The sequence below is a fragment of the Azolla caroliniana genome, unplaced genomic scaffold, assembly GCF_043228905.1.
Source record: "Azolla caroliniana isolate FFs.n. ecotype wild unplaced genomic scaffold, voAzoCaro1.0.p SCAF_8, whole genome shotgun sequence".
Classification (NCBI taxonomy): domain Eukaryota; kingdom Viridiplantae; phylum Streptophyta; class Polypodiopsida; order Salviniales; family Salviniaceae; genus Azolla; species Azolla caroliniana.
Genome location: NW_028230443.1, coordinates 17,250,151 through 17,394,329, shown reverse-complemented (window position 1 = coordinate 17,394,329; position 144,179 = coordinate 17,250,151). Strand labels below are relative to the sequence as shown.

The following is a 144,179-nucleotide window of genomic DNA, read 5'->3' as shown; positions in this document are numbered from 1 at the left end:
GTTGGAAAGGAGGGATTTGACCTTGTTGATGTCGACTAGATGCTCACCTCCAATGACCAGATCATCCACATACAGGATGATGACAATCAGACTTTCGGAATCGCTTCTTACATAGAGAGAATTGTCGGATTTTGACATTAGGAAGTTGATTCCATGAAGATATTGTGTTATCTTCGAGTGCCAAGCACGTGGTGCTTGCTTAAGGACGTAGACAAGCTTCTTGAGTCGGCAAATGGCTTTAGGATGAATGTTGGACTCAAAGTCGGGTGGTTGTATCATGTACACCTCCTCTTCTAATTCACCTTGAAGAAAGGCGTTCTTGACGTTCATCTGGTGGAGGTGCCACCCTTTCGCCGCTCCAAGTGTGATCACGGTCCACATAGTCTTCATCTTTGCCACCGGGGCAAAGGTCTCTTCATAATCGACTCCATGTGTTCGTGTGTAGCCCTTTGCTACGAGTCAAGCTTTGTAGCGGTTGACGGAACCGACGGCATTATACGTCACTTTGTATATCCATCTGCAGCCAATTGCCTTCTTCTGCGGTGAGTGAGGGATGAGATCCCATGTCTCATTCTTGCTGAGAGCTTGCATCTCCTCGTTCATCGCTTCAACCCATCGCAGATCTTTAGCGGCTTCGGCAAAGCTCTCCAATTATCGAACTATTGCCACCTTCATCATAAAGGCATAGTGGTATGCCATATAGTAATTGTAGCCGAATCGGCTAACCGGATTCTTCTCTTAGGTGGAGTGACGGAGTTTCTCATTTGCCAATGTGAGTGCTTTCTCAACTCCGGGTGACCTCATAAGAGGCACATCAAAGCCATCGAACTCACTATCGAGTGAATGAGTCGATTTGTTGCCATCGAAGTGATCGTCTTCATATTCCGGCATTTTGGCCTTCCCTTTGTCCATCTTTGGACTTGGCCGAGATGTGCTTTGGTTGCTCGGAGGCTCTTGTGGTCCGCTCAATCGGGTTGAGATCGGACTCTCTTCGAGTATTCACCTTCGTTGATCATCGTCTTCTGTGTTGACGAGGTCGTTCGTAGATGGTTCGGGAGGAGTCGGCTCGGGTTTGTACACGAGTCTTCCGAATAGAGGGGTTTAAGCACTTGTACCCCTTTTGCTCCAATGAGTACCCCATGAGGATACACTTCTCTGATTTTGGGTCAAGCTTCTACCGCTTCTCATCAGGAATGTGCACATATGCTACGGAGCCAAATATCCTTACATGGGATAGATCCAGCTTCTTCCCATAGTATTTCTCATGCGGGGTGACCTCGTGCACTCCGGATGTTGTACACCGGTTCATGAGATAGATGGCGGTATTTGCAACTTCTGTGAAATATGACTTGGGCATATGTTTCTCATTTAGCATGGACCTTTCTACTTCGAGGATGTGCCGATTCTTGTGTTTGGCTACACCGTTCTGTTGCGGTGTGTGTAGGAAAGTGAATTCTCGCCGAATTCCTTCTTGACGAAGGTATTGTTGTCGGGGTGGGGGGTGAAGCTTAGAATGGCTTCACCCCCCTCCCAAGGGGGTTACGATAGAGAGAGAGCTAGAGAGAAAGACAAATTGAAAATGACACAAATGAGAGGGGAAAAAATATATATCATTACATACCCCATAGGGTGTTTATATAATACATCTAATGTAACAGTTACATGACCGTTATAAATAAGACCATTACACATTCTTGTACACATGCACATAATTGTGCATGTGTCTGTACACATACTCATCCTCACACACTCATTTACTTTACACATACACATCAACCACATCATTGCACATACCCTTATGCCTCCCCGTATATTCTTACGGGTAGGGTAACAAGTATGCTATGAACGCATTAGCGAAGTATTCCTTTCCTCTGTCTGACCAAAGACATCGTACATGACGCCCAGTTGTCTTTTCGACTTCGTTTTTGAAGTTTTGGAAGTGTGTAAACACTTCGCTCTTCATCCTCATGGGAAAGATCCATGTGTATCTAGAGAAGTCGTCAATGAAGGTAACATAGTAATGACATCCTCCGAATGTGGCCGTCTGTTTCGGTCCCCACACATCCGAGTGGACTATGTCCAATAGGCCTTTGCGCACGTTCCTCTCCTTCGGGAACGGGTGTCGATGTTGCTTGCCGAATTGGCATGCTTCACATAGTCTTTTTGAAGGTCGGGAGCCCAATGAGGACTCCTTTCGATTGCATCACCTTGAGTTTGTTTAGATTGATATGGCCGATTCTTTTATGCCATAAGTCTATGTCGGTGTCGGGTTTGAGGCCCTTTGCAAACATGGCCTATTTTACCTCATTCGCTTCGAGGATAAACATTTGGCCTTCCCTTCGACCACGAGCAATTAGTAGGTTTTCCTTCTCGATGAAGCAACCTCCTTGGTTGAATCGAACTTGCATCCCTTCCTCCACAATTTGGCAATAGTAACGGTACGCTTTCCGGGTGGTGTTGGATTCGGCGTTCACTCTGATACCCGGTTCAGGTCCTATTGGTGGTCGGTTAGGTGCTTGGCCTTGGTTCGGTTGGGTACTTTGTGTGCCCTTGTCTGGCTGGCATTGGTGGTCCTCTTTTCTAGCATTCCGTTTTTTGTTGAAGCGTTTTTTGTTCTGGTAACCTTGTCGGGGCCGGTTTTCATAATTGCCTTGATCCTCCCTCCATTGGTTGTAACCGGGGGAGTGATTCCGGTTGTATCGCTCATATCGATCACCGTTGTAATCCCCGTAGCTATCCTGTTGGTCTCAGTCGTAAGCGTCTCTTCTATCGCTATACCGGACATCTTGCGCCGGTAACGTTCATCTCGTCGTCAATGTTCTTCTTCCTCCTCCCGGTTACTCTGGGGTTCGATTTGCCGAACCGGTGCCACTTTCTGATTCAACAAGTTATATTCACAACGATCCATTGTGTGCGTTCTAGAATGGCATAACATGCACTGTTACCGCATGGTACATTCTATTGCAAAGTACCCGACATTGAGACAAGTCGTGCATTGTATGGCTTGCCGAAAACCTAGGTCTTCATCTATCGGTAAGGCATGCTGGAGTGCCCCCATTGTTAGCCATGAGCTTGTTTTCTCAATCTCCCCGACCCGGTCTATGACCTGGTCAATTGTGCTGGTGTGGAAATCAATGACTATGCACACCGTACATAGGAGTTCCCGGAGTGCTGCTAGGAATATTGCTTTAGCCTCTACTTCCGGTGGTGCCCGATTTAGCTGGTTGTGCATTCGGTGGAACCGGATTATGAATTGCTGAATGGCTTCCGTAGGTTCCTGCCATATGGTATAGAATAGGCCGACCATCTCCCGTTGATCGACCTCCTCGTTGAAGAATTGTAAAAATCTGGTTTTCAAATCTTCAAACATAGTGATGGTGTCGGGCATGTGCGTCAAGCGCCATCGCACGGATGGTCCTTCCAAAGTCTTGCCGAATTCTGCAATCTTCGAGCATTCTGCTTCGGTGGCGTTTAAGCGCTGTGACACATGGTTCACTTGCCAGGTTTGCAGAAATGCATACACATGGCTTTTGCATCCGGATCATCCCGGTACTTGGGATATTGGAACGACATGTCATTGTTTGGTGTCGGAACACGGGCTGGTGGTGTCGGAGGTCTTTCCTCCTCTTCTTTCGGTGTTTCACATGGCGGTGTCAGAAGTTGATTTGCCGCTTGCCGGTCTAGGGCTTCCAGTTCCGTTAACTCCAGTTCTTGTGTCGGCAAGGTATCTGATGGCTCGTCCTCCAGTCTGTCTAGGGTGTCGTGGCTGCTACGATAATTCGAATGGGCGCTACATTCACCGTTTGAATCCGATTCGAAGGCCGAGAACTATTCCGAATCGCCTTCCCCTATCGCTAATGCCTGTAGAATGGATTCCGCGTCCCGGAGACTGCTCAAGCTGCTTTCTTCGTTCGGGTGGGAAGTCTGCTGCACGAGGAGTGAATCTGCTGCCACTCACCGGATTACTTTGGAAAATGATTGATCCGCACAGATCTCTTCTGCCGCCTAATGGAAAGCCTCTCGCTTTCGCAATCGTTCGGCAAGTCTTCTTGCTCGCTCCATAACCGGGTCGTTCATTGGTCTAGTCATCCATTCCCGTTGTTGTTCGTTGCGTTTGTGCAAGAATCGTGGTCACCAAAAACTGTGTTATCGCTAACACAGGGTGTCCCCTTGAGACACTTCACCAAAGGGGTGTTGCGGTGAGATAAACTTAGACCGAACTATTAATGAAACCCTAATCGGTTGCTAACCGGCAAGATCATTAGTCACAATACACGCGTAAGATGAATTACACTTAGCACAGAACGGTAATTAACACTAATTAAGATACAGAACAACAATACTCTATTAATTATCCTCTAATTCATTACAAACAGATCGGGTCCTTTTATAGGTCACCGGCTCTGGGTACAAACCGGTGCCAACCAGCAACTGACTATTAACCGGTCCGGATCCGAATCGGCATACCGATTCCGGGTCCATCCGTTTGCTTCTCAAAATCATAATAATTCTAGATTGATTATCCCTTTCCCATTCTGGACTCTATCCGGCTCTTAAGTCTTTGCTGGTCAACACGCCGAATCGTGGTGCAAGGCCACCGAGGCATATTTGCACCATTTCGTCATCCTCCACATTGACACTTATTGAGCCGAGTGCATCATAAAGCTCCTTTATCTTCAATGTGTAGCTTGTGATAGATATATCCCTTTGTTAGATATTGTTCAACTCTTGGCGGAGTTGAAGCTTCCTCGTGGTCGTGTTGGCGGCGAAAATCTTTTGTAGATTTTCCCACGCTTCCTTCGGCGTCTCGGCTTCTTGAATGTAGCCGAGCATGTGGTCGTGAACACATGTCGCTAAGCAATACATTACTCGACTCACCGCTTGCTCTCATGTTTCATAGTTGGCATCTTCCGGATCGGGTCGGTTTTCTTGTGCTCCCTTGATGTAACCCCAATAGCCTTGGCCGACAAGGTATTGGTGCATCTTGTACTCCCAAAATGCGAAGTTATATCGATCCAACTTCTCGCTAGGGAGTGCGCTCCCCATTTCAGTATTCATGGTGTTCGATGTAGATTTTCTTCTTCTTCTTCTCTCTTGAATACGAGCTATGTAGCTGCACTACGATAACGATGAGCCGGTTCTTCTTGAACGTCGGGGTGGAGCGCAACACACACGCGGATGGGCTAGATCGAGCTACCAAACCGCTCTGATATCATGTGATAGAGTGATGATAGAAAGAAAAGATAATTAAGATATATAGATCCAAAACCACAAAGATCTATTGATAATGAATAATCATGATGGAAGGAAGATAGAAAGAAGATACATAAATCCAAGTCTACAAAGATATATGGATAACAACAGAACCACACTAAATGAATAGGCAAGAAAAACACCACAAGAAAGAGACTCCACTTCTCCACCACCTTACTCTTATTGCTTTATATAAAGTTCTCTTCCACTAGATAAGTTTCCCTTGCTTTCTTTTTTATGCTTTTTTAGAGTTTTTCATCGAGTCTTATTCTTATCTATGACACAACAATCTTCTAATTGTCATATCTCCCTCATCCAAGCTCCAAATTTAGAGCTTTAAAAAGCTACAGATAGCTCTCTTCACAAGCACATTATATTTGGCTTCCAAATGAATGAGTTATGTGCGTTCTTTTCAGACTGTGTTTTGGTTACCCGCTTTTTTCTTCTTTTACTTTTCTCCAGGTGTCTTGTTTTTTGTTTGACTTATCCTCAAGACCTTGATTCGTGTTCTTGCCCTCCGGATGTGAACGCACCATACCTTATATTCTTGTAGTCTTCAATACCTTGAATTCTAAAAACACTTTCACACCATGCAAAGAAATGATGGTGATTCTTGTGCAGGAGAATAGACTAGAGATATGTGTTGTGAGTGTGTGTATGAGAGAGAGAGAGAGTGAGTGAGTGAGAAACAAGAGATAGATTTAAGCAACAATAGAATACTAAAGAAGATGTATATTACAAAGGAGATTAATCGTCCTTATTACAAAGTAGGAGGAGAGTGCTTTATATAGTCACTCTCTCTCTTCATTAACTACCGAAGCTCATGGGTCATGGGGAATGTGAAAGCTCATTAGTTATGTGTCATAGAATATGATTCTATGACACATAGTTAATGTGTAGATAAAAGTGGTGACTTTTGACCTTTCAGTGCACACTCTCAAGGGTGTGTTCACCCACTAGACTAGGATGAGCTTGATTCTCAACATAGAGTGTCTACTAGTCCCACTCGTGATGCATCGGTGGGATATCGAGAAGGATGCATTTGAATCACTAAATGTACTTGATTAAGAAAACCTCTAAACCGTGATCAGGTCCCATCAAATTTTGCAAGAAGACCGATCTTGGGTTGTTTGTGAATCCCTTGAGTGCTTGATCCTTGTTGTTGTAGTGATACAATATTCGCTTCAAGTTGTTGTACATGTAACATCAGCTCCCTATGTTGTTGTTTTTCCAGCGCTATTTGTTGAAGATCCCCCAACGAGCGGTGATTTTCTTGTTCTAATGCTACAAATTTCTCTTTTAAGCACTGGAGCTCCGAGAAAACAGATTGGTATTCCTGAGCGCTAACACTTTCCATTTTACTAGGGAGGATAACATGATTAGTATGAAGGGAAAGAAAGGGGTAAGAAGATGAGGGAAACTGGAAAGAAGACCGGAAAAAAGGGGATATGTAAGAAGATAAAAGGAAGAGAAGGAAAGGAGGAGACGGAAGGAGGGAAATCGGTTCAAACTGTTAGAAATTAGTACTAAGAGAGGAATATTAGTACTAAGAGGAATAGACGGCGTAGAACACTCAAGAGAAGGAGAGAGAGAGAGAGAGAGAGAGAGAGAGAAAATGATGATGATAGCAATATATTATGTGAGAAAAATATAGAAGGAAGGTTAGGAGGCTTAAGACTAGCATTGAACCGATTTGGTTCGAAATAATGCCTTGTGCCTCCTTTTATAGTGTTCTTAGGAGTAGTCCTGAATTTTCTCGAATGTTCCAGAGAAATTTGAAATATACATTAATTTTCTATAATAAAACTTAAATAAAAATAATATCCTATGTATTTAGTAGATAGTGTAATGGTTAAGAGCTCGACCCATGTAACATAAGGTCAGGGGTTCGAGTCTTGCCGTATTATGACAGTTGTATTATTATCATGTTTTAATAACAAACATCGATTTACGAGAGAGAGAGTTTAAGAAAGCGGGGATACAACATGGTAAAACAAAAATTAGAACTTCATGGTGGCATGTTATTAATAGCACTCGATCATTTAGATGTTCAAAATCTACTATTGTTCAACATTTAGTCTTCTCTTGGCAAAAATGTTTGAAGTTGTTCAATTGGAAACAACCTAAATGTAGAAAAGATTGCAACTCTTTGTCAATAGAGGTGATGGCATTTTAAGATTATTACAATGGGATGGAAAAGACAGTTTAACGTCAACTTTTAATAGAATGGCAAAACTAGGTTTGGTAACTGTGGAGGATGGTATTGTAGAGTCATAGAGGCAGATGATGGCTTTTCGAACTGTGAGAAGTAGATTTCATATACCTCTTGGATAATGGTCAAATTTGCAAACAGTATTACAATTGCCTATTTTATCATCACCGATTCCACAATTCGTGGTGGTGGAACCGTGGAATGATTGGTTTTTTTATAACAAGAAATCATTATTTGCAGTGAACACTAATGATGTTTATCATAAGTTGGTTAAAGAAAGAGTTTGGGTACAGAGCAAGGTTTTGGATACATGGTACATTATCCGTAGAAGTGAATGGTGTGTTAGAGTTTTAGATGTAGGATGGAAGTCCCATCTTCCTTTCCGTGAAAAGGTGTTTCTTTGGCGTGCTATGGTTGGTGGGCTACCTTTGGATATGGCTTTAAAACGAAGACTCATTGGTAGTGGTACATGTGTCTTTTGTACGACTATTGATGAAGATTGTCGACACAGATTTATATCTTGTCAGATTACTAAAAGTATATGGATAGTTATATCACAATTGTGGGGGTCATTGACTGGAAATGTTTTGTCACCTTTTCAATGGGTTTTCATTGAAGGTGATAGAGTTTTACCATCCCCAAAGTATAAGTTTGGGTTTGATTATTTGAGGTACTTGGGCATGTGGTATATTTGGAACTTCCGGAATGGTTTCTTATTTGATGGGCTTTTTGGAGTATCTCAACAGATATGTAGGATAACAAGAAAGTTGATGTGGCAGTTTTCACAGTTATGTTGTATGGGAACTTTGTCCCCAGATGAGTTATATTTGTGTCGTTTTGTATTGTAGCACCTTAGAAGGTTGCCCTTGCCACATCACTACTTTTGAAGTAGTTTTGATAGCAAGGTTTTTTGTATTGTCATGATTGTTTTAATATAAACATAGATTTACGAGAGAGAGAGAGAGAGAGAGAGAGAGAGAGCCCTTGCCACATCGCTAATAACTTACCACTAGGGTTAAGCTTTGATGCTAAGAGGGTGTGGATGAACATCAGTAGTGAAGAGTAGTGACACATGAAAAATAAATGAGGATACAGACAGGTTTGTGTATTGAGAGATCGGATGCAAATAACATGGTGGATTGGTTGTCACTTGTGATTCGCAAATATTCAAAATTTAAGGCAACGGTGGGATGCTACTATCTAGCTTGCGTCTTGGAGAATATTATCTCCGAAGGAAGCTACTATCTACTTTTTCGAATGGCTTACTAGTCATTCGCAATAAAATGCTCTCACACCAATACATGAATTGCAATAACAAATGCAATGTTTTCTTCACCCAAAAACTCTATAAACATACAACTATTGCTGATTTAAATCAAATTTTGATGCTCAAAAAGATTGTCCATTTGAAGGGGTCTTGGTTGATCCCATTTAATAGCAAGGATGTAGATACAAGACACTTCAAGTAAATACATAATCGCAAATGTTCTAGCAAAGATCACTACATAGGATGTTGTCTTCATGTTCTTGGGACATGAGAATTTTCTCACCATAGAAAAAAAGTTGGAGAGTTACCATCACTTTTAGCGAAAGCTTGCCAAGCTACTCTCTTTTTCAATGGAAGTTCATCTCGTGTCTTTTCATAATTTGGATGATTTCCAAATAACTTCCTTTTTGTTTCTTTATAAATAAATTAATCTTACTACTTGGATCCCTTAAAATTCATCCATCATTATGAGGCCTATCTAGTAGTTGAATGATATTCTACTTGCATAGAACCTCATTCCTTAATGATAAACTAGTGTCATGGGGAATGTTGCAGCTATGATATGCAACATATATTTAAAAGATAAGCCAACAAGCTATAGGTTTAGAAGATTGTGTGCACATATATTCATAGATACATACACACACTCACATGCATGTGCATTTAAGTTTGAAAGTTTGTATAAGAGCTGGCAAAGATAATTTTGGAACAGAAAAATGGAGAGAAGGAACATAACAAAAACCAACATACTTGCATGACAATAAAATGTTAGAAAGTATAATGAGTTAGCGTTGAAAGAGATAATAGAATCGATTCATGAGGAATGAAGTAAGGATGTAGTTGGTAAGCAATGTTATACTATGACTCAAGCACAAGCTCAAGACACAATCCTACCTCATGTATTTGAGGGCGCAGACCTCAAACTATGGTTGCGAGTGCCATAGCATTAGAGCCAATGTCTGTTGCATGTGCATAAGGATGCCATCATTTTCTGAATTGTGGGTGAAGAAGAGTCATAGTTTATACATCCCACACACAAAGGTATAGTGAGTAGAGGGTGTAATAAGACCAACACATCATGTCATAAATTTTTTATTGGGATGGCGTGGGTTGAGCACAAAGTTAACTATTCTTTCACCTTTTACTAAAGAATATTGTGTGCTCCTCCTTCCTCAAACACCCTAACCCTAATTTTTGGGGAGGGTGGCTCTAATCTGAGCTTCCCATTGTAAAACGATAAAAAACAACTCAAAGGCTCCATCATGTGACTACTTTTTTAGGGAATTAAGAAGGCATTCTTTTGGTATTGGTGTTTAAAGACCGAGATTGTGGACTACATAGAACAATGCTTATTGAAATAATGAAAATGGAAAGACAATGCTTACTGAAATAATGGATATGAAAGGACAATGCTTATTGAAATAATGGATATGAAAATTGAATGGAGCCACGTCCCAATCCAACTATACTTCTTGTGTCTTTTGACATGATTTAATGTTATAAATTAAACAAGCAGTTTCGTCATATGAGGATAATCCCATGGATTAAACAAGTAAAGTTAGTATATGCTCATTGTTAAGCATATGACACGCATCACGCCGGTCGTAAAGAAGAGTGCAACAACAAGGAATGCCAAGCAACTAACAAAGTCTACAACAAGGGGATTAGAACAATTCAAATAGGGGAGAAGCAAGCCAATGGACAGCCTAGTGTGAAATGATCACACTCATGATGTAAAAGCTATAAAAACCACCTTCTAAATAAATCAAGAACTAGATGGTAGTAATCATGCAATAGAATGGAGATGTGTGATATATATATAATGTGTTCATACAATGCGTTAACATATCACACCTTTCATACAATGCTTTGCATTAGATCACATCCCAATTTTGCTTCAACTCATGGCCAATATCATTCACTCCCTACCCACTAATCCTCTCACAATCACAATGTGCAGTACTACTTTGTAAGCATAGGCTAGGAGAATCATCAACTATGCATTTTTTCACATGAATCAAGTGCATGATTCAAGAGTATCACGCTTCGATACAATGTGCTCCTTTCAATCACATTTTATTTTCATGTTGTCCAACGAACATTATCAATCTTGCCCACTCCCAACACACATTCCCCTTTGTATAACAATCACGGAGTACAATCCCAATTGCAATATTGACATGTAAAATTCGTGAACATCGTGACTCCCTATCTATTCAATTGGTTCCAAATATACTTCCCTAGAATTATTCACTTTCGGTTCCATATGTGAGATTTGACCTTTGAAGACATAGAATAACAAACTGTGTTTGTATGATTTGCTCTATGAATGTGCACATATCATAAACTACAATAGTAAGTATGGAACATCCATGAGGGCCCTTGGTTTTATTGAATGCAAGTAAAACCACGACATGTGTAATTATTCATCCAAATGGCGACCATAGTATATATTACGAAATCGGTGGATGGATGGATGGTACATAGATTATGTGCATGTTGTGACATTGAGCACATAATTCAAGCCTCCACATTACATCAATTACCATAAGAGATGCAATGTTTCAGGTACAACACGAAAATCGGGAGGCAAATTATCCTAAAACAAGAACACCAAGATATTGCAGCTCGTAAATTTTGGATACAAGAGGGCATTAGTGAAAGGAGATTAGCTAAATTCTGGAAAATGATATGGCATGACAGCGGTGACCGCAAGATAATGATGTGCTTATGGCTTATTGTGCATAGAGCCTTGCCAGTAGGGGCATGGGCTAAAGGCCCCAATGTAGACCCAAGATGTAGTGCATGTGGACAACTAGAAAGCATTTCCCATTGTCTTTGGGAATGTCATGAGGCTACGATAGTATGGAGAAGGGCATTACGATTGCTTTGCCATGCCTCTAGCTCATTTATCCTCAATTGGGGACATGCTTGTTGGAATTGTCTTGATGATGACGTAGAGAATTTTGATAGCACATGTACAACTATGTACAGAGGGGAGAATGGAACTATTCGAATGATCGTTGGTAACAGTGCACCTAGAAGTAATGCCCAAAAGCAGAAAATTGTAGATCTATGGATGTTGCTAGCACCCATTATCATATGGAACATTTGGACCGCAAGATGGACCAGGGTATTTTCAGCAAACAAACGGCCTCCAGCAGAATCTATTAAGCTAATATGGCACATGCTAATAACTACATTGAGGGCCCAATATGAGCGGATTGATGGAACAGATGATGATTCAAATTTAATGAGGCTAAAATTCAGAAAACGATGGTGTACTACACCGATGGCTACAGAAATTGGAGTGGAGATACGATGGCAGTACGTAGTACCGAGATGGTTGTTCCCTCCTCCCATTAGATGATAGAGGGGCATGAATGACATGACAAACATGGAGAACAAACATGTGGGCTATTTAGTGTAAGATAAATAAGTGATGTAGTCCATATGGAAGTAGGTAATGTCTAAAGTTGTGTAGTGTATGTCATTTTAAATAATGGAGTATATTCTTCTTTTGGAAAAAAGAGATGCAATGTTTCCTACAATTAAAAATTCCCTACACATGTGGTTATTCCGTAAAAGAGATAATACAATCGGATCATGAAGAGATAATACAGTCGGATCATGATTTTGTAGTGAAAGAGATAATACAATCGGATCATGAAGAATAAAGTAACAAGGCAGTAATTGAAATTGTGGTATACATCCCACATAGAAAGGCAATGTCACTCCGGGAGCTATAAATCAAGATATCTGATAATGGTTGACTTCATTGGGATGGTGTGGGTTGAGCACAGAGCGAACTATTCTTTCGCCTTTTACTAAAGAATATCGTGTGCTCTTCCTTCCATAAACGCCCTAACCCTAATTTTTGGGAGAGAGGCTCTCATCAGAGATTCCCATCATAAAATAAAATAAAAGAAATATATCATGAACACTGAACTACTATTGGAGGATTTGATTTGAAGAAATTGATATTAGCTATTTTTTTTTTTTTAAGGAGTGAGATAGTGGAATGCATAGAACAATGTTTAGTGAAATCATAGATATTTAAATTGAATGGGGATTTATCCCAATCTCAAAATTACATTTTGTATATGAAATAACGTACGATGGATTAAACTAGGTAATTTAGTAGTATGTGGATGTATATGAAATAACGTATGATGGATTAAACTAGGTAATTTAGTAGTATGTGGATAAAGTCGTGGATTGGGCAATGTGAGATTTTTGATGTTGTTGATTTGTTGTTTTTTGGGGAATGATCGCTTGCACATATGAATTTGGATACAAATGGCAAAAACGAACATAATAAAAACCAACAGTAAAATGTTAAAAAGGATCATGATTTTTGCATTCAAAGGAATAATAGAATCAATCATGAAGAATAAAGAAAGAAGGCAGTAATTGAAGTTGTGTTATACATCCCACATAGAAAGACAAATTCGCTCCAGCAACTATATATTGAAGACATCTGAGACAAACTCTCTTCATTCGGATGGCGTGGGTTGAGCACAAAGCAAACTATTCTTTCGCCTTTTACTAAAGAATATTGTGTGTTCCTCCTAACTCAAACGCCCTCACCCTAATTTTTGGTAGGGAGGCTTTGAACAGAGCTTCCTACTGTAAATAATGTAAAAGAAGAACGTTGAACTGTTGCTTTCCTAGTTTTGAAGAAAACATTCTGAGGAATAATCTTACATTTAAGGAATGTAAATGGATATATATATATATATATATATATATATATAAATTGTACTTATATATTGCAATGTTTATTACAATAATGGATATGTAAAGTGATTGGAGATGGGCATTCATCCCAAACTTGAAAATAAATCTTGTAAAGTTTGCATATGATTCATTTATAGAACCGGCAACTTACAATGACCAGACATATTTTGATGATTCCTTACCATGAGAACACAGGTCGTTGGCTTATGACGACAAGGCAATTTGGTTTTCATGTACCACAAGTCTTAAAAATAAATTTGATTGTCTTTAAGGAGTGATATTGTAGAATGTGTAGAACAATCCTTGATGAAATAATGAGGATTCATCCAAATCTCAAAATTAAATCAACAAGGCAATTTGGTTTTCATGTACCACAAGTCTCAAAATTAAATCTTAACAACTTTTATATATTATGACATAAGGATTAAACAAGTAGTTTAGTAGTATATGGATAAAGCCATGGATTAAACAAGTCATTTAGTATGTGCTCATACATAATGCAATCGAATTATCAAGAAATGTTTACTAGGATAACACAATGGATGATACAATATATTCTTATTTTTCCGAGGAATGTGAGGTGATGCTACTAGGTTTTTGATGTTATTAATTTGTTGATCCAATTTGGATGGCACAAACATAAGTAGATACTCAAACAGAGTAGGCAATTGTAGCTATATCACTAAATGTTTTTGTCTTGAAGCACACTCCATTTTGCAACAAGGATTGTCACCTTACAACGAGATGACATATCTTGATGATTACTTACTATGATAACACAAACCATTGGCTTACAAGGCAATTTGTTTTCGTCATATTATCCTTTGATGTGAACTTGAGGGTGTTACAATGACAAAGTACATCATTTGTAATTTTGTGAGATGTAGAACTATTAGTGCATTGTCTATATGTAATAGAATCACTGGTGGCATGTGAGGGGGCATACAACACTACACCCATGGTTGATATCCATGCCCCTAATAAGTAACATTGATGTATGACACATTAGCGAATTGAGTCCATAATCTTCATGTGTTGAGGCCAATTAAACAGAGCTCCCAAGAGAATGAGTTAAAAAATAACCAATCTAGAGGTCTTTCACAAAAACAATGAGAACATCATGTACACAAGACATTGATGTGTTTTCATCTACCAAATACATCAAGAGCAAACTCTTCAATTATTTAGTTGTAAACCCCCCAAACAACGGCCATGGCATTCGTCTATATACAATATAAGTTAATGAAGGACGAAAAACTTCATGTAAAGCAAGAATTAGTAAAGCCTAAGTGGCCTAAAACTTTCATTTAAAACTGCATTATTGTTATCATACATTATGGAAAACAATTGAGGTATCAATACCATCATGTGGAGATCATACATCATGCATACCAATGAAGCATGTTTCAAGTGTCAATATCGAAGTTTTTTAAACTAAAGCAATCAAATTAAAGCTCAAAATACATATCATGGCTTTGTATAGAAACAACATTTGAAAAATCCGACACTTTTCTTTTGGGACCATTAGACAAAATCATGTTTGCAATCTACATCCATCTATATCCATATAGAGACATCCATGGGTTTCCATTTGGAGAATCTAAAAAAAAAGCTTCAAATAAACTATGCATAGAACTTTGTTAGACCTCTCTTCCCTTTTGGTTTCTCTTTCATCTCTTCAATATTACAAGCTTGCCTTATCATTTGGTTTCTCTTTCATGTCAACATTACAAGCATCAAGCTCAATCATTTCAATAGTATTTGCACAAATCAGGTCATATTACTACCAAATGTTGCCTCGCAAATTTACGCTTCTTTCATCTAATCATTATTTTAGTATTGTTTCTATTTCATGTAGTAACTATATTATATGGTATTCCATTGACTTCTTTATTACTACTTACTTCAGTTTAGTAAAGAATATGAACTTCTGGCCAACATATCATTTGTTTCCTTTTCACGTTCTCTTATGTTAAGGATAGTTGTTCCATATGGATTTTTTACCAACTTCTTCTAAAATAGGAATATCTTTATTTGTATCCATCACATTTCCACATATGTGAATGCTCTACTAACTCTTCTTTGCTATTTTTAGAAAGCAATTGTAACCTACACTACACAAAATACATAAATGGACAGATTTTTAGAAATCAATTGCAACTTATACTACTTCAAAAAAAACTTAATTGGACAAAGATGTTGGCTAAAATGTGGATACATTTTGATGTCTAGCAAATCATTGTGGTTGTGTTGTTGACCATCAGTCAATGAGAATGACCAAAAAGCCATCATTGTAATATGGATAGCAATCAATCTAACAAGAGAAAGAAAAGTGTTAATAAAAGTTTAAGAAGGGAAAAGAACCCCTATTGAGGCAAACTAACAAGAAAATAGTCATAGCAAGCCAATGTTTATAAATTATACCTATATAAACTATTGTGTGGTTCGTTACCAAGATTCACAAGGTTATGTAAAAGCACACCACTTGAAGTGAGGATGGCTCAAGTGCAAACAGGTGGCAATGGTAGGGATTTTAAATTGTTTTCTTAACATCTTATAGTGGGAAGCTCTGTTGACAGCCTCCCTACCAAAAATTAGGGTGAGGGCGTTGGAGGTAGGAGGAGCACACGGTATTCTTTAGTAAAAGGCGAAAGAATAGTTCGCTTTGTGCTCAACCCACGCCATCCTAATGAAGGTACAATTTGGCTTCTGCCTTCAATTTATAGCCCCGGTGTTACCTTGCCTTTGTATGTGGGATGCATAAAAACGACATAATGTTGAAATAAACAAGAATATTATAATAATAAAACAAATAAATAACTATAGCCTTGACTGAAGAAGTGACATTGTATCTCATAAGAAAGAAACTATTAGAATGGTATTGACATACTTGTTGTACCACTACACATTTGTTTAATCAACACCCTAAGTTTATACAAAATCTGTTATATACTTTATTCCTACACTCCTCAACTCCAGGAATCATGTAGGTTTCTTGATAGCTAATCCCTCCACTATGGAATATGTTCGCAACAAGGAAACTCAAAGGACTCGATGGGGTTCACATAAATGATGGGGCATATGTATTTGTTTAACTAGGTATATATGTATGGGAAGAGTGCTCTTGAATGGTGATAATGCTAAAATTAGGGCATTTTCCAGTACGTATATGTATACTTACAAGAGGGTGTACAAGTGTGATAATAGTAGTACAAATGGTTCGCATGGTGACACAACATTTAGGGCAGAACTATTGACCGTGGAATTGGAGTGTTTTTTGCACTCATTTTTTACTATAATTCTTTGTTTTCACAAAAAAACGAGAAAGATAGATCGGAATGACTAATTTGACCATTTATGAAGAAGGATTACAAAGGTGGCCCAATGATGCATATGATTATTTATTGTATGACCAAAATCTGTCAGTGAATCGATTTAACGATGACTGGATAGATGGATGGTACAGAGATGATGAGCTTCATGCATGTGCTGCTTGCTATTGTACTTTCAAGCTACACTGGCCTTCTTCACACTAGTAGTGAGCGCGTCCACTTCAGATTGAGCGTGCCTTGTGCCAGGAAGAGCACCTCCATGGCACCTCCATGGCATGTGTGCGAACATGGGGAGGGTTGAATCCGCCATTGGGCGGGAAGTCGATGCGAGCAATGGACATGCCCTGTATATTGAGCCCAGGGAAGTTGGCCACAGGCCAAGGTGACAATGGCCGCTTGGTTGCCATTGTTGGGCTTGGAGCTAGTAGTATAATACGAATGATCGGAAACTTAATAGCACTTAATCACTTATGTGAGATTATTCAAAGGAATCAAGAATGATACACAACAAACACAATGCAAAATACACCACAAAATTTTAACGTGGAAAAACCTCGAAGAGGTAAAAACCACAGGACCTAGTCCAAAAATAATTCACTATCAAGGTAAATCTTATATACCAAAGTTCTACTCTAAACAAGTTAGAGTACTATGAGGTTGTTAGCTTTCTCTGATACTAGGGAAAAGTATAGTGGTATTACCTACAATGATTTAAGAGTTAAATATTTAAAGAAAGAGCATTTGAATGTACAACACAAAAGTGGAAAATGTGAAAGCCCTTTGGCCAAAATATGGAGTTACCATACTTTCAGATGGATGGATTGACACTAGCAAGTGAGCACTTGTGAATATTTTGGTATCATGTTCTTATGGCACTATGTACCTTAAAACTATTGATTGTAGTATTGTTTCTACAAGGGTTCATGGTCCATGGTTGGCTAAAATGTTGTCAACTGCGATAAAGGAAGTAAAAGTAGAAAATGTGGTGCAAATTGTCACTGATAATGCATCTAATTGTGTTAGCATGGGTCACATTCTAGAGATTGAATTCCCAAGCCTTGTATGGACTCCTTATGCATCACATTGTTTAGATTTATTGCGAGAGGATATTGGAAAGTTGAGTTGGGTTCGTCGAATGCACAAGAGAGCAAATTGTGTGGGTAGATTATTCACCAAGAAAAGGAATGCACGAAAACTTTTTAGCAACTATCCATCTCTTGTGCTCCTTAGGCCAAGTGCCACTCGAGTGCAGAAGAGAAAATTTCGAAAACTCAAGGGCATAAAATAAAAAAATCGTGAGGGTAAAAACTAGAATTTCAAAAAATACGTGGTACAAATCATGAAATTTCGAAATCACAACTCACATGATGAAAGAAAGAATACACAAACGCACAACATGATTTCACGACCCATGCCACATTGAACTAGCCGATTGGTGTATGATGCAATCGTGACTTGTGTTGACCGAACGAGAAGGTTTGAGTCAAGCAAATCTCTGATCGAAGTTATCGATCATAGAGCAGTGATCCAGTCAAGGGATTTCCGACCGTTGAGACGACAGATGGAGTTCTGATCGAGAAGAGTTGCCATGGCGAGTGGTTTCACCGTGCAATGCACTGTCCTAGAGGCGTGCCATGTGTTGCCCGTAAGAATATACAGGGAGGCATAAGGGTAGGTGTAATGATGTGGTTGATGTGTATGTGTAAAGTAAATGGTGTGTAAGGATGAGTATGTGTATAGACACATGCACAATTATGTGCATGTGTACAAGAATGCGTAACGGTCTTATTTATAACGGTCATGTAACCGTTACATTGGATGTATTATATAAACCCCTTATGGGCATTTAATGAATATACATTTTTCCCTCTCATTTTGGTGTTGTTTTGTATTTTCACTTTCCTTCTCTCTCTCTTTATTGTAACCCCCTTGGGAGGGGGGTGATGCCATTTTAGGCTTCATCCCCCACCCAACAACACAATGTGCCCTTACTATAGTCGTTAGCTTGTAGAGTATTGTCTTAGGTATTATAGTTCATTATTTATTAATGTTTCAATTTTATTAATCTTCTACAATGACATGTATTGTTTGCATAATACTTTGTGTCATAGGATTGCTCTTCTAGAGCTGCTGAAAGAAATTGGAATGCACATGCATTGGCACATACAAAAACAAGGAACCATTTGAAGGTGCAACAAGTGGAAGTGGAGAGATTAGTATATGTTAGAGAAAACATAAGGCTTGTTCGAAGCTTTCAAACTCATGCAGGTCTACATCTTTCTTATTTATGTTTGTCATTTGATGTTTAAAAAACCATTTGATTTTTGTAGGTTAATTAACGAGCCTTGTTAATTGGTTGTGGTTTAAATATTATGAATCATTATTACGATACCAAAATATTATTTGATTTAGGTAAATCTTGATGAGATAGACATTGAAAAGACTATTGAAATGCCTCCATTAACAACCAATATTGATACTCAAGTTGCACAAATATATTTTGAGGAAGCAAAGGCTATGCATATTGGTCGGGTTACTCAAAGTAGATCTAAGTTTGCCACTATGATAGTAGATGAAGGATTGGTGGGATCAAGCTCTAACACTATTAGAAGAGGTCGTGGATATGTTCATAGTCATGCTTGTGCGAGAGTTGCAAGTACAAGAAGGATAATTACTCGACAAACTACAACTGAGGTTTGCAATGCTGAATTTTGTAATGATGATGGAGATTAAGAGGATGAAGATATTGAGAAAGCCATAGTTGATTCATCTTCTGATAGTGATTATGTGGACAACTATGATGATACAACAACAGAATCTACTAATGATGATGTAGAAGAAGAAATATAATTGAAAATTGCATGGAGATAATGTATTGTTGGTTTTTACATATTTATTTGAATTTTGAATTTAAGAACCAATAACTATGAGTATGAAGAAAGTTTTAAATTCTAATAGTTTTTTTATCACTCTATTCATTTTCCATGATTTGAGGGTTCAAAGGATATGTGTTTTGATTCAAACTTCAATTGTTTTCTTAAATCTGCAATGTTCACTTTCATTTAAAAATATGTATATCACGTGCATAATGTATTGTAGCATAGATAACCATTTATCCATGGGCAATAAAGATAATTGGTATTTACTATATGGTATTCAAATTCCAAGTATCTTTGCATTCAACATTAGTGGTGTTCAAGTATTCGACGTATTCAACGTATTCAAAACGTACTCAATGTATTTTACCTTTAAATACGTATTCTAAGAACTTATAAAAAAAAATTTAGAATACTTATAAAATACGTAGCATACGTATTGTACGCGTACGGTATGCTACGTATGTTACAACCATGACTACAACCCTATTATTTATAATACCTAGTTCATCAACATCCTCATGGTCTTCGTCTTGTTGGGAAGCATCTCCATATGTAGCATCTTCGGTCGTAGGAATCAGGTCAAAATCAATAAGACCACCATCTATTTGAGTGTTGGATCCTTTGACCTTTTCAATATCTTCAATAGCTTGATGCTCAACAAATATCACATCACGACTTCAAATAAGCTTCCTTTCTATTTGGTCATAACATCTGTAACCAAACGCGTATTGGCCATACCCAATAAAAATACATTCATTAAATTTAACATCTAATTTAGACCATTCATCTTTAGGTATATGTACAAAATATTTACATCCAAACACACGTAAATGATCATATGAAACATTCTTACCATACCAAACTTTATTAGGAACATCGCCCTGCAATGCAACAATAGGAGATAGGTTAATAACATATGCAACGGTACTCAAAGCCTCACCCCAAAAGGATTTGGATACCTTCCCATCAGAGAGCAAGCATCGAACTCTTTCAACTAGAGTTCTCTTCATCCTTTCTACCAAACCATTTAGTTGTGGGGTTTTTGGTGGTGTCTTTTGATGCTTAATCACATGCTCTCGACAGTATGCATCGAAGGATCCACAATATTCCACAAATTCTTTGAACACATTTAATACTTGGTCCTTAGTTTTCAATGTTCGAACCCAAAGTTTTCTAGTAGAATAATCATCAATAAAAGTAACAAAGTAGAGTGCACCACCTATTGACTTTACCTTTGAAGGACCACAAACATCTAAATGTACCAGCTCTAAGTACCTCTTCTTTTCTTGAAGAAGAATGATGTTTGAACGAGACTCTTCTTTGTTTTCCTTACCACACAGTGATTGCACATGTCTAACTTCGCATCTTTTAGACCTAAAAGCAAGCTTTTCTTTGCTAGGAAATCAATTCCCTTTTCACTAATGTGAGACAACCTTTTATGCCATAGCTCTGACATTTTGTTGCTTTCAATTGCATTCACAAGATTAGTAGAGATAAACACTTGTAATAAATACAAACTAGAGCATTTCTTACTGCAAGCAACAACCAATGAGCCCTTAGTGAGTTTCCATTGTCCTCATTGAAGATGTTGCAATAGCCATCATCATCTAGCCTGCTAGTGGAGATAAGATGTAACGAATGTCTGGTTACACATGTTTTACCTCCTCGAGGATCAACTTCGATCTTGTATTGGTCTCCAAATAAATAGTCCCGATGCCTACCACCTTTGAAGGCCATTATTACCCATCTTCACAATTCCAAAATCCCTTGAAGTATAAGAAGTAAACAACTCCCTTCTAGATGTGACTTTGAACAATGCCCCACTATCAACAACCCAATTTGTTTCATTGTAAGCAAGATGAATTAGGGTTTCATCATATAAATCATTTGAGGACATTGTATTAACATGGTTAGAATTATCATCATTACCTTTCTTTTCATGCTTACCATTAGATGTGCGGTTCTCCTTTTTCCATTTGTACCAATACCTCTTTATGTGTCCTGTTTTACCACAAAGATGACATTCTAGATCTTTATACGTGGGTTTTGATTTACTTCTACTCCTCCCTCGATTGTTTTGACCTTGGCTTGTATGCTTACTCCTCCCTCTCTCAATCATCAAGATCTCTGAATGTGGTGATGTAGGCTTGTGTCCTTCACGTCATCTCCTTGTTTAGAACACTACTCTTAACATATTCCGTAGTCACAATTCCGTTTGGGGTTGCATTAGTTAAAGATACCCTAAAAGTTTCCCATGAATTAGGAAGAGTGTTTAACAACCATAATGCAAGAATCTCATCATCCAATTTCACTCCCATACCAAAACGTTGGTTGAAACATCCTTCATTTAAATTATCTGAAATGCAACTACATTCTTTATACACTAAATGCATCGCATGTTTTAGCAAAAACAACTTATTGTTACCTGTCTTAGATGCATATAGATTAGCCCACAACTATGGCTACGATTATGCTCGTAACCTAACCATGAATGTGCATGTATGACTATTTGTCAAAGGTGTATGCATGCATGCTCATTTCTGTGCATTTCATTGTGTGTAAAAACTTCGGAGGTGTAGTGGTAGTATAAGTGGCTTTGCCTTCCGACACAACATTTAGGTGTAGTGTTTTTGGCACACTTGTTACCATACGTACTTCGTTTGTTTTTTACAGAGAGAGAGAGAGAGAGAGAGAGAGAGAGAGAGAGAGAGAGAGAAAACATACATAATGAATGATTTGACCATTTATAACGGAAGATTACGAAGTGATTATTGTGACCACAATATATATATATATATATATATATATATATTATTAAATCGAATTCATTCCAGCGGACAGATAGATAGCTACATAGGTCGTCGATGGTATAAGGATGATGAGGTTTATTTGCTATACTATACTAGAGTACAGGTATTCAAGCTACGGTAGCCTTCTTCACGCTGGCCGTGAGGGCATCCACTTCAGACTGGCCGATGCCGAACGTATTCTGAAGCACTGTGCCGGGCAGTGGTGGGTTAGCAGCAAAGAGGGCCACAGCAAGCTGAGACACCCCTGGATTCTGGCTGTTCAGGGCCGCGATGGCCAGCGCGCGATTCTTCTTGTCCAGGTTGATCTGGAAGTGGGCGAGGCCGCGGGGGAAGACGAAGAGATCGCCTGCATACAACGTGGCCTGGAAGAGGGTGTTGTTGGGGGCGGTGGAGACGAAACCGACGGTGAGCGTGCCCTGCACCAGATAGAGCACCTCAGTAGCACGCGGGTGGACATGGGGTGGGTTTAGACCACCGTTGGGCGGGAAGTCGATGCGAGCGATGGACAGGCCCAGAGTGTTGAGGCCGGGGAAGTTGGCTACAGACGCGAGGGTGACATTGGCCGCCTTGGAGGCAGTAGTATAAGAGGAATCATAAGTGGATGGTGAGGCTGCTCGCAGCAGTGTGGATGTGAAGTCCTGGGCTGTGACGTTGTCGGCTGGTTTGCAGGTTACGCCATTGATGGTGATGGCCGCAGCTGCATTGGCATTGGCCACACAGAAATCTTGGAGCGGGTCCTCGTCCGCTGCGCCCACAAGCTGGGCAGGAGGAGCCGTGACACATAGAGCGACAACAAGGCTGAGGATTAGCAATATGGAAGAGGAGGCCAGGGAAGAAGCCATGTCTAAGAAAAGAAATAGGAGTAGTGTTGTAACTTTGATTATGTGCTCTAGGCTATGCGATATGCGATTGCAGAGATTTAGAGAGAGGTTGGAAGAGTTGGTGTGATTAAAGAGAGAGTAGGTATATGCGTTGGTTGGATAGAGCTCCTGTCCTATATATTATTATATATAGACAAGACACTCACTCTCTGTCTGTGTGTCGTGCCGTCTACGCTGTAGACCAACGGCCACGCGCTGTTGATTTTTGGGTAAAGGATGAGGATGTACCAAACGTCGCGAGATGATGAAGAAAAAGTAAAAGCAATGGCGAAGGAAAAAGTAAAAGGAAAATTGGGGAGGAAAAGGAAAAGAATTGAGCGAGTTCTTTATCATTGAAGAAGACGCCATCTTCTCTCTTTTTCCTTCATGACGTCATAGTGTGACTCTTGACTTTGATTCTAGATTAATACCGTAGAGTTTTCTAGTATGTATGTATACGAGGGGGTCACCACTATAAACACGTTGATACTACCCAAAACTCTACACGCCCCGTTGGGTTTGAAATCATATTATCCCACCAAACAAGTTCTATTGCATCAACGATCGCACCCCACATGTAAGACAAGAGAAACTCTCATCAATTATTTTCTTCCATGTGTAGTTGCAATTATGGATGTGTCCTTTACAATGCTTTGGAGCACAAAGTATATTCTCATATGGCATTGGACTATACATTGATAAATTGCCATATGTGTATTATGAGTTGCAAGCTTATGATGGTAGCTTGTTAAACGACGCATGATTGATTGATTCACACTCAATTAATAACCATTCACCTCTACCCATGTGCTCATTGTCACAGATCATTATAATCCTTTTGCGAAGAATGGAGTTGCTTCAAGATACATATATTGAATGTCTCAAGTCGTTTCGCCCCAACACTTGTCAAACTGTTGGGCTCTCTATATCTAGGTTTAGAGATTCTTGCAACTCATTTACATAAATATATTTATTTGAAAAGAGTGTAGGTCAAAACATGCCAAATTGGATGTCCTTGAATGCTTCGTGACTTGGTAATAATTACTTGTCTCTTTCCACATGCTTCATAGTATTATGTAAATCAAACAAAGGATATGCACTGGCCACAACATATGCGATTCCCAATTGGAACTAAATGTTGTGATGACAACAAACAAATGGTGTCATATTTTACGTCGAGCACTGGGATAGTAGGAGTTGAAATTGATCCTTCTCGCATTGAGAAAATCAAACTTTGGCGCACTCTTCGGAATATTCGAGAAGTTCAATCATTCCTTGGTTTTGTCAGGTTTTTGCGAAAATCCTTTCGTAATTATTCACAATTGACGACGTCGTTTACTAATCTTCTAAAAGGTCAAACGCGTAAGTCTACAAAATCTATTGTGTTGAATGCTACACTAGACCTCGCCTTTAAGGAACTCAAGGACCTGGTGTGCAAGGCTCCTTCGCTTCTTTTACCTGATCCTTCAAAACCTTTTGAAGTTGAAACCAATGTAAGCGATTATGCTATAACTGTTGTCGTATATCAAGATGGTAAACCAATAGCATTCGAGAGTAAGAAACTTGATTTTGCTCAATGTTGGTATACTGTTCAACAAAAGGAGTTATTTGCAATTATACATGCGCTCAAAACATGCCGCCATTATCTTTATTGAAATTGGTTTGTGGTAACTATGGACCATGAGTCCTTGAAATATTTTTGTGACCAACAAGATCTAAAAGGTCGTAAGGCACGATGGGTTGATCTCATCCAGGACTTCGATTTTTCCATATGATATCGTAAGGTTCCATGAACACTGTCACTGATGCACTAAGTCATATCCGTAAAGTTAACATTCTTTGCTTCATTGAAATAACATCAGATCTTTATGATCACCTTCGAGGAAAGTATCTTGATGACAGTTATTTTGCAAAATATTGGGCAAGAGTTGAGTCTGGAATAGACACCACCACATCCTCGAAGGAATACTTTCACATGGCTAACGGTCTGTTTTACAGTAATGGGAAGGTTTGTGTTCCAGATTTGCCTGAGGTCAAAAAGAGAATTCTTTTTTAATGCCATGATGTGTCATGATATGGCAAGACTCGAACCCATGACCTTAGGTTATATGGGTCGAGCTCTTGACCATTAGACCATCTATTGTAATACGTAGGATATTAGTTTCATTTACATTTTATTATAGGAAATTAGTGTATATTCCAGATTTCTCTGGAACATTCTAGAAGCTTCAGGATTACTCCTGAAAACACTATAAAAGAGGGCACTAGGCATTATGTTGAACCAAATTGGTTCAATGCCAGTCTTAAGCCTTTTAGCCACCGTTGTATATTCTCTTCATATAATAAATATCTTTCTTATCATCACTCTCTCTCTCTCTCTCTCTCTCTCTCTCTTTCTCTCTGTCTCGCTCACTTCTTCCTTCTCTCGAAGAAGTTCCACACCTCTCATAGTACTAATCCTTCGTTTAGTACTAATTCCTTCTCTGTCTCAGTACTGTTCATGACAGTTTGAACCAATTTTCCTACCTTCTGTCTCTCTCATTTCCTACTAATCTTTTATTCCTCTTTTCTTTCATCCCATGGCCACTATTAGCGCTGAAGAATATCAATCTGTTTTCTCGGAATTCCAATGCTTGAAGGAGAAGTTCCATGCTTTGGAACAAGAAAACCAACGGTTGCTCGGGGATCTTCAGCAAATCTCCTTAGAAAAGCAGCAAACGCAACAACAACATGGGGAACTTGCGTTACGCGTGCAACAACTCGAAGCCACCATCGTAGCGATGCAACAACATGGGCCCGGAACACAAGGGATTCATAAAGAACCTAAGATTGGCCTTCCCACGAAGTTCGATGGAACGCGATCGCAGTTTAGAGGGTTCCTTAACCATGTACGATTAGTTATTCAAATGCATCCTTCCCGATATCCCACCGATGCATCACGAGTGGGTTTAGTAGGCACTTTGTTAAGTGGCTCAATGTTGTCATGGTTCGCTCCACTATTAGAAAAGGAATCTCCGTTACTCAACAATTTTGAAGAGTTTCTAGGTGAGTTTAAAGCATGTTTCGGAGATACTGACAGCATCAGGACCGCAATCAACAAAATCCGGCGATTACGCCAAGGTGACCGTCCAACCTCCGCATACGCTGCAGATTTTCGCCTACTCGCCGCCGATATCCCTTGGGATGATCAAGCGTTGATGGAGCAATTCCGTTATGGTTTACGCAACGACGTCAAGGATTTACTCTTGACCTTCCCCGAAGAGCCAAAGTCCTTAACAGAAGCAATCAGTCGCGCGGTGAGATGTGACAACCGCCTCTTTGAGCGACGTTCGGAACGACAGCTACAGATGCCGAGGGCAAGATCAGAGCCCACCTATGCCTCAGTGGTAGCAAGACCTTTTCCGAGGGAGTCATATAATGCGTCTCCAGCGAATACTCCGACTCCGATGGAGATTGACACTACACATCGTCGAGGGCCATTATCCGAAGAAGAAAAGCAGCGACGCCGTACAAATCGACTATGTCTTTACTGCGGTGAACCAGGACATATCGCAATAAATTGCCCCCATAGGCCAAGAAGACAGGTAAACCAAATAGTCGCTAGTTCTAATTGTACTAAATCCGAACCTATTTCAGTAGGGATATCTGATAGTCCTAATAGTACTAATATCCCAGATCTAGCACACAAATTTGATGTCCTTAGTCAGTTAGAAGAAGAGTTAAACGACTAAGTCCAGCCAAAATAGGAGCCGTTTGGTTGGATAGCCCTAGATCTGTGCAGCCCATTAGTGGTTCCATTCCCTCTAAGCAAGTTAGTGATGTGTTCGTAGCCCAAGTAATAGTTAGTACTAAAAGTACCCCTCCAGTACATGTCCTAGCACTCCTAGATTCCGGAGCTAACTCTTGCTTTATGGATAAGAAATTTGCTCAAGCTCATAAGATATCCCTAAGAAAACTCCAGTGTCCAGCCTCTGTAGTAGTCATTGATGGACGTCCCATTGCTTCCGGAAATATCCTAGAAGAGTCAGAGCCCATTAATATTGTCCTAGATAACTTAGTATGTGTAGTATCATTTAATATTATTAGTATCCCAGAACATCCTATAGTTTTAGGACTACCGTGGTTCGAGTTACATAACCCTGACATAGATTGGAGAACAAGAGAAATCCGGTGTCGACAAACCCAAGGGTCAACTCAGAAGATGGCAACCATTTCGCTACGTCAGTTGCGTAAAGAAGGGCACAAGGAGGAAATGTTCCTCTTTGCAATATCAGTAAACCCCTCCAACACCACTAAAGAAGAATCCACCGTTCAACTTCCCGAGAAGTATCGCCATTACACCGATGTGTTCGATAAAGTACAAGCCAACACACTTCCTCATCATCGACCGTACGATTGCCCCATCGATTTACAACCGGGAAAAGAGCCGCCATGGGGACCGATCTACAATTTGTCACCAACCGAGCTGGAAGTCCTTCGGGCCTATATAGAGGAGAATTTGGAAAATGGTTTCATTCGGCATTCGAAATCTCCAGCCGGTGCGCCCATTTTCTTCATCAAGAAAAAAGATGGATCGCTTCGTCTCGTTGTAGATTACCGTGGCTTGAATAAGGTTACAATCAGGAATAGGTATGCTCTTCCCCTTATCTCAAGTCTTTTAGAACGGATCAATGGTGCCAGGTTCTTCACGAAGATCGACTTACGGGGAGCATATAACCTCGTACGGATCCGACCAGGAGACGAATGGAAGACCGCGTTTCGCACCAGATATGGGCACTTCGAGTATACTGTCATGCCGTTCGGCCTCACTAATGCGCCGGCAGTCTTCCAGCACATGGCTAATGATATATTCCGAGATCTATTGGATGATTATTTGATCATCTATTTGGATGATCTACTGGTTTATTCAAAGACCCAAGAAGAACATGATTCTCATGTACTATTAGTACTAAAACGACTTCGAGAACATGGTCTGTATGCAAAGCTAGAAAAATGTAGTTTCGGGTGCAACCAAGTGGAATTTCTCGGCTACATCATTTCGTCAGAAGGCATCTCCATGGACCCAGCTAAGGTCAGAACGGTGGTAGAATGGCAGACTCCGCGTTCGGTACGGGATGTGCAATGCTTCTTAGGCTTTGCCAATTTTTACCGGAAGTTCATACAGGATTACTCAAAGATCGTTCTACCTCTCACACAACTTACCAGGAAGGGACAACCGTTCATCTGGTCTGAAGAAACGGACATGGCTTTCGAGAGTCTTAAAAAAGCATTTACATCGGCTCCAATTCTAGCTCATGTCGATCCGGAGAAACCATTCATTATCGAAGCTGACGCATCGGATTTTGCATTGGGGAGCATTCTGTCACAACAGGGAAATGATGAAAAGCTACATCCTGTGGCTTTTCACTCACGCAAGTTTGATGCCGCCGAAATTAACTACGAAATCCATGATAAGGAGCTATTGGCAATAGTGGATTCTTTTATGCAATGGAGGCATTTTCTGGAGGGATCCTCTCATCCAGTCACCGTATTTAGTGACCACAAGAATCTTGCCTACTTTCAGGATGCTCGTGTGTTGAATCGACGTCAAGCTCGGTGGGCCCACTTCCTCACGCGTTTCGACTTCAAAATTACATATCGTCCGGGGAGGCACCAAGGGAAGGCAGATGCATTATCACGGCGTTCGTATCTAGCACCCCGTCCCGGCGAGCCAGCTTTCGATAACCAAAAACAAGTCATCTTGGGACCGGCACGATTACAAGCAACACAAATCTTTGACATGCCTATGGATTCCCGCGTTATCGATACCATACGTGAAGACTTGAAGACAGATGCGTTCGCCCAAGCTATACTAGCACAAATTGATCCCTCTCGAGCGTCGTGTTCACAGTCGCAACCACCAGGTACGGACTATCGGCAATTCAAATACCATGATGGATTACTCTTCTTTAAAGAACTTTTGTATGTTCCTAATGGTTCTTGCCGCCTTCGAGTAGTACAAAACTGTCATGACACATATACAGCTGGGCATTTTGGTAGTACTAAAACATTACATTTAGTACAACGATCATTCTGGTGGCCCTGTATGCGACAATTTGTCGAGGATTTTGTTCGGACTTGTGATACATGTTGCAGAGCGAAAATGCCAAGGCATCATCCATATGGTTTATTAGAACCATTATCAATTCCAAGCAAGCCGTGGCAATCCATTGCTCTAGACTTCATCACAGACCTTCTAGTCTCTAAGGGGTTCAATGCGATTCTAACGGTGGTCGATCGATATACGAAGATGGCTCATTTCTTGCCATGTACTAAGGAGATCTCCAGTGAAGACACTGCCGAAATTGTCATGCGTGAAGTATGTCGGCATCATGGACTCCCCGATAGTATCATCAGCGACCGTGGACCCCAGTTCGTGTCAAAATTCTGGAAGCACCTTTTTAACATGCTCAAGGTCACTTGTAACCTCTCTTCCGGCTACCACCCACAAACTGACGGCCAAGCTGAACGAACAAATCAAACGTTGGAGCAGTATCTGCGGTGCTTTCTCAGCTATCATCAGGACGACTGGGCAGATATTCTCCACTTCGCCGAATTTGCCTATAACAACTCTATCCACGCATCCACTAAAGTTACGCCATTTTATGCTTATACGGGATGTCACCCCCGGTGGAGTGTACTTGAAACCCCAGAGGTGTCCACAAATCCGTGCGCGGAGGATCGTTTGGAGCGGTTACGCAAGATACAAGCGGATTTATCTACTCATCTCCAGCAAGCTCAACAAACACACAAGGTCTACGCGGATCGTCATCGACTTCCATCTAGTTTTAATATTGGAGATCGGGTGTGGTTGCTACGACGACACATCAAGACTACTCGCCCATGTGAGAAGTTGGATTATCGGCGATTAGGTCCTTTCCGTATTATTGGAAAGATTAATGATGTTGCTTTTCGTCTCGATCTACCTCCTCAACTTCAGATACATCCGGTGTTTCATAGTTCTCTCTTCGAACCCTACCACGAGAGCACCATCCCAGAACGTCTTATCCAACCTCCACCCCCGATCGAGCTTGAAGATGGGCCGGAGTACGAGGTTGCCGCCATTCTTGATTCCAAGATTGTTCACAACAAGCTCTACTATCTAGTCGATTGGCTAGGCTATAGTCCCAGCGAACGTACTTGGGAACCGATCGAGAATGTAACCAATGCTCGTGCTCTTCTTGAAGACTTCCATCGTCAATATCCACACAAACCGGGTCCTCAATCCAAGACGACTCGTGACACTCGTCGTTTTAAAGGGGGGATAGTGTCATGATATGGCAAGACTCGAACCCATGACCTTAGGTTATATGGGTCGAGCTCTTGACCATTAGACCATCTATTGTAATACGTAGGATATTATTTTCATTTACATTTTATTATAGGAAATTAGTGTATATTCCAGATTTCTCTGGAACATTCTAGAAGCTTCAGGATTACTCCTGAAAACACTATAAAAGAGGGCACTAGGCATTATGTTGAACCAAATTGGTTCAATGCCAGTCTTAAGCCTTTTAGCCACCGTTGTATATTCTCTTCATATAATAAATATCTTTCTTATCATCACTCTCTCTCTCTCTCTCTCTCTCTCTCTTTCTCTCTGTCTCGCTCACTTCTTCCTTCTCTCGAAGAAGTTCCACACCTCTCATAGTACTAATCCTTCGTTTAGTACTAATTCCTTCTCTGTCTCAGTACTGTTCATGACATGATGCACCCTTAGTAGGGCACCCTGGAATACACCACACACTCGTTCTCATCTCCACTCAATTCTATTGGCCTAAGATGCGTCCTGACATACATAGCTATGTGACTAAATGTCACCAATGCAGATTAACAAAGTTGAATGACTTAAAGCCGTAGGACTTTTACATCCCTTGGACATTCCCAATAATAAGTGGGAAAGTAAATCCATGGATTTTATTGTTAGCCTTCCTCGCTCCCAAAAAGGCCATGATGCCATCTAGGTTGTGGTTGATAGACTAACTAAAATGGCCATATTTATTGCTACTAAAACCACGGTAACAGCTCTTGAATTGTCTTACCAATTCGTTGACGAGTTATTTCATTTTTATGGGTTACCAATGGATATCGTGAGTGATTGAGATCCAAAGTTTACTAGTGACTCCTAGGCGCAAGTCTTTAAGAAGTTAGAAACTATGTTGAGCGTGAGCTCCACAGATCAACCTCAATCTGATGGACAGAGAAAACGAGTAAATCAAATTATTGAGGACATGTTTCAAGCATAGGTTGGTGCAAAACCAACAAAATGGGAACGTTATCTCCCAATTTTGGAGTTTGCTTATAATAGCTCCAAGCATACGTCGACGGGATATAGTTCTTTTATGTTGATGTATGGTTTTCAGCCACGAGCCCCAATTGATGTTAATATACATCATGATGAGTTGTGAAGTACGCAAAACTTTCTTTGGGATATGCAAGATATGTTGCATATTGCACGAGATAATATAAAAACAGCTCAAGATAGAGCGCATTTTTATGCCGATCATAATAGGCAACCTCGTGTATTCAACCCTGGACAAAAGGTGTTTTTACGTGTACCTCACAATTCTAAGACATTGTCTACGGGTAAGTGCGCTAAGTTAGCCCCACAGTTTTGTGGACATTTTCAAGTCCTCAAACGCATTGGTTCATCAACCTATCGTCTCGCTCTTCCCGATGGCGTTGAAATCCATCCTGTTTTCCAGGTAAGTCATCTAAAAGAATTGCTAGGTTTTGGCGACAATACAGTTACAACTGAAACTTTGGTTACTTCTGAAGAATTATCTTCTACACCACATGTACAAGAAAGAATTCTCGATGTTAAAACAAAAAATCTGCGTACTAAAATAATACGAGAATTTAAAATTAAATGGATGGATAAATCTATCAAAGATGCCACATGGGAACGCGAAAATACTCTTAGAACTAACTTTCCTAACTTTCCATTGCAAGAGTGCAATGTTTTAAAGAGGGGGAGTATGTTATTGGCATGACCATATAAATTAAATATCCCGTGGTGAGAATTTATCGTAGTATTCTATACATGTGGATAAGTGTGAGGGTTAAACGAGAGTGTAAAGAAGGGGAGGATTACTTTTAATCCTCGAGATTGAGACAACCTATAAGGCCAAGTGTGAACTTGCTTGGGGGCCTTGGGTATCACCATAAATATGAGGCCTAACTATCCTCATTTCATCATCTTTTGATTACATCGAGACTCTGACATTGTCGTGGGTCAACTCTTGTAGGGAGCACGCCAGCTCCAGGTATGACTCGACGCCACGACGGTGGTATGGGACGCCGATCGAGGCTCGAGTCCGTCTCGATCCCTTCGCTCGGGGGTGGTCGAGTGGATCATTACCCTTCTTTCTCTCTCTCATTTCTATCTATCTATCTTTAGATCATAACTTTAACATTTTATGTAGTACCCAAAACACCGATCTAACCATGACTTAACAAATAAACAATCTCAATCGGAAAGACTAATCAAATCACTAGTTGGTAGTTGGTTGGTCTACTTCGAACTGGGAAGCCATCAATTCTCATGGCATCGATTAGTAGTCTTATGGGTTTTCTTTTATAGTGTTAGGATTAGTAGTCTCATGACAATAAAAAAACTATGAGAGTGAGAGAGGGCGACGTGACAGATAGAGAGACAGAGTTCACCTTTCAAGTCTCATATCTCCCTCATCTGGAGTCGGAATCGGAACAAGGTTTGAGTCGTTTTGGGGGTTTTGGAGCCTTCTGGATGGATTGAGCATGTCATATTCACTCAAATCTGAGCAGGGTACAGACTTCAGGACCTGTCTATTTCGACCTAAGTTGTGAGACACCGGGTTTGCTCCTCTCATTACCTTTGTTAGACCTCTCTACATTTCAACATACAAAGTGGCAGGTCTACCACATTAGTGTTGACAAGGATGGCTCAATCATCTTCTGTATGGAATAAGAAGAGGAAAGAAATTATAGAAGATCCAGTAGATACAAAATGGCGTCAAGATAATTTAGCCGAGGACTTTGCAGAGGCTAGGAAGACATGGGATGGGCCTTTGCCAAGCAAGACATTTATTGTCCCATCACAAGACTTGTTGAATCCTTTAAAAGTGTACATGTCAAATGCTATTATTCTTTTCTTTCCTGGGAAGATGCCTTCTGCAAATGATGTGACTCAATGGATAAATGCAATGTTTAAAGTCTATGCAGTTAGTGGAGTTTATTTCGTTGCTAGAGGGTTTTATTGCTATCAGAACCAAAGTACAAAACTGCAATTACTTGAGGAATCTCCTTTAACATATAGAGATCAAATGGTTCATGCATTGTCGCGGTCTTTGACAAAAGACTATCAAGGGCTAATTCGTCACAAATGTCCCGTCTGGGTAGAAGTGCTTGATTTTCCACGAAATTGGAATCACTTGTTATCTACAATTGCAGCAGGAATGGGGAGAGTAGTATGCCCCCCAAAAACTACAAGTACTTCTAATAGATTTTGCATTCTTTGGGACATAGATGTTCCGATCTTGGAAGGTATCACCCTCAATTCGGATGATCCAATTATTAGTGCAAGACCTTTCAAGCTGAAATGGGGCAAATTTGCGGGTGCATGTTACACATGTAACAAGTTTGGTCATATGCAATCAAAATGCCCAACACTGACCATTCAGTCACCTGAAACTGCAATGTTGAAACATGCATCATTGAAAGAAAATAGCCAGGTTTCTTCTTCAAAGGCAACAAACCAATCTATGATGCAACCCATTCAGAAACCGAGAGTACAAGACAAAGAGAAAAGTAAAGTCCCGCAGACAATTGGTAATGTGCAATCAAACCTACACGATTTGAAACAAACCTTTGATGTGGACAAAGAGAAGAATGAAGGTTGGCAAATATCTAAGAAATCCTTTAGAAGTAAGACGCCTATAGTGGTGAGAAACTAAACTCACGCACTTGAGAATCAAGGTTCATCTTTACAGATTAATGCTTCAATGTTCTTTTCAGTCTCAGAAACTTGGAAAAGGGTGAGTAGAGGCTCACATGTGGACATTTACAAAGATGGTTCAAATGCAGATATTAGGCTTCATGCAAATAAGCATGGCGGTGATACTAATATGCAATCATATTAGTATTTTGCTTTGTTTTATATCTTCAACCATATTAATCATGCATAAACAAGTCAAATGTGTCTCCTTCAATATACGGGGTCTTTGTAACCCTAGTAAATGGAAATTAGTTTGGAACTATATTACCTCTTCTGAAGCAGATGTAATTTGTGTTCAAGAACATAAACAAGTTGAATTCAGTGGTCAAGTTGGGACATTTCGAGGTTTTGACATCTTCTATGCAAGACAAGGTACAACATCGGGAGTGCTTATGATAATAAAACATGAGTTAAATCCAACGGTTGCCTATAATGATCAACGTGGGAGGTGGATGGTTGTGCGATGCATGATAAATGGCGAGACATATGATTTTGGTGGAATATATGCCCCCAATGCCTCAAGGGATAGAGCTTTACTTTGGCAAGACATTTGTGCTTATCCATGGCCACAAAATGCATTTATATTTGGAGATTTCAACAACTCTCCAAATGCAAGTGATAACACTAGTGGGCACTCACATATGTTGAGAGAGGAATAAGGTCAGTGGTATAATATGCAAAGCTCATTGGAGTGGGTTGATTTATGGCAAATGACACACCCACATGTTCCTGGTTTTACCTTTCATCACACCACCCACTCCGCATACTATGCAAGGCTTGATAGATGGTATTTGTTGCATGCTAGTCAGTATGAAAATTTCACATGTACAATGCATATAGATCATGCTACTGTTTGGCTAGACCTTGATTTTGGGAATCATTCCTATGAAATGCATCTCCAAAGGAAGAGACTTATGCTCACTAACAACAACTACCTCAATCATGAACTCTTCAAGAGGATGGTCTATGACATAATACCTCCTCTTTATGTAGAAGTCAACATAGATGTTGATATAGCATGGGTACATTTTGTACATAGATTACAAACAATAATACAAGAGTATGGGAAGTGGTATGTCTCAAGACAGAGAGATTACACTCAACAAGCCAAATTTACTTGTCAAGCCCTAACGGAGTTAGCACATAGAAGATCTTTGACTTTCCATGAAGAGGATGCATTGTGTATGGCCAAACACACATTGATGCTACATGACAAAAATAAATTGGAAAAATGGCAAGTTAGGTCAAGGCAAATTCCATTGAAAGACAAAGGATGCTCTTCTAAATGCTTCTTCAAAAGGTTGCATCTAATATGCCAAATGGAATCCATTAAATTCATCAAAACTGGTGATGGTTTGTGGACTACAAACCGACTTGAACTAGCCAAGGAATGTGTAACTCACTTCTCTCACATATTTGAGAACAATGTCGTTGTTACAGATGCAGTTAAACAAGCTAGAGATACATTCTTGTCACTAGTTCAACCCACTATTTGTGTTGATAAAGCTATTGCTTTGGATGCAACATTCACAATGGAGGAGCTCTTGGAGGCTCGAAAGGGCCTTTGGAAAGGCAAAGCGCCTAGTTGGGATGGTATTACGTTAGAGTTCAATATAGAAATTTGGGATGTTCTTAAGGATTTAATCCTATCTATGGCAAATAATGCTTGGCAACAATGGGATATGTTGATCTCATGGAAAGAAGGTTTGGTCAAATTAATACCCAAAAAGAAATTGTGTGAATCTTTTTCGGATTGGCGACCAATCACTCTCATGCCAATGATCTACAAACTTATTGCAAAGATAATTGTTTTAATCGTATTAAGGACACTTTGTTGGGATGCATACACGTAAACCAGTATGGGTTCATTCCTCGAAGGCAAATTACAAATAATATTGCTAATGCTTATATTGGAATGGAGTATGCCAAATACACCAAACAAGATGTATTGCTCATGCAAATTGACATTGAAAAGGCCTTTGACACCATCCAATGGGATTTTGTGGTAGCCACAATGGTCAAACTAGGATTTGGTCCGAAAATGTCTCAAGTAATCTATTGGCTTTATGGGTCTAGCACTAGATTTATGGAGCTTAGCCAAATCAGTATGACAAGGTTGTCCTGTAAGTGCATTGTTGTATGCAATCGCAACTCATCCACTACTATTGTACATGGATCATCTAGTATCAATTGGTCAACGTCATGGTTTGCAAATGAAAGACGGACATGATTTCGTGGCTCAAGCATATGTAAATGATACATCATTCCTATCACAAAACAATCCATATGATATGAGGGTGATTATGGATGCCCTCAAATTGTATGGATTGGCTTGCTGGATTGCATGTTAACTTCAACAAGTCCAAACTTCTACCCTTGACATCATATAGTTGGCATCACCTTATGTGGCTAGGTTAAGTTGTTAGCCCAAATGAAATGGTTAGACATATTGGCTATCCATTGGGATGGAATGCAATAGGGAAAAGAAAGGTTGAATGGGTTCTACAAAAAGTGAGACAAAAGCTAAGCTACTGGAAAATTGCAACATGGCCACTCCATGTCAAATTGAGGATAGTGCAATCAATATTCATGGCTTATATGCAATATTACTTAATTATGATTGATTGGGTGAAACACATGATACAAAAGATTAACTCAGAAATCATAAGCAACTTTTGGTGCTCGAAGTAGTTGCATAGAGGTATACGACTTTTATCACTAGAAAAGATATGCACTCCACGATTGAGTGGACGGCTAAATTTTCTTAATTTGCATTTGCATATGTTGGCTAGAAAAGCTATTTTATTGCCGGAATTTGCTGAAAAAACATTGCCTTGGGCAAGAATGCTATCTGATATGTTTGATCATTTGAAAACTAAGTCATTTGGAAACTAATCATTGGGATGTAGTGTTTGGAAAGCTTAACATGCACATCAAACGTTGTCCGTTTAGCTCAAAGCTTCTAAAGCACTGGAAGGACATATTACACCACATAAAATGGAGAGGTAGGAATTCAGAATTAGGGAACTCTTTATGCCTTGAAAGCTTACACTTGAGTGCTATATTCCCACAGTCATTAGCTGAACAAGAGCCTAGGAAAGCTTATTTTTTAGCAAAGAAGGGGCTGAAATCAATTGCAGATGTGGTAAATGACCAAGGTCTCTTATTGCACTTCAATGATAGGACATGTCGTTATAATCTTGGGCCACATCATCGTGTTATATGGAATCAAGTCACTGAGTTGGTGCTTTCCTTAGTACTTGTGCCACCTCTCAATGGAGATCACAAGATTCAAGATTGGATGTTACAAAAAGGGAACATTGTTATTCCAATGCATAACATTACAACACATTCAGTGTATATGTTGTTGCAACCTGTCCCATGGTTTCCCGAACATGCAAATGCATTATGGAACCTACACAAAACGCAATCTTGGTGGAATAATAGGCTTGCAAACTTATGGAGCTCTGGTCTTCCACTTAAGCAACGGGTATTCCTATGGAGATGCTTATTGGGTGTGCTCCCGACTGGGTTGAATCTTCAAAAGCGATCGATAGCCTTGCCGCATTGTGCAAGATGTCGTGGACGATTGGAAACAATCCCACACTTATTATGGACTTGTTCATTCACTACAACATTTGTACAAAGACTAAGTGCATCTCTTTATCACAAATTTCCTGGCTGAAGGTTTGGTAAACACTTTTGGATATTTGGACATATTCCATGCGCCCTATCCGACAATGTCTATTTTCTCCAATGGACACGATTTTGGGCACTTTGGACCATTTAGACAACCCGCAATAATAAGGTCTTTGATCGAAACCAACTGCATGAAGTTCGCTTCTTTAAGAAATCCCTCAGGCAATCTCTATTTGATTGTCTGCAACTTAGAGACATCACACTCCAAATTTACAACCTTTGCTTTGAGTGCTTTTAAGCTCTCTAGTGTCTAATCGACACTTGTATATTTTTCTTTATTCTTTGTGGGTTTTCACCTCACTTTGAAGTTTCCCACTACTAATAAACAAGACAAGACAATAAAAAAACTAGAATTCGTAACATTGTCATGTACCACTGAAGCTGAATTTGTAGAAGTAGCATGGGCCGCTAAAGTAATACTTATAGTTATGATGATGTCTACATGCATTGTATTGTATCTCTATGAATTTAAAGCACTATCTAACAAAGTATTACAATTCTATTCATTTAACTTAATTTAATGATAAAAGAGTTACTACATTATGATCATGGTAGGTGTTACATTTTATAGGTAGAAGGGATCATATGGAAGTTTGTACTGGGAATGTTCATTGTTAGCAAATATCACATGAATGTGATGTAACCATCATTGCGAACAAGAGTCTCAAGAATAGGTTGTTACATTATTTATTCTCGTTTTATTTATTTATGATGTATTTGTTATTTCTAATATTTAATATTCTAACACCCCTCCTTAATGTAAGCAACCTATTTGTTTGGTTTCTATGATTTGAGTCCTGTCTTGGAACAACATATCCAATGCTTGTGTTGGGTATGGATTTATTAACGAAATCAACGCACATGGTTGTGGTTGAAATTTATTGGAGTGACATCTCTTTTGCTTCGACCAAGTCTTGGATAAAATGATGATGTGCTCGAATTTGTTTGTTTTGATTAAAGTACCATAATCTTTCGAATTGAATTTTGTTTGTTTGTATTTCTGACATCAATGCTTGAATGAAGGATGTGTCTTCGTCTTCATTCGATATTGATGCAGAATGTGCTTGGGCATTGAACCTTTTACCTTTGTTTCTTCGGTCATATTGCTTCCAACGACATTCTCTTTCCATGTGTCCCGGTTTGTTGCAATTTCTTTCCTTGACAGTTGGTTTGGCTTGTAAGACCTTTGAAACTTTTGAAATGTTGGCTTTGAGAATTTGGATTTTTGAAATCCTGTTATACGCGCATTGTCATTGATAAATCGGTGTGTTTCATGTTACCCTTTATTCTTCGGAACTCTTCTCATTTCATTTTTAGGAATATGTTCTTTGTGTTTTAAGTTACATCTTTTGCATGTGTGGTGACAAAATTGTCCCACAGATTTGATAATGCATCCAAGATTAAATCAAATTTCATATCTTCATCAATTTTATTACCTGTTCATAAAGCTTGCTCCAAGGCTAACTAACAGTTTTTCATGAATGTATCAACTCCTTCACTTTGTTCCTTTTCCAACGTGACAAGTTGTCTCAAAGTGCTGATCTTTGTTGTTCTGTATGAGGGTTTGTGACATTCCTTCAATGTATCACATATTTCTTTTGATGTTTCTAGTTCTTTTACTAAATCTATTTGTTCATCGGTTAAATGCATACCAATTCCATGCATGCATTTAAATTTTTATTTTTCCAATCTATCAATTTTGGGATGGTTGTAGGTTGTGGTATTAAACCTTTCGCAATGTCGATTAATTGTGCTCTTTTCAAGATTAGGCTCATCTTTAATTTCCACATTCTTTATAATTTTTATCGTTGAGTTTCTCCATGGTGTACTTTCTTTGTTGTTTTATTTGTTGAACTTGTGTTAGAATCCATCTTTGTAGATCTTCCAAATCGATCTTCTTGGTGGTTATGCTATAATTCCTAGGGGAAGGCTAGGATACCATGTACGAATTTGAAGTACTATCTAACAAAGAATAACAATTGTATTTATGTAACTTAATCTAATGATAAAAGAGAGACTATCTTATGATCATTGTAGCTATACTATATTACATTTTATAGCTAAAAGAGAAAATCTAACATGAATGTGTTGTGACCGTCACTTGTGGACAAGAGTCCCAAGAATAAGTTGTTACATTGTTTATTCTCGTTTAATGTAATTATGATATATTTGTTATTAATATTAATTTCTATTATTTCTAATATTTAATATTGTAAGAGTACCAAATGTTGTAGTACCAGGTTTAGCAACACTAGTGAGAGAGTCGGCGACCGGAGACATGTATGTAATGTTTGTTAGAAAATTAATAATAGGAATAAGACGTTATTATAAATAAGAAACATATCCTAAATAAACACAATAAAAATAACTAATGTAACCACCTATCGACATGACTTTTGTTCTCACAACTATTAGTTACAAAGTTCTATTCATGTGAGATTTGATCACAATGAACATTCCCATTACAAACTTCCTTATGATATCTTTTGCCTATAAAATGTAACATCTACCAAGAATACAATGCAATCTTTCTTTCTTCCTAATTTTAAGTCACATGTATCGACTTGTTATCCTTTGTTACATGGTATCAGAGCCTTCTATAACTAGGAATTAAGGAACAACCGTCAAAAAGATCGATCCGAAAGATCTACAAAGATGGATTCTAACACAAGTTCAACAAACAAAACAACATCAATGACACGAAAATACACCATGGAGAAACTCAACAACAAAAATTATAAAATGTGGAAATTAAGGATGACTCTATTCCTCGAAAGAGCACAATTAATCGACATTGTGATAGGTATAATACCACAACCTACAACCATCACAAAATCAATAGAATGGAAAAATAACGATTTAGGTGCACGCATGGAATTGGTTATGCATATAACTGATGAACAAATAGATTTAGTAAAATATTTAGAAACATCAAAAGAAATATGGGAGGCCTTGAAGGAACGTCATGAACTCTTAGATAGAACAACAAAGATCAACCCCTTGTCACATTGGAAATGAAAGAAAGTGAAAGAATTGATACATTTATCAGGAAATGGTAGTTAGCCCTCGAGCAAGCATTACTGGCAGGTAATAAAATTGATGAAGATATGAAATTTGATTTAATTTTGGGGGCTTTACCAGATTCGTGGGACACCTTTGTACCACACATGGAAATGATGACACTTCGAACATGAAGAATATGTTCCTAAAAATGAAAAGAGAAGAGATTCGAAGAATTAAGGGCAAGGTGAAATACAACGATGGATCAATGGCAATGCGTGCGATTAAAAGATTTCAAAATTCCAACTTCTCAAAGCCAAGATTTCAAAAGTTTCAAAGGTCATACAAGTCAAATCAACCATCAAAGCAAGGAGCAATCAATGCTTCCACAATCATATGTAGATATTTCAACAAACCAAGACACATAGAAAGAGAATGTCGTCGAAACCACTATGATCAAAGAAAGAAAGGTAAAACGTTCAATGCCCAAGCACATTTTGCATTAATACCTAATGAAGATGAAGACACATCCTTCATACAAGCATTCGTGTCAAAAGTACAAACTAACAAAATTCAAATGAAAAGATTATGGTACTTTGACACCGGAACCACCCACCATCTCACCCATAGTCGAGAATGGTTACATAATTACAATCCACTTCATCACCCACTTGAGGTACGCTTCAATGGGTAATCGTACCAAGTTAGCTCTTGGAAAAGGTATAATTTACCTATCAATTAATAATAAATCCAAAATTACTATATCTCAAATGTTTACCTTGTCCCCGGATTTGCAAAGAACTTTGTTATCCGTAAGTGAGGCGACATCAACTAGAACGATACTTGAATTTCATTACAACTGTGCTATAATTTGTTACAAGTTACCCACATGACATATAATTAAAACAAGGTGTCCGAAGATTGGAAAACTATACCCACTAAAGATGATGGATCATTCGCCAATTGAAGCATATATAGCTTCAAGCCATCAACAAAATGATCAAACGTTGATATGGTATCATTGGGTAGGCCACTACTATAATTTGTTACAAGTTACCCACGTGACATATAATTAAAACAACGTGTCCGAAGATTGGAAAACTATACCCACTAAAGATGATGGATCATTCGCCAATTAAAGCATATATAGCTTCAAGCCATCAACAAGATGATCAAACATTGATATGGTATCATTGGGTAGGCCACCTACATCCAAAATCAATGAAGACAATTCAAACACATAAACTTGTTGAAGGTATATTAGCTAAACCATTTCTATATTTATTTATTTGTGAAGGATGTATTTACGACAAGCAAAGTAGAAGAAAGTTCCCTCACCATATTCATCAAACTGAGAGGCCACTACAAATACCTTCAATAACCGGTAATTGATATTTCATTACCTTTATTAATGACTTCACAATATTCACCATAATTTACTTCATGAAGAGTAAAATCGGTGCTTTCAATGCCTTCAAAACCTATTTAAAAGCACTTATTGAAAACCAATGTCAATTTCAAATTAAAACAATTAGAACAGATAACGGTGGATAATATTGTTCAACAAAATGGAAGACATTTTATAAGACACAAGGAATAAGACATGAGTTTACAACTTCATACAATCCACAACCAAATGGTGTGGTGGAGCGGAAGAATAGGACACTACTAGATGCAAGCCAGAGCATGCTTCAAGTGGCCGATCTACACAACAAATTTTGGCAAGAGGTCATCTCTACGGCAAGAGGTTATTTACAAAATTGATCTCCCCACAAGGTACTCAGATTGAATACACCTTTTTTCTCATGGTTTGGTAGGAAACCTAATGTTGAACACTTATATTTGGGGCAATCGCTTATAGTCACGTCACTCCCAAGTTAAGAAAAAAATTAGACCCCCATAGTATTTAATGTATAATGGTAGGATATATGGCGAATTCAAGGGGATTAAGGGATATAAATTATTTAACCCACAAAATAAGAAATTTATATATAGTCGATCCGTCATTTTTTACGAACAAATAGTATCCCCAAAATACCCTATAATCTTACAAAATATTCCCCTTATACATTATGTAAATAATCGTGAATATGGGAAGGAGCATATCAACAACATGAGAGAACCATTACAATTAGAAGAGTTCAAAGAAGAAGAGGAGAGCCAAGAGGTACATAAAATCAAGATCATTAAGAATCTACCAAATAGAAATATCATGCACACATCCACAAGCATAATAAGTGGCAGCATTGGAGAAGTGAGTGGCGATGCTAGAGAGGTTGGTGGTGGCATTATAATAGAAGGCAACATAGAGGTGGAACATCGTAACAACAACAACGATGGTGATGGCATGATGGAGCTAAGAGAAAATGAAAGCAATGATCTTGCCACTCCAAGCATAAACAACCTCTCTTATAGCTTTTCATCTCCCATCAATTCTTGGCAAACCCCAATGGAAAATTCTGTTTTTTCCCCCCACTTTTCAAAATTCAATTTTTTTTCAAATTCTACCCCTTCAAACTAACTTTTCACAATTCAAAATTTTCAAATTCTAACCTTTCAAAATTTAACTTCTACCCCTTCAAAATCCACCTTTTCACAATCCATTTTTTCAAATTCCTCAAATCAAACCTTAGGATTTCCACACCATTCAACTCAAGCTTTAGGACTTCAAAAGATATATCTTAAGGTCACACCACTCTAATTGTGAATATAGCAAGCCCTATACCTATGAAGAGAAAGAAGTATAGATTCCTAAATGAGATTTACGAGATAACCGATCCTATGGAAGCACTAATGGTGGCTTTAGATGAAGAGAATGAATATACTCAAAAATACGAACCACAAGCCCCGTTTGACAACATCCATCCATCGGTTAAAGATGCATTGCGAAGCCTCGAACTACTTCAATGGCAAATAGCCATGTAAGCGGAAATTGATACACTAGAAAAGAATGACACATGGAGTTTAGTGCCTCAACCCAATGATAAGAATATTATTCCTTGCAAATGGGTACTTACAAAGAAATTTGATTCCAATGGAAAGCTTGATAGATTGAAGGCATGCCTAGTTGCAAGAGGATTTACCCAAATCCATGGCATTGATTATAAAGATACTTTTGCACCAACGTTGAAGATGGTTCCAATGCACTTAATATGTAGCATCACCGTAGGTCTAAATCTCAAGCTTCATCATATTGACATCTAGACCGCCTTCTTGCATCAATAGGGGTATAGAATATTAATAATAGGAATAAGACGTTATTATAGCTAAGAAATATATCCTAAATAAAAATAACTAATGTAACCACCTATTAACGTGACTTTTGTTCACACAACTATTAGTTACAAAGTTCCATTCATGTGAGATTTGATCACAATGAACATTCCCAATGATCTCTTTTGCCTATAAAATGTAACATCTACCATGAATACAATGCAATCTTTCTTACTTCATAATTTTAAGTCACATGTGTCAACTTGTTATCCTTTGTTAGATAGTACCGTAAATTCCTACAATGTTGCCTAACGGAGACACCCGAACTGCATACATTTATTAACCTAATTGTGTGTTTTCACAAAAAGGACACAGAAACTGGAATGATTAAATTGACCATTTAAAAGAGAAGATTACAGAGGTGATTGTTGTGAGCGTCCAATGCCGAAAATGTATTTATTATTCAAACCAGTGATGATAAAACGGATAGACAAACAGATATAGTATAAAGATGAGGTACTTTATGCAGAAGACATTGATTAGGTCATGAGCCGCTTGTTATTGATTGTACGTTCATACTACGGGTATTCAAGCCAGGATGGCCTTCTTCACGCTAGCGGCAAGGGCGTCCACTTGAGACTGGTCTATGCCGAACATATTCTGAAGCACCATCACTGGCAGCGGTGGACGTGGGGTTGGTTGAGTCCGCCGTTGGGCGGGAAGTCGATGCGAGCGATGGACAGGCCCTGCGTATTGAGCCCAGGGAAGGTGGCCACAGAGGCCAAGGTGACGATGGCCACCTTACTGCCATTGCTGCTGCGCTGGGAGTCACTAGTATAATGAGAATCATATCTTAGTCTGGCTTCTCATTTGTAGAAAAATGTAGGCTTTAATGATAAATTTGATGGCAATTAGGATCTTATACATGGGTTCATCAAATAAGTTTTGTTTATCATGTGTCTCCAACCCTAGGGTACAATGACAATTTGAAGTGGGTAGGCTTTGTCAATATGCTCCTCATCCAACACGCTACCTTTGGATTTGGAGTCAGACGCATTACCATTGTGCCATGGATATCATTTGTATATATTTTGATTTCATTACCCTGTGCTCTTTGTACCAAACGTTGCATGCTCCCAAACCATCACATTGGAAAAAAGCATGCAATTATTCCTCGAATCCATTGTTTTGATTGCATGTCCTTCTTGTTATGATATAATATAAATATCTATATAAAAATAGTAGACGTTGCACAAGAAAATATCACATCAATTCCAACTTATTATAACTTACATATTTAGATGGTTTTGTAAGTTTCTATATAAAGTGTTCTTTTTAGTATAATGGAAAAATACATAGAGTTTTCTTTTACAACCTTGCCTCTCCATCTCTATAATTCTCTCTTTCTCCTTGTGTGTTATTGCTTCTTTCCCCTTACATGGTATGAGAGCTTCTCTAAGGGATAGCAAGCAAAACACAATACAACACATTTGCTTGGATTGTCCTTGGAAATCCAAACAACATGTACTAAAGCATGGCCTCATTTACATCCAACGAGGCACAAAATCAGAATCTCTTGTCGTCAATGTCCAATAATATAAAAAGAAAGTATTTAGTTGAGAAACTTAAAAAACACAACTACCGGATGTGGAATCACAATGTATTCATTAAATGCAGTTATTATAAACAGATAGACAAACATATATAGTATGAAGATGAGGTACTTTATGTAGAAAATATTGATTGGGTCATATGTTACTTGTTCTTCATTGTACATTCATACAACGGATATTCAAGTTAGGGTATCCACTTCAAAGTGGTCAATGTCAAACGTGTTCTGAAGCACAATGCCCAATAGTGGTGAGGCGACAATACTCATGTTGATCTTACTTTAATCTAGAAACAGATCATTCTTGCCAAAACGATTAGTAAAAACCAAACAATGTGTGCGCTAATGTCTAGGTGTTTAAGGGAAACTTAAACAAAAAATAAGATAATAGAATATTAAGTGGAGAAATTTTAATCTAAGGGGAAAAAACCGTGGACTTCACTTTCTTCACCTCTTCCTCACTAAGTGTCTTGCCTCATGAGATTATGCAAAGCTCATCGATAGCTTCATGTGTCGATCTAATCCCCGACAGCATGCCAAATAGATGAACCGTTTCTGTGTGTTGCACGAAAGCATCTCTATAGATAGATGGAGGTTTACCTCCCATTGATGTCATTGGCATAAGATTCGGATTAGCATAACTCTAGGCTACTAGCTTACTTAGTGTTGATTAATATTAATATATCTCCTACACTCTCTCGCTTTACTCTCTTGTACACTTAAACGAAGGAGTTAAAATGAACACAATATCTTATTATCACCACTCTTAGTACAAAGAGGTCTAGCACCAACAAGAGATAGAGATTAGCGTTTGGTTTCATAATCATTATCGCTAATATAACTTTTCTCTTAGTTACAATTAGGGAGATAGAAGAAGAGGCTTATAGCTTTAATCAATATGAGAAATCGTAAGATTGTAAAGAAGCTTAAAAGACACTACAAAGTGGCTTTTATAGCTTTCATAATTATATGAGTGTGGTCATTTCAAACGAGGCTACCCATTGGCTTCCATCCCCTCTTGCTTGGATTGGTTTATCCCCCTTTTTGTAAGTTAGTTGCTTGGTGTCCCTTGTTGGTGCGCATATCTTCACGATCAGTGTGCCAGGTGCCATAACAGTTTCATAAAATAATGAGAATTACCTTTCACTTGAATAGTGTAAAAGAGGCAATTACCAATTATTAGTGCACATCACTATAAAGCTACTCCTAAAGGCAAACATCTCGATCAATATGATAATCTTTGCTACAAGTGACCACTATGTTCCCCCGATCCACAATTAGAGTTATGTAACATTCCATTTCCCTCCCTCTCTTTTTCTCTTTCTCTCTCTTGCTCCCCTCTCTCTTCGTAAACAGTAATGTACAATGTACGGATTATGATATGATATTGGCTCACCACAAAATCAATCAAAATTCCCATGACATCCTTCGTCTCTAGATACGGCATTATGGACCTCTATAGTCCCATGGAATAAGGACAAATGCAAAGATGGAAACGAGGCCTTGCCAACCTATAAATCCCTAATTCCTCTTGTGACAACCTCCATGAAGTTTCCAACAAGGAATGATTTGGAATTGTCAAATATGTCTTCAGACACCATTTTGAGTATAAAAAACAAAGACATTCCAACCACTCATGCCATAATCCCCCATACCTTAGATATTGATAGGCAATCGTGAAATGTGGGGAAGGAATTCTCAAATATACATGACCAAATTGCCCATTGAAATGAACATTTCAACACTCCACCTATAAAATCCCAGAGTATATATATAAATTTCAAGATGGCCCTTGCTAGTGGACAACTGATCAATCAACACAAATCACGCTCGTCTAAAACTATACAAAACAAAACAAACACATTCCATAGACACATCTCTCTCTCTGCACCTTCCTTGAGCCCAGTGACACGCACATTTAGGCGTCGGGCCTGACGCATTTTCTCCTCTTCGAGGGTGGTATTAACAATATTTTCATCCTTTATTTCTTTTTTAATGTTTCTTTTAACGACATCTACCCAACCCGTTTTTGCTAATTCTATGTTATTTTTAACCTCCTCTTTAACTTTTTTGATCTCATCTTTTATATCCTCTATGGAGGATATTTCACCGTCCTCTCGGGATACCTTGATGTCATTAAGTTGTTGTTTGAGGTTTGTGTTTTCCTCTTTAAGTTTTTCTATTTCGGCCTTGAGGGTGTCTTTTTCCTCTCTATCTTTTTTCTTGTGGGTTTCGGCGTCTTTCACCCATTTTTTCATATCCGTCTCTATTTTTGTTAAACGGTTAAACATATCCAAAAAGTCCTCCTTACTTATAGCCTCGTCTTGTGTATCCTTGTGTTCCTTTCGTTTAGACATTGTAGTGTCAGTAAGAAAAGAAAAGAAAAAGGATAAAATAAATGGGTTCGAGACTTAGCCGAGTTTGTGTTATGTCGTAGTCACATTGGCATTTCGCACACGACGAGCACGCTAAAAAGAACAAGGATGCGCCGCCAAGAGAAGAAACGTGACACTCGGCAACCTCAAGAAACAAGGTGGAGAAGAGCACGGCAACGGCAACGGCGACTACAACGGATGATGACGAACTGCAGTAGGTCGTCCAGCACGCCGACGGCAGCAGACGGCGACGGACGAGGATGCACAAACACTCGGGAAAATGTTAGGGTACACAACGACCCTACCTATTACCAAAGCTTGGAGGGCCGGACGCGACACAACTAGGAAGAGAGCCTTAGTTCTTCAATTTAAAGACTTAGACTCTAGAATCACTTTCTTTAAGAAGAGACCAATTCTTCGAGGATTGGGTGGGGACCCTATCTATCTCGATGAAGACCTCACCAAGATGCAAATTGAGCATCGCAAGAGTTGTATGCCAAAGGTTATGCAAGCTCGCAAAGACGGGCATCGCGCCTTTTATCGAGATGGGCGAGTGATCATAAATGATCGCACTACTAATTGACGGCGTGTGGCCCATGTGACAGAAAACACACTTAGGATGACCTTATGGAATTGTAACGGCGCACTCTGGACACACCCCGGCCGCCTAGAGGGGATATTAAAGGAATCAGATATAGTTTGCCTAGTAGAAACACACCAAAGCCCAAATAGGGGACTCCCACGAGTCGAAGGATTTCGTTGGGAGTCGGCTTTTAGACAAACCTCACGTCGATGCACTACCAGGGGATCTGGAGGTGTCGCAATATTGTTTCGGAGGGAGCTACATAATAGGATAGAAATACTGAGCACTGACCCAGAAGCTCGTTTTATGTGGGTGAAAGTCTCCACAAGCAAGGACAAGGCAGTAATTTTCGCCATTTGTTACTTCCCCCCAAAAGGCTCTCGTTATAATCTGGCTGGCGAGGCGAGATCAGTTGATGACGGAGTGCCACATGGGCCTTCCCCATATGAACCTCTATCGGATGACATAATCCGATATTCTTCCCAAGGCGAAGTATTCCTTGTAGGAGACTTTAATGCGAGAACCCAATCCCGACAATGCACAATATTTCAAATGAATAGAAACCTAGAAATGGTAAATGTCGATCCTTCAGACATAGACACCACACGTAAATCAAAGGATCAAGGTGCAGACGCCACGAGCTTTGGCCATCATTTGCTCGAACTCGGTAGTCGGCACCAAATGGTCATATATAATGGTTTAGCCAAGTGGCCAGGTTCGGAAGAGCTCACATGTTTCCCACATGGAGGAGGGGAAAGCACAGTCGATTATCTAATAGGACGCCCTGAAGCCACCCACATGATTAACTCCTTCCGAGTGACCCCATGTCCTATTGGCGCGGACCATAGTTTCTTATACTTCGAGATAAAATGCGATATCTCTAACGTCACCAACTCTAGTCGACCACGCCATGACATCACAATACATTTCACACATGAGCTCTCTGACATATATGCTCGACATGTTCAAGCCCATCTCTCCTCCCTTGATCCCTCCCTACCTTTAGAGAGCCTTAATACGAAACTCACACACATCCTTCATTCTGCAGCGGTTAGCAGCTTCCCATACACGAAACACTCCAATCAAGGTAAGGTAGGATCTATGCCACAAAATAGATGGTATGATGAGGATTGTAGGTGCTTACATCGACAACTTACAATATCGCAACTCAGTGGTAGTATTACCTCAGTACAAGCTCGTAAAGAAATGCGCAAGATGACACGTCGTAAGAGACGAGCATGGGAGGCATCCCAATATTGGGAACTCTACCACATGCTCATGAGTAACGATTGTGCCACTGCATGGAAGAGATTACGGGAACCAAGACCACAAACACCCATCGAAGATCCCGAAACTTGGCACACTTATACAGAGAGACTTTACCACATCCCAAACCAACCACCCATTCCAATGCCTTCCACACCCCGACCTACTGTGGGGACACTCTTCACGACCTCTAGGGTCACGAAGGTCATAAAGAAATTACAACATAGGAAGTCCATGGACCACACAAGGTTGCGAGCAGAACACATCATATACGCGAGAGAGTGCCTAGCTCCCTTACTAACTCTAATCTTCAATCGTGCCCTTGCAGAGGGTTTTCCATCACAATGGACCATGAACACAGTGGCCCCCATACATAAGGGGGGGGACCCCATGGACCCAAATACTTATAGGACCATTATGATAGGTCATACCCTTGCTAAATTATATGGTGCAGTAATGGAGGCAGAGCTTAGCGAGTATATGGAGACCTTAAATCTTCGTGCACCTGAACAGGCCGGCTTTAGACGAGCCTTCTCCACTATTGACCATATCTTCACACTTAGATGCTTAATTGACCAGACTAAGGCTCGCAAGAAGAAACTATATTGTTGTTTTGTGGACTTCCGCAAAGCCTTTGACACGGTCCCTAGAGAGCGGTTGTTTGATAGGCTTAAGAGCTTGAGGATACCAGATGACATGGTTTGGGCCATCTACGCACTATATGAACAAGTGTCCGGGTGTGTTCGATGCCCAGGCGGCATATCCGATAGTTTCACTAGCACTATTGGTGTAAAACAAGGTTGCCCCTTATCTCCGACTCTTTTTGGGATCTACATTGATGAGATCACAGATTTTATTGCTCGTAAGGGAGGCAATGGAGTAGTCCTTGGAGATACGCAGGTGCGTATCTTGCTCTATGCAGATGACATAGTTTTGCTCTCTGAATCCGAACACGACCTACAAAGGCACCTTAATGCCTTAGATGACTTTTGCACACAACGAGGATTGGTAGTGAATCTAGGGAAAACTAAAGTCCTTATCTTCCACACGTCGGCCCAAGTTAGGGCTAAGTGTCACCTAACTATCTCCCATAGCCCAGTTGAGGTGGTTGGATCATATGTCTATCTCGGAGTCACTTTCAGTGCCCGCTCAGGTAAATTTTCGATGACACAAGCAGCGAAGGATAGACTTACAAGAGGACATGCATCCCTCTCACTCCTCGAGAGACAATGCCACCAAGCATACTTCCAAGAGCCACGAACTAAAGGGTGGCTCTTTGACTCATTAGTGACTCCCTCTCTCATGTATGCATCAGCGGTTTGGGCCCCAGGACTACCATCTTTCATGTGGACGCAATTAGAGAGACCATTGGTGATGATGTTATCACGCCAACTCCGAAGCAAATCGTCGGTCCCACATGACATTATTAGGGCTGAGTTCACTCTACCCCCTATGTTAGTAGAAGCACTTTTTCAACTGGTAGTCTTTATACACAGGATACATAACCAACCACTTGATAGAATATCCCACCAAGCCTTTAAGGCTTCTCGAGCATTGTATGAGTCCGGCTATACTAGCTCATGGTATGGCATGATGGTGAGTTGGCTTCTTGCCAACGGTCTAGACATTACTAACCTCCCCCCCCTTAAGTACGACCACACGAATGATAACACTTTACTCTCTCATGAGGACCGTAATAAAGTAATACGCCAAGAAATATGGCAAATTTATACCCGGTATAAATGGATCACCCCACTAGAGCCACTCCCATCTAAAATGTCGTACTATAAAGAACACTTTATGCACTTCTCTGAGTTAGGTTTTATCACGCGCCCAAAATATCTAGATGTATTCTTACCACATGCACTAAGGGTTGCCATTGGTCAACTTAGAATATCATCTCACCAACTTGAGATTGAGAATGGACGTACTAATGGAGTCCCTAGGGAGGAAAGGATATGTAGGTTATGCCACATAGAGATAGAGGATGAGTACCATTTTACATGCAAATGCCCCACCTATGCCGAGATAAGGGCAAAATACCAAGACATACTTGGTTCCTCTCCCACCCTCCCTAAACTATTAGATACACTAGATATAAAGAAATTAGGTAGATACATCTTAGAATTGAAACACCACAGAGAGAACAAATTACAAAACGTTGATAATAATGTTGCTAATGTTTACCAACATATAACAAATGAAGTTTTTCAGGAACAGGGGGAGACAATGAATGTCGACACACCTGTACCACTCGGACTTCTCCTTGATGAAGCAGAAAATCAAAGAAGAACCAAACGCCCTCGGATGCCGGGTTTCAAAGCAACTCGACGAGATGTAGAAGCAATAAAGAAAATAAGGGAACGTGAACTACACCGCCTAGAAGCCATGGCTAGGGCACTCTATGCATCGGGACCATGGGTCACACCCACACCAAAAACTTTTGACCTCCCACTTCTTTTTGAGAGACTTGGGTGGAAATGAGATTAGGCTTGGTGCAAAGTTTTGTACACTACTAGAACTTTCTTAGCTTAAGCTATTTTCTTTTATTTTTAGTTTTGATGATTGGATAAACACTCATCTTTTGTTGTAACCTATTTGTCTCATGGGCCAAATTTGGCCTTAGAAGACATTAATATATCTTTCTTTCTTTCTTTCTTTCTTTCTCTCTCTCTCTCTCTCTCATATTAATTGCTCAAAGTCTATTATATGTGTACATCATAAACTAGCGAGTGTCTTGCTTAGTTTTCATGCATATATGTATTCTATTGGAACCTTTTTAGATTATACGTTCCATATGAAATCATATTGGTATCAAACCTTTCCTGTGTTTAGCTCCACATGCGCGTAACTTCGTTTCTTGATAAGTCAACCCTCCTAGGGAGTATGTTTGCAACAAGGAAACCGAAAGAATTTAAACGATTGCTTGCACATGTATGTATACTTGGTAATTAGTTCTTTGTGTGCGAATGGCACTCGAGCAGTGATGCCAACAATTAGGACATGTGCGCACACGTAAACACGAGCAAACACACACTATAGATAGATAGCATCACACAATTGATATGTTTTGTATATAGATAAGATTGATAAATAGATAGATAGACACGTGAGTCTTAGTAATAGGAAAATGAGTATGTTAAAAGAGCATTCATTTATTACACAAAAACTACCAACTAGCTAACTTATTGTGAGTGAGGAATGCCGCCCCAATGCAAGCGCAAGGTATTATTATGAACATGGTGGTGACATGCATGCTGTGAATTTAATTACGAGACGTACGTAGGCGTGGATAGATAGATGGGTATATAAAAGGTAGTGAGATTCAGGATTGATGCTTGCTACAGGGTGACCGTCTTCCGATTCACGATGATGATCGGGTATTTAACCTTTAGTTTGCCTTCTTCACGCTGGCGGCGAGGGCGTCCACTTCAGACTGCTCTATGCCGAACGTATTCTGGAGCACCATCCCTGGCAGTGGTGGGTTGGCGGCAAAGAGGGCCACAGCGAGCTGAGAGAGCCCTGGATTCTGGCTGTTGAGGGCGGCGATGGCCAGCGCTGGAATCTTCTTGTCCAGGTTGATCTGGAAGTGGGCGAGGCCCCGGGGGAAGACGAAGAGATCGCCGGGGTAGAGCGTGGCCTGGAAGAGCGTGTTGTTGGGGGCGGTGGAGACGAAGCCGACGGTGAGCGTGCCCTGCACCAGGAAGAGCACCTCGCTGGCACGCGGGTGGACGTGGGGTTGGTTCAGTCCGCCGTTGGGCGGGAAGTCGATGCGAGCGATGGACAGGCCCTGCGTGTTGAGCCCAGGGAAGGTGGCCACAGAGGCCAAGGTGACCATGGCCGCCTTACTGCCAATGCTGCTGCGCTGGGAGCCACTAGTATAATGAGAATCATATGTGGCTGCTGCTGGTGCTCGCAGCAGCGTGGAAGTGAAGTCCTGGGCTATGACTTTGTGGGCTGGCTTGCAAGCTACCCCATTGATGGTGATGGGTGCAGCTGCAGCTGCATTGGCATCGGCCACACAGAAATCTTGCAGCGGGTCCTCGTCCGCTGCGCCCACAAGCTGGGCAGGAGGAGTTATAGCACATAAAGCGACAACAAGGCTGAGGAGGGCCAGCAATTTAGAAGAAGACGAAGAAGAAGGCAGCAAGGAAGAAGCCATTGGAATAAAGTGTTGATGTTTGTTATATATCAAATGCGATATGCGATGGCAGCGATGGAGATGAGAGTTTGGAAGAGTTTGTTGTTGTTTACTGAATGTGATTTGCGCGAAGGAGAGATAGTAGGGTAGGGTAGGGTAGGGTAGGGTAGGGTAGGGATGAGAGAAGAAGATGAGAATGAGGATGTATTTATATACAGAGAAACAGAGAGAGTGTGTGTTTGTGTGTGTGTTGTGTGTGCAGAGGAGAGGAGAGGAGAGGAGAGGAGGCAACGCGTTGTTGAATTGAAGACGCGACAAAGAAAGAAATTGTAAATCTGCAGACAGAAAGGAAGAAAGAAAAAGTATAAAGGCAAACAAGACGGACATATTCTCTTCCTCTTTCTTTTGAGAGACACACACATGCTTGGACATACATATTCTCTTTCTCTTCTCAGAGACACATACACATGGTTGGAAGCATAGTACGTAATATACTCGAATGCATTGGCAAACATTATTTTTCATACGAATGCAAACCAATGCCTATGTTATCAAAACATTCTTACGTTTTTCTTTACACTCGATACCTTTAAAAAAAATTTACCTTACAATAAATAATGAATAACAATGTATGGTATTTAGCATACTTCGAGGGTGTTTACCATACTCGAATGTTTGAAACATTCTCGAATGCCAATGCACATATGGTTCATAACTTCATACTATGCTTGAAAGTATCATTATTATTTATTGTTGTAGGATATGTGTCGCACAATTTTATCACAGCCGATGAGATGCTATATTGGTAGCACATTCTATGATTCCACCTAAATATGCGATAACAATGGTCACATGGTTGCAGATATAAGAGCTATTGGGTGCCACGTGGTGTAGAGAGTTGCGAGGTAGCACACATTCATGGTCTAACTTTTGCATACCTAATTCTATAAAAAGGGTTACTTGTCTTTTTCATTTCCCGTGTACCTCCCTTTTTTGTGTAATTTTATTCACAACTCATCTCACACTTTGGATGTCATTTCACATCCATAATATTTTGACCTTCTTCCAACATGATGAACCCTATTACAAACCTTATTGAGATTGAGATTATGGCACTCCAATCAATTACAATTGGGAAATGTTGTGGTTTGTGAGTTCTTCCTATCAAAACATTGCCCTTCTATAGCATACACCCCAAGCCACATCTTAGTCTGGCTTCTCATTTGGAGAAAAATATTTAATCATAAATTTGATGGCAATTAGGATCTTATACATGGGTTCATCAAATAAGTTCCGCTTATCATGGGTCTTCAACCCTAGGGTATATTGAAAAATTGAAGTGGGTAGGTTTGTCAATGTGCTCCTAATAGCGCCAACATAGGTAGGGTTTGTAGACTTCATTCACAAAAGAGTCATTACCATTGTTGGAACACTTCCTCGTGTTTTTGGTAGGGTAAGAAGGTACTTTTGATGAAATTTACAAGTCGTGTACTATCGTCAAGAAACACTACCACCTACAACAAGGTTCATGCCCAACCTTATTATATATATGCATTTGAGTTTTGGCAATTAGCATGTCCTAAGATAGTGTAAACAAACCCTACCATACCAATTACACTCAAATCAATGGCATAGGGTTGGGCTCTATCAAACCTACTCACTAGTCATTATGCCATGGGAGGAAGTGAGTGGGAAGATCTTCTCATAATAAGGATTAGGCAACTTGAAAAGACACCAAGGACATATAGACATAACCACAGAGCAATTGAAGAAAGCACGGAAAATGCAGGGAAAGTGTTGGGCATGAGAATTCACCTTGCCTAGGGTAAATTGGATAATGGGCCAGTTGCATCTGTAAGAACTTGGACTCAATTTCAGCAAATGCCACAAGAAGATGGTCGTGCACATGTAGAATCTGTTCATGGTGCCAAGATAATGATTGGTAACATATCAGTACCATATTCTTCGTTTTCTACAACCTTCAACCCAAGTAGGAACATGTGTGGTTTGGATGCTTCATGAATGACACATCGATGGCTGTCAAGGGTGTTTCACCTAACGGGTGCGCTTATTATTTTAAGGTCCTAGATAACCATAGTTTGCAACCTTATACCTTTGATTGCAGTTATCTACAACACTTGTGAAGTGCACCAGTCAAAGTGGTTGCTAAAACTAGAATGAAATGGATGCTTGATCCTTATCCTTCAATTGCTCATATGTGTGATATGTTGTGGTTATACGCAAAAGACCTTGTTGCAAGATTAACAAGGGATCCGGGGAGTTGGTTTTGGTCACATTCCTTGGGGGAATAGATCATAAAGGTTCCCTTCTTTCAATACTCAGTAAAACTTGGAAGATCACTACTACTCTCTCGGAATGTAATGATACCAATAGCTGAGAAACATTGGACCACCTAGGGTTTCTCAATTTTGCATTTGAAAACCTACTGGAGATGGATCTGCTCATTTAAGGAGCCAACTAAATTTATTCTCTTCAGATGGCTATTACTGCATAGGGCATTACCAGTTGGTCATTCATTGAAAGAGAATGTAGCACCCAATCTTCGGCAATGTGGCTTTTGCCATGAAGCTCAGGAGATTGCCAAGCATGTCCTCTGGTCTTGTCCCTAGGCTCAACAAGTATGGAATAAAGTCCTTTGGTCATTTTTAACAATCAATATCGGTTGCCTATTTTCATGGGGATCAGCAAAGTGGGGAGTGTTACATTCCAGCCTGACGTTGTATGAGGCAGATGATGTTCGAGAGGCAATGATGGTACATAATAGAAGATTGATATTAGTTATCCCCTTTAAGCAACCTCGAAAGCAGGTGCAATATGTCCAAGTTTGGAAAACAATGACTATTGTAACATAATGGGAATTATCGAAATGTCAATATAGCCGACATTATGATGCGATAGATCTTCGTCTCTTGGATGTCCTGCTTGAGATATGGGAGAACTTACTGGTAGTACTCCGTGGCCAATATGACAATATGCATGGTTCCCCAAAGGTTGTGAACAAGAGATGGAAGAAGCTTCATCACTTATGGAAAAAGTTGCCCTTATTTACAGAGTCAACTAAAGGGCCTCAATGGCACTATCAACTTCCATGGACCTTTCTTGAATATCAGCAAATCATGGCAATGTACATCAGCAAATTCCAACACCTTCTACAAAGTCCTATCTTTGGTCCTAGGATTATTGTACATCATTGTACATAAAAAGTTGTAAGCTTCTAGGCAAACAAGTTCAAGTTGTAGCCTTCGGGCATTTTTTCTTAATACTATTGAAGAAAATATTTGAAAATAAAAATAAAATTGAGGAAAGCAAGGGTCAAAGACAACGAATGGTTTGACGGTGACACTACCTTCAATTGAGTAAATTTAACAAAGAGGTGTTTCTGTGGGTTTACTATAAGAGCTTTGACAACCAACACAACTCATTTTACAGTTTACAAACTGGTAGTTTGCTTTATATATGGTGATTAGGATGTCAAATGATAATGTCGTTTACCACCTATCTAAACTTGATGGAACAATATTGGTGGTGCCCACTATGGGAGAAGAATCAAAATTTTCAATAAGTGGTAGGAAGAAAACCCAATTTGGATAGAGATTCTGATTGTTGAACGTATGCATCTAGGTCATTTGTAGAGCGCACTTATATGTTGAAAGATATCGCATGTGTTTGTGACTTTGAATGCAATTATAGGTGAGAGGCATGCATGTTAGATGTATTTACTATTGAAGAGGATGTTTCGGTTCTATCATACCATGTGAAAAGTGAGAAAAAAACATGCTCCACACATAGTCTGATAGGATCTATAAAATGAGGAGGGTGAGATTGTGCATTCTTCATAGTGGAATGTAGGGGAATGCATTAGGAACAATGTAGAGAGGGCAACACACTACTGATTAGTTAGCAAGCTGACAAGCATGCAAACACAATTCTTTCATGGACACATGGATATGTTCTATCGGTAACGTTGATGAGGGGGTGAGTGGGCGAGGTGTGTACTAGGAAGGGCGAGGAGAAAACTTGCGAGGCAAACTCACAAACATTACATATGCCTTAAGCTTACAAATTCATAAGCGTTACACATAAACCCTCTCATAAACCACGAAAGGCTCCTTTTGAATGTTATCAAGAGAGCTGCCCAAAAAATGCTAAGAATTTCATAAGAAGCATCTCAAGAGACCGGAGACAGAGCCACATCTCTCTCTCTCTCTCTCTCCTTAGCTTCCGGACGAAGGAAGCAAACAACTACGCACCCACCAAACCCCATCGCTATAGAAACACAGACACTCAAGAAACACAAGAGTATACGGCACTCAAGAAACACAAGAGTATGTCTAAATACGTATATATATACATCCCCTAACCTCCTCATCTATCATCCACCAATACACTCTCTCTATCTCTCACATTCCCCCAGCAAACCCTTCCACGCCTTGCTCTCCATCTCTGCCGTAGCATAGCATAGCTTAGTGCATATACTACACATTGCTCCTATAATCCGACAAAGTGAGGATATGGCTTCCCTCCCCAATTCTGTATTGCTAGCTCTCAGGCTTCTATTTGTAGCTATATGTGTCACAGCTCCAGGACAGCTTGCGGGTGCAGCAGACGAGGATCCATTGCAAGATTTTTGTGTGGCCGATGATGATGATGATGGTTATGCGGCCATCACCATCAATGGGCGCGCGTGCAAGCCTGCCTACAAAGTCACAGCCGACGACTTCACGTCCACCTTGCTGCGATCATCAGCCGCAGATCCTCGGCCCAACAATGGCGTGCAGGCGATCGTCACCCTCGCCTCTGTCGACAACTTCCCGGGCCTCAACACTCTGGGCCTGTCCATCGCTCGCATTGACTTTCCACCCAATGGTGGCCTCAACCCTCCCCATGTCCACCCCCGTGCCACCGAAGTTCTCTTGCTAGCTCAGGGCACGCTCACCGTCGGCTTCATCTCCACCAACAACACCCTCTTCCAGGCCACGCTCTATCCCGGCGATCTCTTCGTGTTCCCCCGTGGCCTCCCTCACTTCCAGATCAACCCCGACGAGAAGATTGAAGCGTTAGCCATCTCTGCCCTGAACAGCCAGAATCCAGGGGTCTCTCAGCTTGCCGCCGCCCTCTTTGCCGCAGACCCACCACTGCCGAGCATCGTGCTTCAGAACACGTTCGGCATTGAGCAGTCTGAAGTGGATGCCCTCACCACCAGCGTGCAGGCCACCATAGCTTGAGGTATAGGCTCAAGGTCACAGCATGAGCATCATCTACGCACCATCCATCCACTGAATAATTTGATTACCATTGGTAATTGTAGTTTATCAAAGAACATCTTGATTGTACATGCATCGAATAACATAGCCAGGGGCCTTCCTGGAGTCTGTCGTAGTGTCATTATTGCCAACGTACTACTGCTGTAGTTTATGATTGCCGTGCGGACATTCAATGAGCAATAGATATAACCACATTTTATTATCGTCTTCTAAGGTCAAATATCACATATGGAACTAAAAAGTGAATCATTTTTTGGGAGATTATTTGGAACCAATTCAGTAGAGTACGGACTCTCCATGTTCACGAATTTTAGAGTGTTGGAATCGAGATTGCACATTGTGATTGTTATACGGAGAGGAATGTGTGTGGGGAGTCGGCACTGTGGAACCAAAATTGAATCATTTTATGGTGTATATTTGGAACTAAGTAGAGTAGGAAATCTCAGTGTTCACGAATTTTACAATGTTGTGCAATCGAGATAGCAGACGTTGATAATGTGTATAGGGAGTGGGCAGGATTGATAATGTGCATCGAAAATCAAGAAAATTGATCACAAATCATTTTATCCGAGTGTCATACACTTGAGACTTATGCCACTTGGTCATGGCAAAAGATGCACGGAATAAAATTTAGGCCCTTCCTCCTTGATGCACAGACATTCATAGAGTAATGAACACACACATTTTATTATTGTCTTGTATGGTCAAATATGACCTATGGAAAAATAAGGGAATTATCTTTAGGAAGCATATTTGGAATTGAACGGAGAATCTCGATGTAAAATATTGCAATTGAGATCATACAATGTGATCGTACCAAGGGGAATTTGTGTAGGGAGAGGACTAGATTGACAATGTGCACCGGAAAGCAAGAAAATTGAATGTGATTTGAATGGAGCACATTGTATCGAAGTGTGATATTCTTGGGTCATGCACTCAATCATGTCAAAATATGCATAGTTAATGAGTCACCTGGCCTATACCTATGCAATAATCACACACACTGTCATTGTGAGAGGAATGTGTGTAGGGAATGGACACGATTTAGTCTAAGTAAAAAGAAAATTCAAATGTGGTCAAATGCAACACATTGTATCAAAGTGTTATACTCGAACTCTTGCATTTATATATGGAAAAATATCTATAGTTGATCAGTTGATTCACATGCATAAACACCTTGAAGTCACATCTAGCCTAGTGCTTAACGATGAACGTTATAAGTCGTCCTTGAAGAGGTCATGGGCTCAAATCTCTTAAACTCATGAGTTTAGAGTTTCATATTCATAACATTATCCCCTTCCTTCAATGAGGAGTTCCACGAGTCACAAGGCACAAACTAGGACTTGACTTATTCGGATATCGATGATGAAATTCAGTTAAAAGTTATGCACCATTAATGATGTTCTCAATGTTTGGTCTGCATGTGTATAACAAAATAAATCAACAAAATAAATAAATAAATTGTGCACGACGTTGGACTCCAAAATGTATTTTAGTTAACTGTTGAGAGGGGCTAGTCGAATGTCTTGCATCTAGTCGGTGGTGGTGAAAAAGTCTTTGTTCTTGCCGGAAAACCAAATGGAGGTGACATGACTGGAGATGATGGATGGTAGTGTTCTATCAAATTATATATAGGTGGGAAGGAAGCGCATATCGATCATTGTCTCAAAATCTCATTTGTATGTTGTAGGTAAGTTGTTGATGATGAAGAGAGATAGAAAAATGATAGAGAAGAGAAGAGGAAGAGCAAAGAATACTTCAATATACTATTATAAAAACAATACGAGCTTCTTAGACTTTAAAAATAACAACCCCACCAAAGAACTACTTTAAACTCGATAACTCTAGTCGATAATAGTATTTCCTTCTTCCCTCTTTCTTCTACTAAGAAGCATCTCACTTCCTCTAGCCTTCTTAATCTTCCTTCTCCCCCAGTTGCGAAGAATACCCTCCTACTTATAGGTTTTTGGTTGCATTATCTTGCTTTTTTCTTTTCTTTTCCTTTCTTTTATTTATGTCAGGTATTTTTTTATATCACTATTTCTCTTAAAATTTGTCATATAAGAATTTTTTGGAGAGCTCTTGTTATCGGTTTTTTAATGCATGTTTTCTTTTGAATTTTGATATCGGATGAAGTTATGAACTTTTTTTCCTACCTAAATCTTCATATCCACGCCTTGCTTTTTTATGTTTCTTTTTTTCTTTTTCTTTTTTCTTCTTTTTTCTACTGTTGAAAAATGCCTCTAACTTTATTTATGGCGCTTTTGCCCGAAATATGATTCAAGAATGTTTGTCTTGACCATGCCCATCTCATTGTAACCCTCATTCTTGACATTTAAATACCGGTGTACTTGTTTATTTGTATTTTATCAATGTTAATTTGTTTGATGATTTCACTTACCTATGGATGACGTCTGACATCTGCTACTCAAAGATATCCCTCTAACCCATTGGTTTGCGGCCAGTTACGCAGGTGCTCAAAAACTTGCATCGGCATGGTTTCTTGTTGTTCTTTCATGTTGGTGACCACGTTGTCTTCTATGCAGGAATCAGAAAGTTTGCTTTGTGGATGCAAGTTATTTGTTTGTGCTTCTCCGCTCTTCGCTCTGTTCACCTATGCTTCTCTGCTCTTCGCTCTGTTTGCCTATGCTTTTCTGTATACTAGGGCTTCTTTGTGCTTTTCTCTATCAAGAAAGCAGATTGAAAAGGTTTTTGTGTGAAAGTGGTCCATAATTCGAGACAGAGCGACATAAGAATGAACTATTCTATTAATGACTCTTCAATAGCCACCACTCATAATAATTACCAAATAATAATCGTGCATATCCATATATAGTCTGTGTCATGGACAAGTATAATGGAGCAGAGCGAAGACAAGACTAGAAAACAAAAGAGAGGAAAAGAACAAGAACTCAATTTATAGAATCCGTAACTGGTGTTGTTCACCTTGATTAGAATCAAGGTGCACCTGAGTATTTATACAAGAAGGTAGGGCTATGTAAGCCCGCTAGAAATAGAGTATGCATGACGATGCATGCAATAGACAATGCATGAGAATGTGTGCAAGCTAGAAATGAGGTTGCATGCAAGCTAAGAACTTCCAATGTTCAATCTACACTACATGAAGTTGGATTTAATACAAGGACGCATATGTAGCTTCATTGGTAGGGTTGCCCAATAGAGACCATGAGATTTTGGGCTCAATACCTACCTTCCTCCGTGGCATATGTTTATGACATTATCCTCCCTCTAAGGTTGTCTCCTAACACCTACGGCCAGTTTATGAGGGTATCGTTGATGAAAAGCGCGAATTGCCTCCGGCGCATTTTGTAAATGTGTAAGTGGTTCCCATGTGGCTTCTGAAAGAGGGTAACCTTTGCATAAGACCAAGTATTGAAGTTTTCATCGACGCAAGCGGGAGTCGAGGATCCGGTCAACCTCGAACTCCTCACCTGTCGATAATTCCACGGGTGGCGGAGGAGGAGGTTGTCGTCCCGGAATGCGAGAAGGATGGTAGAGTTCGAGGAGCAAGACATGGAAAACATTGTGAAGCCAAAATGGGGGGGGAAGCACTAACTGGAAGGCGACTGGGTTAACGCGCTCGAGGATACGGAAGGGGCCTAGATTTATGTAGTCAAGCTTTGCTCAGGGATGGGTGGTTGCAATGTGGCGACATGCAGCCAAACCATGTCATCGAGCGATGTCGGTTAACATGAGCTTTATATTGTTTGCCATCAGCACGGAGCTCGAGGGAGAGGTCACGATGCACATCTTGTACGGTGTGGGCACGCCTCTTGGCTGACGGATTGACGGAAATCTCTAGAATGGAAATGCTAAAACGGTGGTGGAAACTGTAATTTGCAAAGAATGGGAAAAGGATACTATTATTGTAGGCAAATTCCGCCATGGCAAGGAAGTCTACCCAATCATCTTGTTGGTAGCTAACTGTACACTAGAGGTATTGTTCAAGGATTTGGTTGACTCTTTCGGTTTGGCCATCAGTTTGAGGGTGGTGCGCGGTTAATAAGTTCACAGAAGTCCCGAATGTCTATAGACGTCGGCACCAGAAGTGGGAGATAAATTGAGAACCTTGATTAGAAGGGACATCCCTAGGGAAGTCGTGTAATCGGACGACATTTTTCAGAAAAAAGTCATTCGTCTCCTCCCCCGAAATTGTTTTCGAACATCGAACAAAGTGAGCCATCTTCAAAAACTAATCAACGAACACTAGCACCGTGTCATGGTCACCGACCCAAAGAAGGTCGGTGATAAAGTCCATGGAGAGAGATGCCCAAGGTCAACTGGGAATTGGAAGTGGGTGTAGAAGGCCGTATGGACGATGGTGAGCCACTTTGGAGCAAGCACAAACGTCACAAGTTTTGATAAATTCTTTGACCAATTTCCAAGGTTGGGGCCACCAAAACCCTCGAGACAGCAACACCAGTGTTTTCGCAACCCCAAAGTGTCTGGCAAGTTTGTAGTACTTGGATGCAACGTGTGCTAGCTGGTACCTAAAGGAGGTGATTACAATAGAGTAGCCCATCCTGAGTTGTAAAGTGACTGAGATCCGAGATTTGCATTTCCTGGGATGGGTTGTTGAGGCGCGCCATGATGTCAGTAGTGAAAGGGTCTGACGTGGTTGTTTGGGAGATCTCATTGAGCAAGGAATCATCATGCAACATATACGTTGCAAACATGTGGAGTTGATCGGACCACAATAAACAATGCGATTGCTGAGAATGTGTCATCACTTGGGAGTAGTGCAAAGTCGGGTCACCAAGAGAGAGCATCTACTTTCCCATGTTGAAAGCCGGGTCAAAACAAGATTTCGAAGTTGTAGTCGGCGAGAAAAGATGACCAGCGAGCCTGCCTCCGATTCAATGTACGAGTGGTGGTGAAGTAGATGAGATTCTTCTGGTCAGTCATCACCTGAATACGATGTTGGGCCCCAACAAGATAGGGTCACCATTTGGCGAAGGCCAAGATGATAACTGCAAGCTCCATGTCGTAGACCAGATAATTTATTTCTGGGGTTGTAAACATCCGAGAGTAGAAAGCGATCGGGTGCAGGGTGCCATCGTCGTTGAGCTGAGACAAGACCGCACCTATGGCAAAGTCAGAGGCGTCGATTTCAACCTAGAAAGGGGCGGAGAGAAAAGTTTCTTTGAGGTCATTAAAAGCATCGTGTGTCGCGGGGGTCCAAAGAAATGGAGTATCTTTCCGCTTAAGTTGGATGAGAGGTTGGACTAGGGAAGAGAACCCGTCTATAAATCGTCTATAAAAATTTCCAAAACCAAGAAACGATTGTACCTCTTTCAACCGAGTCAGTGTTGGGAGACAGGTCCCTCCGGATGGGAAGGGGGAAGAACAATGCCGATGAACAAACTCGGCCGAGGCCGAAACCGTATGAGGAGGACCCAGCTACGGAGAGCCGGATGGTGCAGACCCGGTATGAACCGGATGAGGAGTACCCGGCTACGGAGAGCCGGATGGTGCAGACCCGGTATGAACCGGATGAGGAGTACCCGGCTACGAAGAGCGGGATGATACAGACCCGGTGAAGACCGGATGAGGAGTACCCGACTACGGAGAACCGGATGGTACAGACCCGGTGAGAACCGGATGAAGAGACATATTCGTAAATATGTTTCTGAGAGTCCATCGAGGCTATATTTGTAAATAGCCGAAAAGTCATATTAGTATAAATATGACTTAGGGCAACTTTTTTATATGACTGTTGTTATTATTTCTTGTCTACGTGAGATCAGAGCGCGTAACAGCGTACAGAGAGAGAGAGAGAGAGAGAAAGAAAGAAAGAAAGAGGTCGTTGCCTCTGTTGTAACCGCCGCCTGTGGCGAAGATCGTGAGCACGAGATCGTTGCCTCCGTGAACTCACTGTTGTACATACTAACCTAGTGATAGTTTGTAGCCTGTGGGCTGTCGTGGTTTTTCCCTAGTTTGGGGTTTTCCACGTTAAACATCCTGCGTACTCTTCTCTTCCATTGTGTCGTTCTTTATTATCCGTTTTCTGTGCATGAATCTAAGCTTGGTTGTGGCCGAGCTTTGCGTATAGGGAGCGTACAGTTCCCGACAGTCAGGAGAGGCCAATCAGTGATTGCCGCTACCTTGAGTTCGTCCATTGTGATCCCGGTAGGTGAGATCCTGTAACTAGGAATTCGACAGAGGTCCGATTGAATTTACATTTCTCACTTTTGACGAAGAGCCCATATTCCCGGAGTTTGATGAGAACCAGTCGGACGTGGCGCATGTGCTCCTCCCAGTTGGAAGAAAAAACTAGGATGTCGTCAAGGTAGATGACCACGAAATGATCGAGATACTCTCGAAAAATATCGTTCATCATGTGTTGGAAGACGGTCGGACCGTTGGTAAGGCCAAATGGCATCACTTTGTACTCGAAATGTCCATAGCATGTCCAAAAAGCCGTTTTCCACTCGTCCCCAGGCTTGATGCGCACCAAATTGTAGGCGCCCCGAGGGTCGATTTTGGAGAAGATATGCCCAGTCGGAGTCGGTCGAGGAGCCTCAAGTTCGGGTTCAGATAACCCATAAATAGGACCGAATGGGGGATGCTCTCCAGCTTGGAGTTCGATTGGGAAATCGTAGGGGCGATGAGCCGGTAACCGATCGGCATTCCGCTTTTCGAAGATGTCAGAAAAGTCGCTATATCGGACGGGTAAATTGTTGACAAGAACGGTGACATCCCCCGACACAACGGCCAGTGTAGCGACCAAAACGGACTCGACCACAACGGAATCAAGAGAGTGTCGTGACCTAGTAGGAATTGGCCTTACTGGAAAAGTGTTGGAGCGGTTACACCAATCCACCGTCGGATTGTGTGTCTCCAACCAAGATAGCCCCAACACAATCGGATGTTAGGGGGTTGCGATGAGGTAGAACGTGAGTTCCTCCTAATGCGCCCCGACATGAAGTACCAACGGGATAGTGGCTTCGGTAACCGCACCCGAAGAGAGAACCTTACCGTTGATCGCTTCAACGGATATGGGTTGTGATGTGCGGACGGTGGGGATATTATGTGCGTGGATAAACGATTTATTGATAAAGCAAGTAGTTGCTCCGAAGTTGAGCAAGGCATGATAATGTATTCAAAGTCGAACCAAAACAATGACTTACTTGCAAAGAAAACCCTCCTAATGGCCGAACGGACTTGTAGGAGCATGGAGAAGGTGAGTAATGGGAAGCATCCAACGGCATGGCTCCTACTACAGCCGGACTTGGTTGTTTTCCTGTTGTCGAGGAACCTCCGCAAGACGTGCATGATGGAATTGGTGCCGGGGGGGGCCGCACCGAGCAATGGCGGATGACATGGCCGGGGTTGCCACAATAGAGACAGAGTCCATTGTCCTGACAATGTTGGCATTGGGCTTCAGTTAGTGGTTGGAATTGAGCGTGGTCGATCTCCATCAGGGTATGGAAATCGACCTCCGTCGTGGTATGGGTATCACTAGGTGACGGTAAGGTTGGCGTAGGAGACAAGTAGGGCCTGGCGATTGATGTGTTTCGGGAAGAAGCCTGAGACCTGTGAATCCCCCGTTCTTCTTGACGAACTTCGAAGAGACGATTGTCACACTGGACAGCTTGGGAGATTACTTGAGACAATGATGTGGGCTTGGGGAAGTTTAAGAGAAGAGTCTTGACGTCATTTCGGAGACCGCGACGAAAATGGTTGCATAGGGCTTGGTCATACCAACTGACATCGCAGGCAATCTGACAGAACTCTGAAGCATAGACTAAGGTTGGACGTGGGCCTCGTTGGAAAGAATAAAGCTTTGTGAGTGTCGTTCGTCGCCGGTCTGCCTCGCCAAATGTCGCTTCAAGATCCTCAATGAAAGCGGTGAAGTTTTCTAAGAGAGGGGATGAGGTCTCGATCAAGGGTGCAAACCCCGCTTGCGCCGGCCCGAAGAGAAGCGTGCTGACAACCCCAACCCGAGAAAAGTCGCTAGCATATCGTTGGGGTTGTAACCGGATGATAAGCCGAACTTGGTTGATGAAGCTGCGAATATGCCCTCGTGGCATTGAATTTATCCGGTAGACTGATGGTTGGTTCGAGAACATATGGATGGAAAGAGGACGTGGTCGGGCTAGGTGCCGACAGTGGTTGTGACTCGGCGGGTGGTGGATTTCTTGAAGTGTTGGATTGTAACTCTCGTAATGATTCCCGAAGGATTTCATTCGCGAGCTAAAGTTGTTGCAAGGTTGCCATGACTTGGTTTAGGTTGTCGACAGAGCTGGACATGGTAGCAAGAAGAGGAGAAGGTGAACAAACTGTCACGGACAAGTATAATAGAGCAGAGCGAAGACAAGATTAGAAAACAAGAGAGAGGAAAAGAACAAGAACTCAACCTATAGAATCCATAACTGGTGTTGTTCACCTTGATTAGAATCAAGGTGCATCTAAGTATTTATACAAAAAGGTAGGGCTATGTAAGCTAGCTAGAAATAGAGTATGCATGACGATGCATGCAATAGAGAATGCATGAGAATGTGTGCAAGCTAGAAATGAGGATGCATGCAAACTAGGAACGTCCAATATTCAATCTATATTACATGAAGTTGGATTTGGTATAAGGATGCATATGTAGTTCAGTTGGTAGGATTGTCCAATAGAGACCACAAGGTCTTGGGTTCAATCTTTACCTTCCTCCATAGCATATGTCTATGATAGTCTTTTGTTCTTTTGATTTGATTTGATATTGCAAGAAGTAATCATGCCAAATTTTGATTCGATATTCTGTTTCTTTTGTTTTCTTTTTTCTTTTTCTTTATTTATAAATAGATAATATTTACAATTATGACCCTTGAATTGGTAATGGTCCACCGACCATCACCAGGGTAGTCTAGAATGTTCTAGACCTAGAATATTCTAAGAAGTTCTAGGATATTCTAGAATGTTCTAGACCTAGAATATTCTAAGATGTTCTAGGATACTCTAGAATGTTCTAGAATGTTCCAGAACATTTACAATAGTCAATCTATTACAAGAAGTAGCTTTTATTATTTCATATGATCATATGCTATCTTAATGGTTAGGTTCTTGTTTATAGTTTGACTTTACTCTTGGTGGTGACTTCTTGTACTTTTGTAGTTACCATGTTTACAATTGGTACTTTTCCTTTGTCTTTCGTCGAACATTGATTTGCATAGTGTCCATCTTTCCTGCAAATGTCGCAATTTGGTACTGTCACCCCACTAGATTCTCCATTCTCATAACACGATTGTTGAACATCTTGCGGTTCTGGCTCATCTCGGGCTTTAGAACTGTATTGGAATTGTTGAGATGCCTTGGGTCTTCTATTATCGTAGACCCGTCTATCGTCATGGAATCGGTGATTAGTTTGTCTATTGTCATCATTTCTCCTCTGGTCATAGGATCTCCTATCATCCTGATATCGATGTCCTTTGTAAGGGCGTCGATCATTTCTATCATACCTTGGTGAATAGTCGCGGTTGTAACTGTTACGACTATCCCTCTTGTACTCATCCTGGCCGTCATCTTCTCGCTATTAATCATTATATCGATCCTCTGGTCAATAATCATCTCGTCGATTTTGATCTGACTGATAACGATCATCATATCTTGGCCGATCATCATCCTGAAACCGGTGCACCTGTCGATTCCTATCCTCTTGGCGATCATCATGAGGTTGTATCTGGTGTACTAGAGCCGCGACTTTGTTACAGAGGCAACAAACTATCTCTTTACAATGACAATTCTTTGCATCTATCAATGATTTGCCCTAGTTGTATTTATACTAATACAACTTTAGGGCTATTTATAATTCTGGCCCAACATAGGTGCGACAAAACATATTTACAAATATGGCCATTTTCAGATGGTTCACCCAGATCCAATCTCTCTTCTTCATCGGATCCAAACTTATCCGACTCCTCCTTTCCATTCGGCTCGATCTCCTTCGAAGCTGGTTCTCCGAACTCCGATACGGCTCGTGCTTTCTTCCCATTCGGAGGGACTTGTTTCCCAACAAACTCCCCGTTCACTCCGTCATGGCGTGCTTCGTCAATATGACTCGTCTCTGGCACGTGTCCAGCTTCTCTGCCGACAACACCTTCGTCAGCATGTCCGATCCGTTCTCCGTTGTGTGTATCTCCTCTAGATGTGTTTGGTCCTCGAGCGGTAGGCAACATTCTTCGCAAGGTGGATGGCACTTAGGTTGTCAGGGTAGAGTCAAAATTCTTCCTGCCAAATCCCCAACTCTCCGATGAACTCCTTCATCCAAATTATTTGTCAGCTTCTACAACAGCCATATACTCCACTTTCGTGGTCAATAACACCACAGCCTTCTACAACCTCGACTACCACGAGACAACTCCCCCTACATAAGTCATTACGTATTCATACGTAGATCGGCCGGTATTGTCATCAGCCGACATGTGTGAATCAGCCGGCTGGTCTCTTTGTTCGGTCCCGGATGATGTGCATTCCCAAGATCTGCCTTGTCGGACCATATCCTTCATTGAGAATGACCTACTCAAGACCTTCTTCAGCATTCCGATCTTGATATGGTTCTGTCCAACAATCAACATGTCGTCCACGTATAGTAGGAGGATGAGGAAATCTCCTTCGTCGAAATTCTTCACAAACACACAGTGGTCGACTTGTGTCTTGTGGTACCCTTGGTTGGTCATGAAGGATTCAAACTTCCGGTACCATTGACCGAGAACCTACTTCAATCCGTAAAGGCTCTTCCTCAACCAACATACTAGGTTCTCCTTTCCCTTTTCGATGAATCCTTCTAGTTACTGCATACAGATTTCTTCTTCAAGATCACCATGCAGGAAGGTCATCCTAACATCTAGTTTCCCAACTTCAAGGTCCATGCTAGCCGCAATGCTCAGCACCGTCCAGATGGATGGCATCTTTACTACCAGGGCAAATATTTTGTCGAAATCCACTCATTTCTTCCACTGAAAGCCCTTCACCACAATGTAGGCTTTATACCAAGTTGGTGGATTTTCGCCATCTCCCGGTTTTAGCTTATACATCCACTTATTTCGGAGCGCCCTCTTTCCTTTCAGCAACTCTGTCAGCTCGCCCACATTCCTCCAACAAACTCTTCCAAGCCTCACTCTCGTCTCTACCATAGCATAGCCTAGTGCATATACCACACATTGCTCCAATTATTAGAAAAAAGTGAAGATATGGCTTCCCTACCTAATTCTGTATTGCTAGCTCCCAAACTTGTATTTGTAGATTCTAGGATGCTTCTAGTATGTCTTTACCAAAGAAAACAAGAAAAAGCAAGCAATTATAGTCATCTAAAATACAACTAAAGTAGGGAACATATATATCTAAACATCGAGGAAAAAAACATGTCACTAAACATCAAGGTAAAAACCTAACATTTCACATCACGTTTTTTTTAAGTTTAAAAAAAATATTAGCTCTCATTTTTTATTTCCTTGCCATTGATTAACGGAATGCAACACAAAGCCCGACCAAACTCTTCCCAAGACTCCACACACATTCATACATTCGTTAACATACATAAATCCATACAATCATTGATACCTGCACCACATACACATTCATTCGTGCACGAGAGACACATTCATCGATACAATCATTAATGGGTGATCAAGGTTAAATTGATTGGATAAAGAAAACAATTTCAAGGTAATCCCAACATCATGAGACTCACAAAGGCGTACAAATCAATCTAGACTATCATGTCCGAAAGCCACGAATGAGGCTTGGAAAGGGGAGAATCACTATTTCCACTACGATCTCCTTTGTGCTTGGTTGAACATAACAAAGTGGTCTCCTATGTATATGAACTTTACAAAATGATAAATTGCAAAGTCTCAAACCCCAAAAGCGCACTTTACAATTAACCCAAACATTAACTTATCTTATACACGACCTCACCGTTCTAGCCCTCACCGTTCTACTTCTACTTCTACTACATCTAAGCCATCATCATCATAATCATTGTGCTGCAATCACTCAACCCAACTTCAGCTAGACCCACCATGAGCACATACAAAATTACTTGTTTAATACATGACATTATCCAAATACTACTAAACTACTTGTTTAATCCAGAATATGATACATGAATGCTGTAAGATGTATTATTGAGATTGGGATGCGCATCCTATTTAATTTGAGTATCCACTATTGCAGTAGCCATTGCTTTAAGCTTTCCATAATCTCACTAAGACAATCAACAAAGGCTACAATACTCATGTCAGCGAGAAAATTGCAAAACATACACTTTCGACAACTTTTGCAATCATTTACAGTGGGAAGCTCTGTAGAGAGCCTCCCTCCCAAAAATTAGGGTTAGGGCGTTTAATATGGGAGGAGCACACGGTATTCTTTAGTAAAAGGCGAAAGAATAGTTCGCTCTGCGCTCAACCCACGCCATCCCAATGAAGAATTGAAATGCTGCTGCCTTCAATTTATAGCCCTACAGATATCTTGCCTTTGTATGTGGGATTCGTAAAATACGAGTCCTCTTCTTCACGCACACACCTTATTCTTATTCATTGTTTCGTAGGATTACATTTCGGGCTAACCCCCAAAGGGCTTTCTATAGTTTTGACATGGAAGAAACTCCAACTCGAATCCCCCACAAATTCCTTGATGTCCAAATGTTGCCCAACACCATTTTCTTGAGACTGGTAGTGTTATTTTCCACAACTCATGAACTAACAAAACGTTTTTAGATTACCATGGAAAACTAACATATCCTCATGCTCTACAAAAATCCTTAGCCAAGTGATAAGAATCTAAGGACTCCATTGCTACTTTGTAATTTCTCACATATGCTTTCGAAAATAGGAAAACTCGATGATTGAGGTGGATTAACGTGGGCCTAAGGGAGTATGAGTCAATCTACAATCTCGTGTGACCTTCGAATAGGGCTTGGCAATTGAGGGGAGGGGGGATGACTATTCCATCACAAATTCGCTTACTTTTAGTTGGGCATAACATAAATGGTGGTATTCCATGCATGTCAAACTCACAAAGTTTCAAACACTATATGTGAGGTTGTACACTATACACATTCTAAAATATAGAGCACGCTTGACCATTAACCCAAACACTAATTCGCCTTACCATTCCAAAGAGTAAACAAGAATAATGAAAACTTTACATTGAAAGATCTATACCTCCACATAAACCATAACCTCGAACCTTTAGGTTTATCCATAGCTCCTTGCAGGGAGTCAAGTTCTTTTCTAGGTGTTATGTTTGGAACTTTATTTCCTCGTTGGCCTTATGGATTATTTGGAAAGCAAGGTGTTCTAAAATATATAATGATGAAGATACTAATGTTGTGGATCAAGTTAAATCTTTCTGGGAATTATTGGTAAATATAGTTAAAGGTGAATATGATAGCTATAAGGGTTGTGGAAATGGGCCTAACCGGAAAAGAAAGCGACTTAGAAGAGTCTGGTCAACCATTCCTATTTTTTTGGATGCAACAGGGGAAGATGTAAAGTGGAATTATGTTCCACCTCGATGGTTGTTTCCGCCACCAGCGCCATTTATATTGAACACAGCCGTTTAGGATGAGTGCGTGAGGAAAGTGTAAACTGTTTTTGTGTTGTAAATACAGGTTTTCCACGGACATTGGCAACAAGCTAATCGACGAGAGGGCTGATGTGGAAAGAAGGAAGAATGTGTAAGAGAAAAGGATGGGGTATGGTGGCGGGGTCATAGTCGACAATCGTGAGTGGGTGGGGAATTTTTACACTAATTTTTGTTTTTAATACAGGTTTTTCGTCAACAGTGCAAGATGTTTATCGGCAAGAGGGCTGACGTGGACTGAATGAAGAATTTCTTGTTTTGTGATAAGGATGAGGGAAGATGGTGGGGGGGTCGAAGCCGTCTATCATGAGTGAGGAAACTTTGAGATTAACTGTTTTGTTATTGATACAGGTTTTTTCGTGGACATTGGTCATGACGATAATTGGCTAGATGGTTGATGTGGATTGAACGAAGAAATTTTCTGTGTGAAAGTGATAAGGTTGAGTGAAGATGGTGGGGAGGGTGAAGCCGACTATAACGAGTGGGTGAGAAAATGTTTACACTAATTTTGTGTTGATCAATACAGGATATGCGTGGACATTGCCACCGTGTTAATTGGTGAGATGGCTGATGTCGACTGTATGAAGAATTTCTGTGTTAAGGATGAGTGAAGATGGTGGGGAGGGTGAAGCCGACTATAACGAGTGGGTGAGGAAATGTTTACATTAATTTTGTGTTGATCAATACAGGATATGCGTGGACATTGCCACCGTGGTATTTGGTGAGATGGCTGATGTCGACTGAATGAAGAATTATTGTGTTAAGGATGAGTGAAGATGGTGGGGAGGGTCGAAGCCAATGTGCAGGAGTGGGTGAGGACATGTTTTAACCTAAGTTTTTGTTGATTATACAGGATATGCGTGGACATTGGAACCAGGTTAATCGGTGAGATGGCTGATGTCGACCAAAGGAAGAAATATTTGTGGTGAGGATGAGTGAAGATGGTGGGGAGGGTCGAAGCCAATCATCACGAGTGGGGACTGTTTTGGTGTTGTGTTTTCAACGGCAACAGCCGAGGAAGGTTCAATCTTGCATGGGAAAAGACAGACAAAGATACAAGAGGTTGGACAGATTTATGAGCTTGGAAAGTCAGCTTGAAGAAGACTACGGCCAAGAAGTAGCAGATTACCTCAATGGCTTGATTGGAGAGAGCAGTTTTGTATTACCTAAGTGGTACAAAAGGACATTCACAAGGGAAAATTAAAGGCCAAGGAACGGGAACAGCTATTGGACAACCAGGTGATGGTGAACAACTTTAGTACATGCGGAACCAAATGCAAACATGGAGTTTTTAGACTACTAGCCATGATTACCACCAAGATATGTATTCACTTGGACCGCAGGAATTTGTTTATAGGTTGAATATGGGTATACTAAAGAGCTTTAGTATATGTGGAATCACATTCAGCCAATGTTGGCTGCAACATGATGTTTTTAGAGGCCATAACAAATGCCATCATTATTTGGTCCCTTTTTTACGATATATACTTATGGAGTGGAAACTATTATGTACAATTTGTAGATTGCCTTTGGCATTGTTAATTTTAATACCAATGGAGCATATTTTTTATGGAAACCTTGTAGATTGTCATCCCTTTTCTTGGAGTATCTATTGAGGGAAAGCAAGGGAGGGAGATGGGATATAGAACGACCTTTTGTTATAGATGGAATTTGTTTAGGGGGAAAGGCTCATGGACCCCTATGTTGTTGAGTGGTCAACCTATCTATGCCTATGGTATCTTAACTTGCAATGTACAATCATCCCATGAAAATGGTCTCTTCAGCATAGCTTTGGGTTGAACACATATGGGGGAAAGTCTCATAAACCCCTATGTTGTTGAGTGTTCAACCTATCCATGTCTATGGTTACCTAACTTGCAATGTACCATCATCCCATGAAAATGGTGTCTGTGGGCATAGCTTTGGGCAGAATAGCATAACACAATCAACAAATTATACTCCTACCTTAATCCTCAGCTTTCATTTCAATTACAACAGGGAGATTCAATGGGTCAATAAAAATGATGGATATGGTGGCAAACATTCCTCTTAATTCATCCAACATTCACAATTCATAAACTTATAATAGGCATCATGTATCGACACACATTCTATAACAACCATCAACTCACAGAGAGATGTGAGTTGGTCTCACACATGTGTCACATAATGTTAAAATAAACAATAATAAAAGAATAAAAGAAATAAATAGCTATAGATATTAAATGATATGGTGCCTCATCGAAGAGATACCTAAAGAGACATTGTGTCTCGTCATAAACACTACTTGAATGGAATTGACACACTTGTTGCATCATTGTACATTTGTTGAATTGAATGGAATGAATATGCTAAGTTTATACAAAATCTATCATATATTCTATTCATATACTCCTACACATATAATCTCCAAAAAAAATCTTGGTTTCTTGATAGATAATCCCTCTACTAGGGAATATTTTGGCAGCAAGGAAACTGAAACAACTTGATGGAGATCAAACAAATAATGGAACATATGTATGTGTTTAAGTAGATACGTGCAAAAAGTGCTCTCGAATCAGCCCTTCTTCTAGTACGTATACGTACATGTTTGTGTGTGTGTATGGTGATCATGGTTACTGGTACAATTAAGACATCTTCTGGGATGTATATGTATAATTACGCAAGTGGTCGTAAAATGATTACAATGCTCGCAATACCTATATGCATTGGATCACACACTCTATTGTGCAACTATGATAGTAGCAATATCAGTGGTTCGCCTAGTGACAAAACGAGTAGGGCATGTGAGCATGGCGGCAAAGTGTATTACTTAGGATAGGATTGTAGTGTTTTTTACACATTTTTTACTATAATTGTTTGTTTCTAGGGGGGGAAAACAAAAGAGAGATAGATAGACGAGGAATGACAAATTTTATCATTTATAAAGGAAGATCACAACGGTGACCCATGTATGTGATTATTTATTGAATGCCCAAAATCTATCATTGAATGGATGGATATAGAAATAGGTAGGGAGGCCATGTATAGTGAATAGGAGTAGTGTTGTTTGTTACATGAGCTAGGCTATGTTATATAGTGTGGCAGAGAGGAGAGGGTGGAAGAGTTTGTTCACAAAATGCGCACTATAGAGAGACAATTGGGTTTCTGCATTAAACGCATGTTATTTATGGAGGAACAGAGTGACGAGGTTAGTGAGTGGATGGATGAGGGGGGCAACATAACACATTGTTGAATTGAATTGGAAAGAATCGGAGAGGGTATTGTTCAAAGCGGGAAATCGCGAGGGAGAAGTCGTAAATTTGCAGAAAGAAAGAAAGAAAAAGTAACAAACCTTCAATTAACTGATTGACAAAGAAGACGAATGTTTCTCTTTTGAGAGACACATGCGTGGAAGTATCCTTATTCATTGTTGTAGGAGATGTGTGGCTTCCTTCGAATATGTATGGATGTGTGTTGCACGATATTTGCATATCTAACTCTTCTTCCCTTCATCCATGGCCACAAACCCTACTCACCCTAACCCCAACATTCCTTGCTCTGTTAAAACTTTGTCTCTTCTCAACTATGTCATTGACAAGCCGTATGATCCCAAGAGATGCATTGCGCTTCTTTGTGTTCTTCGATCTTGCGTCGAGAAAAAGGTAGGTTCAATATATCATCGTCTTCCTCTTCTTCTAATTTTTAAGATAAGCCAACAAATTATAGATTTGGAAGATTGTCTGTCTGCACACACATTTGAATGTTGATTCGAGAGCTTGCAAAGATCATTTTGAAGAGACAAATGATGAAAAGTGACATAATAAAAACCAACACAATTGCGAAATAGTAAAATGTTAGAAAGGATCATGTGATTTTGCATTGAAAGAGATAATATAATGGGATCATGAAGAATAAAGTAACTACTAACAAGGCAGTAATTGAAGTTGTGGTATACATCCCACATAGAAAGGCAAGATGACTCCAAAACCTATAAATCAAGACATCGGATGTTGGTTGACTTCATTGGGATGGCGTGGGTTGAGCACAGAGCGAACTATTCTTTCGCCTTTTACTAAAGAATACCGTGTGCTCCTCCTTCCATAAACGCCCTAACCCTAATTTTTGGGAGGGAGGCTCTTATTTGAGTTTCCCATCATAAAATGAAATAACAGAAGTATATCATCAACGTTTAAATACTACTTGAGGATTTAGTAGTATATGATTGGATTATTTCCAAACAACTTCGAGAAGTATATCATTGGAGTATTTCCAAACAACTTCTTTTTTGTGCCTTCACAAAGAGATTAAGCTTACTAGTTGGGTTCCATCAAATTCATCCTTCATGATGAAGCATATCTAGTAGATCAATGATATTTTGCTTGTAAGTTGTAATGAACCTCATTCCTTAAGTAATGAAGTGTCATAGACAAATACATATTGTGAAGATAAGCCAACAAACTATGGATTTTGAAGATTGTTTGCACATACATTTACACACACTCATCTATATTTACATTTGAATGTTGATACGAGAGCTTGCAAAGATAATTTTGTACAGACAAATTACGAAAAGCAACATAATAAAAGCCAACACAATTGTAGAATGGTAAAACTTAGAAAAGATCATGATTTTGCATTGAAAGAGACAATACAATCGGATCATGAAGAATAAAGCAACAAGGCAGTAATTGAAGTTGTGTGGTATACATCCCACATAGAAAGGCAAGGTGACTCCAAGACCTATAAATTAAGACATCTGATATTGGTTACCTTCATTGGGATGGCGTGGGTTGAGCACAGAGCGAACTATTCTTTCGCCTTTTACTAAAGAATACCGTGTGGTCCTCCTACCTCAAACGCCCTAACCCTAATTTTTGGGAGGGAGGCTCTCCTTTGAGCTTCCCATCATAAATTAAAATGAAAGAAGTATATCATCAACGTTTAAATGCTACTTGAGGATTAAAAGAAACCGGTCTTAGGAATCATTTTTAAGGAGTGAGATTGTGGGATCTATAGCACAATGTTTATTGAAGTGAAATCATGGATATGTAAATTGAATGGGGATTTATCCCAATCTCAAAGATCAATTCTGTATATGATATAATGTATGATGGATTAAACTAGTTAATTTAGTATGTGGGTAAAGCCATGGATTAACAAGTCATTTAGTATGTGATCATGCATATTGCGATCGAATTATCAAAATATATTTAGAATAACACAAAGGATGATAGAAGGTATTATTATTTTCCTCGGGAATGTGAGGTTTTTGGTGTTATTGATCTATAATTTGCACATACATGTACACACACTCATCTATATTTACATTTGAATATTGATACGAAAGCTTGCAAAGATCATTTTGGACAGACAAATGACGGGACGCAACATAATAAAAACCAACACAATTGCTAAATAGTACAACGTTAGAAAGGATCATGATTTTGCATGGGAAGAGATATGATACAATTGGATCATGAAGAAAAAAGCAACCAGAAACTAACTGAAGTAATGGTATATACATCCCACATAGAAAGGCAAGATGACTCCAGGAGCTATAAATTGAAGATATGTGTTATCTACGTTTCATTGGAATGGAGTGTGTTTAGCACAAAACGAAATATTCTTTTGCCTTTTACTAAAGAATACCGTGTGCTCCTCCTACCTCAAACGCCCTAACCCTATTTTTTTGGGAAGGAGGCTCTTATTTGAGCTTCCTGTTGTAAAATCATTTAAAGGAATTATCTTGTTAGCATTTTGGATGAGATTGTGCAGTTTATAGGACAGTGTTTATTGAAATAATGGATAAATAAATTGTATGGCAATTCATCCTAATCTTAAATATAGTTTGTGGATAAGATCAAAGGCATGGATTAAAGTTTAAACAAGTCATTTAGCATGTGGTCATGAATAATGCGAGATTGAATTATCAAGATAAAATTAGGATAACACAATGGATGATACAAGATATCCTTTTTTTCTTGAGGGATGTGAGGTGATGCTACTAGGTTTTTGATGTTATTGATATGTTGATCCACATTGGAAGGCATGCAAACATAAGTAGATATTCAAAGAGAGTAGGCAATTGTATCTATGTAACTAATTATTTCTAGTCTTCGAACACAGTCCATTTGTAACAAAGACCATCACCTTACAACGACAAAACATATCTTGATGATTACTGACTTTGATAGCTTAGACAGTTGGCTTACAACAAGATGATTTGGTTGTTATGTACTCCGTTTTTTCTTTATCTCATCCTTTGATGTGAATTTGAGGTGATATGATGACAAAGTAGATCGTTTGCAATTTTGTGCTTTTTCATATTTAAGACTATTAGTGCATTGTGTTTGGTTATGGGGCCACTGGTGGCATGTGAGGGGAAATCCAACACTACATCAATGGTTGATATCCATACCCCTGATAAATCATATTGTTGCATGGCACATAATAGAATTGATGACCAAAATCTTCTCCCTATTATCATGTTTTGAGGCCAGTTAGAAAGAGCTCATGAGAGAATGACGACAAAAACAACCAATCTAGAGGTCATTCAAGAAAACAATGAGAAGATCATGTGCACAAGACATTGATGTTTTCCTTTGCAAAAATACATCGAGAACAAACTCTTCAATTATACACCAACCCCTCAATCCAAGCAACATCCATGGCATTGTTCTATATACAATATAAGTTAATGAAGGATGAAAAAATTCCGTGTAAAACTAGAATTAGTGTAGCCAAAGTAGCCAAAAACTTTCATTCAAAATAGAATTATTGTTATCATACATTACGGTGTTAGACCAAATGCGAGTTCAAGCGGAACCACAGGGAGACCCTTAAGTGCAAGAAGGAAAGGAAGTATAAGAGAAGGAAGACACAAATCCAAATCACCAAATCAAAGCACGGAGACGAATTCCAACACAACTTTTCGTAGAAAAACTAAATTTTGTATGCGGATACTTATTAGAAAGCTCTCTAGAGAAGCTTCCCAATGAGCTATAGAACGTCGAAATTGGATGTCTAAGTAGAAAGATATGACCGAAACACCTTACACAACCAACCCTAAAATGACAAAGAAGGAAGAACCCGTCCCCCATTATACAACGACTTAGGGATTGCTTTTATACTACAAGCCTAAATGTGCACACCACGAAAAGCCCTTATGTAGGTTCTCCATATAAATTTAAATAATAATTTTCTAATAACAATAATACTAAAAGAAAAACTCGAATCGGATTCTAAGTTTGATTCAATGAGCTGGATTAGGTGGATCTCAAAGGAGTATTGTGTCCTTGTAACCCCTTGTGTAGTAATCACCATTTCGTTGGCTGCTGGACAAGTCGGAACACGCAATTGGATTTGGGGTAAGTGTCGAGTCGGACCTATGCTGATGTTCGAGACTACTTTCAAACACTAGAACCCAATCACCTTTAATCGGAACAGTCCATAGCTGATGTCTTCTATCAAATCAGACTTTATTCTTCAGTTGGACTTGTTGTTTCCTAGCAGCTTCAACAAGATCCTCTTTCTTGTTTTCTAACTAACGAATCTGAACATCCAATAAATCTTCATATTCCATCTGATTTCCCATAGTAAAAACTCCCCAAGTAGGAATCGTTCACTCCATTGGCATAATTGGCTTCTAGCCTAGAAGTAATTCCGATGGCATAAAACCTGTAACAGAGTTGTGAGTGCGTTTGTTAGCCCATAGAGCATAAGGTGGCATGTCAAGCCACATTGCAATTCGACCATCACAAGCTTTGACCAATACTTTCACAATTGGACTATAGCCTCTTTCCACTTTGCCATTTCCCTCTGGGTTACATGCAAAAGTCAAGGTCAGTGGGATCCCGAATCTCTCAAAGAACATTCAAGTCTCATCCAAATCAAGCTCTCCACGATCTGCTACAATTTGCCCAACATTACCATATTTGCAAATCACATCTTGCAACAAAAAATTCAGAACAATCACCAAAGCAATCAAACTAACGATTAGGTGTCATACATGATATGGTGTCTCTATCTTGTCTCCCAACTAGGAGAGAGTCCCATATCTGAGTGTGACTAACCAATGGACCAATTCCCAGGTCCAAAAGGGGCGATGGATTGTCCCAACCCTGTCCCATACCACCAGGGGATTACCCAACGGCTAGCCACCAAACAGCTAGTCCTAATGACCATCTTCGGCCTCATTCTAGCTATTCCTTATCCTTCGATTCGTTTTTCAATTGTTTTCTCAAGGAGTTTAATGGCTCTTGCTTCCTCACTATGTTTTGGAGTTGTCCCAACTCGTATTGATTCACCTAGGCTTGTCCCAACTCCGAGTTTTGGTTTTGTCCCAAATTTGGGATTACAGTAAATGTCTTGAATTGTAAACTTAAAATAAGGGCATTTTTGTTCCAAGTTTGTTTCCATTCACATGTTCTTTGAAAATAGGGACATAACACTTCATATCAAAGAAAGGAACGAGAAGTAGAGGGGAGAAAATACCGAAGAAGTAGAGAGGAAGTGGATGGGAATCAGAATTTGAGGCGATCGAGAAGCCACAAAAGGGAGGGAGCCTTGTGGAGATCACAATTTCACAAATGGCTGAAATCTTGATGGAGTAAATTTAATGAAGGGAGTGATGCTCACCAAGGAGGAGAAGCCCGACTATGAGAGATATTTAAGCTAGTCCCCCAAAGGAGTATGTACGTAGGGATGTTGGAGTCCTCATACTAAAATTTAAATAGGTGGATCCACAACATGGAAGGCTATCTAGAGTAGTGTCGGGGGAAGCCACAAGCATCAAGTTTGTACCTCGAGGACAATGACTATAACTTGTACCTTTTGGTGAAGAGGAGGAACCCCTCCAAGGTCTAGGAAGATTTTAAGCCACCGATCAGGGGGAGTATTTTATCCCACCAAATGAACCGTTTTTGATAAGGAACGGATGGAGAATAACTTACGAGTTCGGGAAACTTAAGAGTTATATTTCTACGCATAGAAAATTGATGTTCCAAATAATTGACATGAGAAATTTTGATAGGTTGCAAGGTTTTCTCTACGGGTTGTAGCCTTCGGTGCGGAAGGAATTAGAATTAGAATTTTTATCGTCCATAAAGAGACCAAATTTGACCTATGGGACCTAACAAATCTAGAGGAAGCAATCCAAGTAGCGAAGCGCATGGGTGATTGGGAGGTTGCTCAATACAAGAAAGACACCTTGGAGAAAAGAGGCATTATAAGGACAATTCATCAAACAAAGAAATGGAGCATCAAGTGCCCCATGTGGAAGCAAGTCAAGGGAACAAGTCACTCCCACTTTTTACGAACTTTTTAACATCGTTATTAGTATCAATCATACTGCATATGTATATGAATGCTCAACTAACTCTTGCTTGCTAATTTCAGAAACCAATTGCAACCTATACTACTTCAATTGCAACCTATACTACTTCAGAACGTACTTAGGTGGAGTAAGATGTTACTTGAAATGTCTATATATTTTAATGTGCTACATCTTATTGTCGGGTTGTTGACCATTAAACGGTGTTCAATGAACAAAAGCCCAATATTGTAAGAAAAGGAAAAGTGTTAATGAAACTTAAAAAAGGAAAAGACCACCCTATTTTGACAACTTAACAAGCAAATAATTAAAGCTAAATAGAGACATATTAGGCCAACATATATACCTATATAAACTATCATACAATTTACTCCTAAGTTGAGCAAGGTTACATTGGGAAGCTCAAACCAAGGTTATGGATCTCAATTTGATTTTATAAACATTTTACATTGGCAAGCTCAAACCAAAGCCTCCCACCCAAAAATTAGGGTTAGGGCGTTAGAAGTAGGAGGAGCAAACAGTATTCTTTAGTAAAAAGCGAAAGAATAGTTCACTCTATGCTCAACCCACGCCATCTCATCCATGTTTACAAACACAAGTGTCTTCAACTTATACCCATGAAGTCAACTGGCCTTTGTATGTGGGATGAATAAACCATAACACCTCTAATATCACAAATTTGAAATCATTTTAAAATGACTCGCATCTTATTATACGCAACTTCGTCTCACTTTATTCTGTGGCATATATACTACACTTTGGATGGTCAAAAAATGAATTAATGATGTTTTAATCACATGGTACCATTGAATGGGTGTTGAACAACTTAGTCTCTTTTTATGTTTCACGATGTCATTAGTAGACAAGGTTTGATGTTTATTGCTAAAAGGCGCATATGGGTTGAATGAAGACATTGACAGAAATCTCATTAAGTACTTCATTTTGCGTCATCATGCGTATGTATAATAGGAAGTTGAGGGTTGTATTTTTGTTGTCAAAAGTTATGTGCACCAATGGACTATTGATCTAATCCAAGCTTTGTTCTCTCAATCAATTCGTTGTAGAAAAAACACTCAATACAAAACCTCAATCAACATTATGATTTTAATTTAATACCTTATGCTAAGGCATAGTTTGTGCATAACAGATAAACTTAACAAAATCAATGTAGTTGATTGTTGCAAAAAGTACAAGTAGTACTCTCGACTCAAGATGTATTTTTGTGGATCATTTTTTTTAGTTCTAAAGAAGAGATTGTTTATGAGTAAAGGATATATTAGCCTTGTGTTCTCATGGTTATTTATGCATTTAGACAACATCTACTTTCATTCAAAAAATTAGTCATCCTTAAACAGATGGTATGACTAAACATTTGCATTGAATACCAGAGCATCTATTTCCCGAATATATATATCAATGGCAAGAAATAAGCTAAACGGGTTATTTAATCCTTTTAGACTTTGAGTATAACAATGTTGAAAACATGTGTCCATGAGTTTTTGCCCATTCATCACATTAGTGTGGTGTCTGAACTTGATGAGTGATCAAGTTTTGATTGGATAAAATAACAATTTCAAGGTAATCCCAACTTCATGAGAAACATAAAGCCTTGCATATCAATCTAGACTATCATGTCTAAAAGCTATGATTAAGGCTTAGCAATGGAGAATCACTATTTCCATTACAATCTCCTTTGCTCTTGGTTGAGCATTACACTACTAATCTTATGTGGATATGAAGTATGCATGCCAAATTGCAAATTCTCAAACCCCGAAAGCCCACTTTGCACATTAACTTGCCTTATACATGCCTCACCAATCTACTACTTCTACTACATCCATTATGCCACAAGTAATCACCATGACCAATTCAATCCATCATGAGCACATACAAAATTTTACTTCTTTCGTGGATACTATTGAACTTATAGTTCAATCCATAACATTATCATATATGAACGTTGCATGCAAGGTGTTTGATTAAGACCGCAGTGCCCATACCATTGAATTTGAATATCCAATATTTCAATAAGGATTACCTGAAGCTTTCCATAATCCAACATCCTCCAAATGAAACATAAGCTTTTGACTTTTTCTCTACATCATTTATAATGGGAGGCTCAATTCAAAGCCTCCATCCCAAAAATTAGGGTTAGGGCATTTATAAAAAGATGAGCACATGATATTCTTTAGTAATTTAAGGCAAAAGAATAGTTTGCTCTATGCTCAACTCACACCATCCCAATAAAACTATATAGCAGCTAATGTCTTCAACCCTAAACCTTAGTTTTTTATGTGGGATGTATAAAATATGATTCCTCTTTTTCACCCACACACCGTATTCTTATTGATTGTTTCGTAGAAATACATTTCTCAATAACCCTCGAGAGGCTTTCCTTTATGTCCAACTACCACTCAACACCATTTTCTGGAGGATACTTTTGACAACTCATGAACCCAAAAAATGTTTTTAGATTACCATGGAAAACTAAACAAAATGTAAAGAATCAAGTGTGATTCTATGCAACGGAATAGATTAGAGATGTGTGTTATGTGTGTGTGAAAGAGGAGTGAGGAGAGACACAAGATAGATCGGAAAATAGAATAATCAATATGTATATTGACAAGGAGTAGAGAATAGCAAGTACAAAGATAATAACATTACATGGAAGATTAACAGACCGTTACAAAGTAGGAGGAGGGTGCTTTATATAAGGTCACCCTCTCACTATACCACTCACTCACTCTCTAGCAACTATAGAAGCTCATGTGTCATGGGGAATGTGGAAACTCATTAGTTTAAAAGTCATGGTGACCTTTGACCTTTCAGTATGTATACATTCTCAAAAAGGTGTGTTCACACACTAGACTTAAGTTGAGTTTGATTCTCACACAAAAAAACCTTAGCCAATTTATAAGAATCTAAGCAATCCCTAAGCCAAGTGATAAGATATGAAACACTTCATGATTTAGGAGGATTAACGTGGTCCTGAGATAATCCCCACATCATGAAAAACAGAAGTGCTTCCGGGTCAATCTACATGTGCAAAACCTTTGAATAAGGTTTGGCAATTTGTTGGGTGCAACATAAATGATGGTGTTCCATGCATGTCAAACTCCAAAGTTCAAACCCTATATGTCATGTTGCACACCATACACATTCATAAACATAGAGCACACTCAACCGTTAAGCAAAACATTAATTCACTTTACCATCTACCGTAAAGAACAAACAAGAATAAAGAAAACTTTACATTGGAAAATCTAAACCTCCACATAAACCATAACCTCCAACCATTGATCTTAACCATGGCGATTGTCGTCCTTTTCTTTGCAGTATCTGGTTAGTGAAGGCAAGGGAGGTAGGTAGGTTGTAGAAGAACCTTTTGTTATAGATGGAATTTGTCTATTACATTCTTGCATTGTCGTGATATGGCGGGGCCGAAGGTGGGAAAGTGGCTAGAAAGAGGATAAAGAATGGAGTGAAGGCATCTGTGAAAATGTAAAAGAGGGAGAATGTGTAGCATGTGGGAAAATGAGCAAGAAAGGGGAGCCACAATATGCAAATATAAAATTATTTAAAAAATTAATACGAGTGAATGGTACTAGTTAAAGCCTTTTAATGTGTGTAGGAGGTGCAGAGTTTGATTCTCTACTAGAGCGGCTGCATTAAAAGGGACATTTTATATGAGAGAATTGGACATTTGCTTTTATATGGGGGAAATGGACATTTGCATTGAATGCAAATGAGGCGGATCCCTCTTCAGACATGGGGGGGGAGGGTTTATTTTGGGTCTTCTTTCTTGGTTTTTCTTTCTTCTTGGTTCATTCTTTGTTTTGTTGGTCTTCTTTGGCATTTTTTTTGTGAGCTTGGGAGTGTTCATCTTTGTCTTCTCCGAGCTCACATTGAGTCTCCTTCAAGTTCATCTAGGGGAGTCTCCTTTGAGCTTCGTGGAGTCTCTTTTGAATTGGGGTCTTATTTGAGCTCTCGTGGAGTCTCCTAAGCTTTGAGTTCGTGTGGAGTTTTCTTCGTGTTGCATGGGGCCCTCTTCAATTTTGTTTTCTTCTTCGACTCCTTTTTTCTAGGGTTTCGTCACTTGAGTGGAGCAACGAGGAGGCGGCAAGCTAGCACATCGGTCATTGTAAAGAATTGATGGTGATTCTGTGCAATGGTATAGGTTAGAGATGTGTTGTGTGTGTGTGTGTGTTTGAGAAGAGGAGAGGAGAAAGACACAAGATAGATAGTATGAAAAAAATAGAATACTCAAGAAGATGTATATTACAAAGGAGATTAACCGACATGTCACAAAGTAGGAGGAGGGTGCTTTATATAGTCACCCTCTCTCTTCATTAACTACAGAAGCTAATGGGTCATGGGGAATGTGTTGTGTGTGTGTGTGTGTTTGAGAAGAGGAGAGGAGAAAGACACAAGATAGATAGTATGAAAAAAATAGAATACTCAAGAAGATGTATATTACAAAGGAGATTAACCGACATGTCACAAAGTAGGAGGAGGGTGCTTTATATAGTCACCCTCTCTCTTCATTAACTACAGAAGCTAATGGGTCATGGGGAATGTGGAAACTCATTAGTTATGTGTCATAGAATATGATTCTATGACACATATTTAATGCTACAAAAGTAGTGGTGAATTTTGACCTTTGAGTGTTCATACACTTTCAAGGGTATGTTCACACACTAGACTAGGTTGAGCTTGATTCTCAACAGTTATTCGTGGGAGGACGGAGTGGCACAAGAACTCTACCCCGATTTAAGGGATCATAGCCATCAAAGGTAGTTGTGATTTCGGCGACCCACTGGACTTGCCTACACTAGAAGCTTCACTCCCATCATTTTATATCTCTAACTATCTCTCACTCGTGGTTAACTTGAGGTTGCCCCTTCCCCCCCTCATAACTTGTAGACCTCTATTTTTTAAAATGATTTTTGTTTAATCTAAATATAGAAATTTTGTTCTAAACTTGTGCTCGTTGTGTTAATCACATGTCTAATCTCTTGTTTAAGTGCCCACGACGGTTTAGTTCACTTAAGCAAAACCCCATGATTCTGTGTTCTATGAGCGTTTACTCCTCATTATGTGTCTCTAACCTTCGTCATCTTTGATTTTTTTGACTTACACCTCCCTTCGTTGACACCTTTCTTTGACTAGTCTTCTCATCGACTAATCGATAAAAGAATTATTCAACTAAAACGTAGTAAAACAATTGTAAATGTGGATAAAACAAAAATGATGGTAGTGTTGGCATAAAAGGCCGACTCCTACTTTGTATCCTTACTAGTGTAAACACGTCCAATAGTTAGGGCTTGACTATATAAGCCCTAACCTAATGTTGTAATATGTGTTGCTTGATCACTTCTTGTATCTTGAGTTTTATAGAGAGAGAGAGAACAGAAATAACAAAAGCTTCCATTAAAGCTTAGAGCTTGTCTATCTACCGTTTTCTCTGTCATACTATCTGTGTTGTCTGTTGTGCATAACCAATAGGTTCTCACATACTTCCGCGTACATAAAGAACACCATATCCTACAATTGGTATCAGAGCGACTTGTTGTTCGACGGCAACAAACAATAGAAAAAGCTGAAGAAGAAAAGACCAGGTTAGTGAATCTTACTTCCATAAAGAACATGGCTTCAACATCCGGTACAGGAGTTGAGATCTGAAAGTTCAACAGCAAAACTTTTCCCTATGAAAGGAGATGATGTTGGGCGTGTTGAATGCAGGTCTCTAATGGACGTATTCACACTGTCTCCCTTTGTACACACTAGGTTTAGGCTATTTATGTAAATAGTGAGAATGGTAGTTTCCCTAAGTTAGTTAGTATATAAACTGACCTTGTAACCTAGTTTCAGGTTGGTTGAAAGTGGTTGAAATATAATTTACCTTGTGCCCAATCGTCTCTCTCTCTCTCTCTCTCTTGCGTTATTGATTGATCTTGTTGCTTGATTTTGTCTCTAGTTTCCATCAATCTTCTTCATTGCATCTATTAGCGATCTCCTTACGGAAGAGTATTGAGTTTGTTTTGCACTTATACGGCTGCGTTCTCAACATCTAGTATCAGAGCAAGGTTCTCTCGATTCTGTTGTTGTCGTCTACTTTGCCTCCATCAGCAACTATTCTTTTGTACACCGTGAAGATCTCGGTTGGCAACCCTCTACAAGATCGTTTTTTGCGAAGAGAAACACCGGCAAAATATGCACTCCATTGTTCTAAATCACCATTGAAGTGAGCCAATTGACTGCACTTCACTCCTGTGATTGTAGCCGCTCGGAGTGAGATTTTGCTTCACAAGCTTTGCCTTAGCCGTACTACATTGGATTAGACAAGAATCGAGTAGGTCACCTGACGCTAGACAATCGCTCGTCATAATCACTCGTAATCGCTCCAGGAACAACCCCCTTCTGTGCTTCACTCGGCTAGACAACATTCGGAAAGATTTGTTGAATATGTTCTTCTCATTGTCGTAGTCACCTGAAGCAGGATCAGCTTGGATAATCGGCACATACTCTATGTTCAGAAATCTCGAAAATCAACATTCGAAATCGAATTGACATACTTGAGTCCAACTCGACTAGGCTAGTCAGACGTAGTCACTTCAGATCAAGTCTCCCGAATTTCGAATCAGATTCAGCGTGTGTTCAAACTCGGTTAGAACGATTTTGGGTGAGCCAGTCTACTGCACCCAACCATTGTTCGTAGCCAACCCTGAACAAAGCCTGACAAATTCGACACAGATGGCATCAACATCCGGCTCGTCAGAGATGAGCCTAAGGAAGTTTGACGAATCGAACTTCAACTTCTAGAAGGAGCAGATGCAAGACTATTTAATAGTCAAGGCGCAAATCGATCCCATCGAAAACGAAAATACTCCAGAAGGATACAAGCCCCTTGAATGGGAGAAGCTCGACAGAATTGTTCGAGCCACTATTCGAATGCACCAATCAGAGTCCATGTACTTTACGATGCAATCGTGTCCGACTGTCTTCCAACTATGGAAGACACTTTCGGACACTTACGAAAAGAAGGTCGCCACCACGAAGATATATTTGATATGGCGCCTCTATAACCTTCGGATGAAAGAATCTGATTTAAGATTCGGCCCAGGAACACCTCAACGAGTACAAAAGTTTGAGCTCCCAAATTTTGCCTTAGCGGACAACTATCGAGGATGAACTAAGAGCAATGTTTCTTATGAGTAGTCTCCCCCCTTCGTGGGAAACTTTCGTCACAACCGTGTGCAATGCATCGACTACGGTCGTTAAATACTCCTCAATCACGAGCGCAATTTTGACTCAAGAAGCTCAAAGGAAATCATTTGCAAACGATTTGGCCAATAACGCGTATGTAGTACAAGGTTCGACCGACTGATCGAACAACCGAGGAAGAGGTTCTTCACGGCAGCCGAACGACCAACGAAGTCAAAGCAAGTCCCGGACACATCAAACCCAATTGTCCTGCACTCAAGGCCAAAAAAGATAATGCTCAGCGAGCGGATGCGAAGAGTGACCGGCATGAGGAGGTCAACTACGTCGGCTCTTCACCCGAAATATTATCGAACGACCCAAACATTCTATCCATTGAAAACCCAGTTGAATCAAAAATTCTGCTTAATACGATTGAGGAATCGAGCACATGGCTCTTGGATTCAAGTGCGTCCTTTCATATGACCCCTCATCGATCCCAATTTCGGCAATACTTAGCCCGACACTCCGACTCAGTTCGAGTCGAAAATTCGCAACACTACGCGATTATTGGAATCAGCACAGTAGAGCTCAACCTTCTGGGTGGCTCTACATTGGTACTATACAATGTCTGACATATACCTGAGCTCTCAAGTCCCTTGATCTCAATTGGACAACTGGACAAAGATAGCATTCGTGCCCCGATAGGCTTCACGGCGACGGGGGAGGAAGGTCACCTCGTATGTCAACTAAAGAAAAGCCTTTATGGCTTAAAACAAGTGTCGAGGATGTGGTACCAGAAGTTTGACTCCTACATCTGACATCTCGACTACAGTCGGTCCGAGTCCGACCCATGTCTATATGTTCGGCAACTGACCGACGAGTCTCGGATCTATCTGATCCTATACGTTGACGACATGCTAATTGCAGGGAGCAATCAAACTGAAATCGGAAAGCTAAAGCGGGGTCTTCAAAACAAATTTGCGATGACGGAACTTGGACAAGCTCAACATATACTCAACATGAGGATAGAGCAAAATCGGAAGACAAAGACTCTCTGACTCCCAGTTCGACTACATCCACAAAGTATTGAAGTGCTTCAATATGGAGAACATGAAGCCAACACCAACACCATTTCCGACGTCGATCCGACTATCAGAAAGAGACACTGACATATACTCGGCATGAGGATAGAGCGAAATCGGAAGACAAAGACTCTCCGACTCCTAGTTCGACTACATCCGCAAAGTGTTGAAGTGCTTCGACTACATCCCAACACCAACACCGCTTCCGACATCGATCTGACTATCGTACAGAGACACTGACATATACTCGGCATGAGGATAGAGCGAAATCGGAAGACAAAGACTCTCTGACTCCTAGTTCGACTACATCTGCAAAGTGTTGAAGTGCTTCAATATGAAGTGCTTCGACTACATCCCAACACCAACACCGCTTCCGAGGTCAATCCGACTATCAGACAGAGACACTCCTTCGACGGACAAGGAGAAAGAGCTTAATGGAAAGATACCCTATGCATCGGCCGTAAGAAGTATCATGTACGCGATGGTGGCGACTCAAAACGACCTACCCTATGTTGTAGGGGTCGTCAACCGATACATGTCAAACCTAGGACGGAATCATTATGGGGCCATCAAGCACATCTTCAGGTACCTAAGAGGGACTGAAGATACAGAGCTAACTTTCGGATCAACAAATCCGACCGAAGTCAAAGGCTACACCGACTCCGACTATGTCGAGAACTCAGACAATCGGAAGTCGACATCAGGTTACATCTTCACCTACGGTGACGGTGCTATATCATGGAGGTCAAAGCTTCAAGAGTGCATGGCTCTATCCACCGTAGAAGTCGAGTACATAGCAACATCAGAGGCTCCGAAGGAAGCAATCTGGTTGAACCAAATGTCAGCCGACTTCTCAACAACAAGTTGAATTGACCATCTATTGCGACTCACAGAGCGCAATACACCTCATCAATAATCTTGTCTATCATGCGAAGACAAAGCATATTGAGGTGTAGTATCATCATATACGGGAACTTGTAACAGAGAAGAAGCTCGAAGTCCAGAAGATCGACACCGAGGTGAACATCGTCGTCGATTGTCTGACAAAGTTACTCCCAGATCAACGCTTTGATGCTCTAAGGACAAAGATGGGACTACGACAAGAGATCGAGCAGAAGAAAGATGAACACAGAGTAGGAGGTTAGGCAGAATACCAACATTATCCCTGTTGTCTCGGCTAGATGTCGACTAACTTGTAACTATAGCGTTAGATTAAAATTGCAATCTATGTTTATCGGGGAGATAACCCCATACAAGTGACAGCGGTCCTTTTACGGGGGTGTTTGTTGGCATAAAAGGCTGACTCCTTCTACTTTGTATCCTTACTAGTTTGAACACATCCAATAGTTAGGGCTTGAGTATATAAGCCCTAACCTAACGTTGTAATATGTGTTGCTTGATCACTTCTTGTATCTTGAGTCTTGTAGAGAGAGAGAGAGAGAACAAAAATAACAAAAGCTTCCATTAAAGCTTAGAGCTTGTCTATCTACCGTTTTCTCTATCATACTATTTGTGTTGTCTACTACACATAACCGACAAGTCCTCACATACTTCCGCATACATAAAGAACACCATATCCTACATGTAGTGTGAACCACCTAGCCTCACTTATACCCTATGTTTATATATAAGGGAGAAGATGTACAATTTGTACAAAGCCAAAAATAAATGGAGCGTATGATTTGAGTCTAGACTTCAACCTGGTTGGAAAAGTTTTAGATGTTGGAAAATCAATGCAACCGGAGTGATACTCATGGATGGGAAGTTTCGCTTTAAGGTGACGGTGTGGGGAGGAACTCTCTCACTTAATGCTTGGAATAAGATTGAGAATATTCAAAATATGTTTTCTTGGAGACAATTAAGAGTTAAATCGACAACCTCCTATCAAGTTATGCTCTTCAAAACAAGTGTTCAACCTATAGAGATATTGGCACTACAGAGAGTATATAGATACATAATTTACAAAAGTAAAGAATATGCCAAATCATAGATTAGCACATCTTGCTTGGAATGTTTGATGTAACCTACAAGAGAATCACAAGAGCAAGATTCTCTCATTTGGTTAGAGTAGTAGACATCAAAAAATGGTTCAAAAGATGGGATGTAAAAGATCCCATAGAACTTTCCAGTGATGCTATTAAATATGTACATAGTTATTAATAAAAGATTAATGGAACCACTAAGGGAAAAGTGGAAAGATGCTAAAAGGAAAAAAATAGAATATTACATTGCAAACATCAATCTTTGAATGTTAAGTTTTATAGCATGCAAGAAGTCATATTAATCATATTCAACCTTACCTCATTACTAACGTGAGTATTAACTCTCATAGAGCCCTAACATTCCTTGGCACTCGATCACATAAACTAGGTATTTAAGTTGCATTATGGCATCAAAATCGCCCAAATTTAAAAGGCAAGGAAGGTATGCAAGGGCTAGTAGAGGATGAGTATCACTTGTTTTTTACATGCTTTACATATAGTGCAATACGTAAAAGCTACCATGATATATTAAGAGGGGGTGATGACTAGTGTCACACCAAAGAGAACACTTAGAAGGTTGACCTCATATATGTGTAGGCCTTATTCACACATGAAGACTTGGTGCCTCGAAGTATGAATATCCCGTCTTAGTATGGAGATACACATCAACAAAACTTTTTATGAAAGTCCCATGGGTCAATATTGGCTTCTCTATGGACACTAAAAATATCTGTCTATCTTTTTCTTTCTTAAATATGTGATTTTCTGTTTTTCTTTCTCTCTCTCCCTCTCTTTGTCTCTTTCTATCTCTATCTTTCTCTTTTTCTATCTAATATAGGATATCATCCACATTGGACAATGATTGAATGTTCAGAAATCCCGAAGATTCCTATTGTTGAGGATCATCTACATCAACTCCACAAAATTCATGTCGCATTTTCTCACCATTTGCATGATGGTCAAGCCACACACATGAAGGCCACAAATCACCATTGTCTCGACTCCTCATCAGAGGAACCAAAGTGTCAAGATGGGGATCTTGTGTGGTCATCACAAAGGAATGTGAAGACCATTACACCTTGAGACAAGTTGGAATATCAATAGTTCACTCCATTCGTCACCTCTGATCACATTAATGATGTCACATCTACACGGAATATTTTGTGTCTCATTGTTGGTAGTTTCATTTTGAATCAGTTTGTTACACCCCCACCTCCATTTCAACTTGTTGTTTGCCCAAATTTTGAAGTTCAAATAGTCGTGAACTCCAAGATTGTACATAACAAGTTTCATTATCTAGTGGATTGGTCAGGGTATACACCTAATGAACACACTTGGAAGACTTCCTAAGAATCTTGACAATGCATTTGAGCTGGTAAATAAATTACATCTCCACTATTCAAATAAATGTAGTTCTAATTCATGCATTACAAGTTGTGTAATTTGTCCAAATTTTGGGACATGAGAGACATGATGACACCTCTCTTTTACTCTCTTGTCTCCTCTGGCTTTCTCTCTTCTTTCTCTCACTCTCTATACTTCTCTCAATCTTCAAAAACGATATTATCTTTATTTCTTGCTCTCTCAAATACCAAGCTTTGAAGTCACTTGTCATGCAAAAGCAATTAAGAAGATAAGGGAACCTAAGTTACCCCACCTAGTGAAGACTCAAGACACCATTTACATCAAGATCATGAGAAGTACTCACAACAAACTTTCACCCTTTGCTCCTTTTCAAGAGACTTGGATGATAATGAAACTAGTCTCAACACAACCATTTCATTTATAAACATGCTACTCCCCATAACATTTTTTGTCCCACACTAGAACTCTTTAACCACAAGACTGTTTAACCATTTTAGTGTTCGATTCAAGCTTGAGCCAAAGCTTTGCAAACTCCTACCACGTAAGGGATGGAAAGATGGTTGTTTAAATAGGTCGTAAATGCAGTTTTGAAGAGTTTAAATAGGTCATAAAAAGGTCGTGCTTTTTCAACAAATATTTTAATGAACCTCCTCAATAATCGGCTTAGGTACCATGTTCTTGTATGATGGATCAGGAAAATAACAAAATCATCCCCTCTATTGCTCCAATCTTTGGGTTGTGAGTCTGTGACAGAATTTAAAACGCCATATTTTCTAGGGAAAAGTATCATCAATTTCCAAAATTTATAATACTATGATCTTGTTAGATGGATCAAGACAATAACAAAATCATATTGTCTCTCTACATTAATGAGGAATGGTCTGTTTGCATGTTCTCATACGAGTTAAACCATGAAAAGCATTTTTCCAATATACTTACTATCACATTTTCCATATAACATTATCTTTTGGAGAACTAAACGTTAGAATCCAGCCATTGCGTACAAAATAATGTCCATGGCATCTAGATGGCCTTCATCCATTAACTACCACTACCACTTCGAAGGAATCCAAATCGCATTCACATAAGTGAGTTATGAATTGAGAAAATGATATATAATTTTGTCTAGACAAACAAAGCAAGATCAAACTAAATAAGTAGATAAGTGATCTACATTCACAAGAGAGTAAAAAGGAAAAAAAACAAATACCTCACCTATCTTTGCACAAAAGCACTACAAATCCCAAAGCCTCAAATGCTGTGTGAGAAGGAATGGATGGGGATGATAGCAAACAAGCAAATCTATCACAGAAATCAAGCTTTCATTCCAACAGGTTGAGATGGTTGTGGCTGAGAGGCATTCGTAATCGCTTGTTGATAATTCAAGGGACGCCGAAACAACATGATGTGTGGCTCAGGTTTATGAATGGCATAATGAACCCACCCCCGTGATTGTTGAACTCCAATGGCACGCCATTCATTCTATTTTCAACATGCAACAATATAACACAACATTGTTTAGAGTCATCGTGGATTCACTATCTGAACATTGATCATAATACTAGTGACACTTAAAAGACCACTTCAAATGAAATGCTTAGATTCGTATAAGTTAGTTGTGACGCTTACAAGAAAAAAATTGGCAAACTGCCTGGATTCATTGTAAGATAATTATTATAAAGACATTGTAGCTTGAGCAATATATATTGATACATATGCGTAGGAGCATCTACAAAAAATTGAACTCCTGTAACAATTCACATGGATGACATGCACATGTTATTGTATAAAAATCAGTAATAATAAGTCGCACTTACTGAAGACACTAGGTTTGGACAACATATTATAATTCATATTAACACAATAGAATGCTTTGAAGAACATATTAAAATCCATACAAATATGATTATTTACAAGAGAAGTTACAGTAAAAAGCATACCTCTGACAGTAACCGATCCTTGGGAAGCAACTTCGTGACTTCCGGTGTCAACACAACATGCCTGTAAGAATTGACAGAGTGGATTTTCTTTACAATATACAATTTACAGGATATACTCTCCGTATAGTTTATGATCTTTAAATAATATTGAATGTACAATAGAATGTATTCTCTTTAAAACGTATTTCCATTGATAAATATTAGCTATCCATTGTAAATTGCATTATGGAAACTATTGACTTTCAACAAACCATTGCCATGTCATCAGACTTTAAATACCTCCAGAAAGGATGCCAAAAGCTTCAAGCATGGTCATCCACAAAAATGTGCATTCGGTCGTTTTCTAAATTGTGTTTAGCTACAAGTGCTCTCTACACTTTTTGTCTGCTAGAATGGGATGGAATGATTTCAAAAAGAAGGTAATTCTGGGTTCTTGTTAAGCTTTGCATACGTTTGCACGTATTTTAAAGACTCAATCTACAATTCCAATTTTAATCTATCAAAATCAATTTTAAATGACTCATTCTATAAGCTATGGAGACCAAAGAAGCAAAATTCCATAAAGATCTGAATTACGTGTTATGGATTACAAAAAAATGTCAAAACATGTGAAGAATTAAGATGAGAACAAGAGAACGTAATAAACACTGAACCGAAAGCAAAGATTTATGTATTTTTAAATATATACAAACCATTCTTGTAAAACAGGAGAGAGATATATATAAACTCGATTCAAAGGAACACCATAAGAGTGTATTAATACATAAAAAGATCAGATATTGATATCCACAAGAAAATGTAAAATAATCGCAAAAGCTTGAATTATAATCAAGCTCAACATAAACACATACATACACATACATCAGTAAGAAATGCAAATAGTTTACAGACCAGATCCAGAAGGTCCTGTGAGCATAATACCTTAAGTAAAAAAGCTATGGAAATGTGCGTATTTTTACTATCGGCATATAAAAATGTCGTAAAGGTACAAGAAAATACCTATACTTAATAGACACAATTCGAATAAGTTAATGAGAGTGCTCTGAAGAGAAGATCGAAACATGATATTTTTTCTCGTAAAAAGAAGAAATACAGAGAATAGACCGACAAGTAATGGTAGAAATAAAAACAAAAAAATGCGCATTTGGGAATTGAAAAGGGAGAAACCTTAACATACAGAGACAAAGGGAAGGGAAGAAATACCTGTACTCATAGATGTCATCGCAATACTTCTCTGAGTACTGGATCTGAGGCATGGCTGAGGATCAGATCTGCAGAAGAAATGGATCAGGCAGACAAGAAGGAAATGGGAGGAGAAGACATACGTAGCAGAGAATGTGCCAAGCCGAAGTTTGATTCAAAAAAAAAGGCTTCCGTGAACGGACCTAATTCCGTTTCACACTTGTCCGGACACTCCCATCTCGCCGTGCTACGTACAAAGTCGAAGTTTGATTCAAAAAAAAAGGCTTCCGTGAACGGACCTGATTCCGTTTCACACTTGTCCGGACACTCCCATCTCGTTTCCGACCTTCTCGACCTTTCCAGACACACATACACATACACCACTCACGGTGTCCGCTCCTCGATTCATTCTTATGGGCTTTTGTCTCGTGCCTTCTCTTACGGTCGGTCGGGCAGTTCATGGGCCCTGTCCTATGTTTACCCTCCACCCCATGACTCACTTGTATATACATACATATATATATGGTCGTAAGACTCACAACTGGTCTTCTCAAGGTTCATCATTGTGTCATTCATCTGTGCTTGCCTCACTTGATCACCAAATACATGACAATGCGTTGTCCCCTTCCTTTCAAGACGATTCCCAATAAACTAGACCCCATCACTAGTTATGGGACAATGGGTTACTTCAATTTGAACCGAGGGTTCCTTCCTTTCAGGGTTATTCTCGAGAGCTTAAGCTCTCAAATTGCTAGTTGTGGATCCCAACCATTGATTTGTGCTGGAAAATGGTTACTTCTATGAAAGAGGGTTTTACTACCCGAAGATGTGTTGTGTTCAAAAGACGAGAAGTTGAAACTAGGCCTACATAATCATTTTCTGATCATAGATGGTTTCGAATTTGGGTCAATATCTATATTGTAGGTTGGTTTGACTACATGTCCACTCGGGCATTGACCACAAATCCATGGTCTTTTAGCTATTCACATTTCAATTCGTGAACTAGTTGGATTATGTGATGTTTGTGACTATGATTGAGCTAGAGAGGTAATGTCATACAAACACAATAATGTCTCACTTACATTGAAAATAATACTTTTGTGTCCATTCTTCCTTCACTACGAACAAACAAATATTGTGGAAATGTTTGCCATTGACAATGCTATGGCAAATTGCCAATGGTGCAAGAAAGCATTTTGATAGATGTCATTGTTAGTTTCTTGAAGATGGCAAAGGTCATGCCGCTATTTTTGGTGATTGCCAATTGACTTACAAAAGTCACTAAGTTTATCTCCATAGGAGGTAAAATTGCAACTCATGATTTAGCATGTAATTTCATGGATCAATTGTGTTGTTTGTATGGCTCGCCCGCTTACACTATATATGATCCCAAAAAAAAGTGTGTTGGTTAACAAGGTTGTTCAAATTGTTGGAGAAGATGGTTCCATTTAGTACAACAAATAATCTATAAACAACTTGCTAGAGGAAACTTGTTTAATAGTGTTGGAAGTCGGGCTTCCACATGAATTTTAAACAAAATAAGGAGACTTTAAAGATCAATTTGGATTTCACCTTTGGCATATAAGGGTGCAAATTATATTTGTACAACTACTATCAGTTTCATGTTAATGTATATTTTTCAACCTTGATCACCTATCACAAAACTTTGAATTGGAAAAAGAAGAACGATCAAGATAATGGTGCACTTTGGTTTGACAAGACGTCATTACGATTAGTTATCAACCAAAAGGGTACGAGCTTCATGTTAAGAACATCAACAATAGTTATGGTGTTATTCAGTAAAATATAGTATGTTTGTTGCTATCTACCTTGTGTCCATTGAGAGAGACCTAAGATGGACCCATTCCAGTTCATAAGTTTCTTAGGTAGAGATTAGGAGGTAAACGAATTGGAGATGTGGCCATTAAGTTGGATTTGCCTTCATATAGTAAAACTGATCCTATTTATTATATTAATCGGCTCGTTAAGAGTTTTTGAGGATTCATAACCATTATGCTTAGATTCTTAGTCACGTTATCTTGGATATGGATGATGCTTCCCATCCCATGTAGTTATGTTCCGCATGAATTGAAACATGTTTTAGATTCACATGAAGTAAAATTTCATTACATTGATCATCATAAGCGCTTCATCAAGTTGTAGGATTTAGAAAATCAATTGGTACTTGGAAAGATGAGGTCACACTTCATAAAAGATTTCTTGATTAATGACAAAAACATTTTATCTCATGCGAGAACTAGGAAACTATACGTCCATAATGAAATCATATGAAAGAATATAAGCCAACATTGACAACACATCACTCACTCTAATTCACAACCCGTATCACTATTAGGTATGAGGAAACATTAGGAAATGTATGCGACAATAGTTTCAAACTTTCTAGAACATCAAGGCTCATTCTCATAGAGGAGCATATTCTTAAATATTTCCAAAAACATTTGAATCCCTATAGATAACATCATTAATTCTTTCAAAAGTTTTTGGATTCTTCAACAATGTTCTAAAAATCTCCAAATGTAACTAGAATATTCAAGCCTTTCAATAGTATTTTTAGAAAATCCACAAGCTCGCATAATCTATCTAGATCATCATAAGTAAGTGCAAGTGTAAGTGGCATTTCGACCTCCTTCCTAATGAAGACTTTAGTCCACGAAAACTCCTTTTTTCAAGTACCCTCAAACTTTTGGATTATTTTAAAACAATTCCAACGTAAGTGTAAGTGGCATTTCAACTTCCTTCCTAGAGAAGACTTCTCTACTCCATGAAAACTTTTTGTTTCATGTACCCTCAAGCTTTTGAATCATTGCTTTAGATGCCATGATATAACATGCTAACATCGAATAAAATTCAACCAAGCCAAACAATTCTGTGATACCAATCAATAATGTTTGTGACACTAAGGTTATCAAGCTTACTAGGTGATCATATGCAAATCCTATATAATGAATATTCTTTGTAGCTTCTGAGTATATTGGGAATGAAGTGATAAGTCTTCAACTACATTTCCGTCATGAGCACATGTCATAGAACTATGCTCACTTCACTGTCTGGCTTGTTCTCGAGCACAATTATACACTCAAACCCATGAACCTATGTTCAAATCCTACTATATGCACTAATTGTACTAATTGTACTAATTAACTAATAAATTGTCAAAACATATTTTCCCACAATCATACCTTTGAACCCATATACCTTGAGATAATCTCCAAATTTAAAAATTGACTGTGTAGTAAGGATTACAAAAGCACTCAGTATTGACAAGGTAAGGCATGAGGACATTACACAAGCAAATGAGAGGCGCACCTATAATCACGCACAGGATGAGTATCCCCTACCACTTCTTAATAAGCAAAGAGTAAAAACACAGCTTTCCAACATATCAAATAATCCCAATCCCAAACAATGATCCGCCTAGAGCGTTCTTATGCATCAAGCTCATATAATCATGTCTTCACATGAGAACCTTTCATACCCTATCACATAATGAGATTTTACATAATCTCCACCTGCACCTCATGAAAGGCAAATACAGCCATCCAATGCCTTCAGCCTGTATGATCGATCATCTAGACCACACAAAACTAGAAGGTGAAAACTAAGCAGCAGCAGCGATCCCACTTGCCCCCATCTCTGCACATATTCAGTAGGATCTTTTGACATGTGGACATTGCTCACAATTTGGTTGTGATTATTTATACGTCAAGAGACACCATCTCAATGGACTTAAAATAGATTACAAACATTCGACAAGAATGCTCAAAATGCTCTTGAAATTAATGGTAGAACAGTAGCAAACAGCAAGTTTTTAAACTAAATGCCAAGGTCAGCATTGAATACCACAATACATCTCAAACCAACAATCTTTTCTAGGAGGTGTGATTAAAAAAACCCTTTAATACCATCAAAAACATCTCAATAAAATTGACATATGAAACACATTCAGAGCCTGCGACCTCTCCTTCCTCCTTTTCTCCTTGTGCTATCAGTAGGAATTGGTGTCACATCCTCTGCAAGAAAGATATAAATGAGATTCGTCTATTAATAAAATTTGATATATGGAAGTTATAATAATATATCTTATTGAGACTACAGAGAGAGAAAACCATACCAATACGGCCAATTCGCATGCCAGAACGAGCAAGAGCTCTCAAAGCTGATTGTGCACCAGGGCCAGGTGTCTTGGTTTTGTTACCACCAGTAGCACGAAGCTTGATGTGCAGAGCAGTTATTCCCAACTCCTACAAGCATCCCCAATAAGCAAAATAATGACGATTTTCAATACCGCAAAAGAAACAGAGTACCAGAGGGAAGAATTAAAGATGTACCTACATTTATCACATGAATAAATGAAGGGCAGACATAGGCCCATTATGTGTATTATCTGACACAAGGAATGTACATATCAGCGCCAGATTTTGATTTGTACACTCTTCTTCTTTCTTGAATAACTGGAATCCCCCTAGAGAAAACTTTAGAAGAGAGTTATTTGAAATACTCGAGGAAAAAAGAGTGTCCAAAATCGTATCTAGCGCTTGACATATCCATTCCAAGGACATTGTATACTCAAGACCAAATCCATTCACACTATTATTCATCTCCTAGACTTCATTAACTTCCATTACTCATGTAGTTAGCAATATATCCTAAATTACAAAACATACATAACAAAAAGATATACTTTACCTTGCACCTTTGGGCCACATCTTGAGCAGCAAGCATGGCCGCATAAGGGGACGACTCATCTCTATCTGCTTTCACCTTCATACCACCTGCAGATGTAAAAAAAACATAATGTAACAGAACAAACTAAAAAAACATTTCTTAGCAGGTAAAAAAATTCTGGATGACATAGCTTAAATAAGCAAAATAAATAGAATCAGCACATACCAGTCACGCGAGCAAGAGTTTCCTTCCCAGAAAGATCAGTCACATGCTGTATGTTGCAGGCAACAAGAGTGAATGCACAACTTAGAATTTGAGGTGGAAATAAGCATTTCATTATATCCATGTGTGCAACACAATAGCTTACAACAACTTTCCAGTAGAAATACATGGTTGATCACAATGATATGTGCAATACAAAATGAACTGACATTGGTTGAAGGTAGATATACTAAGTTCATTTTATTCGTATGTATATACATACCACGAAGGTGTCGTTGAATGAAGCAAAAATGTGAGCAACACCAAAGACATGCTCACCCTCACGAGCACCGGGACCACTTAGGGTTACAGTTTCCTCCTTCACTTCTTTTATTTTCCTCTTTGACTATAAAAATAAATGAGCATTTTTTCCCATCATACATTAGTATAATCAGTTGAATATAACTATATTATCTAATGAGAAAACCCTGAAAACTCCCAGAATTTCTTGTTTATTTACACAATTGTTTCTAAGTTTCCGATGTTAGTACAAGGCCCCAACTCAATTCCTCACAAGGAGGGGGAAGGAGAATAACTAACCAAAGCATTTCTCAGAGAGCATACATAAAAGTCAAGAGAAAAGGTTGATCAAAACCAGATTGGATAACACAGAAAAATTCAGGCATTTCAGTGGTTATCCCTGATATAATTCAAAATAAGGTGTACCAACGTGCAAATAAGGAATAGCATCATAATTCCTAATTACAACCAAAATGCAATAAGAGGATATTGATATATGGCATTTCAACCATTATGCACCAGAAAGCGCCAATGAATTGAATCAAAATTCCATTGTTACGGAATCAAACTCATAAAGGACATTCAAAAAGCAATTTTGGAGGAAAAAAAAAGTAAAACTGCGAAATGTTAATAAAGCACCGGATCAAACAGTCTAGTTTGAAACAAAACAAAACTCTACAAGCACACTAAATTTCTTCAATTTCACCCTCAGGATCCAGGAAAGAGTGAACAGCAGCCACCAAACTATTACACAAGCAACCCCATAAACAGCATTAAAACCCCGAATTTCAACCGAAAGAGTATGCACAATGGCACTATGAAGGACAAAGGATCACGGCGCCATTCATACGAGGCGCCATAAAAATGGCATTCACATACCAGAGTAGAGGGAGGGAGAGAGGGAGGGAGAGACGAGACTCACCATGTTTAGCAGAGCCGGAAAACGCAGGAGAAGGAAAAAGACGAAGACGGTGTCTCTGAGATGAGGGAAGGAAGAAAAAGAAGAAGAGCGGAGACGAGTGAGAAAGGAGAGGGAGAAACCCTAGGCCTTCCACATCTATAATTTTCCCAAATGACAATGTCATGTATGTATATATGTATGTTTGTGTGTGTATGTATGTATGTATGTAGGTAGGTAGGTTTCTGAGTGTATGTATGTATGTATGTATGTATGTCTGTATGTATGTAGACTGTATGTATGTATGTTTGTGTGTGTATGTATGTATGTATGTATGTATGTATGTATGTATGTATGTATGTATGTATGTATGTATGAATGTATATATGTATGTATGTATGGATGGATGGATGGATGGATGGATGGATGGATGGATGGATGTATGGATGTATGTATGGATGTACATACGTATGTATGTATGTATGTATGTATGTATGTATGTATGTATGTATGTATGTATGTGTATGTATGCATGTGTTGTATGCATTGTATGTATGTCTCAATTGAGACACATACTAATGGATCAATGGAAGATGGATGTTCACCTCATGGTAGAGGATTGGGCTTCAATTCTCTCGTTTATGTCTCTTTTTATTCTCAAATTGAGAGCAACTATAAGTGTACCTAGAGAATGAGGATTGTGGACATGGCACTGACCAAATGTTAGTGATGGAGGATGAGAAACATTATTGAATTGCAAGGAGCATATGCTTCACATTATCAATGGTCTTCGGGGCATAAGACATGCAAATGTTGTCTACTCTCTTCAAGACTCTTAATGCGACAATATCTAACTTTGTGTACGTAGAAGAAATTTTCAATTGTGTGAAATGAAAATGTGTGGTTGGCCACATCCTAGCATCTTCATATACATATGTTTCCAACAAATGTCAAACTAGTAATAATCCTATTTTACATGCCCAACTCAAGGACAAAATGAAATGTTGCATTGAGAGGCCAAAACTACTTGTGCAACCAAAGAAATTACATCATACGGGATAACATGGATCTTTTGATGAGTAAAATTTTGTGAGTAGAAAAAATATACCCAATACCAAGCATGAGATAAAGCAATGTAACCATGATCATCAAGGAATATAAAACCATCGTTGAGATAGTTGTTCTTTAACATTTGATCCCTTTTATGTAATCCCCTAACTACTCTTAGTTTTGTTCTAATAATGTCAAAATCTTGTGCTTGGCTAGGAGTTTCCGATCTAACTTTTGATTCCCTCTAAGGGTCTTCCAAACCTTCATTTCCAAGAATATGTGGGAAACCAGTTATCCTAGGACTTGTGACACGTGAACACATGACACTGGGCCTGACGAATTGAGCTATATATATAAAGGGAACTCGTTATCTCCTTTATTACAACTGTCAACATCTAATAGACGTTGCTAAGACTCTATCAATGCGGCAAAACTCTTGTTATAGATATACATATTCATCATGAATCCAAAGTGTGATATGATAACCATTGTCGATGGTATGAAATGCCGATGGGGTTCATATTTGTCTCTTGTCCTTCACTTGAGGATGGTTGGTGTTGTTATCCTTAAACCATTGTTTTCTTTAATATTTTCATTAATTGCTTATCATCCATATCCAATTATAATAATTACTAACAAATTATTCATAAAACATGGTTAAAAGGGAAGAAAAATCATCATCCACCAAGTTTCTCATAATAAAAACATATATTCATTCATAACTTTCTTTCGGCCACAATTTCCACTTAGCTCTATGATATCATCACTCTTCATTGAACTTTACATGCATATACTTCTTGCCAACCATGATCCAATTATTTCTTCCTAACAATAGAAACATCAAAATGTTGCATCTCTAGGGAAAAAAAGTCCAATCATAATAGAGTCCTAATGAAACAATTCATTTGCAAAGAAAACTATGAAGGTTATGCAACTAAGCTAGTTTTCACAAAGGGCAACATTGATTCCAACATACCAATGCCCATATGTATATACTGTTGTCACTTTCAGTGTCAAGCATCTAAGAAAGCTTTGCAAATTGGATGTGTTGACATTCTCCGGTACTTCTAAAGCTTTGTGTTCTGTGATCGCTTTGATGTCTCTTGCATAGCACTTGTAAACACTACCAAACATATGAGAGTACAAAAAGAGTGAAATCATGCATTACCCAAAAACACAAATACCAAACTCTTGCCTCTACAGAGATAGATGGTAGGGAAAACTGCAATCATGCACAATACAATAGTCAATAAATCAGATAACAAAAAATCCTCATAAGCTAGGTTCACATGAGCCATCAGTCACTCAATGAATAGTGAAAAGCCGATAGTGACCAATGAATAGTGAAAAGAGAAAACAATAGGCTTGATATTGCATGATTTCCAACTCTTACTTGCTTCCATGCCATAAGCCAAGGCAAAGATTACTGAAAATATCTGAGCCTTCAATGAATCCATTCCAAGCATGGTGGTATTTGGATTACATATGATAACAACTTTCAGCTTTAAAAATTGTTTACATGGATAGAATTATAAGTAGAAGACCTTTAGAATTCCTCAACAATTCATTTGCTTAGATACGCATACAAAGATTTGATATGAGATAAAATTAGATATACAAATAACCGAGAAAATAAATGGCCTCTTTTTTATGTATTCCAAAAGTTCAATTAGAAGTCAGCATCTTCTCTGACAGGTACACTAAAAATTTGTTGGTCAAAGGGATGCCATGCCAGAATGCATGCTATGCATCAAATTGTGGGCGATCTGATCACGTCTTTCCAATGACATCCTCGACCAAGGGAGATGTTCACACACGGTCAAATCATCTTGAATAATCATGTAAAGATCAGGATCAAAAGGCTCATCAAGCTTCTCACACAAGTTATGCAGCACACAACAAGCTCCAAGAATAGTTGGTAGCTCTTGCACCTTAATCTCGGCCCTTTTAGTCAAGTACTGCCATCTCCCTTTGAGCCTACTAAACGCACTCCTAGCCACTTTGAGCGCTTCTTCAATACGCTCATTGAATGCGTGTTGTGCCCAAGTAAGGTGTCCGTCTACATAGGGTGTTAGCAACCAATCCAAAGGCGGGGAACTTGGGCCACCTACTATCCAATCATTTTGAAAAAAACCTGCAAGTCCCCTTTCATATAGGGCTGACTTCTCGAGCACAAGTTCATCTGAAAATGACCCTGGCCACCCGATGCATACATCAGTGAACAAACCGTGAGCATCCACTACGCCTTGTAAGGTAAGAGAATATGAAGTCTTTTGAGTCCTCTCGGTGTGACTTCGGTTGAAATATGAGGTCACATTCACCTTAGGAGCAATGATGGGCATGTGGGTGGTGTAAATAGCCCCTACAACATCGGGTATGCCCGTGATCCTTTCAAAATCTTCCCGAATAGCTTGCGAATGCTCGTGAGATGGCCAACATATATACTTAGGAAGTAAAACATCATTAATAGCTGTGCAAACCTCGATAACAAGTTTATGGCAAGTGGAAATACCAAGACCAAATCTCTTCGAAAGGAGTCTTAGGGGCTCTCCCGATGCCAAGCGCCATATACAAACAGCCACACGTTGACGAACGGGAATAGCTTGCCTTAACATGGTGTCTTCTTTTGCCACAGCATGACCTATCTCATCGCAAAGATGATCAAAAGTAGCTTTACTCATTCGGAAAGCTTGATGAAACTCAGGCTCTGGAAAATCGGGCTCATTGCATCGATCCCACCATGCTTGTGATCGGTCTTTCTTCCATAGCCTTCGTTGTGCATTCTTTGTCACTACTACAATGGCTTGGTCCACAACGAGAGCCCCCTCTTCTTCCTTCTTTACTTTGGTGTCTTCCAAGTCTTCCTCTTCTTCCAATTGGGTCATCTCTAATAGTTGTGAATGATGATGTCCATCTATGCCGCCCTCTAGGTGGGAATGAAGGTGCCCATCTATGTCATCTTCTAGGTGTGAATGATTGTGCCCATCTAGGTCACCTTCTAGGTGTGAATGGTGATGTCCATCTATGTGTGTGTCGTGTTCTTCTATATGTGGATGATGCCCTTCTATGTATGAATGAGGCCCTTGTATGTGTGAATCATGGCCATCTATGTGTGAATGATGATGCACATCCATATGTGAATGATGATGATGGGCATCCATATGTGAATGATTCCCTTGTATATGTGGGTGGTGACCTTGTATATGTTGATGATGCACTTGTATATGTGAATTGTGTCCTTGCATATGTGAATCATGTTCTTCGATATGTGGATGGTGCCCTTCTCTCTGCGGATGATGCCCTTCAATGTGTGAATGATGTTCTTCTAGCATAGCATTTGCATCAAACACCCCAAATTCTTCCTCAAACTCTGGTTTCCCTTCCAAATTATGTGCACCTTCATACTCTGCTTTAATATCCATTACACCATTTCTCTGAGGATTTCCATGATGAAGTTGATGATGATGAAATAATGCTATCCTTTCTTCCTGCATCTGATGAAGACACGGCGTTCTTGTTTTCCTGCTAAGGATGATGAAATTAGGTAATGAATGAAACAAATTACAAAGCTTCCTCTACAATAAGATGAAGATGATGATGATGATGAAGATGATGATGATGATGATGATGATGAAGATGATGGCCGTAGTGGTGATGGTGATGATGAAACCATGGCAGCCCGTTCATGAAAACGATGATGCAAGGAGGTCAGAAACTCTAATCTGAACAAAAATAGAAATGGTAGCAGCAGCAACAACAACAATAAGACTGAGAGGAAAATGGGGTTGCAGAACACCCTAAAATCGGAGGAAACAGATCTTTTGTTGTAGGGAGATGGAGCAGGCATAACCGCAAAGTCGGTACAGAGAGGGCAAGACAATACAAGACAAGAAAAAGGGAAAAAAAAACCCTAGAGCGAAAGGAACAAAAGGAAGAAAACGGAAAAGAAAGAGAAAGAAAGATCAAAGACAATGAATGAAGGAAAGATGGAAGGAAGAAGAGGAGGAAGAAGAAGAAGAACAGAGCACCTTAGGATTGGAGCACACAGACCAGACCAGTGGGGGATGGGGGGGGTGTGTGGATTCTCTCCCTTGTCTTTGTCTCTCGATGATGCTTTCACACGTTTTCGTCTGTCTAGCCCTTCTTTTCTTCCTCGTCTTCTGTCTTCTGTCTTCCTCCTGCCTTTCCCTGCCTTCTTAACAGGTCTGAATCCAAAGCAGAGAGAGAGAGAGAGAGAGAGATAGATCGGTAAAGAAGAAGAAGCAAAAAGGAAGGGAAGAAGGAAGAAGAAGAGGGAAGGAGAATGAAGAAGAGAGAAGAAGGAAAATGAAGAAGAAGAAGAAGAAGGGGAATTTTTTTTTTGACCCTGTTTTGTTCTCTTCAATACAATATATAACTAACCTCCTTTTCCTTCTCATGTCTCCTTCTTTCCGGCCACGGCCACCCGTGTCCTGGCCATTTCCCGTTCAGTTCACGAGAGCTTAGCGTGCCTCTCCCTCTCTGTGTCCCCCGGCTCACGCCCGTGCTTGTCTATGTTTCTGTCCGTGTTACGTCAGCACGTCTCTCGGTTCGTAACCTTCGTGTGCCTCTCCTGCTTTTGTGCTTGTGTTTGTGTCTCCGTCTATTCTGTGTTTGTGCCCATGTTACGTCGACATGTTTCTCATTTCATAGCTTGCTTGAGCCTCTCTTGTGTTTGTTTGTTTGTTTGTTTGTTTGTGTGTGTGTGTGTAACATTGAGACTTGAGATCCGAGACATCTCTTGTCTGCGGGCGTTTACGACAATGGCATGTAAATGGTTACCAGTCATTGTTGCACATAGAATGGGTATGTTTCTCATTTCACAACTTTCTTGTGCCTCTCTTTTGTGTGTGTGTGTGTGTGTGTGTGTGTGTGTGTGTGTGTGTGTGTGTGTGTGTGTGTGTGTGTAACATTGAGACTTCATATTCGAGGCACCTCTTGTCTGCGGGCGTTTACGACAATGGCATGTAAATGGTATATGTAAACAAAACATTGCTATACACCTATCTAACCAAAGAGAAAGGTGGCAAAGCATACAGAAGGCATATGTAATTTAGGTAGGATAGAACACACATGACACATTCAATATTATGCCTTCAATGTTGTCCCATTATGATTTCCATGTTGTTCTTTAGGACATTACATTACAATAGACCACACCTACATTGGTTTTGGGGTGCAACAATGTTCTCTCGCATTATTTTTCACAGATCGCATGTTAACATAGAGGAGGAGCATGTTGTTCTTTAGGACATTACATTACAATAGACCACACCTACATTGGTTTTGGGGTGCAACAATGTTCTCTCGCATTATTTTTCACAGATCGCATGTTAACATAGAGGAGGTGAAGCACAAATGCGATGTTCTATAATGCAACTCTTTGTCCCTTGCCTTGCTTAGGCCTATATGTGTATCATTACCTTCGTAAACTTAGGAAGGTCATGTTTCTCAAATAGAACTTTTTGTGCATGTTCTCTTCAATCGTGATTATAAGTACGTGCACATCTTCAAACTCGAGGTGCAAGATGGGTATGGGGGGCACATGTATATATGAACTTCAACAGAATGTGTAGGTACATCGATAATGACTAGCCCCCCAAAAGTGGCAATTGTGGAGGCATGATGCATTCATATTAAGTTTTCATGTATATTGTAGATAGAGTTCTTTTGTTATACTTGCACCCAAATCCAAATGTTCAATTGAAGTCTCATAGACAGATCAAAGATTCTGCTTGCAAGGTCATGGAACTGAGATTTTTTAGGACTTGTGTCTACTAATGAAAATATGCATTTGCGAATTCTAGAAGTGGCAACACAATGATTGGAGGGGAATCATGGGAAGAAAATGCAAAATGGCCACTAATAACTGACCAAATGATGGTAACCTTTTTCAATTTCCAATAGGGAAAACTCCTTTGCAATATCCATTTTGGACTATCATATGCTTTAGGAGTGGGCTATTGGGCTATTAAATTTTCATCTACACCCAGTCTTGATTGTCATAAGCTTGGAGAGTTTGCCCATCTTTTAATGTCCAAGTAGATAGGAAAACACATTCCTAAGATTGTTGTTTTATCACGATCTTGTAAAAGATTGGTATGGCAACATATGGTTGAGTTTTAAATGCATAGGTATGCTAAGTTACCACAATTGTCATTTAGTCCTCTTTAGACATCTTATGATAACAATGTCATAAAGTGAATTTCACAACATTTTGTGCTACAGACCTCTTTGCATGCACAAGTGTGACAATACTATCCTTCAAACATTGAGGGTCACACAAACACATATAGAGAGAGATGATATATTGCTTCCATGTTTAATAATGGAATATAATCAATCAAGAACAATATTAGCATACAAATAGCAATTCAAGAAGCAAACAAGACCACAGTTTGGTTGTGTATATGCACCCAAGAGGGGGTTATATGGCTAAGATTGTTATAGTAATGTGTCAGTAATTGCCCCATGTGTTTCCAAAACCAATGTAAGCACCTCACATTAGCTTATTATATGAATTATGATATCGATTATTGGGAGTTGGAATACTTTACGAACGAAAGTTTGATTTCATCCACAACAACTTTATAAAGAAGACTTTAGTGAAATACTTCCTTTTGTCTACATTCAAAGATGTCCAATCATCTCACGGTAACATTTATACTACATACCTTTTTGTATCCACGAGGTTGACAATAGTATTGTATGAAAATGGAGGATAATGCATGGACATATATATGGATGATATCTTGCCTGCACATTAATGGTGAGACATTATCAATCAAGATCATCATTGTCATAGGAAACTTATGAGTAATTCACATGCAAAGAACATCAATACTTGATCCTATATATGCACCCCAGTAGGGTACATTATATGGTTAAGACCCCAACATAATGTGACTTAATTTGTCAAACTTGTTCCCAACACCACAATAAACTCGCACATTAACTTCGCATATGAATTATGATGTTGACTATTCGAAGTTGGAATACTTCACGGGTGAAAGTTTGATTTCAGCTACAAAGACTTTATACATAAGAATTTGGTGAAATACTTTGTTTTGTGCATCATTCATAAAAAAAACATAAGTAAGACGCCTCACAAGTGATGATAACTTAGTGACACTGTGCACCTTGCTTAAAGGGGCTCATTAGGTAATTCAATATTTTTTTGGCTAGGTGAATACAAATGTTATGTATTTCCTTAGCCACCATGCCATCTCTTTTTCACTACACAGGTATAGATGGGCAAAAACAAAATCTCTACCTCATAAAGCCCCATTTTGCAAGATGTGTTGTACATATAAATTAGTTATTTGTTGCTTCCACATAATAGTGTTAAGATATGCTCTAGAATTAAATATATACATACCATGTCACGTGATTATTTTAATGTGCAACTTTTTTATAATAGTCAAGCATAAAATATTGTTTCTAAGTACTTCGTAGTCCAAACATGATTTGTTTGGTTGAATTTCAAGGTCACAACCTTGTAAAATAAACACGTCACTCTAATGGCTTTAACAAATGGTAGAATATACCGTTTGGTCGGTTGATTCTTAGTAGGGAGACACTCCCATTGTGACCATTCAAGTAGTGGATCTATTCGTAAGCAAAAGTGTGAAAAGAGAATGAACATCAAGAAGATCAAGATGCCCTTGAACCACTTTCTGCCAAGGATCTTCTTCAAACCAAATACATCTAAATTGTCGGCATATTGTATACGCTTGTGTTGCATATTGTTTCTAGTTATTGAAATTCACATCTTTATCTTCCTTGACTAGGAGGACCATATTCTTGTTTTATTATGGTGGCTCAAATTTCCTAAGTTTTTCTATGTTTTTTCATATGTTCACAACCTCCCAAATGTAGGTTTTTGTCCAGGATCACTTGAAAGCATGACCTTAATTTTTCTACATAACCCAAAATTTGTCCTTTTGATGTGGATTGAGCACATCCATAAGTTTCACTCTATAGGAATCCCTCTCTAGAAACTACATTTGCAAAAAGTCGAAGCTGCGCAAAATACCTTATTTCAACCTCTATTGCATCTTCCCTCGTTGTAGTGCATTTATGAGTGGAGATGATGATTAATAATTTGTCTTGCCAAATGAAGCTCACTTCTAATGCGTCTACCATTGCATATGTCCTATATATGCCTACCATATTAAAAAATGTAGCTAGGATCTTAGTATGAACACCCAAGTGAGGACAACTTTGAATGGGCCGAAACCAATGAGCTTCTACTTTGGAGCTTGTACAAATGCACTCCTCCAAGCATGATTTTGTTTGATCTTTCATTGTATCTCTGTGTTCATCAATGAATATATTTGCATTGTTTATGTTCTTTCTTGCTCTTTGTGTGCACATAAAATATAAGATGATATTTGTACTCCCAAATTCTCACTAGAAAGCAACTCTAGTATCATTAATGGGCACATAGAAAACGAAAAGTGTGAAGAAGTCATCGTCTTTTCTCAAATCATATTTTGCAATTAATTCATTAGTATTTCTTAAATTTAATTTAAGTTTCCTTACCGAGCAAAAAAATACAAAGAGTTCCTCACTACAATGTATTTTTAAATCGGTTCATTCTTTATAGATCTTGAATGTGCATTCTAACCTAAGTTTCCTAATGATCGCATTTTGTTAATTGTAAACAATCTACGTCCATATTTAGTTTTCTATATTTTATCAGGGTAAAGTTGTGACTTTATATTTGTTTTGCTTTTGTTTTCCTAGTATTTAATGGGAGAGGAAAAACGTTATTACAAAAACATTAAACTAATATGTTCTAATGAATAAGGTTGAAAAATTGGTCCTACTAAAATTATAACTTAACAATAAGTATCTATCTGTAGAGTTAGAGTTATTTTACCCTCTGTAGTGCCTAATCAGTAATATGAGATCCATCTAGGATTAGAATTAGAATTAGAATTTTTATCGTCCATAAAGAGGCCAATTTTGACCTATGGGACCAAAGTATACATGTATTCTCAATATGTGTCTCCTTCCTAAGAAGGGGTATTCATACATTGAAGCACAAAGTCTTTATGTGTGAATAAAGCATACACATATGAGCTCAACCTTCTCAGTGGTGTCTTAAGTATGACACTTAAGTTATCACTCCCTCTTAGTATGTAACCATATCTTGAAACGAATTGCACTATATGTCGAGCATGTGAAGAGCAAGTGACATCCATCCTCTACCATGCCTTCGTTGCATACTTTGCATGTCTTCAAATTAGTTACATTTTGATTCCATGATGCAACTTCAATACCTAATTTGTGAGATTGAGTGCGAAGTAGTGTAAGGGCTCTACGAGCATTACTAATCATATTGGTAATGAGATAAGGTTGGATAAGATCAATAGGCATTCTTGCTTTATATTGAGACCAACATTGAGGGTTGACATTTGCAATGTAGTATTCTAGCTTTGTCCTCTTAGCATATTCTCACTTCATCCTTAATGATTCCACCAACCTTTCCTCAATCATTACATATTGCATAACATTGCTCGAAAGCTCTAAAAGATCATCCAAACCCCATCTTCTAAACCATTTCCTTATGTCAACAACCCAACAGGATGAGAGAATCTTACTTTTATGATTCTTTTGTAGCTTACATCAAACATTCCAAGCAAGATGTGGTAATCGATGATTCGGCATATTCTTGACTTTTGTAATGTATTTATATACCTTTTGGAGTGCCAATAGTTCTATGGGTTGAACACCTGTTTCCAAGAGCATAACTTGGTAAGAGGTAGGGCATTTAACTCCTAATTGCCTCCTTAAAAAACATCTTTTGAATTTTCTCAATCTCAATCCATGCATTAAGAGAGATGGTGCTACCCATACTCCTACTCCATAAAGCAATACTTGAGTTACCATGGAATTGAACAACATTAGTTTTACTTCCCATCCACAAGTATCACTTTGGTTGCATTGGTTCTCCAAAAGGTAATACGATTTCCAACCGGCTTGGAGCCTAGAATCAACGCATGCACTCCATTTATTTGTGGTAGGTACATCAGTACTAAGATATTTAAAGCTTTGAACAAATTGTATATGTTCACCTCTATATGTGAGCATAGGGTAATGATGAGGTTAGATGGTTTGCACTACCATCATTTTTGTTTTCTCCATATTCACTGCTAGTCCACTACTATGGCAAAATTCTTCTAATACCCCAAGTAAATTTTGCATACTATCAACATCATATGAGAAGAGTACCACATCATCAGCATATAGAAGCAATCAGATAACATGTTGCATCAATTTGGGAGCATTCAATCCTTCTTCTCTCACAACCTTATTTACCACTTCTTCTAATTTATCAATGCATAAGCCAAAAAGTGTGGGTGATAGTGGACATCCTTGCTTGACCCCCATGTTACTTAAAAAGTGCTTTGAGAATCCACTATCCATTTTTAGTTGGCATTTTACTTGTTCATATAGGTGTGCAACAACAACTCGGTACTCTAATGGCATGCAAATCTCTACCATTCTATTCCAGAGCTCACTTCGTGGTACGGTATCAAAAGCTTTCTTAAAATCAACAAAACAACAATAAAACGTTTTTCCTTGTAGTCGACTCTCTTCCATGATTACCCTTAATGTGACCAAATGATCCACAATGGAGAGTGTTTTGGTCTAAATCCTGCTTGCCCAAGTGCTCTTTTGCTTGTACTTTCAACCCATGTGCTTATCTTTTGCTCCATAATAGTGCTATATAATTTAGTTTAAAAGATTTTGTGAGGAAGCAATAGAAAACCAAACACACAGAAAATACGTAGGTTTAATGGAGAGCTTGAGCATACTCAATACATAATGCCATTGGCTGATCAGTATGCCTTCAGGGGTGCGGATCACTTCGATCCCGAGGAAGTAATGAAGGTCCCCCAAATCCTTCATGTCGAATGATGCCGCGAGCTAGAGCTTCACGCGATCAATCTCACCTAGGTCGGCGCCGGTGATGACCAAGTCATCAACATAAAGTAAAATACTAACCGGCCCGAGTTGACCTTTCCGGATGAACAATGAGGAGTCTGATTTTGACGTCGCAAAGCCCATCCGACGTAGTCAATGCGTGATCTTCGCGTTCCAGGCACGCGGGGCTTGCTTTAGTCCGTAAAGGAACTTCTTCAATCGGCACACCATCGAAGTGTTTGTTCCGGAGTGAAATCTGGGGGGTTGTACCATGTACACCCGTTCCTCAAGCTCACCTTGTAGGAACGCATTCTTTACATCCATCTGATGTAAGTGCCATCCCTTTGCCGCAGCTACCGCGAGCAAAACACGAACGGTCGTCATCTTCGTGACGACGCAAACGTCTCATCATAGTCGATGCCGTGTTTCTGCGCATAGCCTTTCGCTACTACTCGGGCCTTGTATCGGTTGACTGAGCCGTCGGTGTTGTACTTGACCTTGTACACCCACCTACATCCGATCGGTTTCACACCTTTCGCTGCGTCAACCAGGTCCCAGGTTGCATTTTCCGCCAATGCGCGAATCTCTTCCGCCATCTCGACACGCCAGTTCACGTCTTTCGCCGCTTTGGCGTAGCTCTCCCGCTCACGCACTTCCGCCACTCGCATCATGTACGCGTAATGGTACGCCATGTACTCATTATAACCGAACCGCATAACAGGGTTCTTCTAGCGGGTTTATCGGCGTAATTGCTCATTAGCCGATGTTGAGGCTTTCTTGGCTGACGTGGACTTCGGTCTCGAAGACCCGTCGTCACTTCCCTCGGAGTCGAACTCACGTCGATCCGACTCGTTCCTATCCGTGCCGTAATCCAACACCTTCTTCTTCCCTTTTTCCTTGTGCGTAAGCCGTCTCCTCGGCTTCCTGTGCAGGGAATGCACGACTGAGTCTCCACTACTCGCCGGCTCTCCATCGGACTAGTCGAATTGACTTAATCCAACGGGTCCTGATTTTAGGCTCATCCGAAGGCATCTTGGCCTCGCTGACCTCATCGTCAGAACTTGGATTGGAGGTGAGGTCCGGAGTCGGAGGCAAGTACCAGGACGCGGACTCATCAAACACAACGTCGCGGCTTACGCGCACGCGCTTGTTTGGTGTGTGGGTTATAACACTTATAACCCTTTTGCTCGTCCGAATAGCCAACCAAGATACTCTTCTCGGCTTTCGTGTCTAGCTTCCTCCGTTTCTCCTTTGGCACATGCACATACACAATGCTACCGATAACTCTCAAGTATCACAGATTCAGCTTCTTGCCGAAATACTACTCATGCGCCGACACTTCCTCGGCCCAATAGAACTTGGGCAAGCTCTTTTCTTCTAGCATTGCCCGCGCCGCTTCCACAATCGATCGATTCTTCCTCTCGGCCACGCTGTTTTGCTCTGACTTGTATCTACAACTAAATTTGTGCCGAATTCCCATCTGTTGCAAATAGTCGTTGAATTGACCAGAAAAGTACTCTTTTCTGCCATCCGACCGCATGCACTTGATCTTTCGTCCTGTTTCCATTTCCACGAACTGTTTAAGGTCCCGGAAACAGTCGAAGACTTTACCCTTCTTCTCAATAAGGTAGATCCACGTGTACCGCGTATAGTCGTCGATGAAGGAGATGAAATATCGACTCCCGCCAAGACTAACGTTCTGTGTCGGCCCCTATACATCGAAATGTATTAGGCCGAGCTTGTTCCGGCTCCGGTTATGCTCGTTAGGGAAGGGAAGTCGATGTTGCTTCCCGAGTTAGCGGGCTTCACAAATTTGTGCCTTTCGACCACTAAATTTGGGCAATCCAAACACCACATATTTCGATTGTAGGTCCTAAAGCCATTGATAGTTGATGTGACCTATCCGCTTGTGCCATAAGTCGATGTCCGACTCGACTTTTTGTCCTTTCGCGAACATTGCGGTGTCACCGTCACTAGAGTCGAGGATAAACATCCTCTCGTCTCTGCACCCTTGAGCAATAACTCGGCCTTCTTGCTCGATGAAGCACCCGAGATGCATGAACCGGACTTGCATCCCTTGGTCGACGATCTGCCCGAACAACACCAAATTCTTCGTGATTGTTGGAACGTGTAGCACGTTCATAAGTTTCCCTTTCTGCCCGACATGGCTCAAGGGAACTTCACCAACATTTGCGATCGGATGCGGAGTGTCATCTCTGGTTGCGACTACTCCCGGTTGCATCGGTTTTTCCAAGTAAGAGAACCACTCCTTGTGGCACGTCATGTGGTTTGACGCACCGGAGTCAACATACCACACCTCCTCCGACTTCGGGGTGATCTTCTTCATCGAGTTTGCTTCATGTCTCATCACAAAGATTGACCCTTTTTCGGCTTCTTCGGATCCTTCGGCGTAGTGCGATCGCTGCCGATTTCCTTTGTCGGTATGTCTGAAACCTGATTCGAACACGGTTCTCTCCGAATCGGCGCGCTTTTTCCAACACTCGCTCTCCCTGTGGCCTTTCTTGCCACAATACCACCATTCCGCGACGAATTTCCCTTGTCGGTTCTCGTCGCCTCGACTCCCCCTGTTTCCGGAGGGTCTGGAGTTGATGTCGGCATCACTTCATGCCTTCTTCCTTGATCCCGTCGGCCGCCTCCATTACGCACCGACTCGCCTCGTCCGCCACGACCACAAGGCCTATCTCCCTCCGTGTACAACATCTTGCTGTCGGCATGCTTGCTCGTCGACGCACCCGCGTCGTTCTCCTCTATAAGGAACATCGACTGTAAGTCGAAAAAAAACGGCGTATTCTCCTGTGTACACACAGCAGTTTGGAACGCTCCAAACTTCGACGCCAGTCCTCTGAGACAAATTTGCACCATCTCGCCTTCCTCGACGTTCACATCGATAGAGGCTAGAGAATCACATATATGTTTGATCTTCGAGGTGTAATCAGCCACCGACAAGTCGTGTTATCGTAAATTGCTCACCTCCTATCGGAGTTGAAGCTTCCTGGTTGTGGTGCTTGTGGCGAAGATCTTCTTCAGATTTCCCCAAGCATCCTTTTGCGTTTTCTCATCCCAAATATAGGTCAAGAGTTGTTCACCCACACAAGACGCGAAGCAGTACAATACTTTGCTCGCCGACTGTTCCCAAGCCGAGAAGTCTTTGTGTGTCGAATCGGGTGCTGTGTCATTTGCTCCGTCGACATAGCTCCAATAACTGTGTTCGAGCAGGTACTGGTGCATCTGTAAGACCAAGACGCGTAGTTGTTTCTGTCGAGCTTCTCTGTTGGAAGCGAGCTAGCCATGCCTCTATCCATCAGTTTTGCATGTTCTTCTTGGTTGGTTTTTCTTTCAAGCTATGTCGGCTGCAAAGGTTCTCAACCCTCGCGCTCTGATACCATGTAAAAGATTATGTGCGGAAGCAATAGAAAACAATGGAGAGCTTGAGTATACACAGTACACAGGAGAGACAGAGAGAGAACACACAAGAAATTCAATTCAAAAAATACTAACTCTGTACATACACCGTGCTCAGTGAGCACCTTTTATATAAGCCCTGACAATGGGCTGACACAAGTACTGATAGTACTTGACTGCTCATAAATGAGCCTTGACACTTACTCCTAAAACTATTCCTTACGAGGAATATCTCTCTAACGGCCTTTCGGTTTACGCACCAATACGACCTCTCGTTACGCAATGGTGTCGTGAAGAATTTCGGCCAGAGGCAGAAACCGGGAAACATTGGCTACATCGGCGGGGTGCAACATGTGTGCTCACCCTAGTACATTTAGTGTGAATAACGAGGGCGCCTTTATGGCGCCGAAGAGTAAGTCGGGATTTATCCCACATTGTAACGCATCCCTCTCCTTGTTCTATAAAAGGAAGGGAGCGCCCTTTGTGAAAGGGTTGTCCGTTTTGTGTTAGAGGGTATACCATTAGGTTTAGAGTTAGTTTTCTTCTTCTTCTTCTTCTTCTTCTTCTTCTTCTTCTTCTTCTTCTTCTTCTTGGCGGGGAGTTCAACCGTTGAGGGCTGTCTCTGCTAGGTCTCCTGTGCAAGACCCCGCTCCGCTTTACGAGCCCGAGAGCTCCCCGGACGACAACTTGGCAGCAGACTGCTGCTGTAACCTACCCTACCATGGTCCGGCTCGAAGCCGGGATTGTATTCTTCCCCTTTGTAATATACATACTAGTATCCATCTGTGCATACTCGTGTCTCATGGGTGTTTTGGTGTTCCCTTCCCTGCGTTTCTGTACATAAGGGCGTGAGTTGGTTCGACGGGGTGTGTGTGTGGGTGCGAGTCGGAGTCAAGCGCGCGTTCTCTCTCTTTCTCTCTCCCGTTCGGTGGCTTCTGGAACCCGCCGAGAATCGTCTTCACGGTTTCCCCTCTTCCCTAGTTCGAGACCCCCGTGGTCCCGCCCTTCTACACGCACACGCGTAACAACTCCACTTCCCTGCTACTGGTGTCGTCATCCATGTTCCATCGAGTTCCACAAGATGGTAGGTTGCGTTGTCATTTGCACAAGTCACCACGTACGGCCCGAACCACCATTTTGCGAACTTACGTGTAGACCGATGCTGGTTGTCGAGACTGTTGTCGTAGACCAACACTCGGTCACCTTCCTCGATCTTCTTTGGACGGAGTCGATGTGTCCGGTCGAACTTGGCCTTGTTTATGCTCTGTGCCTCTTTTACCCTCGTCGCTCGTTCCACATCTTCCGACCTTCGCTCAAGTTGTCGGATGCGTGCCGCCAACAATTCTTCTCGGCTCATTTCATCGGCCCAATTGACCGCCATCCAAGAGGTAATTGTTCATTCCACCGACATGATGGGTTTCTGCCTGAACATGAGCTCTATAGGCATGTACCCAGTCACCGAACTGTGGGTAGTTCGGTCCGCCCATAGCGCGTAAGGGAGTAGTCTCGGCCAGTTGCTGACTCGTCCTTCGCATGCACGTACTATGGCCTTTACGATCGGTCCATGACCCTGCTCGACCTTCCCGTTTGCTTCTACGTTGTACGTTGTTGTGAGGGTCAACTTCACCCCTAGTCGGTCAAACAATTCCTTGGCCTCCACATCCAGTTCTCCTCGTTCGGCTACTATCTTTCCTACGCACACGTACTGGCAGACGACATCTTCAATCAGAAACTTGCACACGGCCGCAATGGTCTTTTTTGTTAACGCTCGGCCCTCTGCTTGGTTTGTCAGATCTTCATTTGCTAGCACTAGGTATTGCATCTGTCCTACTCCCATCAACATTGTCACCAAGTCGACCATCCACTTGAAGTGTATGGTTGGAGGGTAAGTCGGGTGCAGCTCGTCGCGGTGCCAAACCACTAAGTGCATATGGCAACTCTCACATGTCAACACGAAGTGGTGTACGCCTTTATACATTCCCGGACACCAATACTTATCCTTTAGCTTCTCGAACGTGGCCCATGCACCCCAATGCCTGAACCAAGGGCTTTCGTGGAACTCCGATATCAGCTTTGCTTGATCCTCGATTCACGTTACTACCCGGAGTGGCGTGTCGTTGCGCTTCTTCGGATGCCTCCAAATTTTTCCGTTTCGTAGGAAGTACCAGTACGCCCTCTTCCGGAGTTGACTCGCTTCCTCCCTTGTCCATGATGCGTCCGTCATTATCGTTCTTAGGAACCTTCCGATTAGAAGCCACTCCTCGTCGACCTCATTCTAACGCTAGCCGAGGGTTCCTTCCAATGATTGGTCGTGGAGGTCCTAGAGAGAATGGATGAGCGAGCTCCTTCCCGCTATTCAGCAACGTCCTCTGCTTCTTAAGAAAAAAGAGGAAAAAAAAACAACCACCCCTCAAACAGTTTGAGGCCACCTAGTACTTACACCTAGTACTTACACAAGTTAGTACAAAAAGGGGGTGCACTTGTGCACACCCGCGTTCCCATGATTTTGGCGACGTTGTTGTGAAGATTTTCGGCAATGGTGTGAAAATCACATAAAACGTGCAAAATCGAGTATGAATCACATAAAACCATAATAGTGAAGTATCTTAGTACAAAATGATTGAGGTCTTCAAGAGCTTTCGAATGCACTTTATTAGATATGAGGGCATAAAGTTTGTGAAAGGAAAAGAGAAAACTGTGAGATATCCCACATAGGCACGACAAATACGGCTCTCATCATATATAAGGTAGAGCAAAAGCTATTATGTTTGTGTCTATGTGTTGAGCATAGAGAGTTCAAGGTAACTTAAACTAAGGGTGGAGGTGGCCTAGCCTAGCCACTCGTAAAGCTTTTGGCCAATGAAAACGGAACTGGACGATAATCGGCAGTATCGGCATTCGACGGAGCTGGCGAGGCGACAACAGAATCGGCATCCGACGGGCCGGCGGTAACCGGTGGCATACGGCGAACCAACGTCATCCGCTAACCGGTGGCGACCGACAAATCGACGTCCAAATTAATAAATAAATATATATCACATATACATACCCAAAACGGAACTGGACGGTAACCGACGGTATCGGCATTCGATGGAGCCGGCGAGGCGGCCGCGGAATCGACATCCGACGGAGACGGTGATCCGGCGGTATCGACATCCGACGGGCCGGTGGTAACCGACAAATCGACGTCCAAATTAATAAATAAATATATATCACATATACATACACAAGGAGGGCAAGTGAGGATTCAAACCTTACACCTCCTAGTTAAGAGTCAATAGGCTTACCACTAAGCCATGACATTTAGTTGAATTTATATTTCTATCATTGTACTTTTACATGGAAATTCTCATATATGAGAGCTAAAATGAGTGACATGGTTGTCATGCACCACATGTAATACATGAGGGCCAAATGTCTTGTACCCTCACATGCATCATATACATGAGAGCATCTATAAAAGAAGGGATAAAAAAGAAGAAGGGTTAGGCTTTTTTTGGTTATGAAATTAAGAAGAAGAGAATTCGTTATCGAATTGATGGTGTAACTTGTCTCTTAAAATCTAAAATCAAGAGTTCAATCTTAATCTCTCTTCTTTCTCTCAATCTATCCTAAATACTTTCTCGCTAAGCTTGGTGCGAACTTCGATCCTTCCGGTCCAGAACCCCGACGGTTCCGCCTCCCGATCCGCGCCTAGTGACGGATCTTCATGACATAATTAAGTGGTGAACCCGACATGAAAGAGGCGGTAGGAAGGATCAAGACGAGATTAATACTTGGAGATGGCATCCTCAAGTAATCAAGCGGGAGAGCTCGAAAGGATGATGCTAATCGTTGAGCAAATGATGAGATCTCGGGACAACAACGCGAGCCTGGAGAAGGTTGTCGATCGTGTTCCTTGAAGGAACATTACGAAGGAACATTACGTAGTTCCTTGACACATATAGAAGGGAGATGAATCAGAGGGACGTGTTCGAAGCACGTCAAATCGCAAGCTTCAAGAGAGTTGTCGCCAACAACATCTAAAGACGCGTCATTGAGCTTCAAGAAGATAAGACAACATGGTCTGAGTTTGAGAAAACGATACTAGCAGAGTTCGCGACTGAAGACTCAATGAGGATGACTCGACATGCCCTGATGAAGTGGATAAAGAAGAAGAATAAGAAGATGAGCGCCTGGAGGGTGTACGATGAATTCGACCAGATGTTTATTCGTCTCCCCAACACGGACCAAGTGTTGCTTGAAGAGGACAAGACTTTGTACTTCTTGAAGGCCGTGGACATGAAGGATAGACAAGAATTGGGAACTCTTCTCGAAGATGATACCAAAGTGAACGGGCTTGTGGCGGACTGGGTTGCGGTAAAGCGAGCATGCAATAGGCTCGACAAGCGTCGTCAGTGGGTTGATGACACCGACTTGGCGGGATCGACTGTTGCGGAAAAAACAAGACAACCGAAAGTAGTTGAGCCGCCCAAACAAAGCAGTCCAGAAGAAAAGAAGATTGATGACGACATCATTGAAGAGCTAACGAAGAAGTTTGAGAAGGTCACGCTAGCCAACATGAATCGTTGGGGGCCCAAAGGAAAAGAACCCTTTAGATGTGTGTGGTGCGATAGCATGAACCACATGAGAAGGGATTGCGCGAGCCTTCGAGAGGCGATCCGACAAAATATCGTGTACATAGATGGCAACATGATCTGCTCGAGCGAGACTAGAAGACCCCTACAGGTGAATTTCGGAAGAGGAGGAATGAAGAAAGCTATGAAGGATGCCGATGCGACTCATGTGAATGCGATGCACTATGCTACGTGTAGAGAAATCGACGCTCCGATTAACCTTCACCACTCGGCCACAACCGAGTAAGCACGAATCAATGCAGCAGAAAATAGGAACCACAGAGAAAGAACACGAATACACAGGGATTAACGTGGAAAACCCTAGACGGGAAAAACCACGGGAGTACAAGACTCCAAACCAAAACTATGCACAGAGAAATATACAATGGCGAGCTGCAAGGCGACGACCTTGAGCTCGTTGTCCTCGCCACAGGCGGCGGAAATACACAGAGGCGTCGACCTCCTCCTCTCTCACGCTCTATCTCTCTCACGGCTGCTCTCTCTTCACTCCTCTTGAGTGGAAAAACAGAAAAATGAGTAGCAACATTAAAACTGTTTGCCCTAAGTCATATTTATACACATATGACTTTGGGGCTATTTACAACTATAGCCTCAAGGGCCCTTGGCAAACATATTCACAGATATGTCCCCGCATCCGGATCTCGCTCCGGGTACATTCGTCATCCGGCTCCGAAGCCGGGGTCTTCATCATCCGGTTCCGAAACCGAAACCGGGCTTGTCGGCATTCATCTCCGATATCCGACCATCCCATCCGAAGGGACCGTAATCCCAACAAACTCCCCCTTCACTTCGGCATGGGATGTCTCTCCAATCCGATCCTCTTCCGGCATGCTTCCAGCTTGTCGGGCGTGAGCACCTTGGTCAGCATATCCGACCCGTTCTCGTCCGTGTGGACCTTCGTCAGCACAAACTCCTTGTCTTCTATCCTTTCCCGGATCCAGTGATATCTTCGCTGGATGTGCTTCGTCCGGGAGTGATAGGCTGCGTTCTTCGCAAGGTGGATTGCACTCTGACTGTCGCAGTAGAGTCGGTACTCCTCCTGTCGGATACCGAGCTCTCTAATGAAGTCCTTCATCCATATTATTTCCTTGCCGGCTTCAACAGCCGCCATGTACTCCGCCTCCGTGGTTGACAACGCAACCGTCTTCTGCAGCCTCGACTGCCATGAAACAACTCCCCCTGCATACGTCATCACATACCCTGATGTGGACCGGCTGGTATCTGCATCAGTCGACATATCCGAATCGGTAAAGCCATCGAGTTCGGGCTTACCGGAGCCGAATCGAAGGCACACGTTTGCCGTGCCCTTCAGGTATCGGAGTATCCACTTGGCCGCTATGCTCAGCACCGTCCGGATGGAGGTCATCTTCACTACCGGGGCAAATATCTCGTCGAAGTCGACGCCCTTCTTTTGCTGAAACCCCTTCACCACGATCCTGGCTTTGTATCTCGGGGGGTTTCCGGCATCTCCCGGTTTCAGCTTGAACACCCACTTGTTTCGAAGTGCCCGCTTTCCTTTCGGCAACTCCACAAGTTCATATGTGTGGTTCTCATGCAGGGAATCCATCTCGTCCTGCATGGCACTCAACCACCTGCGGCTCTGGGTGTCATGCTTTGCTTCTTCAAAGCTCTCCGGCTCCCCCTCGTCGGTTAGCAACAGGTGCTCTGGTTCCGGTAATCTCCGGGGGCCCCTTCTCTCTCTTAGAGGATATCTCCGTTCCGGAGCTTCGGTAACCGGTTCTTCCGATTCTTCTTCATTCGAATCTATTTCGGGATCGGGGCCGGTTCCGGTATCATTTTCATCTTCTTCGGCCGGTTCTGTTTCTTCACCGTCTTCGGCCGGATCCTCGAGTGCTAACCGGTCCCTTGCCGGTCGGGACTGCTCCTCGTAGAGTTGATCCTCACCGGTCGACTTGGAGCTCTTCATCTTCTTCTCCGACTCCCAGTCGACGAGTGTCTTGTTCTCCATGAAGATGATATCACGACTCCGGAATATCTTCTTGTCGACCGGGTCCCATACTCGGTAGCCGAACTCGTCATCGCCGTAACCGAGGAATATGCATGGCCGGGTCTTTGGATCTAGCTTTCCTCTCCGGTCCTTTGCCACATGCACGTATGCGAGACACCCGAACACCTTCAGATGCCGGTAGGATACTTCCCTACCGGTCCACACTCTCTGCGGCGTGTCTCCGTCCAAAGGTACTGAGGGTGATCTGTTTATCACGTATGTCGCCGTTGACATCGCCTCAGCCCAAAACCCCTTGGGTAATTCCGCATGCGCCAGCATACTCCGGACCCTCTCCATTATGGTCGGATTCATCCTCTCGGCCAGCCCGTTCAGTTCCGGCGTCTTCGGCACAGTAAACTCGAGCTGGATTCCCTTCGAGCGACAGTACTCCTGGAACTGTCCCCGGTATTCCCCTCCGTTATCCGCTCGTATCGCTTTCAGCTTCTTGCCGGATTCTCTTTCCACTCTCGCGTGGAGTTCTTTGAAGACGGACAACACTTGGTCCTTTGTCTTCATCGGTGCCGTCCACAGTCTTCGGCTATGATCATCTATGAATGTTACGAAGTACTGGGCTCCGCCATGTGACTTCGTTTCTACCTGACACACATCGGTGTGCACCAACTCCAATGGTGCGCTACGTCTCGTCGGTGGCCTTGAGTGGAAGGAGGTTCGGTTCTGCTTACCGGCCAGGCAATCGGTGCACTTCTCCAGGTGCACATGCTTCACTGGAATAAGGTTGTCTTCTGCAAGCCTCTTCATCCCCTTCTCACTCATGTGGCACAGTCTTTTGTGCCACAGCTCACCGGCAGTGTCGGCTGCCACATTCAGCTCTTCCGGACATAACCGGGCATTCATCAGGTACAGTGTGTTGATCTTCCGGGCCCGAGCCACTATCAGGCTCCCTTTGCTGAACTTCATTACGCCGTTCCGGATGCTACCTGTGTAGCCTTCATCGTCTAGCCTCCCGGCCGAAATAAGGTTCAATCGAACCTCCGGAACGTGTCGGACATCCTTCAGCAGCATTTTACATCCGGTCGAGGTTGTCAACCACACGTCTCCTATGCCGGCGATCCGGCACGTACCTTCATTTCCCATCCGAACACAGCCGTGCTCACCGGCTGTGTAGGATGAGAAGTATTTCTTCTCCGGGGTCAGGTGGAACGACGCTCCGGAATCGACCACCCAGGTCGTCTCATCGCCGGCAATGTTTAGCTCACCTTCTTCAGTGATGAGCATGATTTCTTCCTCACTTGCCGCGAGTGTCGTCGTTCCTTTCCTGTCCTGCCCTCGCCGATCCGAACCATTCCGGTCCGTGGCTCCCCGGTAAGCACCGTTCCGTTCCGAAGACTTCTTCGAATCGGTGTCGTCGGCTCCGTTGTCTTTTCGGTAATGCCGACAATTCTTTCAGAAGTGCCCCGGCTTCCCACAGTGGAAGCATGTGGGTCTTCCTCTTGACTGCGACCGGGTCCCCGACTTCTCCCGTCTTTGCGGACTCCGGTTCCGTTGTCTTCCCCGATCCGATTCGGTAAACAACATCTTCGGATCGGAGGCCGGTTCTTTATCTCTCCGACGCGCTTCTTCGTTCAAAATACTTGTCTTTACCGTTTGTAGGGACAAGTTATCTTCGGTGCAGGAGGTGCTGAGAGTCACCACCAAGTTCTCCCAGCTTTCCGGCAATGTACACATCAGGATGATGGCTTGCATTGCATCCTCCAACGGGAACTTGATCGCCACAAGCTGGTTCACGAATCCCATGAACGTGCTTACGTGTTCCACCATACTCTCGCCGTCCCGGTACTTGAGGTTCACTATCTTCCTCATCAGGGAGGTCCGGTTCAACGCATTCTTCCTCTCGTAGAGGCCCGACAGCTTCCGCCACATCTCATATGCGTTGGTGTCGTTCGCCACATGTTGTAGAACGCTCACGTCTACGTATTGCCGAATGGTTGCTACGGCTTTCCGGTTCAGAAGCCTCCATTCCGACTCAAGTACCCCCTTCGGTATTTCCGACCTGTCGATCGGTTCGTACAGGTCCCGAACAATCAGAAGATCCTCCATCTTGATCTTCCAGTCGGCGTAATTCTGCGCATTCAGCACCATCATCCCCGACTGCCCGCTGCCGCCGCCTTCCATTTTCTGCAGCAGTCGCTCTGATACCAGTTTGTAGAGAAATCGACGCTCCGATTAACCTTCACCACTCGGCCACAACCGAGTAAGCACGAATCAATGCAGCAGAAAATAGGAACCACAGAGAAAGAACACGAATACACAGGGATTAACGTGGAAAACCCTAGACGGGAAAAACCACGGGAGTACAAGACTCCAAACCAAAACTATGCACAGAGAAATATACAATGGCGAGCTGCAAGGCGACGACCTTGAGCTCGTTGTCCTCGCCACAGGCGGCGGAAATACACAGAGGCGTCGACCTCCTCCTCTCTCACGCTCTATCTCTCTCACGGCTGCTCTCTCTTCACTCCTCTTGAGTGGAAAAACAGAAAAATGAGTAGCAACATTAAAACTGTTTGCCCTAAGTCATATTTATACACATATGACTTTGGGGCTATTTACAACTATAGCCTCAAGGGCCCTTGGCAAACATATTCACAGATATGTCCCCGCATCCGGATCTCGCTCCGGGTACATTCGTCATCCGGCTCCGAAGCCGGGGTCTTCATCATCCGGTTCCGAAACCGAAACCGGGCTTGTCGGCATTCATCTCCGATATCCGACCATCCCATCCGAAGGAACCGTAATCCCAACACTACGTCCGCCGGAATAAGAGTCGGGAAAGACAAGACTGAAGCTGCTAGAGCGGGAGCAAAGTTTTGGACTTCCGTTCTTGAATATGAGAAAAAGGGAAAAGTCACTTCGAACGAAGTAGAGCTTGCGGACCGAAGCGTACAAAGCATAACCGGGTGGTCGAATCCGGTGGACGACAACACCATACTCGCGGAGGTGATGTGCGACAACCACGAGGTGTTCGTCGAAGAAAAGAGAAAAAGCATAGAAGAGCAAGGCCCATAAAAAAGACATGAAACAAGGAACGCGAAAAAGAAGGACGATTCGGAGACGAGTCGACCTTTACAAACAGAGGAACATCAAGCCGAAAAGGGGAGCTGAGCATACGAGTTAAAGAAACGGTTCGACCCGTGAAGGTTAGTGTCGAAGACCCCGCTCAGAGGACAAGGACTATGCCTACCTATAAGCTAAGGTCGGACATAGAGCAGACGACGGACCTAAAGAAGATTCTCGAAGAACGAGTTCTTGATAGCCACATGACTTTGTCCTTGAGGGAATTGCTTGGCATTACGGAGTTCCATGACGCGATCGTGGACCTTGTAAAGAGAAAAAGACAACAATCAGACGAGGAAGAAGAGAAGCTACAAAAAGCAAAAAAGAATGCCATAACGATGGCAAGAGACGAAGTCAATGAGGATATGATGGACAACCACTATACTCGACCTCATTGGGCACGAGCGACAACGAAGACGCCGGTGAAGATCGAGGAGAAGAAAGAGACCGTGGTAGCTTTGATCGACCACGGCTCAGAGATCAACCTCATGTCAACCGACTTCTACAAAAAAGGAAGATGGCCAATCAATACAAACCACGGATGGAAGATTCGCGCGGCAACAAAGTCTACAGAGGACTTGTACGGAGCTTGTCCCAATGCCAAAGTCACGATCGGGGATGTGGAGATGGATCAACACTTCTTCGTACAAGAATCGGCGTCGCATCCTGTCATCCTAGGGCAACCGTATATCACATTATCTTGGATGGAGACCAAAGTGTTCGATAATGGAGCAGCCTTCGCACGAATAAAGAGTCTTGACAACCAAAGATTGGTCCAATTCCTAACGGTGCGAGCCAATCATGAAAGGAATCGAGATAATCTTATAAGCGAATCCCGGATTTTTAGAGCGGACTATTGAAGCATGGGGCACAAATAGTCTGAGCAATCACAAGACCCCACAAGTAAGAAGAGTGCGTGAATTGTGAGGAGAAGCAACATGTGTCACACCTAGTGGCGCATGTAAACTAGTACTACCCGACAAGAAGGACAAGCGTCAGATACAAGAATTCTAGAAGATGTTGAAAGAAGATAGAAGAATGAGAGTTCGTGTCTCATATTATAGAAGAGGCCTCATTTAACGACACCATCCGTGAAATCGAGGACGTCGTGGACTTGAGCTATCTTCACGACCAAAGCGTGATTTCGGTTAACTCCGTCAACATGTACGTTATCATCGATGAATACCGTCATGGCATCTCAATGAAGGAAGCTGACATCAACACAAAATATAAAACGGTGGATAGGAAGATCAAGCCAGTTGCGGTTCCGCTACCGGAAGATAGCTGGCAAAAGATGAAGGAAGTCGCTAACGATCCAAGCTTAAGAGATCCGAAGATGATAGGTCATGTTTTCACCGAAGAGACGAAGGGGAAGCTACGAGTTGGAAAGGAGGATTTCCTTCTCCCTGAAGAGGAGCGAATGTTTTGCGATATGCTTGAGAGACATGGGAAGGCTTTCACATTCTTCCCACAAGAAATCAGATGTGACGACCCAAAGGTTATAGAGCCAATGGTGATCTTCACGGTGCCTCATGTGCCTTGGAATACGAAACTGATATCGGTTCCGAGAGCACACCTTCCGAAGCTGATCGAGCTCTTAAAGGAGAAGGTGAGTATGGGAATTCTAGAACCGTCGAATGCTCCTTATTCCAATAGGTGGTTCACGGTGCCGAAGAAGAATGGGTCATTGCGATTCATCCAAGATCTTTAACCCGTGAACAAGGTGACAATTCGAAATGCCGGAATCGGTCCGAGCGTGGACGAATTTGCCGAAGCGTTTGCTGGCCGGTCCATCTACTCCGAATGCACTTTATTACACGAGAAACGGACAACTAGATGTCAAGATATGAGGGTATAAAGTTTGTGAAAGGAAACGAGAAAACTGTGAGATATCCCACATAGGCACGACAAATACGACTCTCATAATATATAAGGTAGATCAAAAGCTATTATCTTTGTGTCTATGTGTTGAGCATAGAGAGTTCAAGGTAACTTGAACTAAGGGTGGAGGTGGCTTAGCCACTTGTAAAGGTTTTGGCCAACGAAAATGGAACTGGACGGTAACCGGCGATGGGTGATCCAGCAGTATCGGCATTCGACGAAGCCGGAGATGCGGCGGCGGATCCGGTGGAATCGGCATCCGACGGAACCGGCGAGGCGGCGGCGATCCGGCGATAACCGGCGACATTCGACGAACCAGCGTCATCCGGTAATCGACGACGACCGGCAAACCGGCGTCCAAATTAATAAATAAATATATATCACATATATATACACAAGGAGGGCAAGTGAGGATTCAAACCTTACACCTCCTAGTTAAGAGTCAGTAGGCTTACCACTAAGCCATGACATTTAGTTGAATTTATATTTCTATCATTGTACTTTTACATAGAAATTCTCATACTTGAGAGTTAAAGTTGTCATGCACCACATGTAATACATGAGCGCCAAATGGCAAACATGCATTTTATGCATGTCTTGTACCCTCACATGCATCATATACATGAGAGCATCTATAAAAGAAGGGATAAAAAAGAAGAAGGGTTAGGCTTTTTTTGGTTATGAAATTATGAAGAAGAGAATTCGTTATCGAATTGATGGTGTAACTTGTCTCTTAAAATCTAAAATCAAGAGTTCAATCTTAATCTCTCTTTCAATCTAGCTTAAGTACTTTCTCGTCTCTTGGCCATATCAATCTTTCTCAATCTAAGTTAAGCGTTTAATCTTAATCTCTTTCTCTCTCTCAATCTATCCTAAATACTCTCTCGCTAAGCTTGGTGCGAACTTCGATCCTTCCGGTCCAGAACCCCGGCGGTTCCGCCTCGCGATCCGCACCTAGTGACGGATCTTCACGACAACGTTTCCCCCGATGGCCTGGAATCTTCACGATAGCGTGCTCTATAATTGTCATTATCCAATGATGAGTATGTGGCATTGTCCATTTTAGAAGCTCACTTGAAATGTAGGTTACATCCGCTGCTTTCCCACTTGTCATCTTCTTTATTCCCTTATTGACATCATCAATATCGATACATGTAGTGCATGGTGTTTCAATTTTCTCAACCATAGGAGCCACACCTTTTATGCATATATAACCTTTGTACATAGTCTAACATCTCTTCATTTGTAAAGTGGCCTTTTAAATCTTCTTTCTTACCCTTGAGTTGTCCCCATGCTAATTTTGGTTTGAGCTTAAACAAGTTTTTCTTTTTCATCTCTTGCATTTGGAAATATCTTCTTGTATTGTTTATTATTAGTATTTTTATTCTTATATTAGTTACTTTGCATGTTCTACTTTAGTGTTTTACCTCACATAACTATCAATTTAACTCCCTCCTTTAGTGTTGACAGTTCTCATCTCAACCTCTTCAACCCCCCTTCCCCCACTTTCATCACCCAACATCGTTGGGAGGGGAAGGTGGTAAGAGAGAAAGCAAGAAAGATATATCACAGCATTTTAAGACTCAACAGTTTGAAATGGCCTAAGAGATTGAATAAAATATTACACGTTAAAATTGTCTAAATTTGTAAAATTATGTAAGGTGTTGTATATTGTTGTTACTAGTTAGTTAAGAATTTAACAATCTAAGTTAGGTGCAATAAAACTTTTGCCTTTGAAAGATCTCGAACACAGGCCAATACAAGACAAGGAGTTCTCCAAAGTGCGAGAAGGACTTTGGGTGTCGATGATAATGGTCGTGATTTGTCGATAACAAGGGTGATGGGGGTTTGGTCTAGAGAGGTAGAGAGAGACAGATAGGCAATGAAAAGAAAAATTATTGTTTTGCTTATGAGACTTCCAAATCCATAAGGTGACCATAAGGCATCTGTTACACAACAAGATAAGATTGGACTTCATTGAGTTATCTCACATACCATTTGGTTTATATTCTAGTATGTCGATTGTACATGCACCTCCTATCTGAAGAGCTTGAAAATAAAATAAACTTGCAAGTTAGTTTGAGCTAACACAATGTTTGAATTTTGATTGTTGCATATGTCATACAACCCAATAACACACTCCTCATCCTTGAACCTATGCACCTACTTCACATACTTGATAGATAGTTAGACTAATGTCCACAATGACCAATTGTGATCTATAAGACGTTCACGTGGGAGATTTGCCCTCCTAGTTGCACATAAGATATTCAGAGGATCAAATACATACTGGGAACAATATTATTGTGAGAGCATTTCTAGTAACGACATTAAGATTAAGTTGAACAATAAATAATAGGTCATTATATTATTAGAGAAATACGAGATTACAACATATGTGAGAGATGATGCGATCTGGAGAAATAAAAAGGATGGCAAAGGCTAAAAAGTTGATGCTTGTTGGCTCCCTAGTTCACACAATCCAATTGTGATAGTTAAATCATTAGCACAAAACCCCATATGCTAGCTTGGCACTAAATCCCAAGCATACAATAAACTTCGTGGCTATGCAAGTACATATATCTACATCTAGTGTGGGTGTAAACCTTGTGTAAAGCCTTTTTGGGATATGTAGATTTCATTACAATGGCTTGATGACCCCATAAGTATTGTGATTGTCATGGCCCACAACTATGTTTGTCAAGATGATCATGACAATATAAAAGGATTCATATGTAGCTTTGGTTGCTAACACCACTCTTCCTCACTACAATGATATCATCGTTGACCAATACACCAATCATCATTTGCAAATGTAGCAACTTTTATATCTCAGGTACTTCCATCTATGCCCTTGTCCACATTCCAACATCCATTTCATTACCACTTCCCACCCTCGCCATGAAACTCTGGTTTCACCTGGTTTCACCATCACCAACAAGCCATTATCTTTGCCCTTCAATGCTCATATGACTTGGACAATGTTGTAATGTATTTTCTTCTCTGTTTTTCACCGCACAAAATTTCTTTTGTACACCCAATTTCATGCATACACTTTTTGTTACCTAACCATTTCCTCCACCATGCCTCATGTGCATAGTTTTTTAACTTTAAGCTCTTTCATACTTTTTTCATTCATTCATAGATGATCACACATACATATATTTCCTCCTCTTTTGCACTCAAAACTTTGTTCACATACTTTTACTTTGCTCGAAATTTAGTTACATTTATTTGCACATGATGGTTCCAAAGCTCAAATACCAAATGACACCCAACATGTCGATATCTTCATCAATGTTTTTTAAAATCAACAACGTGGTTCTAGGAATCAGCCACCCACTTTGCTCAAACAAATTGACCATTATTTGCACAACGACTTCATATTCATTAGGTTTTGTGAACCATATACACTACCTATAAACCTTATATACTCGGTTGCACATAAACCAAAGCAAATTGCTACCATGTTAAAGTCAATATGAGGTTTGGCATATACCAAGAACTCTCCTCACTTTGTTTGTGTATCAAATTAGAAGCAGTGACATGTTTTATGAGTACTATAATCTACCTTGAGGATCATATCCTCAAACAAATGCCATGTCTCGAGTGATGTGGGTAGTCTGGTGGGAGGGGGGGAGGTTATAACCATCACTATGCCCCATATATAACTTGACCTTTTCGATGTTGCGGCCAATATTGTAATGATATATAAGTGTGAGATAGAAATCCAATGAGTTTATTATATCTAATTTCTCATAGTAGATGTATGCTAGTGTGATTTTCATCTTTGCAGTTTCATTACCTACCCTTGTCTCTTTGAATAAACTAATCCATCTCTCTATGTTTGTAATGTTTACCTCGATGATTAACAAAGTACAAATGGAGATGATTGTCTTTTTCGTTATTAGAATATGAAATAAAATGTGCATACTCATTTCTTATTTTTGGCCACTTTCTACTACTAGATTATGCCTTGTACTGGTAACACTTATGTTGCTAGGGTACTTACACAATTAGAGACGGTATAATCAACATGGTTGGGAATCCTATTGTCAATTATAGGTTTCCTAAGCAGGGGATTCCAAATTTTGGTTCATGGCATTCTTAGCCAGATACACAACACTCTAGCTATCACATCCTAACACAGGAGTACTAACAGACATGCCAAGGTCTTCAGCAAGTCTATTGAGCCATATAGCTTCCTTTGAAGCTTCTATAGTTGAAATATATTCAGCTTCAGTAGTACTCAGTGCTACAATCTTTTGTAATTTGGAACACCAAGACATTGCTCCACCAGCAACTGTAAATATATACCCATTGGTAGACTTACATGTATCCAAGTCACCTACCATGTCTACATCACAATATCCCTGCAAACTTAATGTGCCCTTCCCATAGCATAAACATTTTCTCTGTGTACCTTCAAGATACTTGAAAACACACTTGACAGCCTCCCAATGTGCTTTGTTGGGATTAGACATATAGCGACTGACAACTCCCACTGCATAAGCAATATCTTGACGAGTAGCTTCCATAACATACATTAGAGAACCACATGTTGATGCATAAGGAATTCCCTTCATAGCATTGACTTCCATCTCATCCTATGGACAATCAACCTTGCTAAGTTTAAGATATGACGGCAAAGGAACTCCAAGGGACTTTGCTTCTGCCATATTAAATCTATTAAGCATTTTTTCAATGTACTTTTCTTGTGACAAAAACAATAATTTGTCCTTTCAGTTTCTACTGATTCTCATGCCCAAAATATGCTCTACATTTCCCAAATCTTTCACAAATAAGACCAATTTTAGTTGATCTTTTGGAGCATCAAGACTAGTCTTTCTTTCCCTAGCTAACAACGTATCATCCACATATAGAACAAGTATGATGGGACTGCCATCGATATCTTTTTTCGTGTATAAACAATGATATGTATAGCTACGATCAAAGCCTTGAGAAAGCATAAAAGTAGCAAACTTCTTATACCACTATCAGGGTACTTGTTTTAGGCCATACAAGCTACGTTTTAGTTTGCATACCAAATGCTCCTTGTTAGGGACTACAAAACCCTGAGACATGTAGATCTCTTCACCAATATCACCATGCAAAAAAACGGTCTTTACATCCATTTGGTACAACTCCAAATTAAGCATTGCAATGAGAGCAAATAGCACACGAAGTGTGGTCATCTTCACAACAGGAAAGAAGACCTCTTGGAAGTTGATACCCCTTCCTTCTATGCATAACCCTTGGCAAGTAATCTTGCCTTGTATTTTGGTTTCCCTTCAATTTTCTTTACCTTATAAACCCACTTATTTGGAAGAGCTTTCCTTCCTTCGAGTAAGGACACAAGATCCCAAGTATCATTTGCATACAAAGATTTTATTTCTTCTTGCATTACAAGCTCCCACTTACTGTTAAGTTCCCATTACATTGCCTCCTTATAAGTAATAGGTTCACCCTCATCTAACAACATGACATAATGCACAGAGGGGTCATATTTATAATACCTGTCTCCTTAAACAATTAGACCTACGTTGCCCCAAAGTAGGAGGAGGGAAAGAAAATTGAGGGGGAAATGAGGGATGAGTGGCCTCGAGGGGCTTAGTATACAAAGGAAGGGTGGAGAGCAAAGGGGGAAGATGAAAATGGGGAAGGTTGACGCTTTTGTAGTCAACTGTGCGCCCCAAGTCAAGAACACCTTTGTTGCATGCCTATGCATTCATCCCGTCGTGCTGATGTTGGTTGTGTTGGTCGACAGGTTCATGCTAACTTCATAATTATTTATGTTGCAGATGAATTGAAGGTTAGTTTTCATTTTAGGAATTGTTTTAGAGTTAGGGTCAAGGTTAGGGTTTGTTCTCAAATTAGGGTTAGGGTTTGTTCTCAAGTTAGGGTTATTGTGATGAGTTGTATACTGAAATTTGTCATATTGTACTTTCTCAAAACTATTTACTACCTTTTCAATATCATCTTCAATATCATCATCTAACTCCATATCTACGTCAATCTCTCTAATATGGTGCTTACTTGTGCGCTGAGTGTTGTCGTTTTTTTATTGTGCTTTATCTCTTCTTTGTATAGCAGCAACCCTAAAGGCTTCCCTATAAGTGAATGAGAGAGCTATAGTATTGCATTCTTTTAAAATATTAGTTGCTAACACTTCTTGCAAATCTCAAGTTGTTTGCTAAACGAGTTTGGGCTTGAATCGGGTTCCACTACTTGGCCAAAACAAACAAGAGCTTTTAGGAGATTAGCAAGCTTGAGTATATCCGCTCGCATGGTTATAGGAAAGTCATCTACTGTTGTTGTATAGTAATGCGCAAGGCTGTCAACATGCTTAACATATGTTATAGTGAGATCTTTACTATATTTTGTTGTGATGAAAGTAAACTCTAGGTGTAGGCTTTTATTAATATCTTCGTGTTCGATAATTAGTCTAGGGGGTTGGATTCTCAAGCTATGAGGGGCTATATTATGTGAATTTAGGTTTGACATACGAGTGTATGTTCTTTTTGCTTTTCGTGCTTTTCGATTGAGGTTTTTAAACTCTGCAATTATCCTACACTTGTAATCTTCAAAGTGTTGGGAAATTAGCGGGGATTCATTGGAGATTACTTGGGTACTAGTAGTTTTTGGAGGGGTCAAAGTATTTGAAAACTATTGGAGCTCATGGTTTTTTGGTTGGACGTTTGTTGGCACTTCTAGGTTTCATAGTAGGTGTAGTCGAAGTAGCCACCACAAAAGTCATCATTTGTTGCGGAGGGAACTCGACATTGAACTCGATGTGAGTCGAAGTATCACTATTATGGGTTCCAAATCCGATGATAATCCCTCCATAGAAAATATGATCTAGCTTTTATTGTTAACTGTTGGGTTGTAGCAAAGAGTGCGATCCACTTTGCGATAGGGTAGTTAATGTAATAGGAAGAAAATAGATTATGAGTGCAAAGGTGAGAGACAGGGAGGGAGGGAGATGGCCCCACATAGTTCCAAGACAGGAATCATCGCCATGAAGAAAACAATAGCCTCATCAGGCCACCCAGTTTGACGTAAATCAAAGCAATTTTAAGACCAAGATCAAAAGCTTTAATGGTAGCCTTTGAAGGTTGGGCACATCCACAAAATAGACTAGTTGAAATAGAGAGAATTCCCAGGGATATTATGATGCTTTTTAGCGATGAATGTATGAGCTTTACACTATTGGAATCTTTAGAATCTGAAAAACAATTTTCTACGGGTGATTGCCTTGTGTTCTTATTACATTTTCCCAGCATCACCTATGACGAACACATGGTACACAAAATTACATAAACTGTAATTGACCTTCATTGGTGAAAAATCAGAGTCTAACTTTGTAAAAATACAATTTTGACATGCCATCCGTTTGTGTTTAAATACTAAAATATTACCATGACTATTGCTGAGACCACCTTCATGAGTTTTGACAATCTCGCAGTCACACGATCAATGCAACTACAGCACAAAGGAAATATTCAATTAGTTATGAGAGAAACATGATGTTTTGTACAATAACAGTCTTCTGAAAAGTGGCAATCATGTAGAACCATACAGCTAGAGACAACGTGTATACAAAAATGCAACCTAGACGGTGGTCAATGATCTTGTTGTTGGGTAGATAGTCATTTATTTTTTCTTCCTCTTCTTTCTACCATTATCATAGGTCAATGTCTTGGGTCCCTTGGAGCTAATTGTGTTTATTTCATAGTTCATTTTTGAACTGTGACTCTTAAGACATCATTATCATCTATGTCTCTGCATCTTCGCACAAAAAAGACATTTGTCTTTGTACCATACCCTATGTCCTCATCAATGTTTCGACATCTTTGCTCTTGGAAAGTTGTTTGTCTTTGTGCCATAGTTCATTTTGATATATTAAAGACTCTAATACATCATCACATCAGTGTCCGAACAATCTTGCATTAGGAATGACACTTGTCTTTGGTCCATAGTCAATTTTTAAATTCTTTTGGCTATGATAAATCATTATCATCAATATTCCAGCACCAATGCACTTCCAAAGGCATTTGTCTTTGTGCCACACTTCATTTCGATGTTTTGTAGACTCTAATACCTTCACACTCTTGTACTTGGAAAGATCCTATCTTTATGCCATTATATATATTGATATTATAGTCTAATACATCACTATCATCAGCTCTCACCCCCCAACAATGTCAATGCCACTAGGGTACCAAGAAAATTGGCAAATTTCTACAAGAAAAATCAGAAGTCTCCCTTGAGTAATAAGAATAAATAATGCATTCATTTGCAAACACAGGGGGTATTTTTTTATATCTAGGATAACTGTATAAGAATTTATGTAGTCATACTAACAAAAAGACTCTAGTGTGACAAAGAAGACCGGTGGAAGAAAAACAAATTTTATCAATTGTGAACTAAGAATCACAAAACTGTTAGCCATTCAGCTACCGAAGGATAAAAGTCGGCATACGAGTCGGAGTCAGAGTCAGATGTGTATGAAAAGATAGGATTTGAATTGTAATTTTTGCCAAGCATAAAAAACATAATAATTTAAAAAATAAGAAGGTTTTGTATAATTGTAGGTTCATGCCGAACAAGCAAGTGTATAATCTTGGAAAAGACTCTTGGATCGCCTATGAAAAGGGGCTGAGAGCATTGTATTATCATTAGTAGTAATATACTTTTGGTAGTTATAGTATTTGCTGTGTCGACTGTTCTGTTCTGTTTTATTCTGTTGTCTATCATGTCGAATGTTAGAATTCAGTTCTGCTATACATAATTGTATAGCAGAACTGAATATGTTCTAATTCTATTAATTACATTACGTGCAACTATTATTTACATAAGTTCGGAGTAACTGCTAGTATCAACAAATACCATATCTCCGACCACAACTTTCTTGATAGAAAGATCTCGGAGTAAGACGTTCGACCTATTGTGCTTGTTGATTGTCGGCAAGACAACAAGAACCAGCATTTTCCTAACTCTGGTATCACTACACTCTGCATTTCAGAAGATTATTTTAGAAACCATTTAAGATTTTATGCAACCAGACATGGACAAAAAAGCCAACGAATCAAGCAAATTTCTAGAACCAAAATAGTAGCCTTTGTTTTGATTCATTAATCAATCAACAACGCATTGTACAACAAGGAAATACGCAATGTTCTACAAGAAAAACTAATTTCTTTTGAGCAACAAGAACTCATAGACTATCATCTGCAAGATTTTGCATTATAAGCATTCATGTTTACGTCGTTTTTTTAAGAGCTCATTCGGGATTTACTCAACCATACATACAAAAATAATCGAAAACAATCTCAAGAACGAAGTAAAATTAAACTCACGCCATATATTTGAGAGTCCAAAAAAGGATTCGCGCTTACAGAACTCTGACAGTACTCAGATTCGTGGAGAAGGTTCGCACCTGTAAAGGAGAAGAAAACCAGACAATAAGAGCTCTGAAAAAGACGAAGGAGTTTTAGAAGAGATAAAACAAAGAGATTATCCAAAAGAACCTTTCGTGTTTCCTTCCTGAGAATCGATCGGTTGGAATGCATAAACAGACAAAGAAGGAGTCGAAGGACGGAAAGAGGCAGAAGGCAGGGAAAAAATGCAGGTCCGATGCTTTGCGAAAGAGTGGGAGCGAAGAAGACGAAGAGGCGGAGCAGATATGGAGAAGCTGTCTGAGCGAGCGTGCTGGAGGAGGATCGGACTGGAAGAGGCGACAACCATGGCTACTGCGGCTGCAGCTGCCTGATGCCTTCCTGTGCAGGTATGGAAGAGTGGACATAGATAGTGTTGTCCAAGGAAATCGGTCAAATCATTTGTCCACCAGGAACCAATCCTTAGGACCGGTTTAGGGTTTAGGGTTTAGGGTTCCTATACCATAACTTATGTATGTATAAAAAGTTTAACTAGAATCCTATTTTGAGGATCTCCCACATGGATGGATGTGGTCGAAAGAACCTTGACAATGATCCACCTCCCAATCTAACTAAGTCGATTCTCCCCTCCAAATTATCCTCCATCCATTGATTTTAGTTGTGTTATTATGTATACGTAGGAATATGAAATTATATTGATGACTATTTTGAGTGTGAAGTGTAGGTGCAATGTATACATGTTGTTTGAGCATAGTAAATTATTCTTGCAAGTGGTCAATGCAAGGATTCATTGGTTTAGTAGACACTTTAACAGTTAAAAAGATCAATAAATGGCGTAGTCGATTGCAAATAATTACAAATAGATTTTCATTGGAACTTAACAAAATTAAGTCCCAAATAATTGGTCCCAATCTTAATTTATTTGGTCGATAATTAACTGTTTCAAATCTTTTTAAAAAATCACAAAATTGATGCTTTGGCAAAGAAATGTTTGTTTCACAATGTTTGCATGACCCAAACACAAGTGTAACATTCAATCAAAGTATGATTCTAAGAAAATGACAAAGTTGATCTTGAAAAATGCCATTCATTTCTAGTTGAAAAGTGGTTGGACCATTAGGCAAACTAAATGGCATGGTGAAAAAGTTAGAATAGTCATAGCACATATGAAATGCGGTTGTAGGAATATCCTCCTCAACAATTCTTGTTTGATGGTAGCCTGTTCAAACGTCAATTTTGGTAAAATATCAAGCATTGTGCATACGATCAATCAAATTGTAAGCACGTAACAATGGATACAAATTTCTTAATAGTTACTTTATTCTCCATGTTCCAACTTCTCCATTGACTGAGATAATCGGTGCATCTACCCCCAAGGAGCTTTATTATAACGAATGTGACACATCCTTGAGTAATCTTTAAGTTGTGTTGCAATCTCATTACCTTCAAGTGGACCAAGTTGACAAGGTCAAATTCTCACAACAACACATGGTATGAGATTTATTTTATGCTCAACATTATGTTTAAGTGGTAATCCAAGTAGTGGTCACTGGTTCCTTAAGGAAAAGATATTTGTCTATTTATGATTAAATGGAGTAATCTGTGTGAACATGAAAAGGTAATTGATTCACATCAACATTAAAAATGGTAATATTAAATTGTTGGAACAATCACACAACAATAAAATAGAAAATATGAATTCTCAATTAAAAGATGACAACAATAAAATAGAAAATATGCATACTCCATTAAAAGATGTGGAAAAGCCATATGAGATTTCGAAGAAATCTTTGTACATTGAATAAAGTGTGTAACACTATTTAGTGCAAAAGTTGCCAAATGGCTAATCCAATAAATGGATTAAGAGTAGTTTTTATTATAAAGGCATGGATATTAATATAGTTTTACATCAATGGATCTCACAGTCATCACATGAAAATCAAGATTTTCTACAAAGTAATCTGGATACAAATTAGCAATTGATAAGGTACAACATTGATCAATTACATTCCTCCATCTCCCAAGTGATATCTATAAATGTTATCATCTATATCCATTGACAACAACATAACAATGGGCATAGGGATTTAGAAACACATCGTTATGTCTGTTGATAGCCTTGCCACTTCTTTAGCTCGCTAAATAACATGCAGATAAAACTTGCAACCAAATCTAAGAAATGTAACTCCAAGTATAGAAATTTTAGAAAATAATGAGAATTATCTTCCACTTGAATAGTGGAAAAGAGGCAACTACTTATTACTAGCACATATCACTTTAGAGCTAACCCCAAAGGCAAATCTCCCAATCACTATGACAACCTTTGCTACTAGTGGTAATTTAGAGTGCCAACTACGTTTCACGATCCGCCACCATCCATAATTAGAGTTACGTACCTTCCATCCTCCCCCCCACCCCCTCTACGGAAATAATAATGTATTACTTATGAAAGTCAAATTACAACCTATGGAATATGATGTCCTATTGGCTCACCAAAAAATCAATCAAGGTTCCCATGACATTCTTCATCTCTAGATACATCATCATTATGAACCTATTTAGTCCCATGTGATAAAGACCAATGCAAATGATGGACATGATGCCATGCCAACCTACAAGTCCCTAATTCCTCTTTGTGACAACCTCCATGTAGTTTCCAACAAGGAAAACCATCGTAACAATATGGCTTTTAATCGTCAAATGTGTCTTTAAACTCCGTATTAAGCATAAAAAACAAAGGCGTTCCAATCTACTAATAGAAACGGAGCATAAGAGGAACACTCAATTATATGGAAGAGAAATCGACCTTAGATATTGAAAGGGTATCTTGAAATGTAGGGAAGGCATTCTGAATTGTAATATTGAAATGAGGGTTTCCACATTCTGCATATAAAAGCCCACACTATAGAGTTAAATTTCTAGATGGCCCTTGCCATTATACTATCGATCAATCAATATAGACAATGTTCGTCTCAAATATGCAAAAAAACATGTATGTCTCTCTCTCTCTCTCTCTCTCTCTCTCTCTCTCTCTCTCTCTTTTTATTGATTGCTTAAAAGTATGTGATGTGTGCACGTCATAACCTAGCCTAGTGTCGCATAGTTTCCATGCATGTATTCTATTGGAACATGCACCTACCAACCTTTGTAGGTACTATGTTCCATATAAAATTACATTGGTATCAAACCTTTCATGTGCTTACCTCCACAAATGCGTAACTTCGTTTCTCGATACATAAACCCTCCTAGGGGTTATGTTTCACAACAAGGAAACCGAAAGGACTTAAAACAACGAGCCGCACATGTATACATGTGGTAATGATTTCTTTGCATGCGAATGGCACTCAAGTCGTGACACAAAGAGTTAGGGCATGTGCGCACACACACGCACACATGAGCAACACACAGTATAGATAGATAGCATTTACTAGACGAAGATTTACCAACTTATTGGGGGGAGTGAGGAATGCAACCCCAAATGCAAAGTATTATTGATTGAACATGGTGGTAGGGCAGGCACGCAGTTAATTAATTACGAGACAGACAGACGTAGGCGCGGATAGATATGTAGATGATAGGTATAACGGTAGTGAGATTCAAGGGAGGGTTGCTCTGCTTGCTGCAGGGTGACCGTCTTCAGATTCATGATGGGGGGGTTATTCAAGTTAGGGTGGCCTTGACGCTGGCGGTGAGGGAATCCACTTCGGACTGGTGAATGCCGAAGGTATTCTGGAGCACGATCCCTGGCAGGGGTGGGTTGGCGGCGAAGAGGGCCACCGCGAGCTGAGAGACGCCTGGGTTCTGGCTGTTGAGGGCGGCGATGGCCAGCGCGGGGTTCTTCTTGTCCAGGTTGATCTGGAAGTGGGCGAGGCCGCGGGGGAAGACGAAGAGATCGCCGGGATAGAGCGTGGCCTGGAAGAGCGTGTTGTTGGGGGCGGTGGAGACGAAGCCGACGGTGAGCGTGCCCTGCACCAGGAAGAGGACCTCGGTGGCGCGCGGGTGGACGTGGGGAGGGTTGAGTCCGCCGTTGGCCGGGAAGTCGATGCGAGCGATGGACAGGCCCTGCGTGTTGAGCCCAGGGAAGTTGTTGACGGAAGCCAGAGTGACGACGGCTCGTGGGAAGTTGTTGGTAGGCGGGGCGGCTGCGCCGGCAGTCCGGAGCAGCGTGGACGTGAAGTCTTGGGCGGTGACGGCGGCGGCCGGCTTGCAGGTGCGGCCGTTGATGGTGACGGCGTCGACGGCGGCGGCCACGCAGAAGTCTTGTAAGGGGTCCTCGTCGGCGGCGGACGCCAGCTGGGCTGGGGATGTGAGGCACAAAAAGGCCAGGAGGAAGCTGAGCGAAAGAATGGTGGGGAGGGATGATGCCATTGGATGGGATGGGATGGGATGGGTACTAATCAAATTTCAAAGTATGTATGTATGTATATGGTGTATGCTAGAAGGTTTGGAAATGTTTTAGCCCGCT

The 144,179-nt window shown here is 40.5% G+C and overlaps 5 protein-coding genes, 1 long non-coding RNA gene, 10 other non-coding genes and 3 pseudogenes across 16 annotated transcripts; 8 read left to right on the top strand and 11 right to left on the bottom strand.

Moving 5' to 3' along the window:
* The first annotated feature begins 9,832 nt into the window (after window positions 1-9,832).
* On the top strand, window positions 9,833-9,955 carry LOC147861151 (U5 spliceosomal RNA). Its single transcript, XR_015530189.1, has one exon. It is a non-coding gene; the product is annotated as a U5 spliceosomal RNA (small nuclear RNA).
* A 2,560-nt stretch (window positions 9,956-12,515) lies between these two features.
* On the top strand, window positions 12,516-12,638 carry LOC147861150 (U5 spliceosomal RNA). Its single transcript, XR_015530180.1, has one exon. It is a non-coding gene; the product is annotated as a U5 spliceosomal RNA (small nuclear RNA).
* Window positions 12,639-13,236: 598 nt separating this feature from the next.
* Window positions 13,237-13,357, top strand: LOC147861149 (U5 spliceosomal RNA). The gene has a single exon (XR_015530186.1). It is a non-coding gene; the product is annotated as a U5 spliceosomal RNA (small nuclear RNA).
* A 2,679-nt stretch (window positions 13,358-16,036) lies between these two features.
* On the bottom strand, window positions 16,037-16,157 carry LOC147861148 (U5 spliceosomal RNA). Its single transcript, XR_015530179.1, has one exon. It is a non-coding gene; the product is annotated as a U5 spliceosomal RNA (small nuclear RNA).
* A 6,441-nt stretch (window positions 16,158-22,598) lies between these two features.
* Window positions 22,599-23,433, bottom strand: LOC147861147 (putative germin-like protein 8-1 pseudogene; annotated as a pseudogene).
* Window positions 23,434-53,500: 30,067 nt separating this feature from the next.
* Window positions 53,501-54,274, bottom strand: LOC147861146 (putative germin-like protein 8-1 pseudogene; annotated as a pseudogene).
* A 4,402-nt stretch (window positions 54,275-58,676) lies between these two features.
* Window positions 58,677-59,709, top strand: LOC147861145 (putative germin-like protein 8-1 pseudogene; annotated as a pseudogene).
* Window positions 59,710-71,843: 12,134 nt separating this feature from the next.
* On the bottom strand, window positions 71,844-71,965 carry LOC147861144 (U5 spliceosomal RNA). Its single transcript, XR_015530171.1, has one exon. It is a non-coding gene; the product is annotated as a U5 spliceosomal RNA (small nuclear RNA).
* Window positions 71,966-72,758: 793 nt separating this feature from the next.
* Window positions 72,759-74,604, top strand: LOC147861143 (uncharacterized). Its single transcript, XR_015530163.1, has 2 exons — window positions 72,759-73,782; window positions 73,988-74,604. It is a non-coding gene; the product is annotated as an uncharacterized LOC147861143 (long non-coding RNA).
* Window positions 74,605-77,144: 2,540 nt separating this feature from the next.
* On the top strand, window positions 77,145-77,266 carry LOC147861142 (U5 spliceosomal RNA). Its single transcript, XR_015530172.1, has one exon. It is a non-coding gene; the product is annotated as a U5 spliceosomal RNA (small nuclear RNA).
* A 630-nt stretch (window positions 77,267-77,896) lies between these two features.
* LOC147861141 (U5 spliceosomal RNA) lies at window positions 77,897-78,018 on the top strand. The gene has a single exon (XR_015530177.1). It is a non-coding gene; the product is annotated as a U5 spliceosomal RNA (small nuclear RNA).
* Window positions 78,019-78,710: 692 nt separating this feature from the next.
* Window positions 78,711-78,833, top strand: LOC147861140 (U5 spliceosomal RNA). Its single transcript, XR_015530184.1, has one exon. It is a non-coding gene; the product is annotated as a U5 spliceosomal RNA (small nuclear RNA).
* A 4,069-nt stretch (window positions 78,834-82,902) lies between these two features.
* LOC147861139 (U5 spliceosomal RNA) lies at window positions 82,903-83,022 on the bottom strand. The gene has a single exon (XR_015530188.1). It is a non-coding gene; the product is annotated as a U5 spliceosomal RNA (small nuclear RNA).
* A 1,539-nt stretch (window positions 83,023-84,561) lies between these two features.
* LOC147861138 (U5 spliceosomal RNA) lies at window positions 84,562-84,686 on the bottom strand. Its single transcript, XR_015530190.1, has one exon. It is a non-coding gene; the product is annotated as a U5 spliceosomal RNA (small nuclear RNA).
* Window positions 84,687-95,225: 10,539 nt separating this feature from the next.
* Window positions 95,226-97,372, bottom strand: LOC147861137 (cyclin-dependent kinases regulatory subunit 1-like). The gene is made up of 3 exons (XM_087323231.1): window positions 97,223-97,372; window positions 96,020-96,080; window positions 95,226-95,561 (listed from the first exon to the last, which is right to left on the bottom strand). Exons 1-3 carry the CDS (start codon window positions 97,273-97,275, stop codon window positions 95,394-95,396), a joined length of 282 nt encoding a protein of 93 aa, XP_087179357.1. The 5' UTR covers window positions 97,276-97,372; the 3' UTR covers window positions 95,226-95,393.
* Window positions 97,373-100,970: 3,598 nt separating this feature from the next.
* On the bottom strand, window positions 100,971-103,472 carry LOC147861136 (small ribosomal subunit protein uS11y-like). The gene is made up of 6 exons (XM_087323896.1): window positions 103,314-103,472; window positions 102,375-102,497; window positions 102,116-102,161; window positions 101,912-101,997; window positions 101,337-101,466; window positions 100,971-101,235 (listed from the first exon to the last, which is right to left on the bottom strand). The coding sequence occupies exons 1-6, from the start codon at window positions 103,314-103,316 to the stop codon at window positions 101,168-101,170; spliced, it is 456 nt and encodes a 151-aa protein (XP_087180022.1). The 5' UTR covers window positions 103,317-103,472; the 3' UTR covers window positions 100,971-101,167.
* A 2,496-nt stretch (window positions 103,473-105,968) lies between these two features.
* LOC147861135 (uncharacterized) lies at window positions 105,969-108,494 on the bottom strand. Its single transcript, XM_087323649.1, has 2 exons — window positions 108,368-108,494; window positions 105,969-107,861 (listed from the first exon to the last, which is right to left on the bottom strand). The coding sequence occupies exon 2, from the start codon at window positions 107,831-107,833 to the stop codon at window positions 106,055-106,057; it is 1,779 nt and encodes a 592-aa protein (XP_087179775.1). The 5' UTR covers window positions 107,834-107,861; window positions 108,368-108,494; the 3' UTR covers window positions 105,969-106,054.
* A 28,832-nt stretch (window positions 108,495-137,326) lies between these two features.
* Window positions 137,327-140,159, bottom strand: LOC147861134 (uncharacterized). The gene is made up of 3 exons (XM_087323347.1): window positions 139,847-140,159; window positions 139,676-139,755; window positions 137,327-137,602 (listed from the first exon to the last, which is right to left on the bottom strand). Exons 1-3 carry the CDS (start codon window positions 140,061-140,063, stop codon window positions 137,327-137,329), a joined length of 573 nt encoding a protein of 190 aa, XP_087179473.1. The 5' UTR covers window positions 140,064-140,159.
* A 3,196-nt stretch (window positions 140,160-143,355) lies between these two features.
* Window positions 143,356-144,097, bottom strand: LOC147861133 (germin-like protein subfamily 1 member 11). The gene has a single exon (XM_087323155.1). It carries the CDS (start codon window positions 144,080-144,082, stop codon window positions 143,375-143,377), a length of 708 nt encoding a protein of 235 aa, XP_087179281.1. The 5' UTR covers window positions 144,083-144,097; the 3' UTR covers window positions 143,356-143,374.
* Between the last annotated feature and the right edge of the window lie 82 nt (window positions 144,098-144,179).

What these genes read in the sequence shown, in the direction of transcription:
- LOC147861133 (XM_087323155.1), bottom strand. Translation starts at nt 144,082, where the DNA reads ATGGCATCATCCCTCCCCACCATTCTTTCGCTCAGCTTCCTCCTGGCC.
- LOC147861135 (XM_087323649.1), bottom strand. Translation starts at nt 107,833, where the DNA reads ATGCAGGAAGAAAGGATAGCATTATTTCATCATCATCAACTTCATCAT.
- LOC147861134 (XM_087323347.1), bottom strand. Translation starts at nt 140,063, where the DNA reads ATGGTTGTCGCCTCTTCCAGTCCGATCCTCCTCCAGCACGCTCGCTCA. An exon ending in TCAGGAAGGAAACACGAAAG is followed by an intron (nt 139,756 to 139,846) that starts GTTCTTTTGGAT and finishes TCTCCTTTACAG; the next exon opens with GTGCGAACCTTCTCCACGAA. An exon ending in TGGACTCTCAAATATATGGC is followed by an intron (nt 137,603 to 139,675) that starts GTGAGTTTAATT and finishes TGTTCGTCATAG; the next exon opens with GTGATGCTGGGAAAATGTAA.
- LOC147861136 (XM_087323896.1), bottom strand. An exon ending in AACTCTTGCTCGCGTGACTG is followed by an intron (nt 101,998 to 102,115) that starts GTATGTGCTGAT and finishes TTACATCTGCAG; the next exon opens with GTGGTATGAAGGTGAAAGCA. An exon ending in ATGTGGCCCAAAGGTGCAAG is followed by an intron (nt 101,467 to 101,911) that starts GTAAAGTATATC and finishes GGATGCTTGTAG; the next exon opens with GAGTTGGGAATAACTGCTCT.
- LOC147861137 (XM_087323231.1), bottom strand. Translation starts at nt 97,275, where the DNA reads ATGCCTCAGATCCAGTACTCAGAGAAGTATTGCGATGACATCTATGAG. An exon ending in GATGACATCTATGAGTACAG is followed by an intron (nt 96,081 to 97,222) that starts GTATTTCTTCCC and finishes CAATTCTTACAG; the next exon opens with GCATGTTGTGTTGACACCGG. An exon ending in AGGATCGGTTACTGTCAGAG is followed by an intron (nt 95,562 to 96,019) that starts GTATGCTTTTTA and finishes TGTTGAAAATAG; the next exon opens with AATGAATGGCGTGCCATTGG.